General features: G+C 45.7%; 7 protein-coding genes and 1 non-coding gene across 16 annotated transcripts; 3 read left to right on the forward strand and 5 right to left on the reverse strand.

Moving 5' to 3' along the window:
* Positions 1-7947: 7947 nt before the first annotated feature.
* Positions 7948-25120, forward strand: eif4g2a (eukaryotic translation initiation factor 4, gamma 2a). The gene is made up of 22 exons (XM_048973660.1): positions 7948-7995; positions 15480-15560; positions 17148-17212; positions 18270-18335; positions 18472-18597; positions 18725-18827; positions 19027-19158; positions 19590-19656; positions 19751-19902; positions 19990-20100; positions 20253-20435; positions 20651-20789; positions 21038-21201; positions 21615-21728; positions 22062-22190; positions 22538-22642; positions 22722-22937; positions 23211-23469; positions 23584-23788; positions 24033-24238; positions 24319-24440; positions 24565-25120. Exons 1-22 carry the CDS (start codon positions 7948-7950, stop codon positions 24628-24630), a joined length of 2859 nt encoding a protein of 952 aa, XP_048829617.1. The 3' UTR covers positions 24631-25120.
* Positions 21779-21979, forward strand: LOC125706932 (small nucleolar RNA SNORD97). Its single transcript, XR_007382109.1, has one exon. It is a non-coding gene; the product is annotated as a small nucleolar RNA SNORD97 (small nucleolar RNA).
* Positions 25121-29547: 4427 nt separating the features above from the next.
* On the reverse strand, positions 29548-40353 carry LOC125706821 (uncharacterized). The gene is made up of 8 exons (XM_048973661.1): positions 40096-40353; positions 38721-38861; positions 35719-35919; positions 34479-34666; positions 33071-33284; positions 32549-32647; positions 30434-30504; positions 29548-29927 (listed from the first exon to the last, which is right to left on the reverse strand). The coding sequence occupies exons 1-8, from the start codon at positions 40351-40353 to the stop codon at positions 29768-29770; spliced, it is 1332 nt and encodes a 443-aa protein (XP_048829618.1). The 3' UTR covers positions 29548-29767.
* A 773-nt stretch (positions 40354-41126) lies between these two features.
* ctr9 (CTR9 homolog, Paf1/RNA polymerase II complex component) lies at positions 41127-48754 on the reverse strand. Its single transcript, XM_048972732.1, has 24 exons — positions 48589-48754; positions 47855-47953; positions 47171-47410; positions 46963-47080; positions 46772-46861; positions 46427-46683; positions 46105-46212; positions 45756-45992; positions 45579-45668; positions 45347-45475; positions 45016-45199; positions 44845-44933; positions 44551-44736; positions 44349-44436; positions 44095-44243; positions 43857-43973; positions 43588-43733; positions 43273-43344; positions 43049-43184; positions 42802-42948; positions 42444-42598; positions 42185-42281; positions 41973-42085; positions 41127-41887 (listed from the first exon to the last, which is right to left on the reverse strand). Exons 1-24 carry the CDS (start codon positions 48631-48633, stop codon positions 41479-41481), a joined length of 3501 nt encoding a protein of 1166 aa, XP_048828689.1. The 5' UTR covers positions 48634-48754; the 3' UTR covers positions 41127-41478.
* A 1570-nt stretch (positions 48755-50324) lies between these two features.
* Positions 50325-53934, reverse strand: lyve1a (lymphatic vessel endothelial hyaluronic receptor 1a). The gene is made up of 6 exons (XM_048973188.1): positions 53677-53934; positions 53168-53333; positions 52490-52629; positions 51929-52156; positions 51734-51812; positions 50325-51604 (listed from the first exon to the last, which is right to left on the reverse strand). The coding sequence occupies exons 1-6, from the start codon at positions 53849-53851 to the stop codon at positions 51379-51381; spliced, it is 1014 nt and encodes a 337-aa protein (XP_048829145.1). The 5' UTR covers positions 53852-53934; the 3' UTR covers positions 50325-51378.
* A 1808-nt stretch (positions 53935-55742) lies between these two features.
* mrvi1 (murine retrovirus integration site 1 homolog) lies at positions 55743-81948 on the reverse strand. 8 transcript variants are annotated; one of them, XM_048973180.1, is made up of 21 exons: positions 81818-81948; positions 77908-78377; positions 76016-76171; positions 75383-75495; positions 74819-74880; positions 74247-74420; positions 66421-66489; positions 66247-66293; positions 65194-65598; positions 64939-65017; positions 64503-64608; positions 63789-63819; positions 62253-62393; positions 61819-61950; positions 61188-61338; positions 59554-59603; positions 59360-59464; positions 59119-59186; positions 57671-57790; positions 57085-57225; positions 55743-56697 (listed from the first exon to the last, which is right to left on the reverse strand). In XM_048973180.1, the coding sequence occupies exons 3-21, from the start codon at positions 76076-76078 to the stop codon at positions 56457-56459; spliced, it is 2298 nt and encodes a 765-aa protein (XP_048829137.1). In that variant the 5' UTR covers positions 76079-76171; positions 77908-78377; positions 81818-81948; the 3' UTR covers positions 55743-56456. The 8 variants fall into 8 exon arrangements, with proteins under 8 accessions (XP_048829137.1, XP_048829140.1, XP_048829139.1 ...); XM_048973183.1 differs by having other exon boundaries at positions 77908-78007; positions 81818-81912; XM_048973182.1 differs by lacking the exon at positions 81818-81948 and having other exon boundaries at positions 77908-78007; positions 78267-81794.
* Positions 81949-87565: 5617 nt separating this feature from the next.
* LOC125706019 (RING finger protein 141-like) lies at positions 87566-91481 on the forward strand. 2 transcript variants are annotated; one of them, XM_048972447.1, is made up of 6 exons: positions 87566-87709; positions 88963-89170; positions 89457-89565; positions 89943-90124; positions 90221-90328; positions 90749-91481. In XM_048972447.1, exons 2-6 carry the CDS (start codon positions 89028-89030, stop codon positions 90897-90899), a joined length of 693 nt encoding a protein of 230 aa, XP_048828404.1. In that variant the 5' UTR covers positions 87566-87709; positions 88963-89027; the 3' UTR covers positions 90900-91481. The 2 variants fall into 2 exon arrangements, with proteins under 2 accessions (XP_048828404.1, XP_048828403.1); XM_048972446.1 differs by lacking the exon at positions 87566-87709 and adding an exon at positions 87727-87967.
* A 1920-nt stretch (positions 91482-93401) lies between these two features.
* LOC125706018 (AMP deaminase 3-like) lies at positions 93402-107155 on the reverse strand. Its single transcript, XM_048972445.1, has 16 exons — positions 107014-107155; positions 106343-106405; positions 102928-103129; positions 102048-102204; positions 101178-101343; positions 100840-101059; positions 100543-100672; positions 99978-100172; positions 99310-99441; positions 98711-98874; positions 98361-98487; positions 97965-98128; positions 97683-97803; positions 95926-96099; positions 95620-95730; positions 93402-93848 (listed from the first exon to the last, which is right to left on the reverse strand). Exons 2-16 carry the CDS (start codon positions 106398-106400, stop codon positions 93672-93674), a joined length of 2298 nt encoding a protein of 765 aa, XP_048828402.1. The 5' UTR covers positions 106401-106405; positions 107014-107155; the 3' UTR covers positions 93402-93671.
* Positions 107156-107444: the final 289 nt, after the last annotated feature.

Below are 107444 nucleotides of genomic sequence, written 5' to 3' on the forward strand. Positions count from 1 at the left end.
TTATTGAAAACAAGGCCCATAATTAGAGGTTCGAAGCCTGTGGCACATTTCTGGTCTCGTCATTCATGTTAGACATTTGAAACACGGAGCTGATTGTGGTTCATTAGCTTTTCTTTCTTTCTTTCTTTCTTTCTTTCTTTTCAACTCATTTAATTTAGCGTCAACCTGTGTGCATGAATATTTTGCACGGTTCGCACACTTTTCTGTGAGTCGTCTGCTCAGGCACCAGGACAAACTCCTCTGTGAAATAAAGTGACTCAGCTTGGGATGTAGGACCCGGCTCTCCACTGCCCGCCTGACTGCACTCCAAATGTTACAAAAACAGGCGTGAAAATAACTACCAACTCATAGCGCTTCCTGCATAGATGGTACTCAAATGAAAACCATTTTAAATTCCGTTTATCAAGAAACTGCACTAGCTTGTCTGCATAACAATTTCACCAGTAGGACAAATCAATATATGATATTCATTTTAATTTTCTTTTGATTTTACGTGTTTGTAGCAAGAGAGATGCCTGCATAAGCAATTACGTGAGCTGCCATTAAATGAAACTGTATTTTCTCCTTAATGCATGAGTCAAGGCAACATTGGTATATGTGTTTGCTTTATTGTAATCGTGGAAACCAAATCTACATAAAATAGGAATGAAAACAGGTAGGTTTTCATCACTATTTACTAATGGTGTGGATGTATTTGTTCCTAATTGTGTTGGTCCAGAAAAGCAAGAAAGGCAAGTCATATAATTCAGGAATGTATAGAAATGGCTTTTCTGGTATTACAAGCATCACCAGTAATTAACACATACCAGAAAGGACTATATACAGTATGCCTTACTCTTGGACTAGCATATTTGTGAGTCTTTGACATTTTGTAACCATCACAATGACAAGCTGCAGACACTGTATTTAAATAGAAAGACCGATAACATTTAAAAACAGGAATGTTAGAAAAAAAAATTATACTCATTTCCAATAACCCTTGACCTGTACATATTAAATTACGGACTAAAATTGTAATTCACATAAATCGCACCAACCTAAAACTGTTTTCTGCAGAGGAGCACTTAGCTTTCTTAAAAAGGATTAGAATACAGATATTTTTCTACTTCATAACAATGTTGGGAGGTGACATGGTGGTGCAGTGGTTAGCACTGTTGCCTCGCACCTCTGGGACCCGGGTTCGAGTGTCCGCCTGGGTCACACATGTGTGGAGTTTGCATGTTCTCCCCATGTCGTCGTTGGGTTTCCTCCGGGTACTCTGGTTTCCCCCCACAGTCCAAAAACATGCTGAGGCTAATTGGACTTGCTAAATTGCCCGTAGGTGTGCATGTGTGAGTGAATGGTGTGTGAGTGTGCCCTGCGATGGGCTGGCCCCCCATCCTGGGTTGTTCCCTGCCTCGTGCCCATTGCTTCCGGGATAGGCTCCGGACCCCCCGCGACCCAGTAGGATAAGTGGTTTGGAAAATGGACGGATGGATAGCAATGTTGTTGAGCAATGAGAGAAATATGACTGACTAGGGTTTCTAATCGCTGGATGAATTGAAATAGAGTTTAAATGATCCCTTCCTCTGTCCCTGATATTGCGTCTTCTGCAGATCTAATTCATCCCCGTTTCCCGTCTCTGTATTTCATTCACAGTCCACCGTATTCACTCTGTGTCACTCTGTGTTTGCGCTTAGTTTTTGTCCAGTTTTCTGAAGATTAATGCACAGGGAAAAAAAGGAATTTTGGAAGGAGTGCAGCAAGGTGCAGATTCAGGCACGGTTGCCAGGAGGTGTATTTATGGGGGTCTTATATAACTGTTACTACGGCACAGGTTAAGTGGATAAATGGTCTTGTCGAAATATATCCTCCTTGGTTCTATCCAGCCTTACAGAGCAGACGTACCCCAACAAAACAACACCACAAGAAAAAAGGGAGAAGGTAAGGAGACATTTTTTTCAGAGAATCAAGGTACAAGGTGAACAGAATCCATACAACCAGCAGCCCATCTGAAACTTTGATCTGACTCCTCATCCTCGGACAAGCCACTGTGTGAAACACCCCACCTGCTGGCCGGAGGGTGGAATTTCGTCAGCAGACTCCAGGCCAAATATAACAGACTCATGTCTGAAGTTTCCTGCCACCTCCTAACATGCCCTGCCTCATGTGTCAGGGTCAGTGACCATCCAACCCTACCCTTCGTGTCTCCACCCCGTTTGGCCAGCAGGTGTCGCTGGCCATCCTGTCCTCCTTCCTGTCACTTGCCTTTCAGCCTTGGTGTCGCTAATCCCTGGTGTGTTTTTTTTAATCATACTTGTACTGCTACATAGCTCAGTGGATTGGAAATGGAAAACAAACACTATAACCCTGAAGTCATAAGTTCAAAGCCAGACTCTCCTGTTTTGCCTGTTTGTTGGTTTTCTCTTTTCCCTTGTGTACATGAGTTATCTTTGCGTCCCTGTTTTGGGTTATCCTGCTTGTATCCTTGCTTGGTTCTGTTCTGCTTGTGTTTGTGCCCTTCCTGGGGCCTGTACCACGAAGCGGGGTTACTGGCTTATCGGGGTAACTTGTCAGATTTGAGGTAGTCTGGGCAAAATGTAAGTGAACGAATATGAAGTCCATTTAAACTGTGGTACCTTAAATCCGCTAAGTTACCCCGCTAAGCCAGTAATCACGCTCCGTAGTACAGGCCCCTGGTGTTAGCCCTCGGTATTTGTATGTTTGTAAAGCACAATGTTCCCTAGTTCCTGTGTTTGTAATTTATGCCACCTATTGTCTTGTTCCTTAATTGATTAATTGATTAGATTGTCCTCACCTGTTCCTCGTTGCCCCTGGTTCTGTATATCCGCATGTGCCCCTTGTTATTCATTGTGTTCAGTGCATTTTAGTCATTGTAGTCATGTTTGTGTGTGTTTGGTATTTTGCCTCAATAATCCTTTATAATCCTGCTCCCTGTGTTGCGCTCTTTCCTTGTTATGTTCCTTTTGGATTCTTGTGGTTAGTTATTGTTTTCCCTGTTGGCGTTTTGACCCCTTGTGGTCCTGTTATTTTGTTGTTTGCCTTTTGTTGTTCTGTTTGTTAATCATCCTCCTTGTTCTGGAGCCGCCAGTGGATCGTCACCGTTTTCCCATCTGATCCATCCCCTGCCGTAACAACCATGTCTTTTCTTAGCACAAACTACCTTTCGGAGGAGCTATAATGTGCTGACCATCCTGTTCCCCCCTCTGTCTTGAGGCCCAAAGTCCCTAATGTGTTTCCCTGAATGACTGAGTGGCTCCGAAGCTGACACCCATCCAGTCATGGGTTCAAGGCTGACCTGAGGCAGGGTACCTGAGGGTCAGCCTACCTATCTCCATCACTGCACCTCCATGTCTTCCAGTGATCTCAGCCCTACAACACTGGATGGGACAGCTGCCCCCCAATGGAAATATAGGGTACTGCAATCCAGGACCAAATACCCATAATCTTTACAGAAACCTGCCAGTGTATTTTTCCCCAACCCTCCCACCCCCATGGGGTAGAGTCTCTCTATCTGTGCATCAGAAGCTCCACTGCATATTATTCTGTGAACTGAGGTTAAGCCCCCCTGGGAGGGAGATATAACAAGAAACCAAACTAATAACAAAGTGTAAATAGGAGCTCTGATTCACCTCCCTCTGCACTCTCAGACGCTGATAAAAAATGAGAGATTTTATGCAAGGGCCCGATGATGATATAGGGGGCATCCAGGGTTTAATTCAAAGGTACACTTAATGGCTTCCACCTTTAACAGCCCTGGAATATATTTTAAATTTAAAAATCTCTCCTTGAAAGCTACAGCATTCCATTTTACTCTCCTATTCCAAAGATTCATCTAGGATGAAATTAATTTTACTTAAAGTTACTTTTGAAATTTTACTTAGCAGCTGATTTTATCTAAAGCAACACACAGATGAGAAGGCAGGGTCACACCGTCCCTGGAGAAACTAGTTCGAGTGGCCTGCTCGGGGCCCCAATGACAGAATCTCCCAATGGATCATGGGATTTCAGCTGGCGAACTTCAGATCACGGACGCGTCGTGACCCACTAAGCCACATAATACCCCCTAGCTCATATACAGCCAATCTCCAAGCAGCGAACAAACGCCACTCCTGGGGTAGTGAGAAATACTACTTTGGCACTGGGGGCTAGACGCATGTGGCAATGGAGGTCAGTTAATGCCAGATCCATACTTTGGGCCTTTGGGGTCCTGCTCAGTGCTCTGGAAGTTTGTGGCACTCGTGTTGTTCCCTGTGAATGTGACTCTTTATACTCAGCTGGTTCGTTGAAACAAAATCTTGGTCTGGATTTTTATTCTAATCCTTTACACCTCTGCCCTTGGGTCAGGGTACTCTCTGGGCTCATCAGCACCCTTCCTGAATAACTCACATGAAGGCACAGGAAATGCATCCTTCATCGCATAAACGCTCACACTGTGCTTCTTCACGTAGATAAAACGAGATGCCACTGTTCTAACGCCGCCAAGGTTAAGCTGATACCATTTTTCGACGACCTCACCTGCAAATGCACTTCAGTGTTTTGGTTTGAATGAAATGTCCCGTTTAACTCCCATAGGCATAAACTATTTAAGCAACACATCGAGAGTCAATGAGAGTCATGGTAAACCAGGGGAGGAATATTTTCATAGATAGCTGGCCGAGCTCATCATTCAGACTTGCATTAACACCTGACACACTATTGTCTCCCTGGAATTTGATCTGTAAGACAGAGAACTGCCTATTGCAACAGTAATTAAAGTATTTGCTCTTTTTGCTCGAGGAGATAGAGATCAGCATCATTCTATCACCATCGGACTACTGGAGACCTTACCTTCTTTTCATGCCCTATGAAAAGAAACACCCAACAATCTGAGGTAGACGGTTTCAGCAGGAGGTCCCAAGATCAGGACTGTCATGTGACACTCACCGGCCAGTGATCTGCATTCCACATTAGATCTACTCCATACTGAATCAATAACTGGGCTTTTAAGGTCAAAGGCAGAATCCAGTATGCTGTGAGCATCCAGAGAGGGCTGCTTGGCAGCACTGGGCTGGTTTGTCATGTACAGAGAGGCTTTATTTACCTGTAGGCCGGGTTGGGGGCTAGGGGCTCCGCAGGTTTGGTTTTCCTCGTATGGTGAGCTTTCCGTTCCAAGATCACTTCCTCCCACCAGCTGCAGAATTCCCAGAGCAAACTGCTGTCCTACTCCCTTCTTTCATCGGCGACATCATTTCACGCCTCCTGTGTGTACTTAATTGTGAGAACAGCTCTGCGGAAAAATCCCCCCCGGTTCTGCTAATTTGCTCCCTCCGCCCCGCAAACATTGATTCTCTGCAGGAAGATGCTTTTCCTTTGAAAATCGATGCATTAGGGGCAGCATTTTTCATGGCGCATGACCCGACTTACAGGACGGATTACAGTGAGAATGAGCCTAAGTGAATCTAAGGGAATCATTTCAGCTTGTCATTTCTTTCTGTGAAATATTTGACCAGAACATTTCCTTACATAACAGCACCCTCTGCCTCCAGTCATTCATATAATTAGGGGGCTCTCTCTGCAGAAAGGCTCTGGCGTCTGGCTATAGATACAGAAGCTATAGCAGAGTGAATTACCTCAGCTAGAATATTCTTGGGTGCGACAGTATATATGCGATTGTCTAACAAGGAATTCCTCCCAAGCAAGCGCAATGATCTTTGTTTGATTTTTATTTTATTGTATTTTTTTTTTTACAAATGCATAAATATTGAAAGATAAAGAGTTCAAAGCATAATTCACTTTGGTAGGTTTCTTTAGATAATGTGTAATTATATTGAATATTTCATATTTTATGCTCATGACGATTATTAATCACCTTTGCGATTGTCATGTCACAAATGCAGCTCTTTGCAAGATACCCTCCCGCTGTAAGGTCTGTGACTAGCTGCACGTTTATTTTTTCTTTTGGGAGGGGGGGGGAGGGGGTGTTCAAGCGCCATCGAGTTTTGCTTTGAGTTGCCAGGTTTGACATTCGGAAGGAATACTGGCGCCATCTGCTGGTTGTGTTTTGTATGACCATTAAAAAGAAGGGGTTTAGTCACGTGACATATCGAACGCAAGGAAACATTTGTGCCAGCTAGTTACTCAGGAACTCTAACTTGTGCTACTGTGACTGTCGTTTCAGATTTGGTGTTATTCTCCACAGACGTGTGCATTTAACCCATTGGTGGCATCGCGGCTCATCACTTAAATAGCACCTCCTACAGGTCTTTCATGTTTCCTGCCGCTTCCATGGTGTAGACGTCTAGACTTATAATACTTCACAAAGTGTTAGACCCAACACACAAGCATGCGTTTGTGGAGTCAGCCATTGTGAACAGCGTGCCCATTCCATCTTGTTTTCTTATGACAAATATTTTATAAAGGTGGACTGTGTGCAGCAATGAGGAGATTAACACTGTGTGTTCAAGGTCCCTGAAATAGTGACAGGGGACGCAGGGGCTGAGGGCTGCCATGGCGTTGGTTTGCCATTATGGTAGACACCTCCTGTAGCGTTGAACTGAACACCAACTGGTGTCCTTAATGTCAGTGCTCAGACCGGCCCAGTACCTTCAACATCAAAGCAAGGTAAATTTGTCCGTAGAACTGTTGCCACCAACTAGATGGGTCTGTCACTTTCAGGTCCCGCCTCGACAAAAAATATCCGGCCCCCTGGCAAAATCTTCATAGCTCCCTAGATTCATTTCTTTGCAGTCTCTGAAAGCGCCGAGCCTCACACCACCCCGACAGACTATTATAGGTGCATATTGGATTAAACACTTTCCATTTAAAATGCCTCTGCGTGAGAGAACTGCCCCATTCGTCTTACATAACCAAGCCCATTACCTTTTTCTCAGAGTGACATATCGGCTCTTGCATTTACTTGGAACAATCAGTCCTTTGAAGACCTTTTATTGGAAATGTGCAGTGATTTGTGGGAAATAATGTACCGGCCTTGAAGCGGCAGAGCATTAAAGAGCAAGAAGTAGAAAAATGTGTGAACAGAGGGAGGCTGCCGTTACAGACAGCTCGTCGTCCTCACGCAGCCCTAGCATGTTGAGTCCTGTACGGTACACAGTGTCATCCCCGTGCCTCCGGAACAAGGAACCAGCCCTGCTGCGCATCCTGATTGGTTTAGCCGTTGCATGCATGCTGTGGCGAGTGTGGGGGGGGCACACAAATTCTGCCTTCTCGAAGCATGCTAAAGGCAGACGACTGTCCCTCCCCATGGGTGACATCTGTCGTCATGGTCTGCTAGGACAGTCACCCACCAGACGTTCATTCAGAGGAAAAGAGAGAGAGAGAGAGAGAGAGAGAGAGAGAGGGCGGGGGGCATGAAAGTATATCTTGACATGCTAACAAACTTTAACAGCTTTACTATTCATCAATAACAAACATTATATGATTATACTGCTTGTTATATCACATAATTATTGTTATTGATGTATATTGAAGCTGGTAAAGTATGTTAGAATATTAAGGTATACTTACATGCTGTTTATGGATGTTCTAGCAATGTATTATGAAGGCAAACTGAATGCTCTATGAATGTAGGATGAATGCATTATGAATGTACAGTTAATGTAAAGTCTTACTGAAAAGATGGTATGATTGTAATGAAATTGATGTTACTGGCACAAAATAAAGCAAGTACAATAATAGCAAATATTAAATAACAGCAATGAGCTAATAATTACTATGACATTGAGTAAATGGATAATTAAGTGAACAAATGAGAAGATTTGGAAGAAGATGGCTGGTGGCTTTTCTGTCTGTCCATCAACATCAACCACAACATCATACACACAACATTTACACACATTGAATGTTGGCACATTGTCACTGTTTGTTACTGAGAGGTAATGATATTTCCTGGACTCCTGGCATCTAAAGAGGGCTCTAACGAGGTGGGAGGAACCATAAGGCGGAGCAATGGTTCTCAAAGCTGGAACTCGCAGCTGGAGGAACCATGAAGTGCAGGTAGAATCTGGCAGCGTACAAGCGAAGCACACAAGGGCAAACAGGGGCCAGTGCAGTCAGCCGGAATGGAGCAGCTTCCTCTCCCACCTGACACTGTACATTCAAGGAAGCAGATAATGTTTAGTCTACAAGGAGCAAAGGACAGACACTCAAGCTCCAGCTTGTCCGGCATGGCCTCTGTCAGCACGACAGCAGCTCAGCAGACATCTGAGGACAAGAGCAATGATGGCTTCAATTGGGGGGGGGGGGTACCTACAGGACAGCTATTACTGCTAATACTGAGCTGAATACGGAGCTATGAGGTTTGAAATGTGTTGTGGGTCGAATCCATTGAGTGCTTTAAGAACAAATGGCAAAATTTTGAAATCCACACACTATATTTCACAGGTAGCTGATGAAAATGAGCTAGAACAGGAGTGATATATCTTTTCTTTGTTCCAGTTAAGAGTCTAGCAGCTGCGTTTTGAATCATTTGGAGTCTAGAAAGTGTGTAACAGAACAACCCCATATACAGGGAATTACGGTAGTCAGAGAGGTGATAAAAGCATGGATAACCGTTCCCAGGAACTTATGAGCAGGGATGGACATAAATGGTGTGCAAGTACGCATTCACCTTTAAAAGCGATACGTGCGGCAATCGGTTGTTGTAACCGCGTGAATACTCACGTACTTTATGTGCATTTGCGCCGATGTGACAAGAAATTATCCTGCATTTTAACCTAATTCGTACTTCATTTGAGGTATAGAAGATAAAATGCGCGGTAATTTCTTTTCATATCGGCGCAAACACGCATAAAACACGTACGTGTTTGCGCTGTTACAACAATCAATTGCCGCATGTATTGCTTTTAAAGGTGAACGCGTACTTGCCTACCAGTTATGTCTATCCCTGCCTCTGAGATTAAACCGGCTTTAACTTGGCTATAGTTCTGAAATGATAAAAGCTGCCCTTTACAAGATCGCTTACTTGTTTGTTAAAATTCAGTGACGTATCCAAAAATACACGGAGTTTTTTAAATTCACTATGCAAATATACTGACAGGGGACCAAGTGCGCTGCCAAGGCTAGTGATAGGGTTTGGGGGCCAAATATAATTACTTCAGTTTTGTTTTCATTTAGTGGAAGGAAGTTCCTCGCCATCCAGTATTTAATATCATCCAAGCAGTTGAGCAGGTTCTTCGAGGGGAGCGGGTGCAACTGGTAATCAGCTGTAACTGGGAGGTAAAACTGTGTGTCGTCTGCATAACAATACTTGTATTTTTTACAAAAATTGTATTTTTCAAAGACAGAGCCAAGAGAAAGCCATGCATGGAGAGAATAAAAGAGGCCTTAAGATTGAGCATTGGGGGGCGCCACATTTCATGGGGGTGGAGGATGAGGAAGAGTTATCTGTTCTGACTGAGAAACTTCCTTATCTCAGGTAGGCGGTAAACTATTTTAAAACTGCGCCCTGCAAAGCAGCTTCCGCCTCCGAGCGTTTTAAAAGAATGTCATGGTCAGTCGTGTCAAAATCCACACCATAACAAGCAGGACTAAGACTGCACAAGAACTGGAATCGATAGTGAGACAAATGTCGTTCAGTACCTTCAGCAGGTCAGATTCTGTGCTGTGCAGAGCTCTGAGACAGGACTGGAATTTATCAAAGATTTCAGATTTGTTCAAGTACGAGGTGATCTAGGAGAACACAATTTTTCCAGTACCTTGGAGATAAATGTTAGCTTGGAGGTGGGCCTGTAGTTTTATGGTCATTGGGGTCTAGGCTAGGTTTTTTTTAAATAAAGGATGCACTATTGTATGTTTAAAGCTGGAAGGGACAACTCCACTAGTTCATGAGCTATTAATTATGCCCAACATAAGGGGGCAGATTGTAACAAAAACTTCCTTAAAAAGACGAGATGATATAATGTCTAAGAGCTGGGCAGATGACACTTTTGTTTTGTCTTGTCTTGTTTTGTTTTGTCTTGTCTTGTTTTGTTTTGTTTTGTTTTGTTTTATTTTGTTTGCTCCTGGGCGAGACACACTGTGGCTCTTCAACTACTCTGGCTAGAGCTGGTGATCCATCACAAAGGCTTCCGGAAAGAATGTGGGATCACCACAATGAAATATCTACAAAATGTCTAGAGCTCAGCCTGCTGAGAAAACAGATGGAACAAATGAACAAAACTGAGAATTGTTTGACTATGACATAATTTTTTTCTGCTGAATACATTATTTCTGCCTGTTGGGTTTTATTAGATTAATAAAACCATGGTTCGGCATTAACCCTTTACTTGCTTAATTGCTATTCTCAGATCACCACATCTGAGAATAGCATGTGATTCTTTACATGGACACTCTCAGTAAACTAAGTTTAGAGGCCGGCTACTCAGTCACCTTCTAGCCAACATGAACCTGATTTCCCGTCAAAATGACTCCCAAACCTGACTGACTGAGGGTTTCAGGAGAGGCTCCGGATTGGTCAGACCAATCTGACGGAATCTGTATTTTGGTGATGACCCCCACAAGGTTCTGCCCTCATGTGGACTGCAGCCTCTCCCACTTTTGCTTGGGGATCCACCCATCAGCAGTGTAGCCCTCCTTCTCTAGTACCACAGAGGACCACAGTGCAGTAATTACGCCAAAATACAGGAGCTGCAAAGGCATTACGGCTTTTATCATTTGCAGCTTGTTTTTCCGTCAGCTAGTGAATGACGCAGTACAAAAAGACTTGTTTGTGTTCCATGGTACACAGTCTGGGTGTGAGTTAGAAAGGAGCTGCAATGTAGAGAAGCAAGCTTCTATCACACCCTGACGGAATGACTGGCACAATCACAATACAATTTCTCCAATAGCCTAATAACATAGGCATAATTTGGCAGGAAATTAGGCATTTCCAGACAGATCTAATGCAACCATCCTGTGGGGTTTTCCCTGGAATGGCAAAGGAAAGTGAAGGAACTGAAGTCTGCATAAACTAACTTCTCAACAGATTCTTGAAGGCTTTCCAGTTCAGGAGCAGGAACAGGCAATGCTGAAGCGAAGAGAGGCTTCCCATTCTTTATAAACCGGAAGGCAAGATCGCATGGGTCTGAAAGCAGAATTGACGTGGCACAGAGCTCGGCTATCGCCGAGCTGGTTACTGGTTCTAATCCAATGGGCAGCATTCCTGTTGTACCATTCAGTAAGGCACATTAACCTTAACCGCTGCGGTAAACATTCAGGTGTGAATCCACAAATCAACTAGAACGTGCTATTTAAGACTTTTCTAATCAACTACATGATGTACTGAAACGCCATCTGGCACTTCTCAGCCTCTTTGCACTGTTAAGTAACCAAGATTCCTGTGCACAGTAACTTCCTGCCTGCTGGCTGTTTGGCCAGTGCTGCGTCCTCCGTGGACTTCTGACTAAATCGCATTGTTAGTATCACATCTCCAGGTCTCCGTGGTGATGCTCAAAACAATGCTATGGTGCTGCGGTGTAAAGGAGAAAATGACAGCTCTCCTCTGAGACTGGCTCTCTGCAGACCGAAGCCCGCAGCCTGTACTGCGAGACTGTGGGCGTCTGATGATCTGCACGCAGGAGATGGCGTGTGCCCCCCACTCCACAGACTGCCAGGCCATTTATCGATTTATTTCATTGCTAATATGTTCATTAGCTCATTGTATTGATTGGGGACTATTATGGCCTTTGTTATTATTAGCTGGCAATAAAATGAACTGCAAAATGTTAAATTAGGATCAATCAAATTTAAATGATCCTTTGTAGCACTCTTGTCATAACTGAGAGAAATTTGGAAACAGATTAAGTAACATATAAGAGATACATTCCAATACTTGCATGATGTATTATTTACGCGCTATTTATTCCAGCAGATGCATTGATCCAAATCGGTGTACAATGGAGAAGGCAGGGACAGTCAGTCCTAGAAGCAGCTGGGTACTAAGGGCCTTGCTCAAGACCCCAAGAGTGAAACCACTTTGCCGACCACAGGATTTGAACCAGTAACCATCCAGTCATGAGCGAAGAGTCCTAACCAACTGAACCCACTGCCCCCATTATTATATGACTATGGCAGTATATGATAATTCTTGCAGAGGCCGCATGCAGATTTACATTTTATTAGCCATTTAAGCAGCAGTGTCTCGCTCAGGGATGAACTGAGGGCTAGTTCCGTGTCCAGGGTGGCCAACTTTGGTCAGCTGGTTGGAGTAAGATTTTCAATTTGAGACAAGTCTGCACACACATGCACACGCATTTACGTGTATGTAACAGTTTAATTACCTTGTAAAATTGCCCTTTGGGGTTTGCAAACTACCCCAGTGCTTTTGATGTAGCTAATTTTAGGTTTATAATGGATTTTGCCGTAAGAGTCCTTGTGTGAGAGTCTGAAAGCCTGAGTGTCACGCCGCATGTGTGTGAGTTCGCAAACCGGCGTGGCGTGAGAGTCCATGACAACGTGTGGTTTAGTCACCTGGTACAGGCGGCCTGAGGACAGCAGACATAGGGAACATGTCGCGTCAAAGCTATGGGGAGGGGCTGCTTGTCTCGGCACAAAATTATGAACTACTAATTAATACTTAGACGACAACCTCCTGGTTCTTTGGGGGATTTTCTTTCATCCTAATTACAAGGAGAATAGACTCCTGCAGTAGTTGACTCGACTGGAGCAAACCGGTCTTGAAGACTGCTGTATTATCTAAAGCAAAATAAAGGCATTTTACCGGAAATTCAATTCAAAGTTTGAATTTTTGTCATGATAGCTAAACTATATATATATATATATATATATATATATATATATATATATATATATATATTTTTTTTTTTTTTTTTTTTAACAGGTTACATTTTTATAATGAGTTTCATTCTTCCAGTGTATAGCACCTGTATTCAGATTCTCTGCAATGTTGTTAGCCAAAACATGGTACTGTATAGTCACATTAATGTAGATTCTGAACTCCATGAGTATTCAGAATATGCTGTGGCATGACCTGCTGTGGGACCTGGGAAGGGGACTTTTGGTGTGACTCCTGCAGGTAAAAAAGTAAAAATCCGGACCAAGATTTTGTTTCAACCAACCAGTTCAGTATAAAGAGTCACAGTCACTGCATACTCAACTCGTTAGTTGAAACAAAATGTTGGTCGGGGTTTTTACTTTCTGGACCTAAACTGTCCACCTCTGTCTGTGGTACACATACCATCTCTTTCTGCTATGGAGAACCCTGCACTGATGTCCTTCATTCTCAAAATAACACTCAAGTGGAGACATTTCCTGGAATTTGTTTGCTAAAATATCTGTAATTTATAGCCTGCTGAAAGAGTACTAGTAATACATCACTACAAACACGACACAATTATACATACAACATCAATACTATTATAACCCTAAAAGTACTAAATGAAAAACATGGTACATTGGGTGGCATAACCACTCAAATGTTGCCTACGCATCACAATAATTTGCCTCTCTCATAAAAGCACATGTACGATATGTAAATGATTTCTTTATACTTGACATAATAATGCCCATATATTTCTTAACTCTAGACATACAAACAGACTGTAAAGTGTATATAGAGGATGGGGGATGGGTAGTTTCCTGTATAGTGCCTTTCCCATCTCACTGGCGTGCTCTTTGTCTCAGTCACTCCTGGAGCTTCTCAGTCGCTGCCTGGGGGAAGGGGCTTCTGAGTCAGGCCTTGCTGGGCCGCTCAGCCACATGGCTCCTTTGTCCCACTTGGTGCCGCCTCCCTGACTCTCTGCTGGACTGCACTGTTGATAGGATATCATACTGAAACGCACGGTGCTTTTACGAGGATATACCTCCTAGGAGACCGCAAGGCAATCAGGACACAAACACAACCATCTCAGAGTCAGACGGCCTCATCCAAGAGACATTCAATAGTTCATTGTCACAGAAAATGATCAGAGGCGTATATTCTTGTAATGTGCGCGTAATTGTTGCTGCTAAGCTTGTCATTTTGACGTCATTTCATCCAGTTGGAAACAATATGAGAGTCTAAGCTTGAGACTAAATCAGAAATATTTACGTAAACATACCTCATAACAGAATATTATCGCCTGCTGGGGCTTGACTGATGGCCTTGCTAAGACGATTCTACATTTCAGATGAAATGTGAGCCACTCCACCCTGCTACTGGCAGTAACAGGAGACTTGGTGGGAGAAGCAAGCCTTCCGCCAGACAGTGATGCTGGACAGTGTGACTCGCAGCAGTCACATGTGCCCACTGCAACATGCGTTACGAAAAAGGGCTGTTGCCGCTTAGTCTTTGGAGTGGATATTTAAAAGAGGCTGGGCAGCTTCTCGCTTAAGATGGCAATGAGGCACCCATCTGTGCTCTCGCAAACTGTCGCTGTCAAATACCGCAGTGAATTCAAGTAACTGGATGTAGGGCATCTATGATGCTGAAAGTTTGGTTATTTTATTCATTCCAATAATGAGACCCTCAGTAAAAGATACATACAGAAGACACATAACAATGTCTGACATAACCCCATAAACACCACCAGCCCTGCAAAAAGAATTTCCAACATTGTTTGACTTAGAACCTGCAAATTTCCCAAGAATATGCCTTATCAAACTACAATCCGTGTGCATGTATGATCCATGTCTGTCTATGTAAAATGTTATCTGGGGGTGGGTCACAGAGTGAGTGTTCTTACATCTTGTACCATAGGGTGTATGTGTATAGATATAAACTTACTTTTTTTATTATAAACACTAAATGATCCAGTTCTTTTGGGTACATGGCACCATAATCTGCCAATTAATAGACCAGTATGAACCTGAAATTTGTGTCTTTGTTTGTTTAGGGTGCTGTTCTGCCAAATAACTACTTAAATGCTTTCAAATTGCATACATTCAGTGTTTTGTATGTAAAAAGCATTACAAAAATCATATTTTATGACAGCATGTTGGATGTTTTAAATGCTTCAGATGACCAGCTCATAGCTCTTCCTGGTCATTTTGTGTGTTACAAACCAACAAAGAAAATGAGAATGGAGAAGGGCGAATCACGTAACATTGTTGGGCGGTCACACCTTAAAATATTAATCACTGTCATTCGCCGCGGGCAGTATTACGTATCAAACCCATCACTGAGTGCTGGGCTGCCCGTATGATCCTCGCTTCCTGTAAATCTATTTTCCTCTATACCAGTTCCTGCACTGCGGCTGTGCTGCACATCAACCAACCCTTCGGCGAAACAGGAGGAGTTGGGAGGGGCGTCCTGCTACTCGACGGTTTAACAATTTACCATTGGACTTCACTACCCTTGAGGTCCCGCCTCAAACAGCAAATCTCGCGCAGCATTCGGCAAGAGCGACGCATTGACGGGCCCGCAAACCGCCAGCATGTTTAGATGCCCTTCCTGATAAAAATTTGGGTTGGGGAGTGACGTAGGACGTGCGAGTAGATTCTTCTGTGTGGCTGTGAAGGCGGTTAGGCGCGTGTCTTAGTTTGTGAATTTTGTTTGAAACTAGTTATTTTTTTGTTATTCCCTTTCTTTTTTTCTCTTATTTGAAATCAACAACATCTTGAAAGCTGAAGTTGTTTCGGTAAAGGTAAGCTTTTGTTTTAAGACGGTTTCGGGCGGCCGCGGTAAAATGGCCGATGTGTTTTCCATGTACCGGGCTTTGAGGCTCCGGCCGTAGAAAATGGCGCCGTCTGGGGTGGGGGGTGGGGGATTAAGCGGCTTTTATCAGACAGCCGAATACCGAGTGGGTACTGGCGTTTTCGTCCTATCGCGGTGAAATGTTGCTTTTTAAAAAATCTGAAACTGAAAGGACTCTGTCCATAAGTTCAGTTTGACAAAAACTCATTCTACCAGCATTAATAGTGGGCATCATTTCCCCCAGTAGTAGTAAAGGCATATGAAAAGGTGGATTTGAAGTTTTTTTTAGCTGGCTAACTAATCGATCCATTAGGAATCCGGCAGGGCTGGGATTACTGACATATTTTTAGGTAACTGAAACGCTGACATTTCACATGTTTTATGTTTAAAACGTTTTTCATGTTGAATGGCAGTATCAATTTTTTAATGTGTGCACAGTCACATCCACCTCAGCTTTTTCCCAGGAGGTAAGATATGTCTGAATGCGAGATTCGGAGCGTTTAAGCGTTCAAAGTACCACAGGCAGGGCGAGTCTCCGTGTTCAGGTTCCGTATGGATAACGGGGTTTTCTGCTTTTGGTACCGCGGTCTTTTACCGTTTTATCTGTAAAAAGTCGGTAGATGATGATTCGCTTGAAATCTCATTTCGGTACAAAGGAAGCACTGCCTAGCTTCCCGTTGCACGCACCTCCCCTCACGGGGGAGGGGGGGGGTGCTGAAAGGTGACGTCACTGGACCACGTGACCCACAGTCCCGCACATTGATGTGGGTTCTAAGCTCCGTTTCCCCCTTTTCACTGCTATTTCATTGCTGCTTGCGAGATCTGCCCCTCCTTAAAGCCTAGTTCCCTGCTGGCCTTCTAAAAAATGCCTCGCAACCTTGCCTGAAAAGGCGGGTCTGCGTCCCTATTGTAATCCTCCCAGCCATTATAAGGTGGCCAATGTGGGTTCATTCTTAATGGAAAAGTACTCCAGGATTCTTACGTTTTTAGTTGCTTCACTCAGTTTCCACAGGAACAGTTTTATGTTGTTTACTGAAATGTTTACTGCCTGGTGTAAGATGCGCTCCACTTCCCCTGGATGCGAGAATTATTTCATAGTCTCTAATTGCTCTGTCCCAACTGTCTTATAAGAAAATGCTTGTTATATTTGAAGAATGTCCGTCACATTGTTCTCAGTCTGGTTTGGTTAGATTGTGCATCCAAAATAAGCTTACAAAGTAACCAATTTAAGGGATGCAAAACAATTTACCTTAAAAACACCTTCACCTTTGAAAGGCCATATTATGTGTGTGAGTATCTTGTGTATTTTTAAGAAGTCGGTTATAGTCAGGGAATTGGCCCCAATCTAAAAAAAAAAATCTGCCCAAACTACAGCAGCATCATAAATAAGTACAGGAGTTCAGCTCATGAAATGTTTCCCTGTATTGATTCACTGTATTGTTTTGCATCCTGATATGATCTATTCAGACGGCGTTCTTTACTTCTCCCCCAGGTAGTTTTTCCCAACCCTGCCCTTTGAATTTTATTCTTTTTGAAGATTCTTCGTTGTCAAGCCGCCAAAGTGGAGAGTGTGGTTGCAGAAGGGGGTGCTTCTCGTTTCAGGTGAGTGGCTGCTGCAGGCTGCCTGCCAGTCTGACCTTCCCTTACGTGGTTTGTGCCATTTGTGTTGCCGTCATGCTTGTATCCCTCTGATCGACTCTTTATTGACATGCCTGCTGCTGATCCACCTGCATGCTATACTGTTTGCTTGTAGAGGTTTTGTTGCATTGCTTTAAGTGCAGTCGGTGTGATCAGATCTCTCCACTGTGGCTCTACCTGTCCTATGGCAGAGCTGGAGTGTGGTTATAATCCCTTTGTTCAGGACAGGCATGGTAGAGCGTCTTTGGTTCCGTAACACATCTTGAAATGAAGACTGCACCCGTGTAAGTGGAAGCTGGTGTTATCAAATGTGTATCGACCATGCAGACTGACCACAGCGATGCTCTAGGGTGACTGTGTATGTAGGGTGATGGGTGTTGGGATGAATTTGTAGGGTTCATAGTCCCTATAGCCACTATATACATGTTAGTATCAGGCTGTTATGTTGTGGATTCTGGCTGTAATCCACATTGACCAGTGGCCTAAAGGAGTAGGTGATTTGTGTACATACACAGCTTTTTATAATGAAGGGTCATAGCACATTTTACTTCCACTTTACTGGAACGGGGATGTAAATGTGGAGGTAATGAGAACCGATTTAGCTTGACTGGTGCCTAACCGTGTGCCTTGCAGTTTGCAGCAGAAGGCGTAAATGATCTTGCCTGCATTCAGGCGGTGTTCTGACATGTTAGTGAGATGGAGGAACTCGCCGGAGGTGCACAACTGCACTGCGCTTGGAATTCTGACTATTGGGAGGAGGCGACCTTTACTTTCTGTGGGGACTGTCCGTTTCGGAGTGTGTAACGCATGATTTGGTCAAGCACTAGTCAATAAAGGTATTAGCTGAATGCACCTGTGAATGGTTTGTTGTATGCTATTTGGTTTGCCAGCAGTGCTGTTCTGTGGGTCTGTCTAGCTGCAGTGGTTGAATTTCCAGATTCTGTCTTAGGTTATAGCCGTTTGTGTGGTCTAAGCATTCTGCAATTTGGAATGATTGTTCCCATGAATATTTTGTCCGCAGTGCTTCTTCGGGCGGTGGCGGAGGTCGGGGTGCACCTCAGCACTATCCCAAGACTGTTGGCAACAGGTGGGTCCATAACTTAAGCCTCAGCCAGATTTTGTATCTACCTTGAATGGGCTCTGCTAGTTCACCCAGGAGCCCTTTATAAATGCTTGATATCACAGTAAACCTGTAGGCCTTATTGTGCTTGTCCTTCCTTCAGCGAGTTCCTGGGGACTGCCCCAGGGCCTAGCGTTCAGAGATGGGTTCCTTCACGAAGCACTAGACGAGATGTCAACTCCTCAAATGAAAAAGAAAGACACGATGCTATCTTTAGGAAAGTGAGAGGGTAGGTGTCTTCCTCCACAAAGCTGGTTAGAATGCATGTCATTTGACCAAGTGAATCCGGCATGTTGCTCCTTTGGTTCATGTGTGAATGCTCTTGTTCTGAATTGGTCTCTGTCCTCTCCTTCCAGCATACTTAACAAGCTCACCCCTGAAAAGTTTGACAAGCTATGCCTTGAGCTCCTGAATGTGGGCGTAGATTCTAAACTCATCCTCAAAGGAATCATCTTGCTGGTAAGACGCTTTCGGTGGCTTTTCGTTGTAGTTTAGGGGATTCATGTTAACTTGAATAGGTGAGGAATGTGAGCATATTTTCAGAGTACAGTGGACGGCGTCATCGTTCATCTGCATATTGTATATCATACAGGATAGTGTGATGGCGATGTGCCGTGTAGATGGATACCTCACTTAACATGTCTTCTGTTTTATCCAGATTGTAGACAAAGCCCTCGAGGAGCCCAAGTATAGCTCATTGTATGCTCAGCTATGTCTGCGTTTGGCAGAAGATGCACCAAACTTTGATGGCCCCTCCCCAGAGATCCAAACATCACAGAAGCAGAGCACGGTAATCAAACGTGTTGGAACACGGAGGAGTATAGTGGCTCAGTGCTTGGCGCTCTAGCCACACTTCCTGGATTGTGGGTTTAGTCGTGCAAATGCACGTCCCTGCCCTCTGATATAAAGCACGGTTTCCCAACCCAGTCCTTGGGGGGACCCCCAGACAGTCTGTGTTTTTGGTGCCTCCCAGCTGCAGTGGACTGTATCAGGGTCCTCAATGACTGGTTTGGGAAATGCTGATGTAAAGGAAAGGACTGGCATCCAGGGTGTCCTCTGGCTTGTGCTCCGTGCTTCCGGCCATAGGCCCCAGGCTGGCTTATTGGACGGGAATGGAAATTGGATTACATACTTGCTGGCTTTGACTTCTGTAGATAAATCTGTGTTCCAGTGTAATTAGTGGTTTTACCTCATTTGCCTTTTTTCTTTTTTTTTGTACAGACCTTCAGAAGACTTCTGATCTCTAAGCTTCAGGATGAATTTGAAAACCGTACCAGAAATGTTGAAAGTGAGTAGCTGGAAAGCTGATGGATTCTCGTGATGCCTGTAAGTGGATGTGCTGTGGTGCTCATCTCCTCTGCTCTGCCCCTGTCTCCTCCCAGTCTACGACAAACATGATAACCCTCTTACTTCTGAGGAGGAGGAGCAGCGTGCCATTGCCAAGATCAAGATGCTGGGCAACATCAAATTCATCGGCGAACTTGGCAAACTCGACCTCATCCATGAATCTATCCTTCATAAGTGCATCAAAACAGTTGAGTTTTGGGATCTCAATTTTAACACTCATATTCACCGAGTAACCTTTTGTTCGGGACTCACCTATTGTGTGTTTCTGCTCTAGCTTTTGGAAAAGAAGAAGAGAATTCAACTCAAGGATATGGGAGAAGACCTGGAGTGCCTCTGTCAGATAATGAGAACAGTGGGACCTAGACTGGACCATGAAAAAGCCAAGGTAAGCTACCGTGGCTTTCAGCGATTAACAAAATGCAAGGTACCCTTGATGGAAAAGGTCATTGACCACGGTCGCCATCGTCCTACAACATTCTCAGATGGCACGTTTTGCGGTGGTACGGCACATTGATTTATTTTCCTCTCCTCTTGCAGTCTTTGATGGATCAGTACTTTGGCCGTATGCGATCCTTAATGAGCAACAAGGACTTGCCAGCAAGGATTCGTTTCCTGCTGCAGGACACTGTGGAGTTGCGAGATAACAACTGGGTTCCTCGCAAGGCTTTCATCGACAATGGACCAAAGACGATTAATCAGATTCGTCAGGAGGCAGTTAAGGCAGGTCCCATGTCCTCTCAGGCTGGCTGACTGACTGGTGGAAGCCTGATTTCTTATGAAGCACTGCTGGTTATGACTGATGCAGCTGTAGTGTCTGGGGCAATTTCTCTCCCCTCCCACCACCACTTGTTTCTCTGGGCAATGCTTTCTCTTTGCTGCAGTTAGCTTTATAGCAAGGCGAAGAGCTTAACCCTGCCCCTCTGTATTCCCACCAGGATTTGGGGGTGTTTATTCCACAGATGGTCCCAGGCATGAGGACGGACTTCTTTCTGGAAGGGACCTTCATGCCCACCAGGATGAAGCTTGACCGGGAGTCTCTTGGGGGACTGGCTGACATGTTTGGACAGATGCCAGGTGGGTCCAGGTGTTGAGTTGTCTGCCGAGATGCTCTACCTTGTAACTGAAGTTAGAAATCCAGTTTTCTGTGGATGCAGGTCTGAGTTGCGTGCTTTGGGCTCTGATAAGGCGCCAGTTTAGGTTTAATTGTATTCTTAACCGTAACCTGTTGCTCATTGCACCTGGAATATTCCTTGCTGATTCTGGTGTATTGGCTGCACGCCGTAGTGTCTGAGTCACCGTGTCACTCTGTGCGTCCGCTGCAGGCAGTGGGATCGGCACCGGTCCCGGTGTCATTCAGGACCGGTTCTCTCCCACCATGGGCCGCCACAGATCCAACCCGCTTTTCAATGGCCACAGTGGTCACATGGCTCCTGTTCCCCAGTCCCAGTTTGACATTGGGGGCAAGGCGTTCATGAAATCCAGCCAGGTGAGGTGTGTGCGTGCGTGCGTGCGTGCGTGCGCGCGCGCGCGCGGTTTAGAGTACAAGCACACGGTGTCCTGATCTGAATGTCTTCTGAACTTGGAATGTAAGCTGAGTGCTAAGTTCAGAAGCTTCAGTGCTTGCTGTGTATCAATAATAATAATCGATACAAGTGTGGGGAGCCTAGTGATCCAATTAAATTTTCTGTAGTATCTTTCGTAGCACAGTTGCTCCAAGGCCCTTATTTGTGTGAGTGTGAAAGGAGAGAATGATGGAATATATGAAATGTTCCAGTGTACCCGTGCTTGTGCAAATGGTGGCAAATTAGGCACCACTTCTCATTTACATAACTAAATGGTTTTTACGCTAAAATATTTGCTTAAGTCCGTTGCTTACCTGGAGTGGTGCTGTGTTCTCAGGGGCAGAATCAGCATTTTCATACCCAGAACCAGAGCCACCTGGCCCAGCAGCCAGCCCAGTCCAAGGACATGCCTCCGCGCTTCATAAAGAAGGGCCAGCTCAACGCCGACGAGGTAGTGCCCCTTCCAGCACACGGCCGCGCTCCCTCCTGCCTCTCCCCTCCACGCCCACTGATTATAAAAAGACGCGTTATTCTGAGGGAGAACCTGCTGACGGTTCCTCTTGCCCTCGAACTTTGCTCATCCCCCTCTGCTCTTCTCATCCTCTTCCCCTGTCTACTCCCCCCCCCCCCCCAATCTTTTCTTCCCTCACTTCTTGAACTGGTCAGCAGTCCGGTGAACGTGATTATGAGATATGAGGGTGTGCCGACTCAGATTTTGGAATTGCTGCCCCCCCCCCCCTCCTGGTTAAGGCTCCTCAAGGTTGTTTTGCGTCTCCCCCTTCAGATCAGCTTGAGACCTGCCCAGTCGTTCCTGCTGAGTAAGAACCAAGTCCCAAAGCTGCAGCCTCAGATACCCACCATGATCCCTCCAAGTGCACAGCCACCTCGCACTCAGACTCCTCCTTTGGGACAGGTGAGCATAGCTGTGGGAGACGGCACCGGTGTTTCAGCCCTCGGATCACACACTTGCTTGGGCTCCCTGTTGGCACAAGCAGTCACTATACTAAACATTGAATGTGTTTGTTTAGCAGAATGTTCTGCTAACCAGCTAGTAGCTATGGTGGCCTGACTCCTGGCTTGCTCACTGGGGGCTTTGGGCAGGGATAAAGTGCCTTGAGACAGTGTAATGTAAAATTACTAGCTGTTTTGTTTTTGAAACATCGGAGTGGGACCACAGATGACAAGCCTGGGCCTGACGGAAGAAGCCAGAGTTTCTGGTTTAAGACCTTTGTGCTGAAGTTCTCTTCCTCTTTCTTTCAGCCTCCTCAGCTTGGTCTAAAAACTAACCCACCTCCGATCCAGGAGAAACCTCCAAAGACCAGTAAGAAGCCACCACCAGCCAAGGAGGAGCTCATTAAGATGACTGTAAGTGGCTCCTACCCAGCCCTGTGTTCCTAGAATGCCTCCATTGGGTGGGTCTCACTTTCTGCCCCTCGTGTCACAGGAAACCATCATGACAGAGTACATGAACAGCGGGAATGTGGGAGGGGCAGCGAACAGCGTGCGGGAGATGAAGGCACCCAAGCACTTCCTGCCCGACATGCTGAGCAAGATGCTGCTATGCTCCCTGGAACGTTCAGACGAGGACAAGGAGCACACCAGCACGTTGGTGCATGCGCTCCGGGCTGAGGGCCTCATCTCGGGCGATAACTTCCTGCAGGTGAGCATGGCTTCCTGTCTCGCCAGCTGGTAACAAGCTATGGCTTCAGCTGGTCATGACATACAAAGTGGAATGGAAGTCCTTCTATTTGCTAATCCAGTGGTTTTCAGTTAAATCCTATAAATCAGTGGTGCTTGGCCCACCTTACTTGTTTAAATATTTAGGTGTTGGCAGGTTTTGCAGTTTGGTAATTTCATTTAAATAGAAGCCTGAAGTGATTTTGTACAGATCTGTCACTTATTCTTAAACGTCCTACTGTTATTCCATTTCTAGGCCTTCCTTAATGTGCTGGATCAGTGTCCCAAGATAGAGGTGGATGTCCCCCTGGTGAAGTCCTACCTGGCCCAGTTCGCTGCTCGAGCCATCATAGCGGAGCTGATATCTTTGGCTGAGCTGGCCCACCCCCTGGAGAATGGCACCCACTTCCCGCTCTTCTTGCTCTGCCTGCAGCAGATGGCCAAGCTGAAGGACCGCGAGTGGCTGACCGACCTCTTCCAGCAAAGCAAGGTCAACATGCAGAAGATGCTGCCTGGTATGTCATTGCTAAAGGTCTCAGTCATTGGTTGGCTTAGATTACTTGGGTCCTCTCCTTGGATAGATGGCTTGGATTCTTCAAACAAATCATTACCTTCCCTCAACTGTGCAGAGATCGACCAGAACAAGGACCGCATGCTGGAGATCCTTGAGGGCAAGGGCCTCAGTTTCTTGTTCCCGTTGCTGAAGCTGGAAAAGGAGCTGCTTAAGCAGATAAAGGCAGATCCCTCCCCACAGGCCATCTACAAGTGGATCAAGGACAACATCTCGCCCAAGCTCCACATCGATAAGGGTTTTGTCAACATACTGATGACCAGGTATGGAAGACTGCCCTGTCTTAGTGATGCCCCCAGCCATTTGTCTAGTTAGTTCTAAGGTGCACCAGAGACCAACTAGCACCTACTTTTGGGAGACATTCACCTCAGTATGGAAGTTAGACTCCATTCAACAGGAACTGATTGCTACCCAGTCTCACTGTTCAATTACATTTTGCATTGAATGCTGGCAATTTTAGCCTTGACCTAAATCTTGGAATAATCATTAATTCAACTTTTTGTTCAGTTTTCTGCAGTACATCTCTCATGAGATGTGCTTTTCTGGAGATGACCAGCTCTCCGCCCCCACAAAAGACCAGCTGGATCAGGAGAAGCAGCTGCTGCTCGCTTTTAAGCCTGTGATGCAGAAGTTTCTGCATGACCATGTAGACCTGCAGGTCAGCGCCTTGTATGCCCTGCAGGTGCACTGCAACACCAGTGCATTTCCAAAAGGTGAGCTTGGGATCTGTGTGTGTGGGGGGGGGGGGGGGGGAGTTTGCTTTTGGTGGCTGACCCTGTTGTCTTCCATCAAGGCATGCTCCTGCGCTACTTTGTCAACTTTTACGACATGGAGATAATCGAAGAAGAAGCCTTCCTTGCATGGAAAGAAGATATCACCCAAGAGTTCCCTGGAAAAGGAAAGGCCCTATTTCAGGTAAATGCAGGGGTGACTGACTGAAAGGTGTTTCATGCTGTTCCATTGGAGATACAACACTATTGTGTTGATCAAAAATTCATCCATCTGTTTCAGTTTTGACTTTTAATGTGTTTCCTTCTAGGTCAATCAGTGGCTAACCTGGCTTGAAACTGCTGAGGAAGAGGAGTCTGAGGAAGAGGCTGACTGAGGAGCCAGAGAAACTGATACTGCCCCCTATCCCATATACCTAACCACTGCAAGAATTCATTCCGCTGTCAATATTTAAGTTCTTTTGCAGTTTCCTGCTCTTTTGGTTACCAAGTGCGAGACCTTGAGCGTAACTACATACCATCTGCTTCTAACACTTCAGGGTGGTGTTTGCGGCATGAAGCTACATCTGGTTGTGCTTGATGGCGGCTCGCTAGGCCTCGGCCTGCTGCTCACGCTCCCGTTAACCGAATGGCCACACTGTTAGTCATGCACTTTGCCGAGTGTGATCTTGAGGTCGTTGCAATATTTATCCATCCCGAATGACAAAGAACTCTATACTGTAATCATTGGTTTGTTACCGTAACAGTTATCGCCTATTTTTTTTTTTTCCTACCTCTAATGCGATTTATTTTGTGCTGGTTTTTAAAATCCTTATATTTAATCAGAAGACCCTCGGAATTCTGGGCAAACCGTGCAGAAGTCTTTAACACTAGATTTACCGAGTTTTTATTCTCTGCTGAGAGTCCCAAGGTGTTTGTCACCCCTGCTGTGATTTTCGCAGGTCTTCAGCCCCATCCTCCTCCTGCTTTTGTTGTGCAAACACACCCATTACCTGTGAGGCCTGGCGCATTTGCATTTTTTACTCAGAGTAGCTCAAATCCAAGGCAGGCTAAACCTCTGTGTGTGACATGGAAACCTTCACAAAAGTCTGCCATATCTATACCAAATATCCCACACGCTGACTGACCTGCAAATATGAAAGACGCACATTCACAAAATATATGGAAACACAAGTCTGTGTTATTTATAAAACAAATTGAGTGAAAATAGAATGAAAAGTTGCTAATAGAATGAAATGAATAAAATGAAAACATGCTAACACTTCAGTCTCCAATGCATGTTTGTATATAAATGTCATAAGCTGAGTGAAGTCATGGTCCATGGTTTTTGACATGCTCATACACATACAGAATAAAATGTCATTTCATTTTCATTGGCCATCACTGAATTATAACACCAAAAGTGAATTTTGTTTTTGTGTGATCTCTCCAGCTTTGCATGTTTGGCTGTTCATGTAAAAATTGATGTATCCGTGCCTCAGTTCCAGGTTCATCTCTTCGTCATCTTTCTGCCTTTTGTCTCAGTGGTTACTGTCCCACACAGTCTGTCTATCTTTCAAAGTCTGTGTTTGCAGCGTTTGAAAACCCAGTGACCATCATCCCTGTATTTGGCAATGGAGTTCCTTGGCTAGAAGAATCGGAAACAATCTTCTTTTTCCTTTCCACCCTGTAGATGCTTTGTACAGAACGTAGGCATTCACCGCCACCAAGTCCAGCATGTTGTAAAACACAGCTACTGGCCACTTGCTTGTTGCTGCTCGTACTGAATACATGCGCGCCATTCTAAACACTGACGTGGAGAATTCCTCTCCCTGTGCAGTGTCCTTTGCCAATGGAGGAAGTTCACGGCAAACGTTATTCACCATGCCCAGTAAAGTGAAGCAGTCTGTGTGACAGTGACAGTGAGGTGAAGAAATTGTCCATTGTGACATTTCTCCCGTCATCCAGAAATGACTCCATCAGACTCATGACCACGTTCTCTGCCAGCCTTCACCAAGAACTGTGCTGAAAGTTTCACTCCAGGAGAACACATGAACATAGATGTACAGCTGTTCTCGACCAAGGTTCATTGTCCATGCAGTATATTTACATTTACATTTACAGGATTTGGCAGACGCCCTTAGCCAGAGCGACTTACATAAGTGCTTTGAGACTCTGCAATGAATTTCCGATGCTAGCTCAATAAGGACCCCAGCTACGAATACTATCTCTGAGAACGCCATTGAGTAGTGCAGAATTTTTATTTTATTTAATTTTTTTAAAACACACACCAGAAAAAGAGTCGAGTAAGAATATAGAAGTTCTACGTCAGGTATTTCTGAAAAAGAAAAGTTTTGAGTCGTCGCTTGAAGACACTCAAGGATTCAGCTGTTCGGACATCTAGGGGGAGTTCATTCCATCAATTAGGTGCCAGGACAGAGAAGAGCCGAGATGCGTGTCTTCCTTGTGCCTTGAGGGGAGGTGGGACCAGTCGAGCAGTGCTGGAGGATCGGAGAGATCATGGTGCAGAGCGGGGTGTGATGAGGTCCTTTAGGTAGGATGGTGCCAGAGAATTTTTGGCTTTGTATGCGAGCATCAGTGTTTTGAATCTGATGCGTGCAGCTACAGGAAGCCAGTGGAGGGAGCGCAGCAAAGGAGTGGTGTGGGAGAACTTGGGAAGGATGAAAACAAGACGAGCAGCTGCATTCTGAATCAGTTGGAGGGGACGGATGGCGCTCAGTGGTAAACCCGCTAGAAGCGAGTTGCAGTAGTCAAGGCGTGAGATGACGAGGGACTGGACGAGTATCTGGGTAGCCTGGGTGGAAAGAAATGGACGTATCCTCCTGATGTTAAAGAGGAGAAACCGACAAGAGCGAGAAAGACTGGCGATATGTGAGGAAAATGACAACCGATCATCTATGGTAACTCCAAGGTTTCTAGCAGAAACCGAAGGACGGATCAGGGAGTTGTCAAAGGAGATCGCAAGGTCCTGGAGGGGGGATGAGTCAGCCGGGATGTAAAGCAACTCAGTTTTACTAGTTTTGAGTTTTAGCTGGTGAGTGGTCATCCAAGATGAGATGTCTGCCAAGCATGTAGAGATCTTAGTGGAGACATGAGTGTCTGAGGGAGGGAAGGAGAGGATGAGTTGAGTGTCATCGGCATAGCAGTGGTAGGAGAAGCCATGTGAGGATATAACTTCGCCAAGAGATTTAGTGTAGAGGGAGAATAGGAGAGGGCCAAGAACCGAGCCCTGAGGGACACCGGTGGAAAGACAACGTGGAGTAGATGTGGATCCATTCCATGTCACTTGGTATATCGCATCCAAGCCGGACAAATTTGGGATCAAGTTCTGGATGGCCACGGATTTGGAGACCAAATACGTCTGCAACGTGTCCCCTAACTTGGGAAAGGACCCCAGTCACCAGAAAAGGGAGAGGCTGGCAGAGAACATGGTCATGAGTCTGATGGAGCCATTTCTGGATGACGGGAGAAATGTCACAACGGACAATTTCTTCACCTCACTGGCACTGTCACACAGACTGCTTCAGCGCAAAACAACACTACTGAGCACAGGGAATAAAGTTTGGTATGAACTTCCTCCAATTTCAAAGGACACTGCACAGCAAGAGGAATTCTCCGCGTCAGTGCTTAGAAGTGGCAGTGTCTCCTTGACAATTTATGCACCTAAAAAAACAAGATTGTGTGTGTTCTGAGTTCCTTGGACCAAGATGTGGCGATCTGTGAAGGCAGAAAGAGGAAACCCAACACGATAACAGACTATAACCACATGAAGGTATGTGAATGTGTGTATAATTTTACATCAGTGCTACAATGTTTTCTGATATGTACTATACAGGCCTATATAGAAAGAAGGTAGAAAAAAAGCAAATACACTCATGACTCTCTCTCTCTCTGCTGTTATAGTGTGGTGTAAATGTGTTGGACCAAATGGCGCGCATGTATTCCGTAAGAGCAGCAACATGCAGGTGGCCAGTAGCTGTATTTTACAACATGCTGGACCTGGTGGTGGCAAATTCCTACGTTCTGTACAAGGCATGTACAGGGTGGGAAGGCAAAAGAAGATTATTTTTGAGTCATCTAGCCAAGGAACTCCATTGCCAATTTATGCCACAAAAGGCTATGGGGACAGAGGAAGGCTGCTGCTGTGCCAGGACTTGTATGGACAACTCAGTGTCAGGTACAGGAGAACTGCAACAGAAACCGCAGCAGGTTTACCAGTGCAAAGTGTTACAAATTCACTTGCGCCAAATGCAGGGATGATGGTCACTGGGTCTGCAAACACTGCAAAGTTTGAAACACTAAATTTTTTTTATAAATAAAACAGACTTGTGCTTCCATATATTTTGTGAATGTGTGTCTTTCATATTTGCAGGTCAGTCAGCATGTGGGATATTTGGTATAGATATGGCAGACTTTTGTGAAGGTTTCCATGTCACACACAGAGGTTTAGCCTGCCTTGGATTTTAGCTGCTCTGAGTAAAAAAATGCAAATGTGCCAGGCCTCACAGGTAATGGGTGTGTTTGCACAACAAAAGCAGGAGGACAATGGCCCAAGAAACTCTCAGCAGGGATGCTAGTAGGTGTTAGGCCCAGGGAATTTACGCAAATTTGCGTAGATTTGGCAGTTCTAGTGTTAATAAAACGTTTGGTTTACTTGCACCATGGCCTGAGTGTCAGACTTCAAATTAAGACCTTAAAGTGCTTCTTGTGGCTCCTTCCAGCAGGCGAGGGAAGCAAAATCGAGCCACTCGTCATTCTTTGTCTGCCCCCCTCCCCCCCAATGACCTGTATGCCACACATTGTGATACTTGAATTTTCTTTTCTCCTCACAGCATGTTCAGGGACTTAAGCGGCATGTTCAGATTTTGATCAGATGAGCGTAACGTGCATTTCTTTTTTTAAGTTTGTCTTTTTAATTGGTGAATAAAATTGACTAGAGGAATGTGAATTGGTATTTTACTTCCCTAGCTGATATTGGGAAACCAAGCTTTTAACCCTTAAGTGAAATCTATTGGCAAGCAGTATTTAAATGTTGGAAGTTATGAATTATCCCTTGTGTGGTTAAGTGCTGAAACCATGGTGTACCACTTTAAGTAAAGCTGAACACTTAGACAGGTTTCTGTGATTCGGTCTCCAGCTGAATTGTGAACATGTCACGATGTCACTCTTTGTATGTGTTGAATGTGACCATGCTAACCATTGCAGTAGAATGTCACTTTACTGCCATGAAAATCTAATAAATTTCCTCAGATACTGAAAGACCTCACATTCAGTTAATGGTAGTGTTTGTCTTTATTGAGGGAGCATCTTGGAGAAAGGAGAAAGCAGGGTGTGCTGATATCTGCAAACGCATGGTAAATCTGTGCTAGTTGTAGGAATATTCCACAGTCATTACAAATTCTAATCTTAGTTTAAGTACCACTGACTACTACTTGCTATTAAAGTACGACACCATAAGACTGTACCACTCGGTGTTCTATTATTGAAGAAAGCTGTTCACCCTGTTCCTTCCTTTCATTGGTCATCAGTAGGTAGCCAGAAGTATTCGACGACTCTCCGGCCACTCCGCCGTGGACCTGTGTCAGGTGCCTCTGGCCCCATTGGTGACAGCTCTGAGAAGTGGGCAGGACCAAAACTGCTCCTAGCACTGGGTGCTGTCACTCGGTGTATAATCCTGATTGGAGGAAGGGCTGCTTGTTAGAAAATAGGCAGTGCTTCTCAATGGTGATTGGTAAAGGGATCCTGAATGTAGTGTAGAGTGCATAATTTTTTGTTAGTTGTTAAATTGAAGGCAAGTCTATAACTCATACTAGTTCATAGGCCCCAAACAATTATGGGTGGTTGAGAACACAAAACGTACGCATTAGACTTAAGAAAAATCTCATTCTTATTCAAGAAATATATTGTACAGCAGGGCTCTACAAATCTGGCCCTCGATTCGAAATCCAGGCCTTGTTTTCAGTTCTCCCATTATTCAACTAACTGGTTGAATAATCACTGATTTTGATTGGTCAGAGGCTTCACACCTGGCTGACAGGTAAAGGAAGGCTGGGAAATCATAAGTACTCAGCCCTGCTGTACAATATAATAATTCCTTCTGTGGGCAGTACAGCCATTAGCAGTATGGTAGGTTACAGCATCCTTTGTAAGGCTGTGTTTTAAACCCTTATGGGGCCTCACCTCTCCTGGGTCCTCTCCCCTGCATCCTCACCTCCGGTATCAGCCGTGGAGATGTAAACGGGGTCCCCCTCCTGCATACAGGGTTGGGTAGGTCAGTGGTCAATCTGAAATCTTATCCTGAAGAAGACTGCATGCCCAGAACTGGAGTATAACACCCGGGTAGACCGCCAGTGGAAAATTCATCTCATGGTTACGGTAAAAGAGGATAGGAGGCCTCCCCACCCAAAACACCTTCTGAACGTAGAGCATATACACGTAAGTGGGATTTTTGAAAACAATTGTCTTCTGTAGCTGGGTTACGGGCTGCAAGCTCATCAGTAGGGCTGCAACGATTCATCGAGTAACTCGAAGAACTCGATTACAAAAAAATCGCCGATGCAAATTCTTTGCTTCGATGCTTCGTGTAATCCGCACGACTAGTGATCACCGTGTTTCACCCGGAGGATTATTACTGTCGCACAGTGTGCTTACGCTGCATCACGTGTAGCAGGTTTGATTTGAGGGCGCGATGGAGGAAGACAGGGAAAATAGTGAGGGAAGTCAGAGAAAAAGAAGTAAAATGTCTGAAGTTTGGGACCATTTCAAACAAAAGAAAAGCGAAAATACTGTACAGTGTGTCCATTGTAAAACCAAATTAGTTTACCACAATAGCACAACGTCAATGATTCAACGTCTCAACAGAAAGCACCCAGTCTATGCATCCAGTCCACAGAGCGGAACCAGTACAAGGTAAGCGCGAGCGTTTCACTCACCTCTGCGGCTAAAATAAACCTGCGATAGAAACGTATTTATGGGCATATGTGTGAATAAAAAAGTGTAACAAGATTCAGCCCAAGCAGCATCTATTTTCTCTCAAAAAACTGATAACACAACAGCAGTGAAAATGATGCTGTCGTAGTTTAACCTGGAGTTGGAGCCCGTCTATACACTAACAGCAAAGAGTAACGAGACGGTTCCGTTACAGAGATGGTGAACTCGGGTGGAGTGACGGAAAACAACCTGCAGTGCTTATAATCCCTACTAAACCTTTACTGGTAAGGAGCTGGCGAGAGTTTTCAGCTGCTCCCATCCACCGCCGTTTGTCTTACATAGCAAGGCTACAGTAAAACTATACAAGTTAAAATAGAAGCTGTTTGTATGCAGATAAACTGTTAACTTAGTTTGACACAATATTTAAATTTGGCAACTTGCCGCAGGCTGACAGCAGCCGTCACACTTTGTCACAGTGATACCCGCAACTAGCATGCAGTGTGAGTCTAAAGGTCAGCTAGATCTATTTCAAGGCTTTAGTAATATTATTTTGCAGATTTAGATTAATATGAATATTATTACATAATTATAATAATATTTATAATATAAATAGCAAAGTGCTTTCTGTGTGTTCTGGCAACATCTACACCATCAGAACGTTTGTTTTCTGCAGCAGGAAACATTGCGTCAAAGCGGAGGGCATGCCTCAGTTCATGTTGATATGCTCACTTTTCTTCATTGCAACCACGACATGCTCCTTTAAAGGCTTACACACACACACACTCTCTGATTCTCTAACACACTTAAACACACACTCTCACTCACATTCACTTACACATACATGAACATGCACACACCATTCCTACCTCATCCAGTAGATACAATCTTGTCAGAACTTTTTTTTATGCCTCGTATAAATGTACAAGAATACAAAGTAACTTTAATGTATGCCTTAGTTTAAGATATACGTATACCTTTTTCAGTAATTTTATTTGACATTATTTTATTTTTGCATTTAAGAAAGTGTTTTCTTTTAAAAAAAAAAAAACCAAATATGTACATAAATGCACTAAAAGGGTTTTAGTTCTTGTCAGTTGTTGTATGGAGTTCAATCATTAAAAATATTCCTAAAAAGGAAACCCATGAGTTATTCATTTTAAGAGACCCGCCTATTTTTGCTTTTTTGTATAGTTACTATTGCTCTTTAATAAGACAAAAGTATTTCTTATCCGATTACGCGATTAATTGATGGAATAATCGACAGAATACTCGGTCACTAAAATAATCGATAGCTGCAGCCCTACTCATCAGCACTGAGGCTCCAGCAGTCTGCTTCCTGCCCAGCACAACGAGCCCAGGAGTTACCGTAAAGTTCCTGGGTGACCCATCAGAATTCTTCAAGATCTTGATTCGCTGGTCACTCTCAGTCATACACAGGAAGTAGCTTTTGATGTTTGCTTGAGACTGACAAGAAGCGAAACATTAAAGCAGTTTGTGGGGCGCGGGGGGGGGGGGGGGGGGGTAATTTGTCAAAAAAAAAATACAGGTTTTCCTCTGGCCATTGTTATCGTTCATCTCTCTAACCCAGCCATTGACCTTCAGAAGATGTATCACGTTTAGCCAAATATTGTGTCATAATATTGTGACTGAAAGATAGACATCATTGCTAGTGCTGGAAAATTAAGCCTAAAACCTGAAAATCAGGTGCTCTCCTCCATTACCCTAACAGCCTTCAGATCTGTAGCATATGTACTTGCACATATCCAAGTACAGAGAGACATTACAGTCCGAGACGATCCTGTGCATTACCCTGAAGATTAACCGCTTCAGTCATGGCACTGCGGCCCTCATGGCGATCGTCCCTTTCTACAAATGGGAGGCACTTACCGCCTTATTCTGTCTCTGGGAGCGGAGATCCTCCAGGGCCTTGAGTGTGGCCGCCATCGCCTGGTGCTTCTCCTTCCAACTCAGGCTCTCCTCTGCTCGTTCGCGCGTCTCCTGCTCCGCTAGCCGGCACTGGCGCTCCGCATCTCTCCGCGCCTGGGACACACGCTCACAGACTTCCTCAGCTGCTACGGCCTTACGGCGGGAGCTCGCCTCCCTGCGAGGCGGCCAGGAGAGAGTCACCCAATCCCAGATGTTTGCAGAACTAAACAAACAACTAATGAGTAGAGTCAGAAGATCATAACTAACTAGCTGCTTCGCAGAACATGCTGCTTCAGCATCTCCTAAATAAGAGACGTCTTTATTTATTATTTAGTGTAGTGAAAAATATCAGAGTGCAAGTACATTTGCAACACAATGGACTTGCACAACACATTATAGACCAGCCACTTCTGAGTGACAGTGTCATAGTTCTAGATGGTGAGAAATGTTGGGGGTGAAGCACACAGAGGAAACAGAAACAGTGAGGTTTCAGGTTTACAGGTTTCAGTATCCTTATGCTAGGTCCTTTTACAATGAACTCCAGTCTTAAAAATGAATCCATTTTGGAGTTAAAATACATTTTAAACACCTGCTGGACAATCTTCCATGCTTATTTGTATGAAGTTTACGAAGACTTAAAAACATGCTGCCTTACTAGCGTTAAAGACTGACCAAAACAAAACACAAAATCACGTGCTGTCTATGATTTCAATATGCAAGCGTGCAATAACCTATGATAAAACTGTTACATGTCACCTCTGCAATTTATCTTAGCTTACATAGTCTCTTATTAATTTGCTATCTTAATAGTTTGAACACTTCAACATATTGTTTACTTGTATATATAATTTACTTCTTTGGTATATTGTTTATCTCATATATAATGTTTTCCTCACAATTGTGACTGCATCGACTTGGGCAGCCGTTAACGTAATCTCACTCTGACAATAAAAACCTTTGGCTGTCTCAGTAAATGACATCTGTTTCGGTGACAAAGGGACTCATTGTCCCCAGAGGCGATGGAATAACACTCTCCAGCATGTCAGTTCATTCTACCTCAGCTGTATGCAATATAAACTGAGAATAAATGAACAGGCTTTAAGTGTTGAATTATTCTGCCGGAGCTGGTGGTAAATCCAGTCAAGCGCTGACTGTTCGTTTTTCACTGCTAATAAAACAAAAGCGGAGTTGACTTCACAAAAGAAAAGATGAGAACAGCAAAGCACAGTTTACTAATTATCTACACGCTTAAGTCACTGTGATAGATTCAGTCTGTTAAAGCAGGGAGACACGGTAAGGTTTTTAAACAATGAACCCCGGGATGTGGTTTATCAGGGACTGATGAAGGCCATGAGGAAAACCAGCTCACTTCTCTCTGAGTTTTGCGTTTTCTTCAGCGAGCAGCTTCTGGCTCATCCTCAGCTCCTTCTTGTCCTCCTCTAGGCCACGGTTCGCCTCCACGAGAACTTGTTTGTCTGAGGAGACCCTATCCAGCTTCAGTTTGGTCTCAAAGTAGTTCTTTTCCGTCTGGGCCAGAAGCAGCTGAATATCCATGTGCTAGAAGGTAAGACACATGTTGGGAAACGAATGTTGGGGAACATGTTATGTCGCGTCCTTCTGTATGCTCAGAGAGTAAGTATGTAAAAGTCCCTCGCATGCGGAACTCTCTGAACCGAAGGGTTACAGAGGAACATCACACGTAATGTGCAACGTCATCATTCGTCCTATAAGAGGCTGCGGTGGAGAATTAATGGCTTCACAGAAAACAGTGGAAGGTAATAAGTAAACCAAGCAAAGGGCCGCCACACGCCAGCTACTGATTATTATTTGAGCTCTTACCATCAGGCAAACTGTACAGGTCAATCTGTGCCCAGATTAAGGCTAAAATCCAGCTTTTCCCCACAGCTGCTGCCAGTCTCGCCCCCCTCCATCCCCCCCCCCCCACATCCAATGTACAATAAGATCAATACCTCAGCTCAGTGTATGACTCATATATCTGAAGCTGACAGTAAAAGATTTTTTTTACTTTTTTTGACTTTGGATCTAATTGGAATTCATTCTGCTATTTGCACCCCTTTGTTCTGTTCCACTAATACCATTTTGCTCTGTATTTCTGGTTTCTGAAGCCAACATGAAGGGAGCATCAGGGCGCCCAGACTGATTAAAGCCCACCTGTCATGCAGGAGGCAGCCGGCCTGGGGCTCGCGGCTGCGGCTGCTTTGAGCGGCATGATATTCAGATGTCGAAACGGCATTTCCGTGACTCGCAGTTGCTGCTGGATGGGTAGTTCTGCTGTCTGATAGCTGCAGGGCATACTGGTTTTACCCGGGCACCTCAACTATTAATTACACTAACAAGGTAATTATTTAGATTGGCAGTCGTCTTGCCCAGAGCTTTGGCTGCCAGTCAGGTGGTACAGTATAAGAGTGGTTAGTTGACCATGCGGTGCGGCCAATATTGGCTTATTTGTTGTACAGCAGAGGGAAAGTATCAGTGCTTCGGTTTGTCAGAACGTCTGCAATTTCCTTCAAGGTTAATAAAATATCTAATCTAATTCCCATCCGTCCATCCATCCATCCATCAATCAATCAATCACAGTGGTTCAGTACCCGGTTCTTCAGCTGCTGGTGCTCCTGCACCAGCTGCATCTTCTCAGCCAGCACCAACTCCCGGTCCTTCTGGATGTCCAGCAGTCTGGCCTCGGCCATCGCCCGGGCCCTCTCTGCCTCACCGTGAGACACCTCTGCATCCTCTGCTGCCTTTGAGCACAGTGTCACCCTCTGCTGGCTGATGTGGAGCTTCTGCTTCAGCTGGAACGGGGAATTGGAGGGGTCACTCTGGGACATCTCACATACATAGGGTGACCATATGTTTCTGGACTTGTCCTCATTTTTTGGAACCTAAAACTGGCTGAAATGTCTAGGATTTCGCTCTATTTCAAGTTTAAATTTGCTTTCAGCGTGCATATTTGTGTAGCTTTGAAGCCTCTCTTTATGTCCCACACCCAATGTCTTTTTTGAAAATATGATCACCCTATGCATACTAGGGCTGCAACGATTCATCGAGTAACTCGATTAAAAAAAAAATCCTCGAAGCGGATGCTTCGTGTAATCCGCACGACTATATACTGTTTAGTGATCACCGTGTTTCACCCGGAGGATTATTACTGTCGCACAGTGTGCTTACGCTGCATCACGTGTAGCAGGTTTGATTTGATGGCGCGATGGACGAAGACAGGGAAAATAGTGAGGAAAGTCAGAGAAGAAGAAAAATGTCTAGAGTTTGGGACCATTTCAAACAAAAGAAAAGCGAAAATACTGTACAGTGTGTCCATTGTAAAACCAAATTAGCTTACCACAATAGCACAACGTCAATGATTCAACATCTCACCAGAAAGCACCCAGTCTATGCATCCAGTCCACAGAGCGGAACCAGTACAAGGTAAGCGTGAGCGTTTCTCACCTCTGCGGCTAAAATAAACCTGCGATAGAAACGTATTTATGGGCATATGTGTGAATAAAAAAAGTATAACAAGATTCAGCCCAAGCAGCACCTATTTTTCCTCAAAAAAAAAAAAAAAAACACTGATAACACAACAGCAGTGAAAATGATGCTGTCATAGTTTAACATGGAACTGGAGCCCGTCTATACACTAACAGCAAAGAGACTTCATCTCTGTAATGGAACACTCAGGTGGAGTGAAGGAAAACAGCAGCAGTGCTTGTAATCGCTACTAAACCTTTACTGGTAAAGAGCTGGCGAGAGTCCGTAATCAAACCAGCTCTTCAGCAAGCTGAAAGGTAAAGAAAAGCGATGTTTGTCTTACATAGCGGCAAGGTTACAGTAAAGCTATACAAGTTAAAATAGAAGCTGTTTGTATGCAGATAAACTGTTAGCTTAGTCTGACACAATATTTAAATTTGGCAACTTGCAGCAGGCTGACATCAGCCGTCACACTTTGTCACAGTGATACCTGCAGCTAGCATGCAGGGGTGAGTCTAAAAGGGAGCATGGAGTGTACACAGCTAGATCTATTTCAAGGCTTTAGTAATATTATTTTGCAGATTTAGATTAATATTAATAATATTACATGATTATAATAATATTAATAATATAAATAGCAAAGTGCTTTCTGTGTGTTCCGGCAACATCTACACCATCAGAACGTCTATTTTCTGCAGCAAGAAACATTGCGTCAAAGTGGAGGGCATGCCTCAGTTCTGAGCATGTTGATATGCTCCTTTAAAGACTTTAAAGACACAAATACACTGATTCTCTAACACACTTAAACACACAGACTGTCACTCACATTCACTTACACACACCATTCCTACCTCATCCAGTAGATACAATCTTGTCAAAACTTTTTTATGCCTCGTATAAATGTACAAGAGTACAGAGAGTAATTTTAATTTATGCCTAGTTTAAGATATATGTATACCTTTTTCAGTAATTTTATTTGACATTATTCCATTTTTACATTTAAGAAAGTGTTTTCTTTTTTAAAAAAACCCAAAACAAATATGTACTTAAATGCACTAAAAGGGTTCAGTTCTTTTGTCAGTTGTTGTATGAAGTTCAATCATTAAAAATGTTCCTAAAAAAGAAACCCATGAGTTGTTCATTTTAAGAGACCCGTCTATTTTTGCTTTTTTGAATAGTTACTATTATTCTTTAATAAGACAGAAGTATTTCTTATCCGATTAATTGATGGAATAATCGATAGAATACTCAATCACTAAAATATTCGATAGCTGCAGCCCTAATACATACATATATTTGTATATGTTTTTAAAACTTAAAGACTGTTAAAGAGTGGAATATTAGGATCAAACAGAAAGGAAACCAATAGACAACAGCAAAGAATTCTGGGTAATTCCGCCTATCTCACCATGGGTGTAAAATTTCATGCGATTACCTCCCTTTATAAGTGCAGGGAACAAAACAAAACATCACTGCCTTGTAAATTGGAATGATTTTATATGTTTTGTTACGTAACTTGATATACGCAGTTCTGTCTTTAAAGTGGCAAAGTATTTTGCAACGGCTTGCTTGTGCACTGTATAATCGATCGTAAACTTTGCCGGTGCACCTATATATATATAGAATTTTCCCCTCAAATCCAAAGCAGACATACTGTGCCCTGCTGCCCCCTGGGGGATGTTCAGCTCTTTGCTTGAGTGGAGGAGGACCGGGGAAGAGATTGCTGCCATCTGGTGGCCAAATAAAAATAATGTATCTAAGTGTGTACAGAGCTTCATTTTCTCTACATTTGCAACAAAGCATGTGGATCTGACCCCTGACCCAGATAAGCAGTTAGAAGATGATGTACGGATAGGTTTGAGAGCTCCGTAGTTACACAAAAAACCACCTAAAATCATCACCAAGCCTAGTGTACTAGAATAGGTCAGCTAGCAATATCATTTTCAAGATAATAAAAATTGTGAATCAGGCCCAGTTCTGTTGAGAGCGACCCGAAGGTGGCCCCAGGGAGAGCAGGAACCTGGAGGGCAGCCTGCAGTGTGTCCTCCCCAATATCAAACTCTCCTATGCCACCGGGTGGCGCTGCGGATGGGCCAGAATGCACTGATGGTACTCCTGGACAGCGCACCTCCTTGATCTGTCCCTGGAGCTCCTGGTTCAGGCCGCGCAGGTTCCTCATGGTCAGTTCGTTCTCCGTGCGCATCACTATACGCTCCATGTGGATCTCATTAGACAGGAACTTGTTCTCCTGCTTCAGGTCTTCGCATTCCTGAGGGCACATGAGTTACTGCTCACCCCGCGGGTCCATGGCTAGCTGCTAATGCACAGTTAGCCACTAATGGTAAATATAGCTAGACAGATATGCATGTCACCAATGATTATTTTACTATACTGTGGTCCAGTGCCATCATTATCCCCATTAGACTTGGTTAGTACTTCCTCTTTACTCATTATCATATTGCACTCCTCTGTCTTGTACGGTGTTGTCTTCTGTTACATTGTTGTCGGTCATCTTGCCCTCCCGTGCGGCTGTTCCCTCCTAGGACTGTTGACTCTCACGCATGTGCCGTGACACTCACGCTTTCAGACTCTCACACAAGAAATCTTACAGCAACTCTATATTATTACATTATAAGCCTATAATTAGCTACATTAAAAGCTATTCACAAGGCAATAAAACTGTTACATACATGTAAATGAGTGAAGGAATTGAACATCTCATGCCAGCCAGCTGACCAAAGCTGACAACCCTGCCCTCGCTGTAATTGGCATAATAATGTCACTGCATTCCTCTGATAACATGTGACAATAAAACTGATAAACTGCTAAGGCTTGAGATTATCAAGAACTAACAACAACCTGTAAATAGTCTCCGCTTGCTGTAATATGACACTACAGTGGTTCTCACGAGAGAAAGAGTAAGAAAGACGGCACATTTTGGATGCTTTTTGGTAGATTTTTAGGTTTAGATTCATATTTTCAGAAACTGATGATCAGATTAGACTGTAAACAACTGTATCTATTGATATAGTGCACATCGGAATACGGTGTCTGGTGAATAGCGAGTAATTTGTCAGCCAGCTAAGAATGACTGCTGGCATTTGCAATCAGACATTAGGCGATCGGTGTGCATTAGTGATTAGCTTCAGAGTTATCAAACAGCCTGTGTTTCTGTGGGGTGGCCATTGAGTGCGGTATCTGTAACGCATCGCTAAATGCAGACGTTTAACCGCACAGTACCACGCCTCTCATCGATCCCTGCATCCGCGGGGTCGGAGAAGGGGGTGATGAGAGACAGACGGTACCTGAGTGGACCTCCCGGTTCACGTGTGCTTTGCGAGGCTACAGAAACAGGCCTCCATAAGTCACATGATCGCCAAACCCACCCCTCAAGCAAAGAAACACCATTAGGAGGACCAATACGGACTGAATTAGTTCAAAATAAAATTATTTACATTATTAAAATAAAACGATGTGTAAAGGAAAAGAAAATAATGCATTACCTTCCTTTTCCTCACTAGCTCCCCCTGCAGGCGGCTGATCTGCAGAAAGGAGGCATTGGGGCTGAGCGCGCTAACGGGCCGCACGACTCTGACGGGTCGCCGGCAGGTTCTCGGCGCAGCCAGCACCTCCTCCTGGCCGTCCCTGGCGCGGGATTGCCGGCCCTCCACGCTGCCACTGCTGAGGGAGAGCGGCTTCCACGGCCCCAACGAGGAGGGGCTGGCGTGGAGGTCCAACTGCGAGGCGGCTTTCAGCGACATCCGCGCAGGCGGCGCCGGTTCTGCTCCGGCCGGCAAAGCGCACCGTAGCGGAGCAGCTTTGGCCCAGCTCTGACTCTGGATCTCCCCATTACCTGCCTTGTCAGATAGGATGAATTATTCATGGGTCAGCTGACACCAGCCCCAGGGGTACGTGCAGAAACCGGACCAGGCCCGTTGCTAATAGAAACCGAAAGTCAACTCAAGGTGTGACCCTACCTTGACTAATTATACCTGAACCCATCTGCATGAGATGGGAGCGCAATGGACATCTTCCAGGGTCAAAGGTCAAACATTACACAAGCGCTGCCTAATCTCTATTATAGCGGACCTCATGAACCAATATATATACCTGCAATTCCACTGTCGGACCCTTGGTGTTGAAAAATCTGATACATATATATCTTTACCTATAGTAATGTTCATGGGACCTGACTTTGGTGGTCAAATCATATTTAAATTTCACAGCGTATGAGCATTAAACTTTTAGATCTTATTACAAAATCAAAATGTCATAAAACTTCCCGCTACTGTAGGAACATGTTAAAGTTTTACTGCTCGGTGTAAGTGGAACCTCTGAAGTCGCTTGCATAATTCAGACTTCGCTGAGCACAGACTGCATTCTGGGTGGTTAAAGACCCAAACAAAACTTTATAGCCTCATAGTTAGCAGTAATGACACCGAAGTCACTTCAGTATACCCAGTTTTCCTCAAATTAATATAAACCTAACCACATTTAACAAATACGTCAACAAAGATGTAATCAGGAGCAAATAAATGGTTCATTTATCCATTTTTATTGCCTACATAACAGTTCATATTGTTCTAAAAGTTCTGAAAAGAATTTGGCATCTTAATTGGGTGTAGCTTTTAATATACACAACACAGGTCCGACGCCCATAACTCATTAACAACAAAAAAAAAAACTACAAAAGAAATCTAGAAAGAATGAGGTGAGATTGGAGCTCGACGTACAATTTAAACAGAAACGTTATCAGAACTCCAAATGTGGCACATCACCTTGTTTCACGTGATTATTTCAGTAGAATAATGCAAAAAAAAAAAAAAAAATGGGTTACTGTCGAAAGGTTCTCTTTATGTGAGGGGTGAGGAGAATACGTCCGGCCCTCAGTCACTGTCGTCGTCGGAGCCCGGATTGGACGCCTCGTTGTTGGAGTGCTCTGGTTCAGATTCATTGTCAGATCTACGTGGCGAGCCCTCGTTGTCCGAGCCCCTGTCCGAGCCCCTGTCCGAGTCCGCGACAGGCGAGTTGGGCCGCGAGTCCTCCCCGGAGGCCTCTGAGCGGCTCCTCTTGCTCTCATTGTCAGACTGCTCTGAGTCGGACTGTGGCTGCAGCCGCTTCCGATTCACCGGCCTGTCGCTGCCCGAGTCGTCCTCAGAGTCGGCCATCTCCCGTGGGCTCCCGGCCTCGCTGCCACTGCCACCATCCCGCCCTCCGTCCGACTCGCTGTCCGACGCGATGCGCTTCCTGTGCGACGACTCCTCTTCAGAGCCGGAGCCGCTGTCCCGGGGGATCCTGGGAAATGGATGCGTGGGAACTGTTACTGCACTCTGCATGCAGAGCGAAGCACCGATTCCTCTCAGGATATCGAAAGGCTCACCTGTCCTCAGCGATTTTCAGGCCATCCTCATCGGAGGAGGAATCCGAGGACGAGATGATGGCCTTGGATTTGATCTTCCCTTTGAGAGACTGTGGCATCCTCTCTGGCTTAACCTGTGTTAATAATTCCACGCCATAAGTGGGACTTTCATGAACATTCACACCAAGTCATACATTTTGGGAAGTGGGGGGGGGGGCGACGACGACACAGACCTTCTCAATTCGCTTTCGTTCCCTGGCCTTGCGTGGCTTCTTGGACTGGGATGCCTGTTCATCATCCTCACTGCCTTCGTCGCCTCCCTTCACAGATCTGTAACATACATGTGGAACCACTTGCAGGAAATTCCCACCGGAATATAAAAATTTCAGGCAACATGCATTAAAATCAGCCCTGAAGCACCCAACCATATTCATGGTTAGATGGATTGTCCTGTCTGACCCACCCTCTGACGTCTGTCCCCTGCAGCCTCACCTTCTCCTCTTCTTGCGTGGCTTCCTCTCACCCTCCTCGTCCTCCACTTCCTGCTCACTCCCGCTTCCGCCCTTCCTCCTCTTCTTCTTCTTCATGGGCAAGTCTTCGTCGGAGTCGTCGTTGACAAAGTCATCCATGTCGCCCCCCTTCTTGCGCTATAGAACGACAAACATATATTTCAGAGATAAAACTTTCATATGGTTACCCCGTCAGCCATGGGAGTTGACCTCACAACCTCCCGGATACGGGCAGAGATTCCTAACCTACTGAGCTAGCCATCACCCTACTTCCCAAGCAGCCCCCTTTCCTTTTCACTAGCGGGACAGTCAGAGCCCGACTTCACAATGCTGGCACTCACCCTTCCAGAACTGCTTTTCTTCTTCTCCTTGGATGGCTCCTTCATGCCCTCGGAGAATGTTAGGAGGTTCTTGGTCTTCTCCACATACTGGGCCCTCTGCTCCAGCAGCTTCTTCTGTTCCTCAGCCTCCCTGTTGCGCTTCTCCTCCTGCCGGACCAAAGCGCGATGTGGTGAACTGGGAAATCAGGCGGTCACGCCCCCCCCCCCCCCCCCCCCCCCCCCGAGTGGGAAAAGGGTCAGCACTGACCTGCTCCTTCATCAGCTGCTGCCGCAGGAGGTCCCTCTCCTGCTCCTGCTTGGCACGGAGCTCCTTCTCCTCCTCATCCTGCTTCCGGGCCCGAGCCACATGATACTGCGCCTGGCTCAGCAGATCCGAGCACTGCCTAGAGGGCCACACGCACAGGTCTGTGTTCACAGGATGCAGTCGCGGGAAAATATCACCAGGTTCCCTCCAAACTGGAGATCCCTTACCGAGCCTCTGTGGAAGCTAGAGCCAGGTCGAACCTCATCTTGTCTCCCGCTTTGCTCAGGTAGCTGAAGTATCTGCACAGCAGGCCAAGGAGGAAAAGTCAAGATTTATCATCCCGTGTGTGATGCAGGTCTGCCCCCTGCAGGCCACACCACACATTAATTGTGAAGATGCTTTTATCCAAAGTGACACAGGGTCAGACAGTCCCTGGAGTAACTGGGGTTAAGAACCTTGTAAACCACTCTGATGACCCTGGGACTTGAACCAGTGACCTTCTGAGCACAAGTCTGGCGTCCTACCCGCCGAGCCACGCCTACCTGTGGGCCAGCTCCAGCTCCTTGACCGCACTCAGCACAGCTTTCAGGTTGCTCTTCTCATCCTTCAGCACCAGCGTGGCCAGCCTCTGCAGCACCAGCGCCACGTTGAACATCAGTACTGTGTCGTTAGGGGCCACGTGTCGGGCCTGGTGGGGAGGGGTGATGACATGAGAATCTCATCTCCAATGACATAATACCAACCCTCCGTCACAGAGATGCAGGAAGCGAGAAACCACCCAGGCATCCGCCCCACCCACGTCCTCATTCACCTTCAGCAAGGTCTGCTTGCACTCCTGCAGCTTCCCACACTTAAAAAGGGCCCGGGCCAAGTAGAGGAGCACCTCCGTGTTCTGGTGCTTAAAGAACTTCTTCAGGCAGTTCTCATACTGCACAAAAAAAAAAAAAAAACACATGGACACGGGTCAGACACACAGTGGGCCACACCAATGGCCTGCCTGACACCGGCGACGCCCCCTGTCCCCGCCCCCAAGTTCTGCCTCTCCTCACCATCTGCACCGCACTGATGTACTGCTTCTGCTCCACGTAGATGTGCGCCAGGTTAAGCCAGACGTCGCTGATCTCCGCCGTCGCCTCCCTCACCTGGGCGAAGACATCCCGGGCTTCGCGGAAGTAGCCCTTGTGAGCCAGGACGGCACCTGTAGACAGGTGAGGAGGAGAGAGGAGAAAATGATGGCGGATCTGATTAGGAATCGTAAGCGATGAAGGCCTGACAAAACACATATGGTCGCATGAAGACACACCGATGCCGTTGGCAGCGTAGAGGTTCTTCGAGTCATTGCGTAGGACCTGCTTGTAGATTGCCAGGGCCCGATCTTGGTGCCGCTTTTCCTGGTGGAGACAACAGGGAGTGTGGCCCCTTAGTCACCGGCTGAACGCCCCGGCCAGCCCAGCCCATCCTAGCCCAACCATGTCCAGCCAAGCATGGGCCAGAAGCTGCTGTACCTTCTCACGGTCCCTGGTGGGCTGGTGCAACGTCTGCAGCCAAACATTTCCCAGCGCCAACATGGAATACGTGTCGTTCTGCGTCGATTGCTGTTTCAGGATACGTTCAAACTTCTTCTGGCCCGGACCCCACTCCTGCTTTGCCAGGTGGAGGTTCCCAATAAGGGACCAGGCATCTGGGTGGTCCTGGTAGAGCAGAGGGGTAGCGGGCACAAGCCAACTTGTCAAAGTGCCTGACAGGACACAACATGTGTCCAGCATTCAAGAAAGAATCGCAAACTTTTTGAGAGCTACCTGGTTGATCTGCAGGGCCTCCTTGAACCAGTCGGAAGCTTCGTAGAAGTTGCCCTTGTCGCGAGCCATAGCCCCGAGGCGCAGGTAACCTGGCGGACACGACAGACAGACGCATCAGAGCGGGACCGCCAGATATAGGAGGCCCAGGGAAGCGGGTGGGATGGTGCGTACAGTCGACGTAGTTGGGGTGCTCGCGCAGAATGTTTTTGTAGAGCTTCTCGGCCTGGTGGAACTCGCACATGGCCTCGTAGAGCCGGGCCAAGTTGTAGGAGGTGGTGACGGAGATGGCGTTGTAGTAGTGCTCGTCATGCTCGCCCTCAGCTTTTGCCCGTTCCAGGGAGGCCAGGAAATATTTCTGAAAAGGGAACAGGACAGCTAGCTCTAGTCCCAATTCCCTCTGTAAGTCACTGTAAGCCATGTAGCTCATGTACGTAGGACACTAACATGCTAACGGGATGGCTAGCTCTAGTCCCTATTCCCTCCACATGTCTAACTAGCATACCTTGGCTTCACCCAGGTTGCCCAATCTGAAGTGCAGAGCCCCCAAGTTGTTAAGAATCTCGGGGGGAACATCAGCCTGGACTTTCTCCTGCAATATGCGAGTGGCTGTCCCATATGCAGACAGCGCCCCCTGCAGAAAAGAAGGATGACGGCAAGGCATTCCCTCCATGGTCTTTTAAAGATGGGACCAGCATTACAGTACTGAAGGATGTGGGGAAAATTAAAAGCGATACCTGGATGTCTGTCTGTTCCAGAATTTGAGCCAACTCAATCCAAGCCTCCACGTCATCAGGGTACTGCTCAGTTACCTTCTTCAGGTGGCCCTGAAATACAAAAAACAGAGGTCAGCTGTTCTTACCCCATCGGTTATGAAGCATAGAGACACAATCACAGGAGTCATCTCTCCTCACCTTGGCCACATCCCTCTTCTCTTGATCATCCAAGGTAGCATACAAAGAACCAAGGATCTTCATTGTCTCGTAGTTGTTAGGGTAGGCTTTGAGAACCTTCTCAAAGCACTGCGCTGCATTCTCCTTGTCCCTGCGGTACACATACATCTGCCCCAGACCAAAGAAGGGCAGCACAAAGGTAGAGGAGGCGAACTGGGTCGCTTGATAGTAGTACTGGAAGGCCTGGTCATAATCCTCCTATAGGGTGACATTCACTGTAAGGCGACCGCAGTGAAGCCAGGTAGCATGTGCCGAGTCATGAAGGGATACGGACTCGACAGCCTACGAGACAGTTGCGCCGAGCTCAGACCTGAACGTGAAAGGAGCGAGCCAGCTGGTAGCAGCTCTCCGCCTGCATGGCCTCCACCTCCGTGTTGTGGAAAGCATGAAGTGCCAGGTGCTGCACTTTGCTGTAATCCTTGTAAGCAAAAAAAAGCACGAAAAAAAAGTCACAACAAGAAAATTATCATAAAACAGAAAAGGAGAGCTGTGGGAACAAAAGAAAAAAAGCAACTTCCAATTCCTAGCAACAACATCCTAAATCTATATTATCTGAAAGTATGCGATGGATAATCCATTTAGACCCGTACCCAATAACGGCAACCATCCCCCAGCCATTTGTCCCTTTTTACCTTTTTGAAGAAGAAGTGATTGGCCAGGTGGTTGAGCACCATGGGGTTGCTCGGGTCTATGGTGTAAGCACGGGACAGCAGTTGCACACCCTTCTTGATTGAGTCAGCCTCCTTGTTATTGAGCTCCAGCACAGCCAGTCCCACCAGGGCTCCCACACACTTGGAATTGAGCTCCAGGGCGCGGCCGAACGCAAGCCGAGCCTTCTCCAGTTTGTTCAGCTTCACGAAGCAGTGACCCATGCCCAGTCGCACCTCCGCTAGAGGGCAGAATCAGAGGGTGAGACATTTTGCTGGGCCCCACAGAAACCACTCCTGACCTCCAACGCAAGTCATGGTGGAGCTTACCGGGACACCCTGGGTTTGTGCGAAGTGCTTTTTTGTAATAGGCCAGAGCTCCTCTGTAATCTTTCTTGTTAAAGGAGATACAGGCCTTACCTGTGAACAGACAGACTATTCAAGATGCTATATCTATCATTCGTATTCAGTATAGACTGGACATCTTTAATTGTATGGGCTAAAAATTTAAGTCCACTTGCCAAGAAGTGCAGGGATGTTATTCGTGGACTGATTGAGAACGAAGTGGAACTGCGCATCAGCCTGGTCCATCTTATCCCCCTCCAGCAGACAGAAGCAGGCTCGACCCAGCAGGTGGTTCTGATGAATTCAGAGGTAGCAATCAGGTTCATCGGAAGACTTGACACCTCAAGATACCATTGGATTTGGAAGAGAAAATGAGAAGCTCACCTGATCGTACATTATGATTTTGTCCGCCATGGTGTACAGCAAGGTGGCCTGCGTGATCAGCTCCTTCTTGGCATCCTTGTTCTTCTCCTTGCGAGCCTGTTGTACATAGTAGGCTGCAAGGGTGTCCAAACAGGTCATCTGGTCCTTTTCATGGTCCCTGTAATCCAGGTTTCCATCGATGCGGGCCGCTTCGAGGAGCTTTACGAAGTCCTCCGTCTTCCCTTGCTTGTAGTACTCCAACTGAGACAGACAGATGCTTTAGGTTTGGAAGGTCCCTACTTGAATCTTCACACATACTAAATACTAAAACATACGGCCATAAAGAAAATGTAGACTGGACCCATCATTTCTGCAGCTTCTCAAAAAAATTATAAAACAAAAAATGCTGCCCATAATGGCTGGTCATCTCTATCATATCAACAATAGAGGTTAGCAGGTATTTCAGAGTACTAGTAAATATGGCAATGTAGCTAGATGACTACAGACACAGCGCAAATCTCCTAACTGTCATGGTTTCAGGAAACCTTTATCACACATTAAAAAAAGTTCCAAAACCTTCTCTGAAGACCTGCTGCACACAGTCCAACGGCACTAATACAGCCCCGAACCCAGGATGTACTTTCCCCTACGTCGTCTTTCTGCCCGTAAGGAAGGCTGTGCTTCTGAAGGACCCCCAGGACTCACCGCCAAGGCAATCCATATGTGAAGCTGCGTGTGCTCCTGCTTTAGGATGCTGATGACCTCGTCTCCTTCGGGAAGCTGGTCGAAGTCAAGCTCGATGACCTGCGTCAGATTTAACGAAGCTATGAAGATGTGTGCATGCTGGCCACTCTGTTAAAGGGATCTTACGTGCTTCTACATATATGATTTCCATATATTACGTTAGATTTAACTTTAGAATTTCATCCTTCATGGATAGTGGAGCATAACCAGATTGACTTCATTATCGCGCCTTGTATCTATTTTTCCTGCGCATGCACTGGTTATTCAAAAACTGACCAAGGTACAGGTGTTCACAGGTGTAAATTCCTCTCCTGAACAAGTGTCAGAGTACGCACTGTACCCATAAGCGGCGCGCAAAGTAGAAATCGTGACCTCATCTGTCACCGCATCTAGGTAGTAACGTCAAAGGCGCCTGATCCAGCAAACAATTCAATTAGTTCATTAAACTCCCTACCGCTTTGACATTGTAACTTACGGAGGCGCAACCATCACAGCTGCGGTTTTTAAAATGTAAAAACCGCTTAAACCGTATGATCACGAGAACGGATGAATCTTGGAACACTTTAATTGAATTAATAAAAGACTTTCCCGGTCAGATATTCTACAACGCCATTTTCGCTGAGATTAGCTACTGAAGAGCTAGCGTGCACGAAAAGGCCCACGAGCAGAGGAACCAATCGAACAGGGGCGCTTACCTCGTCCGTGTCCCGAAGCGGGATTTCGATAGAACCCCGAGACATCTTGGCGGTGTGATCCTCGGATCCGCACAAAGCGTCTTGCTACGCACTGGTACCAGAGACCATCTACGCGACCACACTGAAGAGGCACAGTACTACTTCCGTCCTGCACAAAACAAAAGCGCATGACCATTACTGAGTGTTTCCGGGCCAATCGGTCACATGACTAACAGGGAGCGAATTCCCCGCCCCTTCGGACTCGAGGGCTGAACCCGCATGGGCTCATTCCTAATAGTAGCGGTTAGATGCCTGCTGGTTTTAGCCCTGTATTGACAGTATAGCCACATCTTCGTTGGGCTCCAGAGCAATGTTTTCACTTTCCTATTGCTCCGGGGGTGTCAGATAAATGGCTGGCCCTGTGCTCGTACCCCAAGCCTCGCTCTCGTGTGTGTGTGTGTGTCTGAAAGGTGAGCCAAATGAGATTGCATTTTTATGTACCTGTGTACCAGTACAAGTGGAAATAATGCATCGGTTCTTTAAAATGCTTAAAAGCATGATGCATATTATAATGGAGGCACATTAGTGCAGTGGTTAGCATTATCTCCTCACGCCAGGGTTCCGTGTGTGGAGTTTGCATGTTCTCCCCATGTCATTATGGACTTTCGTCTGGGTACTCCGGTTTCCCCCCTACAGTCCAAAAATATGCTGTGGCTAATTGGCATTACGAAATTGCTCACTGGTGTGTGAGTATGCCATATTATGGGTCGTTCCTTGCCCTGGAACCCCCCCACGACCCTGAATAGGATTAGCGGTTACAGAAAGTGGATGTGAATTTTGTTCATTTAATATTATTATAGGTATTTACAATCCAGTAGAGGGCGTGCGGAACTTTCTAATGCATAGTGTGATTGGCTGTAACCTTAAGAGTTAGATGATGCAGTGCTAGATGGTGCAGATATACAGATGAAAACCAGAAGTGTATGTGTAAGTGTACGCGTGTGTGTAAGTGTACTCGCACCATTAGCGTCCCATGCAGTGCACACACCCAGAACCTACCCTCCGTCATAAGGAGAAAAAAGGGAATGAGACTGTAAAATACACTGTTACACACCGGAGTTTGTGATAAAGAGGATCTTTGTTATTATCTGCTCTATCTTAAAAGCCCATGCGACCACTTATTTTGTAGCCACTGAATATCAAAGCTGTGATGTATTGTAGCATCTCTGCTAAGAGCAGCCCATGGTTAGACTCGAGTCTGCTGTGTGAAGCCAAAGGCTGTCACGCCACTTTGCTCAGACACATGACTGATGTTCATAAGCACAGTTTGATATTAAATAGACACTGCAGTCCTCAAAAATGGAAAATGCTTGACCTGCCAGACTGTATCCATGCCAACCGATGGACCAGTGCCAACCACCGGAATCCTCCACAGAGACTGGTTCCTCAAAAACACATAATTTCTACAGACTCATGTTGTTCCTGGTCCATTTGACCATAACTCTGTTGCTTTTCAGGAACTGCAAAAACTGTCAGTCTTTCTTTCCGCCTTTCATACCTCTTATCCAACACAAGCTCTTGGTGAGCTAGGAGGGACCCGGGAAACTCAGGACTCAAAGCTGGGGATTTCCTGGCCGAGGTACACAAGGCCATGGCTAAAATTCAGGCTTTTCAGAATCAATTCACAGATCTGTAGTATTTTATAGTTAAATATTGAGTGTCCTGCTCAGAGTATTTAAAGAGGCAATTTGACAGCATATTGTTCAATACATTTATTGAAAACTGAGTAAAGTAACTCATTGCTCTCCCAGAAGCCTAGTAGATGTAAATGATTACAGTGTTTTGACAGCATACCCCAGCCCCAGATCTCTCCAGTGTGGTGTCATGATGGCCATCATTAAGTTTCCATGCAAATTCAGGGGCACAGCTTAAGTAACATGACCACAGAGAAGACGAGTCATGGCTTTTATTCCTTCAGAAATCGTCTCACGTCGGGTGTTCAGCTGTCTGACCTGGCTGCCACGGATGGCAGCTGCATGCAGGGGTATCCGAGGGGCACGGATACCTTTACAGAATCAGGGGCCTCACACTTCTCAGGGGCCCAGAAATATAGGTCTGAAATATACTGAGAGGTCCGCAAAATTTGCCACAGATCAAATAATCAAAATCTACTCAGGAGGCTCAGCCTGTTCACGTCTCTAAGCGGCACATTACATGGGAAACTTTAAATCATATAAATGATCTAAGCAGAACTTTTTATAAACAGGCTGCGGAAATGAGTACAAGCCAGAACTTTATAATCTGCTCGGAACAGAGTGCAGGCTCACATTCTGAGTGTGATTTTATGTCCTCCGTAGTAGCTATGCACCTCAGAATTCTGTTTTCCTGTGGCTGGCCGGTAGACCCCAAACAGTTTTCAAATGCCATTTTCTGGCGTGATGTGAAGCAGGCATGCATTCCACTCAAGGCTGTGTCTTTCTACCACTCTAGCTGCAGTAACAGCCCTGTACAGTGACTCCAAGCTGGTGTTAATTCTCCTTCTTTGATGCTCAGACTATGCTTGCAAATTTGCCCTTTGATACATGTATAATTTACTGGAACAATTCAGGTTAAGTACCTGTTCCAACAACAAGGCCAGTCTATGGACTTAAAATAGTAAAGTCCTCGATCACAATCCTTCAGTCCTTCAGGAAAAAACAATGTAATCAACACTTTTGCACTGATTGTGCACTCGTTTATCAGAGTTCAGGAACAACGAAGCACACCCAGAAAATGTTTGCGAGATGCAAAAATCAGATCGGAGAGAACGGTTCACTTCCTTTGCTCCTGAAATTTCCCGTTGTAGATTGTGCTGCCGTCAGGGTGACAGGGCTCCATGTCAGGGACCACAGACAGACTGATGTCATTTGAATTCCCATCCACCTCAAACTCCACTTGGTCACCCCCTGCATCCTGTTTTCCGGACGGCTTCAGTTCCTCTGTGTCCTTGTTCTCTCTCTGCAGATCCCTTTTGCAGAACTGTGACCAGCTTCTCTTTCTTTTTCCAATAGAAAGAATATAAAGTGAGAATACACAAACCATTGTGTGATAACCACGCCTACATTCTGTATCCGGATTGACGCATTTTCATTTTGACTGTGTGATAACTGGCATGATCGACACTCACCTTCTGCAGTAGAACAGTCCAGAAACTAGCATCAGCAGTGCAGCAGTAATGATGAGGATGACTACAGCCAAGAAAACATCTAAACACGAGTAGCCAAATGTAAGTGAGTCATGCCCATGTTGCTATGTCATGCTGGGAAGAGGAAATGCATGCAGGTCAGACTCAGAGTCTCGGGGAGGGGGGGCATTGAGGTACCTGACGGCTTGTCGCTGCTCATCGTGGGCATCTGTGCCATGTCTGTGCATCCTGGTATAGAAGTAGACAAGTAGGCAGAGGGAATGAAGAGCGGAGTGGAGGCATTAGGGGTGAGACTTGTGGAATGGGGGATGCGTGGAGGAGATGGGTGAAAGGACAAGGGGGTAGATGAGGACCCTCTCCTTTGTGAGATGTCTGCTGTTGGGGATGCCAGATGCACCTTCAGATCTGTCCAAAATAAAAGCAGGACACATACATGTTGACATTAGCACCAATAGTATGAACTGGTAGGTTTGTAATATTAATATAATACAAATTGATATTAATCTATGGTAAGACACCGATATTGATTCTATTTATGTTTCTTAATTGTTTTCGAATTGTCTCTACCGCGATTTCTGCTTTTTCACTTTGCCTAAACAACCCTGAGGTCACTTCCTCTCATAAATTCCTAAACTATCCCTGAGGAGATAGTTTACACCTGTCTAGATGTGAAAGAAGGGCATGTCCTGTCATTTAAGTTATGCAACTGGCTAAATATGCATAAACTGATGTAGCGACCTGTTCCGTTGAAGCAGAATGCATCGAAACTCCTGTTGGCCTCTGCTCGCCAAATTAAGACCCCAATGCCACCGCGACCACAAATGATGGAAGATGTAATCCTGGGGATAACAGCAATCCGCTCCTCTATCCATCCGTACCTGTCATGAAATACATGCAAAGATCAAAACAGGGGCAGTGAAGGTGAACTGCTGGATGTGGTTGGAGATCGGGGAGGACCATTACCCACCACAATGACCTACATCATGGCTTCTTCAACCTGTATGATGATTCCAAATTGTGAAGTCAAGTTTTAAGTGCAGGACTTTCAATATAACTCAACTGGTTATATATAACTGGTTTCAGAGCCTATTCAGTACTAAAGCATCACTGATGTCATTGCAGTATTTATGAAGTGTTTGAAATACCGTTAGCAGCAGTAACTGCCACCTCACGCTTTCTACAATTTGATGTCTTTCACTCTTCATAACCACACTACTATAATTTAAGCTCATTGGTAGGTTTTCAAACATGAAATGCCACACTATCTCTGTTAGGCTCCCACCAGTTTAAGAGTAAATTTATAATCCTGTTATAATTCTGTCTCAATGGCCTGCTTTCCCTTTGCAACTGGTACATTCATCACGTCCACTGCTGCATTTGTCATAGTTCACCTCAAGCCAACCCAACCCTTTATACCTGCAGGTCTCCAATCCATGAGCGTTGGCGTCTTGCACGTGGGCTTGATTGGCCAAGGTCATCCCCATGAGCTGACACATGTCCCGGGCTGCAGATGCATTGAGGGCGTACGCTTTGGGGATGGATGAGAGCAGGAACACCCCAGCGGTGCCTTTTTCTGGAAAAACTGGGCAGAAAAGCACAGGTAGAGTATGCAGGAATAAGTATGCTCAGGTGTAAGATCTCTGTCATTTTTGAAACATTAGGAAAATTTAAATAAGCTAATATTTTTCTATGCTGTGTGTAGATTTTACTTTCTGTAAAATCTACACACAGGGCTAAAGTTATTAAAATATTGTTAATTAAAACTGCAAGAATACCAAGTACAGTATATGATACATTTTATTTTGGAAATAATTTTATAATCTAAATATAACTGCGCATTAAGTCTATGGAATCCTTTATTATATTCCGGAGCAAATGAATATAACAGATGCTGAGAAACCAGAACAGAATAGGCTTTTTCTTACCTTTGAAATCAGTCAGCTGGAGAAGATGTGCAGAGATGGTGAAGCACAGGAGAAGCATAAAGTGGAGCCAGACATTTGCCATGGTGATGCACTTGTTCTTGTTCAGGCTAATTCTTCCGTGGTCGCTTTTGGCATTAGAGGGCTTGGGGAGAAAGCAGGGCAGTCCTCCTCTCATGCAAGACGGGGACGTTGTGGAGATAAGCCCTCTGTACGACTTATGTTACCGGTCACAGGCAGTACTGCTTCACTGAACTGGACAGCTAGAAACAGGAAGTGCACATCCCTGTGTAGTATGCTAATTGGGACTGGCAGGAAGAAAGTAACCCCGATGTTTATGCATCATGGATAACGGCGGAGTTATTGGAAAGTCGGTGTAGATTTTATGTAGCAGGCGCTCAAAACCTTAAAAAAGCTTCAAAACTTCAAAAACAAACAAAAAAAATACAAAAAACTGTTGTGTTCTCTTTGTTTTTGCATTTTCACATTTTTTATGTTTTTTATACTTTTTTTTTTTGCCTAGACCTTAAATGATGTGTTTTCTTAATGCGTCTTGTACTTCAGGGTCAGCTAACATTTTCAAAGCAGAAGTGCTCCAGGCCACCGGGGGCAGTATACAGGATTTGAATTTCCCTGGTTAACCATTGTTTGTTTAACATGTAGGATGGCTAAGCTATAAAGAATGGAACAAATTAAATCTGTAAATTTAGCTAGGTGGCTGGCCTACCCTATGCGATTGTAAGGGAGAATAATGTTTGCTGTGCGTTGAGAGATAGAAGGGCCGACTGGCGTGAGTTAGCATGGCAAAGTTAAGCAAGGGGAAAAGTTTCATACTGGCAAACTTTGCGGGATTTAAATCTGGTCTGTCCAGGTAAAACTGACAATGAAAGGGCATTTGTCCTGGGAGCTTTATGATATGTTGTGGGGTTGACATTATATTACGGTGATCAGTGGTTTCACTGGGTGAGAAACAATGCTTCATTATTCCGACATTATACAAATATTAACAATACTTAAAGAAATGCAAAACATTTAAGTAAAGGCAAAAATAAAAAACACAAAATATAAAAATGCAAAAAAAAAATTCAAACATAAATCACAAAGAAAACATTTTTATTGATTTTTTTGTATTTTATTAATGTTTATTAGTGTTCATTTTTGGTGTTGATGTGGGCCATTGTGTGATATAGATGTGGTGGAACCTCCACGTTGCATCAGATGCATAGTTTGGCTTTTTAGTCTTGTTGAACCATTTAGTTTATCAATAATATCTGACTGTCCAGCCACTGTTTTGTGAAAATGTCGCTCTGATAAATAGTCAAAAACAATGGCCTTGTTAATTTGCCGCCATTTTTGAATGGTTTTCTCAGGCATCATTAGTGGTGAATGCATCGCACCCTCCTGAATTCTGGCAAAGAGAACATAAGGTACTGGCCTGTCAGTAAAAGGGTAACAGGCTGAAGGAAGAGGGAGCTCTCTGTCACTCAAATAATGACAATCTGAGCCAAATTCAAGGGAATATATAAATATTCATATATAAATAATCCATCCATCTATTTTCTTGCCTCTGCCAGGCAGCACAGGGCATGCATGTACAATCGTACGCTATGGGAAATTTAGAGACACTGATTAGCCTGGCTGCATGTCTTTGAACTGGGAGGAAACCGCTGAAGGCATGTCGCGTCCCAGAGGGTTGCACGCTGCACTTACCCAGTGGTTCTTAAACTCGGTCCTCGGGACCCACTGCCCTGCTTGTTTTCCAGCTTTCCCTGCCCCACACACTGCTAATTACCTGGATCAGGTGTTTTAAGTCGACCAGAAGCTGAAAGACAGCTGGGACTTGTGTGTGGGGCAGGGATAGCGGGAAAATAAGCAGGGCAGTGGGGCCCGAGGACCGAGTCTGAGAACCACTGCACTTACATTCTTGTTACTTTTGCCCACAGATCATAATAATGCATGCTCAGTTGCCTCTGTTTTGCATTATTTCTATTACTGGACTTCATAATCCACAGAAAATTAATCAATTGGTGTCACGTGTCAGCAGGGAAAACTCTTTTCAATTTTCAAACTGCTTTTCAATAACACTTTATTAAAAGTATACAATTACCCATTTAGCCCGCCAAAGTAATGGGGGGAAAATAAGCAGAAAATTATTATCATCCTCAGCCTCCACAGTTTAATTTACATTACATGGGTGATTCCTGCATGGTGTTTAAAGAATTGCTGTCATTGTCTACAGTACATACGGAATTAATAAATTGTGCAATTAGGCTCTTAAATGGACAGTCAGGAGACTCTTACAAAACATACAATGGCAACAACTGAAATAAAGACAAACAACTGATGAGAAATCACCCACCCCAGTACCTCACGGACTAAATGCACCCAACATAGTATTCTAACAAAACAATGAAACAAAATTCCTCAAAAAATAAACCTCTTTAAAGTCATTGTCAAATCCCAGTACAGCAAAGGTAGTTATGACTTCTGATCTTGAGAATTCGAACCTGTGACCCCTTTGCTCCCTTGAAGTATCCACTGTCTTCATTACCGGTGGTAGGAACCTCATCACAAACAAATCACCTTAAGTCAACGGACAGGAGATCGTAATGCTCACATGCATATCAGTTAAAATGATCATTCATCACACCCATCCTCCTTTCCTTCTCCTATAACTGGGGTGTCCATGGAAACAATGCAGGCTCTACGAGTCAATATAGAGATTTTATCTCCCAACACCTGATAGTCTCAGTATTAATTAAGCCGGTGTTGACAGAGTATTGTTACTCTGGGCTTCCATTCTGTGCTGAGTTCCACCCCACAAGCCTCTTCTTGCGTGACGACAAACTTGACGCTCCAGGCAACTCTCTTTGATTTTCAGAGAAGTAGCTGAAAACACCAAACGCAAGTAAAGCAGCCGCAAGCAATGTCAGGACTATCGTGGCTGTCCAAATGAACCGTTTTCGCCTGAGAACCTTTGGAAACAGCCGTCCAAAGACGTCCGGGAAACCATTGAATCTGCTGCTGCAAAAACATGAAAAGAGAGACAAGAAGTGATGAAGCTACTTTCATGCTAATATCTCTGCAAAACGAGCTCTCTGGAAACATCTAAATCAAGGACCTTTGAGATAAGCTAACATCACCAAACTGCCAGCGCATAAGACAGTGATATATGGCCCATTGCATGCTTTTAACATTGTTAAATGTAATGTCTATATTCTAATAATCAGCACTGCTCCATCCCCATATGTGATACGACCCAGACACAGGCCAGTAGTTCAGGCCCCTTTGTCCTCTTGGCAAAGTTCCCCATGTCTGCTTCAGGTCAAAATCTTGGTTTGGATTTTTTCTGAACCGGAACTATTCACCTCTGATTGCTGTCTGTGCTTTTCCAGTCACCCAGGAAGTTACCTGTCGCTTGTTCTGTCCTCCAAGTCTTCCTCTTCCTTTCGGGCCACTTCCTGGCTCTCCTCTGCTTTTTTCTCCTCCTCTGCCTCCTCCTCTTCCTCCAGCTCCTGCATCTCTTTGACTCTCCTTAATCCCTCCTGGTATCTAAATTAGGCCATTGGCAAAAGCTCTATGAAGAAACCTGTAGCAAGGACCTTTCCCTCAAAGGAAAACAGGTGTAAGCAAATCTGATATATGTATTTTCACTTATATTATGTTAGTATATTAATTATTATTTGCACACGGCCCTGGCCAGGCGGTTATAAAATGGATAGATGATTATCAGGGCTGCCGATTCTCACGCATCTGACATGACACTCACACCTTAAGACTCTCACGCTCACGCAAGAAATCTGACAGCAAATCTATATTATAACATCAAAAACCTAAAATTAGCAACATCAAAGGGGTTGGGGCAAAAGACTACAAGACCACTATTTGCTAAAAATGTCTAGATGAATTAGGAAATTCATGTTTGGTATCTAAGTAGCAGGTTCTGGGCTGATTTTCCCCCTGATGGTAGGAAATGATAGAGGGGCGCCTCACCCACCCCTTACTGTAGGCCTCCTCCTCGATCTTGGCTTTCATCTCCGAGGAAATCTCCTCTGCCGAGCTGGGCGGTTTGGCAGGAGCTGATGTTTCCTGTTCTGGTTCGGCTGCGGTCTTTCTGCTGTGTGGTTTTGCATGCGGAAGGACATTGATACTGAGGGTTATCGCTAAGAAGTGACATTATCAGGAAGGGCACAGTCACACATTATAAAGGTCATTGGGACTGTGCTGATGTCGTGTTTCGCGAACAGTTACACCAGGATATTATGAAATGCTCCCTAAACAAATACACAGGACTTTGGTGGATTTGTAGGTGGAACAGGGTGATTTTAGCATAACAGAATGATTATACTTTATTGATTACTGTAGGGAAATTCTATTTTCGCCTACTCCTCCTTGCTCTCCATGACACACATGTCGGCAAGAACAACCTTGGCAGCGAAGGGCAGCAACACCCATGGAGCTGGAGGTATGGGTTAAGGGCCAGATGTGACTACTCTGCTAAGGCCGGGGCTCAAACCAGCAACCTTCTGATCACAGGCACAGAGGCTTAGCTCACTGAGCCAAAGCTGCCCCTGAATTGGGGTGGGACAGGTAGGCTTGTCAGCCCCATGAGAGCCTCTGGGTCTAATGGGAGCCAGGTGTTTGGCAAGCATATACACCCAGCCTGCTTTATAATCTCCATCAGTTAGCTGCACATGAGTAGAGCTCTTCTGCCCAAGCTCACCCTTCCCTTGAACCATCCCCATCCTCTTCCTGTTTGGAAATCAGAGGCAGGGTGCGGGGGAGGGATATAACCAGCTTTGGAGTGAAATTTAGAAGGCAGCCCCAGCATCAAGTCCATAAACATCCTCAGATCGTTCGTATTCTGCACTAATTCATTTAGCTGCTGCTTTTACTGATAACTACATGCAGTTGAGTAAGCAGGGCCAGCCAGTCTCTGCAGCAACCGGGGTTAAGGGCCTTGCTTAGGAGCCTCACAGTGATGTCACTCTGCTCAATATGGAATCTGAACCAATGACCGTCTGATCATAGGTATTGAGTCCTGACCCGCTGATCCACAGACAAGCCCTACACCAATACTAATAATCATGTACTACACATTAGGGGCGGTGAGATTCACTGATTTGCATCGGTGTACTGGCATGAATGTTCATGATGCCATTGCCCCAGTGTAGAAAGTGTGCACGGGATGCAATATGGGATGAACACGGGAGGCATCGTTTCTAACATCTTTGCATCAGTAAAATCCAATCTTTCGCTATCAAATTATTACTTGCAGTCCCCTTGAGATGTGCGTCGATTGGCTTTAGTGATGGAGAAGCGCATCCCTGCTATACATGCATTGTAAGAGATGCTTGTGTGTAGCTTGCGATTCCACCAGACTCCAGGCTAGCATCGCCAGTGCGACACAACAGCAATGGTGATGCACAGGTGCCACAGACTCACCTGCCGGCAGGTGTGGCTTGCAGTAGCGGTCCTGCGGGAGGGCAGACTTTCACATTGCTGGCCTCACACTGAAACATACGCACATATTCAGAACGGCTTCAATATCATAGGGGATGCTTTGGCTTCACGCTGATAGTACAGACCACGCCACAACATGGTGCACTAGATCAAAGCACTGCGAGTATTACGCAGTAGATCATAGATCAAGATTAATGTCAGAGTTGACAGGGTGGGGATATACCAGCACGGGAAGCATGGGTCTGGCAGTGACCGTAGCCTGGCCTGGGATGCTGACCAGGTTGAATTTGGGAACCACTGCTACACTGACTCTCCTCCGAGGCACAGCCTAGGGGACAGAAACAGGTGGTCAGAGGGACTGGCCCCACCAGTGATGGATACTGGCTGCCCCCATTGAGCGAAGAGTGGCACCGATACCTTTCCCATGGTCAGCGACATTGAGCGCAGTGCACGGGGAACACCGTCGTCTGAGTCAAACAGAGGAGAGAGCATGGTAAGACGTGTGACCCAGCATCTCGGCTCAAACACGACCATCCTCTACGGCAGTCATAGGAAACACCAGCCTTTGTTTCAGGAGACACTCTTCCTCCTTAAAAAAGGGAGCAGGGCTGTCGCAAGAAAATTGCAACAATGTTGTATTGTGCAATAATCACCAGGGCTTTATATGACGGACGCCAGCCTTTCGGTGCTATACAAATGTTTACTAACTGCCACAAACTGGTAAGCGGATGAGTAGTGCGCCTAAAACATTGAGAGGTACATTGTGACGGCCAGAAGTTAGTAATCTGTATGAATTCATTGTATCCATATGTTATCGGTTATCGGAGCTCGCCACATACTACTGTTTTGGTAAATCACTGAAACGATTTATTAGCACTGAATTGGCGGTGAAGAAAGGGACAGCTCAACAGGCACGACATCTTTTAAAAGAGGAGATCTTGTGGATAAACTAGGTAAAACGACGTCATTTGGTGTGACGGTACCTTTTCAGTTTAAAGTCCGACACATTTATTAAACAAAGGGATACTCCGAATTTATACAGATGACTAACTTTTGGGCGTCACAATACGCCGCTCATGCATATTTTAAGCGCACTACTAATCTGCTTACCTAATTGTGGCCGTTAGTGAACGTCTGTATAGTACCGAAAGGCAGGCGTTTGGACAAATGTTTACGGCCATCATATAAAGCCCTGGTGATTATTGCGTGTGCGCCACATGATCACGATTATATTGTGACAGCCTTAAAGAGCCTCTGCTCAACACACCTCAAATGATGCCAAAATACAAAAAATATCACCAGTCTGAGGCATCCTTGTGTGGTTTAGGGGATCCATGCTAAGGAAACAGGCCAATACGGGAGGGCAGTGTGGCCGCAGAAACGTGTCACAAACAGCACTTAAGACCTTCATATGCAAACATTGGCCCTACTCTGACTAACATGCCCCAGACAAGTATATACACACGCTGCTGAGAGCATGCTGGATATTTACAGAAGGATGTAAGTGTTTACTCAGTAGGTGCCAAAAACACACTGAAATATGTTTTTTGTCACTTTCTGTATTTTCATTGTGATCAACAGTGGAATTTTTAGACTCTCTGGATCCTGAATAACACAGGTCTCCACTCATAGTACTGGAGAATTTCTGCTGGGCCTGAAACACACATACCTGACCATTTAAACCTGGTGCTTGTTCTGCAGTTTCATCTCTGAAACTCTGACATTGCTTGCTAATGTGAGTTTTACTTAAACAAAAATGTTCTGAGGGCAAAAAGAAAAATTAATTGGTTCAGTGAGATAACCAATCAAATTGTAGAGGAGCTGGGTCCAAGCAACTAGAGGAGGAGAGACCAACCAATCAGATGTCCTGCCTCCTCTAGCTGCTTGGACCCACCTTGTCTACACACTAATTGGTTATCTCTCTGAACCAATCATTTTTTCGTTCTACCCTCAGAACATTTTTGACTTATTTCTAACTTAGCACTCCAAACAGAAGTTCATCTATCGTCGGGAGAAAGCCCAATACCGAAAGCTGCTCATGATGTTCTGACCTGCATCTGCAGATGCACCGTAACCACGGCCAGAGTTTAGGTTGGCCAGCTTCTTGAACTCCATAAGTTCAGCGTGATCCTTCTCATAGGTCCTCTTCAAGTTCTCCACATATTGCATCATCACCTCAGTGGCCTTGTTCATGCGCTTCTCCTGTTTGGGGAGGGGGGGGGGGGGGGACACTGTCTTCTTCACTTTGGCCCACAACTGATCAGAATGTCTGTGGCTGGTTCGAATATAAACTAATTAATCATACAATCACCGGCACACTGAACGGATCGTTGGTGATTAATTTAGGGAGAATAATATCTAAACAAAACCCCACTCATTCGGTTTAAGGCAATTAGTGAAGGTGCACTTCCTTTGTTTCAAATGGCTTGGATTCCGTAATGAAATATGCTGATGGTAATATACAAAGAATAACCTACTGGAAGATGGATGGACGGATGAAAGAATGAAATATAGCCCTGTCTGGCTGCCTTACAGAATGAACACTTAAATATTCCACCCCATCGATATGGTTAAGACAGCTAAAGTAACTCTTGTGGAACATCTCATGGAGCTCATCCCATGGACTGATCTGGTGTGGAGGTCCATTTCTCCTAATAACCATCCCACATGTCAAGGCCCTACCTGCCGCACGGCGCCGACCATCTCGGCCCGGCTGGAGAGGCGTGTTGACAGACGGTGCAGTACTGCCACAGTCTCCAGGAGGCGCTGGTAGGATTCCCGGTGCTCTGCGCTATGCCATAGCACAGCAGTTTTCTACAGGGATGCACAGCCGCAATAATTACCCAGGATACACCCAGTGGTTGTTTTTACTAGGCCTCAAACCATGCATGTATCTGGGGCCTCTGAAGTTTGGGGGGCCCCTCTTGGCCACAAACAGTCACAGCACTAAATATTAAATAAATGTATTCCTTATTTAGGAGGTGCTGAAGCAGCATGTTCTGCTAACCACCTGGCTAGCTATGATCTTCTGAAACTACTCGCTAGCTTATTTAGCTTATTTTTTATTCATGTCAGTGGGGGAGGGTGGCCCCTGGGAACGCCCCATGTGTACAGACCTGAAGTGAGCCTCTGAAGTCCTCCAGCTCCTTCTCGGCGTTCTCCTCGGTGAGGGAGCGCTCCCGCTCAGCCAGATGCAGACGCGTGTCCAGGGTGTAGTTGTCATTACGGAAAGCCAACAAGAGCTGCACGAATGCATTCTGCAGAGAGGACACGCATCTTGTTGTGATATCCAAAGTGTCTACATCTACACAGTACACGTCGAAATGGGGGGACATGGGCATTGGGTGAAGGAACTTAAACTGGAATTCGACACCAAACTTATTTTCAAATACATTCAATTTAATTGGCAGAAGCTTATATTGAAAGTGATGCACATTTCTGAGAAAGCAGGAATCGTAGAGCAATTAGGGTCCAAGGATTTGGCAACACTCTGATCACAGGAACTGCAACCTAACCCACTGGGCCATACAGTACACCACACCCAAGCAAATATTAACTGGCAAATAAATAAATGTGTGACTAGAAGTGAATACAAATTCAGCCACGACTGAAGGTTCTGCTGACAGTTGTGAAATCAGTCTTTCTCAAGTGGAAAACTGTTTACACTCTTCCCATTTAAAAAGGCAGCTGTGAGGCATTTAGCAGACTCCAGGGCCTCTGAGAGACAAAGCACACCATCTCAGAAGATATCACTGCTGTACTAATTATTAACAGGGGAGCCAGAAATGAGGCCTTCACCCTGATGTACACAGCAAACACAATTTCAGCTGTTAGGAGGGATCAGGGCTGCCTGGAAGATCTTCCCTGTGCCCTGATGGCATCTGCTGTTAGGAGATGGTTCTTTGTGGGACCAGGCAGGGAAGAGAAGCCTTAACCTCCTCCTTCCTTCATCTCCCTTATCAGTGGCATTCTCCTTCTGACAGGAAGATGGGTGCAGCTCAAGGCCCCGTGTTATCAAGTTAACCCCAATGTCAATGAGTTGCTACATTCGCAGTTTATGAGTTGCACCAATTTACCCTGTTAAAAGTTAATTAAGTTAAAAGTGTCTTTCTTAAGGGTACCAGAGCAGATCTCTTTTGGGAGTCACACTGGTGGCCATTTGCCTTCTGGGCCTCATGTGGTATCATACAATCTATGTGGCATGTGGCACAAGTAGTTATGACTCAACTGATGCTGTCATTGGGCCCTTGAGTAAAGCCCACAGTTCCCAGCTCCAGGGGTGCTGCATGCTGGCTGAACCCTGCACTGTGACCCCCCTCCCCCAAGCATCCTCTCACCTGTCCATAGGGAAGGAAAAAAGACAGTTTTCCCACTGGGACGAATAAAGTATCTCTAATCTAAGAACAAGCTAAAGGCTCACACAGGAGGTTTAATCTCCTGGTAGCAGGTATCTGGCTGCAGGAAGAGTTCATCAGACTCCTTATAAGTGCCTTAACCAGAACTCTCTTTCACGGGACGGCAGAATGCACTGGTGTGGGTCTCCCACTACCCCCTCCTGAGGGTCCACGGAGGCACACCGAAAGCGAAGTGTACACAGAGTGCTGACAACTTAAGCTGTGCAGGTTTATCATGGAGCCGCATCAGATACAAACCTCGACCTCTCTCTCTGTGAGCGGGGGGGAGCTGTAATGGAGAGAGAGAGCACATGGGATTAAAGCCGAGCCACATTTCTGCAGGTCAAATAATGCTCCTCTCTGTGGCCCACCGTTTACATACTGCAGCCCGTCTGTGTAACAAATTCTGAGGAGGCCCTGGCTCCATTCCAGAGGAGCAGTGTTTTCCAATCCAGTCCTTGAGGATCCACAGCCGGTCCACGTTTTCGCTCCCTCTGAGCTTCCTGCCAGACAGCTTACATTTTTGCTCCCTCTCAGTTCCAACAAAAATGTGGACTGTCCGGCAGGGAGCTCAGAAGGAGCAAATATGCGGACCGGCTGGGGGCCCCCGAGGAGTGAATTAGGAAACACTGCAAATGAGGATTTCCTCTGGAGGCTAGCAAGTTGCGGCACACTAGACAGCAGGTTAGCTAAACTATGTTGCCTTGGCCAATGCTACTTTAGCTGTTTTACCCATATTCAACCATTGATGCAGGCAAGTGTGTGGAGTAAAGCGGTTTATGTGGAATTCTTAGTAAAAGTTCAGTAGTTTTAGGAACTGCAAGAATTAGTATGCTTGCAGGTTAATCACATTTGTTACTGCAACAATAATCACCGCCTACGTTTTCAGCCTACCCTTGACCCTTACAGCCATGCTGTTTGGCCCCTCCCACATTAACTCCACCCACAACAAAGCCCCCCCCCAATCTACACCTGCCCGTCTGAGCCCGGTGCAGCTTCAGCTTTTGCAGCATCACGTCGGAAATGTTGGGCATGACCTCTGACCTCTGACCCTTGGACTCATTGTTCGTAGATGGACCTAAGGGCAGAAACACACAGGCCATCTGACCACGGGCATATAGTGACACCGTATATCTGATACCATGGAGATTTAAGAAAGCTGGCTCACACTGTATTACGAAAACAGAATCCACAGAAGTTAAATTACTCAAGTAGTTGGCTGTAATTGTACCATATGCTGCCATAAAATGAGCTACAAAACGAACATTGCTTTGATATCCAGTGCATTGCTGCTGCCTCAAACAGCATCTGCATGTCCCGTCCACGCCACCTCTGGGTATAAATGTGAACAGTAAGGCTAACAAGTGCTCTAAGGTACTGTGGCCTCGTCCAAAATCAGGAGAATCACCTCTTTCCAGCTCGGCCGTTTCACTCAGGTCCGGAAGCTTGGATCCCACGATGCTTTGGTGCCGGAGTAGCTTGTGCTCCTGAAAATGTCGATCAGAAGGTCACGTGATTCTGACCCACACTGGGGGTTCTTGTACAAGAAATTTGCCTTTTCTCTCGCCAGAGCCAGGATATGGGTAAAACCCACATATAGCACTTACACGCCGGAGTGGATGTTAGCTTTGCTTGGCACCTGGCAGGAGTGGGGTAGGCCTACCTCTCGCAGTCTGGCCAGCTTCTCCATCTTTGCAGGCTGCACGGGGGTGGTCTCTTCTTCCAGCAGCTCAGACATGAAAGGCGGCTCCTCTTCGAGCTCCGGGGAGGAGCCTGCCACATCCCAAGAGGCCGCACGCATCAGCGGCGGAAAGGCCTCCAGAGTTTTGATCTCAGCGGTGCAGGGTACCCTCATGGGGGCACTGCAGGGCCCCGGCCGGGCTGAACTTGTGGCAGAGAGCTCGCCTTGCCCTGTGCCATCCTTCCTGGCACCACTTGAGGCCCCTTCTACTAGATCAGTCTTCTTAGAGTCGCGGCCCATTCTCTGGGCAGTGCTGACCCCAGACAGTTTGCTTCCTCCAGGGAGTAAGGGACCCAGTGGCTGCACCTCCTTCAGGGTCCAAGAGTCCTGCAGTGTTTTTCAAATAACACGTCAGAAGCAGATTCGGCACTGATATCTTTTTACACCTGTTGATTCAATCTTTCAAAGTAAATGAACTGCTAAGTCAATAGTCTAACAGGTCAGGTCCATGTGGTCTTTTCGGAGGCACTTTCCACTATTTTGAAGTGTTTGGGACCAGCAAGTTCAATCTAATTATCATTAATTTCATTAGTTTATGAGCATTTCTGGCACTTGGCTGAAGGTGTGTTTGATCCCTTCAGAAAGGCATCAGCAAGACCCTTACCCAGGCCACAATGACAGGAAGACAGACTGAGCTTTAGTGTGCTGGGATGTGACCTTCAAACAGGACAACGGGGAACAAACTGCAGGCCAAGTCACAGAAACGCAAATACAGCAACAAAGACGAAGATTGGCAAATCCTGACGATGTACCACAAGAACCATCTCCTGAACTCAATGTCACATGTTTCCGTTGGCAACATTCTCTGCAGAACTCTCAGACCCTACACATCACTGGTAAAAACAAAGCTGAATATTTGCAGATAAATGACCCCATGAATGGGACGTCCTCGGGTTCGAGGGACTCATCAGCAGCTCTGTTCTGCACAAACATCACACCACAGAGCAATAACAGGATGCCAACGGGGGTCATTACCTGGACAATAGGGGAACTGACGTAATTCGCCTCAGCCATATCCGCTGCTGAAATTGCAGACAAAGCAGGAAAACATTACTGAGTCAGGACATCCCACAGTCAAGTGGAGCGCCGGGTCGTGCTCCCTAGGCCTGCCGGAGCGTGTCACGGCGTGTGTGAGACAGGCCGACTCACCGGATGGCATAGCGCTGAGCGAGCTGCTTCTGGAAGGTGCCGGAGAGGAGTTCGGAGTGGGGCCGGTGCCTGCGGAGAACACCAGCGATTCGGGTTATGGTGTTGCTCATTTGGCTGCAGACGCCGGTTTGCCTTGTGGCTGCAGGCTGCAGGCCTTGTGGGCTCCTGTAATCCTGCACTCTATCAAAGCCTGCGATGAAGCCTGGTTCCGACATGACGGGGCTTAGACCAACAGTCCGTCACATCAGTGGTCTCATGTCAAACCATAATGAGGGGAAACGAGTCCGCAGGCAGAACCTCACGGACTTGCAGGCCAGAAACCCATCCTGCCCTCTCCCTTTTTTCCTGTCCTCTGCCCCCTGTCCCAAGTCACAGACAGCTTACAGGTAAGACCTGAAGCATCACCCCAGGTTAATGCAAGTGACACACCTACCTGTGTTTGGTTCATTTGAATAGTCACTCTGCATAGTTCAACGTGACTAGTATCTGTAGCCAGATCTCTCTCACAACTCCCATGTGCAAACTCAGCTGGGGTATGTACTGTTTTGATGCTGTAATGTTTAATATAGAGTTGGCGTAGTTATAGAATAGTGTGGCCGCTTAGATTACACTTAGGTTAGGTTGATTTCTGCATCCTTGTTGTACCATGATTGATGTATATTTTATATACTTTTTGAATAAACTCTGTTCCCCTAAACCCCCCTCTGTTACTGGATATCTGACACTGCTAATTGCAGTACATTACCAGGGGAACAGTGTAGCATGAACCCTAAACAGGACTAAGTACACACTAGACTGTGGGAAGAGCATAGCACCTTACCACCGGAAGACTCTAAAGACCTGACCATCGTCTGACTCGGATAAAATATAAAGAGTTTCACTGGCTAAGGTATGTCGTGCTGCGATAAACTGCCGTGTACCAATAAACTGCTGTGTATCAATTAACTGCCATGCAGTAATATACTGCTGTAAATGACACACAAGAGTTTTCAGACACTCCGTGGCGAAACATTCAGTTAAACCGAACAGCTAAACCTTATTGGCCAGGGAAGCTGACACTGCACTAGTCTGTAGCCACCCTTCATCACTGAATCAAGACCAAACAGTCAGATATTGTGTTTGTAGATTTGATTTATCAGCCAAAGCATATCCAGTGTAGCACTGCAACTCAGAACAAGTAAAGTTAGTCACAAGTAATGAAAGCCTAGAAGTAATCGGAGCAATCTAAATGTAGCGTAGGGATCGAATACAGAGATTCACATTTATTCTTTAATTAAAGTTGGAGTCAGATTTAATTAGATTTTATAGGGTATGTAACATTCCAGGAGCACCTGGGAGGACCTACATACATTTGGTGCCTTTGGCTGTCCAGTTGGATTCTGGTATTGGTCAGTAGGTGGCACTATACAGGTCAGAAAAGAGATCATATCACACCAGGTCATGCTGCTTTGCACTGGCTTCCAGTGAATTTTAGGGTCAGGTATGAGGTTTTACTCTTTGCTTCAAAGTGTTCAGTGGGCTTGCCTTATATCATCAATCTACTGCAAGTCTCTGTCAGAACCTTGATGTCTATTTCTGATCAGTTTCTTCTGGCAGTCCCATGGTCTCAGTTATAATCTAAGCATGCCCGTGATATTGCAGTTACTGCCGTCGGTCCCGCGGTCTCAGTTATAATCTAAGCGTGCCCGTCTCATTGCAGTTACTGCCGTCAGTCCCACGGTCTCGGTTATAATCTAAGCGTGCCCGTGTCATTGCAGTTACTGCCATCAGTCCCACGGTCTCGGTTATAATCTAAGCGTGCCCGTCTCATTGCAGTTACTGCCATCAGTCCCACGGTCTCGGTTATAATCTAAGCGTGCCCGTCTCATTGCAGTTACTGCCGTCAGTCCCACGGTCTCGGTTATAATCTAAGCATGCCCGTGTCATTGCAGTTACTGCCGTCAGTCCCACGGTCTCGGTTATAATCTAAGCATGCCCGTGTCATTGCAGTTACTGCCATCAGTCCCACGGTCTCGGTTATAATCTAAGCGTGCCCGTCTCATTGCAGTTACTGCCGTCAGTCCCACGGTCTCGGTTATAATCTAAGCATGCCCGTGTCATTGCAGTTACTGCCGTCAGTCCCACGGTCTCGGTTATAATCTAAGCATGCCCGTGTCATTGCAGTTACTGCCATCAGTCCCACGGTCTCGGTTATAATCTAAGCGTGCCCGTCTCATTGCAGTTACTGCCGTCAGTCCCACGGTCTCGGTTATAATCTAAGCATGCCCGTGTCATTGCAGTTACTGCCGTCAGTCCCACGGTCTCGGTTATAATCTAAGCGTGCCCGTGTCATTGCAGTTACTGCCGTCAGTCCCACGGTCTCGGTTATAATCTAAGCGTGCCCGTGTCATTGCAGTTACTGCCGTCAGTCCCACGGTCTCGGTTATAATCTAAGCATGCCCGTCTCATTGCAGTTACTGCCGTCAGTCCCACGGTCTCGGTTATAATCTAAGCGTGCCCGTGTTATTGCAGTTACTGCCGTCAGTCCCGCGGTCTTGTTTATAATCTAAGCGTGCCCGTGTCATTGCAGTTACTGCCGTCAGTCCCACGGTCTTGTTTATAATCTAAGCGTGCCCGTGTCATTGCAGTTACTGCCATCAGTCCCACGGTCTTGTTTATAATCTAAGCGTGCCCGTGTCATTGCAGTTACTGCCATCAGTCCCACGGTCTTGTTTATAATCTAAGCGTGCCCGTGTCATTGCAGTTACTGCCATCAGTCCCACGGTCTTGTTTATAATCTAAGCGTGCCCGTGTCATTGCAGTTACTGCCATCAGTCCCACGGTCTTGTTTATAATCTAAGCGTGCCCGTGTCATTGCAGTTACTGCCGTCAGTCCCACGGTCTCGGTTATAATCTAAGCGTGCCCGTGTTATTGCAGTTACTGCCATCAGTCCCACGGTCTCGGTTATAATCTAAGCGTGCCCGTGTCATTGCAGTTACTGCCATCAGTCCCACGGTCTTGTTTATAATCTAAGCGTGCCCGTGTCATTGCAGTTACTGCCATCAGTCCCACGGTCTTGTTTATAATCTAAGCGTGCCCGTGTCATTGCAGTTACTGCCATCAGTCCCACGGTCTTGTTTATAATCTAAGCGTGCCCGTGTCATTGCAGTTACTGCCGTCAGTCCCACGGTCTCGGTTATAATCTAAGCATGCCCGTGTCATTGCAGTTACTGCCATCAGTCCCACGGTCTTGTTTATAATCTAAGCGTGCCCGTGTCATTGCAGTTACTGCCATCAGTCCCACGGTCTTGTTTATAATCTAAGCGTGCCCGTGTCATTGCAGTTACTGCCGTCAGTCCCACGGTCTCGGTTATAATCTAAGCGTGCCCGTGTCATTGCAGTTACTGCCGTCAGTCCCACGGTCTCGGTTATAATCTAAGCGTGCCCGTGTCATTGCAGTTACTGCCGTCAGTCCCACGGTCTCGGTTATAATCTAAGCGTGCCCGTCTCATTGCAGTTACTGCCATCAGTCCCACGGTCTCGGTTATAATCTAAGCGTGCCCGTGTCATTGCAGTTACTGCCATCAGTCCCACGGTCTCGGTTATAATCTAAGCGTGCCCGTGTTATTGCAGTTACTGCCGTCAGTCCCACGGTCTCGGTTATAATCTAAGCGTGCCCGTGTCATTGCAGTTACTGCCATCAGTCCCACGGTCTCGGTTATAATCTAAGCGTGCCCGTCTCATTGCAGTTACTGCCATCAGTCCCACGGTCTCGGTTATAATCTAAGCGTGCCCGTCTCATTGCAGTTACTGCCATCAGTCCCACGGTCTCGGTTATAATCTAAGCGTGCCCGTCTCATTGCAGTTACTGCCGTCAGTCCCACGGTCTCGGTTATAATCTAAGCGTGCCCGTCTCATTGCAGTTACTGCCGTCAGTCCCACGGTCTCGGTTATAATCTAAGCATGCCCGTGTCATTGCAGTTACTGCCGTCAGTCCCACGGTCTCGGTTATAATCTAAGCATGCCCGTCTCATTGCAGTTACTGCCGTCAGTCCCACGGTCTCGGTTATAATCTAAGCGTGCCCGTGTCATTGCAGTTACTGCCGTCAGTCCCGCGGTCTCAGTTATAATCTAAGCGTGCCCGTCTCATTGCAGTTACTGCCATCAGTCCCACGGTCTCGGTTATAATCTAAGCGTGCCCGTCTCATTGCAGTTACTGCCATCAGTCCCACGGTCTCGGTTATAATCTAAGCGTGCCCGTCTCATTGCAGTTACTGCCGTCAGTCCCACGGTCTCGGTTATAATCTAAGCGTGCCCGTCTCATTGCAGTTACTGCCGTCAGTCCCACGGTCTCGGTTATAATCTAAGCGTGCCCGTGTCATTGCAGTTACTGCCGTCAGTCCCACGGTCTCGGTTATAATCTAAGCATGCCCGTCTCATTGCAGTTACTGCCGTCAGTCCCACGGTCTCGGTTATAATCTAAGCGTGCCCGTGTCATTGCAGTTACTGCCGTCAGTCCCACGGTCTCGGTTATAATCTAAGCATGCCCGTCTCATTGCAGTTACTGCCATCAGTCCCACGGTCTCGGTTATAATCTAAGCGTGCCCGTCTCATTGCAGTTACTGCCGTCAGTCCCATGGTCTCAGTTATAATCTAAGCGTGCCCGTGTCATTGCAGTTACTGCCGTCAGTCCCGCGGTCTTGTTTATAATCTAAGCGTGCCCGTGTCATTGCAGTTACTGCCATCAGTCCCACGGTCTCGGTTATAATCTAAGCGTGCCCGTGTCATTGCAGTTACTGCCGTCAGTCCCACGGTCTCGGTTATAATCTAAGCGTGCCCGTGTCATTGCAGTTACTGCCATCAGTCCCACGGTCTCGGTTATAATCTAAGCGTGCCCGTGTTATTGCAGTTACTGCCGTCAGTCCCACGGTCTCGGTTATAATCTAAGCGTGCCCGTGTCATTGCAGTTACTGCCATCAGTCCCACGGTCTCGGTTATAATCTAAGCGTGCCCGTCTCATTGCAGTTACTGCCATCAGTCCCACGGTCTCGGTTATAATCTAAGCGTGCCCGTGTCATTGCAGTTACTGCCATCAGTCCCACGGTCTCGGTTATAATCTAAGCATGCCCGTCTCATTGCAGTTACTGCCATCAGTCCCACGGTCTCGGTTATAATCTAAGCGTGCCCGTCTCATTGCAGTTACTGCCGTCAGTCCCACGGTCTCGGTTATAATCTAAGCGTGCCCGTCTCATTGCAGTTACTGCCGTCAGTCCCACGGTCTCGGTTATAATCTAAGCATGCCCGTGTCATTGCAGTTACTGCCGTCAGTCCCACGGTCTCGGTTATAATCTAAGCATGCCCGTCTCATTGCAGTTACTGCCGTCAGTCCCACGGTCTCGGTTATAATCTAAGCGTGCCCGTGTCATTGCAGTTACTGCCGTCAGTCCCGCGGTCTCAGTTATAATCTAAGCGTGCCCGTCTCATTGCAGTTACTGCCATCAGTCCCACGGTCTCGGTTATAATCTAAGCGTGCCCGTCTCATTGCAGTTACTGCCATCAGTCCCACGGTCTCGGTTATAATCTAAGCGTGCCCGTCTCATTGCAGTTACTGCCGTCAGTCCCACGGTCTCGGTTATAATCTAAGCGTGCCCGTCTCATTGCAGTTACTGCCGTCAGTCCCACGGTCTCGGTTATAATCTAAGCGTGCCCGTGTCATTGCAGTTACTGCCGTCAGTCCCACGGTCTCGGTTATAATCTAAGCATGCCCGTCTCATTGCAGTTACTGCCGTCAGTCCCACGGTCTCGGTTATAATCTAAGCGTGCCCGTGTCATTGCAGTTACTGCCGTCAGTCCCACGGTCTCGGTTATAATCTAAGCATGCCCGTCTCATTGCAGTTACTGCCATCAGTCCCACGGTCTCGGTTATAATCTAAGCGTGCCCGTCTCATTGCAGTTACTGCCGTCAGTCCCATGGTCTCAGTTATAATCTAAGCGTGCCCGTGTCATTGCAGTTACTGCCGTCAGTCCCGCGGTCTTGTTTATAATCTAAGCGTGCCCGTGTCATTGCAGTTACTGCCATCAGTCCCACGGTCTCGGTTATAATCTAAGCGTGCCCGTGTCATTGCAGTTACTGCCGTCAGTCCCACGGTCTCGGTTATAATCTAAGCGTGCCCGTGTCATTGCAGTTACTGCCGTCAGTCCCACGGTCTCGGTTATAATCTAAGCGTGCCCGTGTCATTGCAGTTACTGCCGTCAGTCCCACGGTCTCGGTTATAATCTAAGCGTGCCCGTGTCATTGCAGTTACTGCCGTCAGTCCCACGGTCTCGGTTATAATCTAAGCATGCCCGTCTCATTGCAGTTACTGCCGTCAGTCCCACGGTCTCGGTTATAATCTAAGCGTGCCCGTGTCATTGCAGTTACTGCCGTCAGTCCCACGGTCTCGGTTATAATCTAAGCGTGCCCGTGTCATTGCAGTTACTGCCGTCAGTCCCGCGGTCTCAGTTATAATCTAAGCGTGCCCGTGTCATTGCAGTTACTGCCGTCAGTCCCACGGTCTCGGTTATAATCTAAGCGTGCCCGTGTCATTGCAGTTACTGCCGTCAGTCCCACGGTCTCGGTTATAATCTAAGCGTGCCCGTCTCATTGCAGTTACTGCCATCAGTCCCACGGTCTCGGTTATAATCTAAGCATGCCCGTGTCATTGCAGTTACTGCCGTCAGTCCCACGGTCTCGGTTATAATCTAAGCGTGCCCGTGTCATTGCAGTTACTGCCGTCAGTCCCGCGGTCTCAGTTATAATCTAAGCGTGCCCGTGTCATTGCAGTTACTGCCGTCAGTCCCACGGTCTCGGTTATAATCTAAGCGTGCCCGTGTCATTGCAGTTACTGCCGTCAGTCCCACGGTCTCGGTTATAATCTAAGCGTGCCCGTGTCATTGCAGTTACTGCCATCAGTCCCACGGTCTCGGTTATAATCTAAGCGTGCCCGTGTCATTGCAGTTACTGCCGTCAGTCCCACGGTCTCGGTTATAATCTAAGCGTGCCCGTGTCATTGCAGTTACTGCCGTCAGTCCCACGGTCTCGGTTATAATCTAAGCATGCCCGTCTCATTGCAGTTACTGCCATCAGTCCCATGGTCTCCATTATAATCTAAGGGTGACCGTGCCTTTGCAGTTACTGCTGTCAGTCCTACAGTCTCGGTTATTATCTAAGGGTGACCGTGCCTTTGCAGTTACTGCTGTCAGTCCTACAGTCTCGGTTATTATCTAAGGGTGACCGTGCCTTTGCAGTTACTGCTGTCAGTCCTACGGTCTTGATTATAATCTAAAAGTGACTGTGCCTTTGATCCTTCCAATCCTTTGAAGTAAATTTCCATTGCTGATTGGATCAGCTCCTTCAGTCGCTCATTTTTATTTATTATCATTTACAACTAGAATGTTTATTTTGCCCCCCGCGACCCAGTAAGATAAAGCGGTTTGGAAAATGGATGGATGGATGGATGGATGGATGGATGTTTATTTTGGATGAATGACATTAATAGATTGTTGTTGTTGGTTCCTATGTACAGTGATCACAGTTAATCTTATTTATTATTTTTTTCATAATTTATCATAGGATTTTATGTAAAAGTCTACTTCCTGTGTTGCATAGCACTCTGGTAAACGCACGGTGTTTTTAAATGTGCTTTATACATAAACTACCTTGACTTGACTTGAATTAAGTTTCACTATTACATTATCTAGAAACTCAGGTCTATGCTAGACTTGTACATCTCCCCATGAATGTCCTCTGAGAAGAATGAAGCCTCTGAAAGGTGCCCTCTCTGAATAGCTTGGTGGCTGGGATTACCTGTAGGAGAGTCTGAGATACTGGAGGTAGACCTTCTCCCTCTGCGTGTGAGGAAACGTTCGCTGACCTCCTTGGCCTCCAGCAGCAGTTCCAGGTTCTTCCTCTTGTCCTCTTCAGAGAGCTGCATGTCAGGTAGCTGATCCTTCACCAGGTCTATCACATGGCCTTGACCATCTGGGGATGATGCAGATGTACATGCCAACAGCCAGATATCTGCAGATACCTTCTGATCACCAAATATGACAGCCTGTGGGCCTGGTCTCCTTAATTGATTAACTAAAGTATTTATAAAGAAAGTCACATTTCAGACTATAATCATGTCTGTGTGACCCAGCGGACCCAAAAGATTTCGAATTGATCATCAGAAAATGAACAGCTCTTCACTTATAGATGACAAATCCAAGCTAAAACATCATGTGCATGATTTTATTCTTCATCACCAGACCTACGATATAGCTGTAGGCCACTGCTAGTCCAGACATAGTTCTGAATTAGTCTGTGCACAGTTCAGGACAGAGCTGGAATACCATATAAAGATGTTTTTTTGAATCAGTAGTGTTTATTGTACCTACCAAGAGTGGTGACGTAGTTTCCTGAAGAGGACTTGTGGGATATTCGTGGCCTGTGGCTCCTGCTGGAGGAAGATAGCTAAATGTAAATTGACTTTTTTCTTCCACCCCCGGCAGAAACAGTTGAATTATATTAGCCATTTCTTATAGGCAGCCGACAGTGGAAAACACTGCAGATGCTACGACCTAAATCTGACCTAAATGGGGACTTGCTGAAAACTAAGAAATTCAGACTCAAAACATCTCTGGCCTGGGATTTCGTATGAACAGGTTGACATTTACTCGCCCCCTTGTTTAGATCACATGTGACAATTTCACTCTCAAGTAACATTCAAGAATTTAGTTGCACGCTCATTTGTTCCTTGGCACAATTACAGTTACCCAGTGAATCACGTCTTACACTGTGCCAGCATCCTGAGAGTTGGTATGTTTAACCAGCTGCCTGATTTGTAGATGGCTCTTCTAAGCAGTGTTTAGGATTAATGACATTTCACTTATAAACAAGCTCTCCACCTCCTAACACATTGCAGGACTGAGCAGCATGAAAGCAAACGCAACAGCTCTTACCTGGTCTGCTCTACTGCTCCAGGCTCTTGGCTGTATGTGGTACCCTGCCTTGACAAGGGTACGGAGGACCCCGAGAGGGTAATGCTCACCACTTTGGTTTCAGGTCGGCAGTACTAGAGGAACACAAGCATATATCTTGGATGGTACTGAAAGTGTGGGCTTCTGGGTCTACCATGTGGCTTCATATCTCCACAGTGGAAGATTCCAGAAGAGTGTGTATACATAAAGCACTAAAACCTTAGCCATGTGTGTATCTGTATGTGTGAAGGAATGTCATGGGCAGCCCGGTTCCTACAGACCGGGCTGGTCAGCCCATCAGGCGGCATAGACAGCCAGTTATGGTGCCATCTTCTGACAGGATGCTGACTTAGCAATTTCATTTTGTCTCAGTTGAGGGGCGCCGGTGGTGAAGCTTGTCTAGGGTTTTGAGAGGCACTGCGTTATTTAATGGTCTTATATATAATATATGTGTCATAATATAGCTTGTTTATATGTCTCACGTCTTTATAGTTGATTTATTACATTTTCTTCTGCATCATCTTCAATGTATCACATAGCTAAAGATGACAATTAAGACACATTGACTTTGAGATAAATGTGTGTTTGCAGCCATGTGTCTCTGCATCTACATACAGCAGGCAGTGTGCTGGCGGTCTCCCCAGCAGGGTCCTCTTCCACTCCCAGGAGGCTAGACATGGTCCTGGGGGAGTAGGCCCTGATTTACTGGTGGCGGTGGGTGGGGGCAGTTGAGCAGTTTCTTCTCAGGACTCTTGGGTCGTTTCCCTCCACCTGGATAGGAGATATTGGCAGGAAAATTGGCTGGGGGAGTAGGTACCAGCGAATCGATCGATTGGATTTACCATTACATTGTCTCTGAAGCGGGGCCTCTCATTTTGCCAAAAGGGGCCCCTGATTTTACCGTGGCACTAGCCTATAGCCTATGGATTAATCGGCTGCGAATAATCAAGGTGAACAACAAATGCTCTAGGGCCTGGGTTCTTAGCCCTCTGAACAAACGGTGGTCTGCTTGTACAAAGTAACTTTCATGCTTCAATTACAGTATCTGTTTATAAAATGTAGAACTTGCTTATTTGAACTGCCATTGAAAATATTAATTAATTAGCATTAGAAAATTTAAAAGCAATAAACACCTTCCTTACAAAGACATTGTAACCCATTCACTGCATTTGGGTTGGGAGTCCTTGCTAGTGTCTGGAAGGTTGTTGGTTCAAATCCTGTGGCTGGCAGAGGAATCATGCCACTGGTAGCTCCTTGAGAAAGGCTTTCAACCCCCCTCCACGGGTGGCAGGGAAAGGTCCAACACAAGCTTTGTTGTTATCCCGAAATATCTGCGTGCGTTTCATCGGAGAATGAGTTCGAAATGTTATTCTACGATCACGAGAAATTCTACTATAAAAAAGGACTCAATTAATTCAAGATAAACAGTTGTAGCGTGGTAGCAATTGTTTGGAAAAATGATAAAACATCCAGGCTTCTGAAAAAAAAAAACACAATGCCTTAATTTCTGCCAACATGCTCTCTTCGGAATAAAGATGAAACTAAATTTACAAATTAAGGTTAACAGGCGTGATAGATAGTGCTGCTTTGACGTGTGAGGCGCTAAAGGGTTAAAGTCCCTAAATGGTAACCACAAGCAGGCATAGCTAGAAATTTTGCCCCCCCCCCAGTGGCACATTTTGTGGCTCCTATAAAGCGCTGGGCCCCCTGAATCAACCAGGGTCTCCATGGCCCCGTGACACCCATGACCACAAGCTTAAGCTTTCATTACCGTAGAGAGTCTTATAGTAAGTGCCATCTACACAACATGTAGCAGCTTTTCTAGGAAACTCATGAAGCTGTTTCTTGTTTTTTTTATCACATTGTCACTGCATAGTACCTTTCAGGAAGCAAACAGCCAAGCTCACTCCTCTCATGCGTTATTAACTGAAGGAAAACCGAAATGGCTGCTTTTATCTTTCACCATCATTGTGAAATGCAGTTCCATAGTAATTTGTGCATTTTCCAGTGATATTTCCTTAAGTAAATTGTTACATTCAAAAGAAAATTTCAAATGTTTTTTAAATCAATGCTGCACCTGAAAGGTTTCAGGACAGTGTAATACAGTGTTAGTAAGTGGGAGTAATCTGTACAGTAATTTGTCCATAATATACTACTACTATACTACTGTGAAGCGTACAGTTTTGTGTCTACTACTTAAAGTCATTTAGAGCAAATGCATTATACGTGTTGTAGCTTTTATTTTAACACTGTCTCTGGTTTTGAGGAATATGGGCCTTTTCTCACGCTTGTCTGCTTTGGCTTTTTGTCACTTAAACCCCCCTACCTCTTGTACCACTATACTACTATACTACCATACTACTAACAAGCATAAATAAGCCAGAAAAGTTGGCTGAACTGTGAGGTAGCGAACACGGCACCCTCTGGAATTGGACCCGGAGGCCGCCGGCTTCCATACGCGCCTCCGCCAAGTGCAGCTGGTCGAGCATTTTCAAGCTTGGACTCACCGTCAGTGTGTCAGCAGGGCTGAGAGCACATGGTCTGGTCCGGCCCGGCTCAGCTCAGGTCCCTGCAGGCTCTAACAGACAGCTGTTGCTGTGGCTGAACCTGCTAAAGTCATGGTGCAAAGAGACACTAACCACACGAGAGGCAAGCCCATGCAGCAGAGAACATCATGAGAAAACTTTCTTAAGATTCAGGAAGTTCACGCTTCATGATGCCCATCTACACTGTCTAGTCAGACCACCCCCCTCTAACCAGAACTCCTGGTTAAGACTTTTAGGTTCTCACCCAACACCATCCGGCAATATAAATATTTCTGCATAGCCTTCACAAACGCAAATCTTCATTGCATGAACAAACTTACACTTCTGCAAGCGCTCTTACGGGCTGGTCATGGGTGACAAGGCTCCAGGCTACTGGTATCATCTGAGGCCCTCTTTACAGACCAAGAATCCTCCGGAGGAAAGGTTCAGATCTGTTAAAGAACCGGTGGCATGTGAAATAGGAAGTTCCTACAACAGACGTGTGGATGTTAAGGGCTTGTTTAGAGGAAGTAAGACACACAGATGGTGATGAATCGATAGCATGCATAGCGCCCATCTTATCTGAGGGCTATAGTTGGCAGTATTTGCCTGATAAGAATCTTAATTTTATAGAAGATGCAGAACTTGCCCTATTTTGTTATTTGAGGGACAAAAATAATGTCTTGGAACAAAAGCAATCATCTAATCTTTTGTTGGACAAGCAACAGTTACTGAAGAATCTGCACAGTTATGTGTCAGAACTGATTCTGCTTGATGGTGACATCATAGCCGGGGTTATTATGGTATGGCTGCATGTCTCTGTGAACACTCTAATCATTGTTTTAAATATCTATATACAAACGTGCAGGGCGGGGGCGGTTCCCCTGTGCCCCCCCTAAAAATGTACTGTATAGTTCTAATGGCCTAGAATTGCTGCTGGTGCAGGGCTGTATTTATGTGAGAGGCCCTATGGAATTATGGGTAGGCCAGATGTGTTCATTAAGGTTCTGGAAAATGTCTGCTGGGGCAGCAAGAGCGCCTACTCTGACATCACCATGATGTTCTGAAAAACCTAGTTCTTTTGTTTCCCCTGGCTGCTGTTGGATATTGTGCATTTTCCAATTTAGAAACACTTCTCCACAGGACACACACACACACACACACACAAACTAATAGGACCACTACTCTTGACCTTAACGGTCAGCCTGCTATGCTGCTCAGAGCTCTTTCTTGTTAATAATACACATAATTAACTCCATACTGTTCTGTGCAAATTAGAATGTTCCGGCAAAATATTGTCTAATAATGAAGACACAGGAAGAAATTATTCTGTTTCATGAATAACAGAGAATAACAGAGCGTATAAAGAATAATTATTGCAATCTTGACTTTAGTGGAACATTTGTGGTCAAATTGGCTTGCCCCTGGCAAGATGCATTGAGTGAGAAAAAAATATTTTGAAATTCACAGCAGCTGAAAGCACATTAAAATGTCCACATTTCAAATCGCTCACATTCTGTTACAGGCTCATTTTGGTTCTAGAACGGTCTATGTCAAACTGGTCCTCCCACAGACTTTAGGAACCCCATCCATGAGTGCACGTATCACATGATCACAACTACCCATGTCCATTCCGCAACAAATCGGACTGCATCATGTTATACCAGCATTTGCTAATACCAGTCTTTTGGAAGGGAATGTGTTAATATCTAAACCTATAAACTTTTGATCACCAGTAAGGCTTTCAAGTTGTTGCATGGTATTTAACATAAGGACTATTTCAGAATTATCACAACTATACACAAATTTGAGGAAGGACAAGGTTAAGCATATAAATCATGTCCTTCATCCATCCATCCATCCACAAAGGGCTGGAGAAATACTGAGTAGAATTGTGGTACTTCATTGAGCCCCGTGGGAAAATTGTCCTTTCATCCATCATGCTCTCCATGAGACACACAGATGCATTTCCGCTGGAGAGCAAGCCTGGGGGGTCACAGCACAGGGTCAACCAGTGTCCAGCGCTTAGGGGCATTGGGGGGTTAAGCGCTTTGCTCAGAGGCTCAGCAGCAGGAAATAAACCATATAAACGATATAACTTCCTGAGATCCAGCAATTCATTTTCCTCTTCTGTAGAGGACATTACATTTTTTTTCTCATATCTTTCATACTATACGTGCTACTCCTTTAGGTCCTGATTTTCCTTAAAGAGGGCAGTTGAAGAACCATAAGATACACGCTAAAATCCTTGAACCTTCTATATGGTGGAGAAATCCACAGAAGGTGGAACGGGGTGCTTTTATCAACACCTTAGCTTTGTGATGAGTAGACAGACCCAACTACTTACAAAAGCACCACACTGCAGTCCAAAGAGAGCAGAGCCATTGCTTCTGGGTCCATCCCACCAAGTTCATACCTATCTGTCTTCTAACCACTAATTCTGGTCAGTCTCACGCACAGTCTATATTCCTTTAAATAATTACATTTATGGGGGTGGGCCTCATCTCTGACATCGCCCTCAGAAAAATGGCTCAGCAGATTAGCCCTCTGTGCCTGTAAGCGGTAGGTCGGCAGTTCGAATCCTATGCTCAGCAGAATAGTCTTAGGTTGAGGCCCTTAACTCCCAGAAAAATGCTCCAGCGGTGCATGATCAATGACTGACCCTGTGCTCAGACCCCAAGCTTCACTCTCACTTCAATATATGTGTGTGCGTCTCAAAGGAGAGCATGATGGGATATGTGAAAGCTAAAGTGCTCTTATACACCGGTGCTTGTGCAAATGGTAAATAAAGCTTCACCTCATGGAAAAACCCAGCCCCCGAGTTTCACCGTGCATGTTGATTCATTCAGAGATGGTTGCAAGCAGGTGCTGAGAGACATGCTCACGAGGACACCTGAGGACAACATGGACATAAATAGGGCTGAGTTTCCCCAGCCGTCGTGGTAAAAATCTCCACCCAAGCGTGGAACCCCATTGGCTGGTGCGTCGCAGCATGGGCTGCCAACAGGATGTAGTGACGGAGAGCAGGAAGGAAATAAATGCGGGCGGCCATCACAGAGGGACCAGGCCTGGTCCTGTCGCGGCTTTGTGGACGATGTTCTCCAGGGAGCACATCCAAGGAACTAGCCGACTTCCCAGCAGATGATTTCACAACATGAACAAGCTTACATCCATGCAAGGACATTTAAGGAGAGTAATCGAATTAGTAATTTTCCCGTGAACCTTTGCTCAGCCTGAAGGCCTCTTTCTGACCACAGCTATATTTAAAGAGGTCCTCTCAGGGACACCACACTGGGTGTTGCTCCCCAAGGAAAACAGACTTGGAGAGGATGCTGAACCCCATGTTCTCTGCCTGGGGCCAGCTGCAGCCTGACACCATCATGAGAACCGGACCACGTGTACGGTGTAAGAAAGTTCCGGAGTGCTGGATTTGTTTAAAATTTGCACAGTAAGAACCAGCTCAGGGCAAGTGCTGCTGATAGCAGACAAGATGAGAGGACGGAAGGAGTGTGAGAATCAAGGCAGTGATGCTAAAGGGTGATTTTCTCAAGATTGTCATGCAGCGGGTCACCGTGAAGAGATAGGGAAAGGGAGCAACTGCACAGGCTACCGCAGTCTGCAAAGCGGCATGACCAAGCCTCAGATATACATATTCATCCCACACCTGCACTGGAGATGTGTTCAGGTTAACTGCGATCAGCTTCACAGCTGTGAAAAGGAGACCCATGACCCATGATGTAAAATGAATGCATATACAAAGCCACAGTGACCGAGGTTGACAGCAGCTCCCGGACGCGGAGGCTCAGAAGGACAAGCCGCCCCCCTCCCCCGGCGTTACGAACCCCCACAGGAGTGCAGCAGGCTACAGTAAGTAAGCAAGACGCACACTGACCTGGCTACAGAGCACGGCTGCCTGACACATGGTCCGCCACACGTCACCTCAGCTCATGAAAGTCCATCAGATTTATCCCTGGATTCAGAGAGTTTTCGGCTGAAGTCAGACTATCCTGGCTCCCTTATCCCCCCCCCACACCATCCCCCACTCAGTTGGCCTCTCCCCCTGTCCCAAGAGCTTTTACCATTTAAGGGCAGCCATTCACAGGTCCCTCTCACTGCCGCACTGAGTCGGCTTTATCCTCCAAAACATGCCTTTTCTCCCCGGATGTTCTCCTTCCCTCCCACCCTGTGACTCATTCTGATCCTGAGCACCAGCAACCTCCAGAAGGTGAGACTGAACTCGCTCTGGTCCAGCAGCAGGGAAGTACAGAGAGCGTGAAAGACGTCCTCAACTCCAGCTCCTCGGGTGAGGATCCATCATGGATCCTAAGCTCCTGGAGTTGTAACCAGCCCCTCCTGGTTTGGCTCCCCCAAGATCCAGACCGGCCCTTCCGAGGCGGTAGATGTCCATCAAGCGAGGGTCAAAAGGGCGCTCAATAGGCTGCTGGCTTTAAGTAGCCCTAAGCAAAGTATCCAACTCCATAAATGGGAAAAATGTCATGCTGCCTTTGATAAACAGTTCCCATTTATAATCATAACAATAAGATGGACAAAAAGTTTGTTTCTTGGATGAACCTTGCGACCCGCAACACTTCTGTTCGATCCAGGAGAAAAGGATTCACTAGATTAAGGCTGTTTGTAAATGCCATACGCAGACAACATCCCAATTACAGATAAACCCACCTACCCAAACCAAAGGCTGCTTAGATAAATAAATAAGGCGTTTTTTTAAATTTTTTTTTAAATGAAAATGAAACGCTGATTGAATCTTTTGAATGCTGCTGGAGTTCCCAGGTCACATGCGCATTCGTGGGTCTTTCCATGGCAAGTGGAAAGTGAAATTATATGGAACAAAGAATAATCCAAACAGACCGACCGCTCCAACTGTTACCGTATCGGATGGGTGAGGCATCGAAGGAGAGGCACACACTTACATCTACGGTTTGCTCATGGCTGCAGGATCATTGAAGCAGAATGAGACACTGGAACCCGTTTAACATGAGATTTCAGAACGGCATCTCAGGTTCCAATGAACCAAGCCTGGAACCGAGCAGCACGGACAATATGTCCTAAGAATCGTCGCATAATGAATCGTCGCCCTCCTCTTTTAGCATAAAATTGCTAAAGCCTTTCATGCCTGTTCTTTTCCTACCTCGTGCACCTGCTCCCTCTTCTGCATCCAGTCCACCTGCTAAAAGGGAACGCTAAAGAAAGCCAGGCGGGTCGTTTGCATCCACACCGTCGGCCATGCAAATGAGGAGCCGGTGTCCACATTCACCCACGTGGGAAGCTCTGCAGATCCCCGGCCCTCTGCACACACTTCAGAATGCTGCTGAAATCCCAGTCAGCTCCTCTACATATCTAAGGGCAACAATAACCTGGCAACCGCCTCTGTGAGGCACCTATCCTTCAGCTGAAAGACGATACTCTGAGAAGCCATTTTTGAATTGAGACAGTAATCTAACAAGGCTGGGCCAGCAGGAGGCCGCCTACGGTGTCTAGCTTGCTCCAGCCAGTATGGCCATTATCGTACAAAAAATAACACAAGCTTCCCAGAAAGTGTCACCTGATTTATACACAAACCGCTTGTTTCATAAATTAGGGCAGCTAATTAAGAAGTAAATCTTCCCATTTATTACACACAAAAAATGTTCTGCACCACCTACAGTGCACTCAGACAGATACTGTTAGCCAATTATTAATTTAGACATATTTTTTATTGATAACATTTACTGTGCCCTCTACAGTTATGGGCGCCCCTTGTAAAGAGTTGTAAAAAGGGTTAGAAAAAATCCACCTTTTGGTGAAGTAGCTTCATCTCACATTGAAAACAATTTTAAAGAACTAACCTATATCCATCCATTTTCCAAACCGCTTATCCTACTGGGTTGCGGGGGGTCCGGAGCCTATCCTGGAAGCAATGGGCACGAGGCAGGGAACAACCCAGGATGGGGGGCCAGCCCATCACAGGGCACACTCACACACCATTCACTCACACACCATTCACACCTATGGGCAATTTAGCAACTCCAATTAGCCTCAGCATGTTTTTGGACTGTGGGGGGGAAACCGGAGTACTCAGAGGAAACCCCACGATGACATGGGGAGAACATGCAAACTCCACACACATGTGACCCAGGCGGAGACTTGAACCTGGGTCCCAGAAGTGTGAGGCAACAGTGCTAACCACTGCACCACCATGCCGCCCCTCCAACCTATATACAAAATGTTTAATATATATATAATATATAACACATTTATATAATATATTGTTTCTATATTTAATTCCTTGTAGAGCCATTTGTAATTTCGGTATTGTAATATTTGTATTATTTGTTATTGGTATTTAGCTTGTTAATTACTTCTTACTGTCCGGGAGCAACCGGGTCCACATAATTTCCTCAGGGATCAATAAAGTATTCTGAATATGAATCTGAATGAATATAGAATCTCTCCAGATCACCCAGGGTCATAGGCCATCTCTTGTGCACTCTCCTCTTCAGCTCAGCCCACAGGTTTTCAGTGGGGTTCAGGTCGGGGGACTGAGGTGACCATGGCAGAAGCTTGATCCTATAGTCAGCTAACAATTTTTGTGTTGATTTGGACGTGTGCTTAGGATCATTGTCCTGTTGGAAGATCCAGTGACGACTCAGTTTTAGTTTCCTGGCAGAAGCAGCCAGATTTCGATTTAAAATGTCCTGGTATTTGATGGAGTCCATTATGCCTTGTACCCTAACCAGGTTTCCAGGGCCTTTGGAGGAAAAACAGCCCCACAACATCACAGAACCTCCACCATATTGTACAGTTGGGATAAAGTTCTTTTCATTATAGTCATCCTTCTTTTTACGCCAAACAAACCTTGAAAAAAACTTTTCTGTTTAATCGGACCGTTGAATTTGGTTCCAGTTAAAGTTGTAGCATTTTGCAAACTCCAGGTGTAGCTTATGTTTGTGGTTAACTGACAGACAAGGCTTCTTTCCGGGATATCTTCCAAATAATCTGTCAGCATGAAGGTGGCGTCTGACGGTTTTTTTCTGAGACGTGGTAACCCCAAGATTTTACTTTGTCTTGTAATTCACCAACAGTAATCTTGGGGATTTTTTGCCTCCTCACTGTATAAGGGGGCAAAATAAACTTGTGTCCTCTTCCAGGCAGGTTTGTAACAGTTCCAGTTATTGTCCACTTCTGTATTATTGCCCCAACAGTAGAAATGGGCATTTTCAGGTGAGTAGCTAGTTTTCATACCCAGTCCCAGACTTATGAAACTCAGCACACTTCTCCCTCATTTGGTCTGTGTTCTCTTCTCTTTCCCATGTTGATGGATGACTAAAGGGATTTGGCCTCTGTGTCACGCCATGTTTGTACCCCAGTTAATCAGGAAGTCATGGATTACAGCTTGCTTGATCCTATGCACTCCAATCAACTCAATGATGTACAATTTACAGGGGAAACATGCTTCAGTTACATTGTGTTCACTATAATTTCCAGGGGTGCCAGTAATTGTGGGGCAGGTGTTTTTGTTTCTCGATGAAGGATTTGTTTTTCTTTGTCCCTGGTGTTTAGTTCACGTCTGACAAACTCTAATGGTCAGGCCAGACAATGCTGATTTGATGGGAGACAGATTATGCAAATCATTTGGCCCTTTTCTGCAGGTGCACTGAAGTCAGCTCAGCAAGCATGTGACTCTCCATTGTAACATGTGAAAAGAGTCAAGGGTTGTGAGTTTACTGTCATATGGACAGTACACAGTTGGCTACACCATGTGATGAAAATCTCACTCTGCCTGTCCTTCCCGCCACAGGTAAACACAAATCAAACACAAATCACAGATACAAGTTAAGGTACTTACGGTGAAAAAAACATAACTACAATTATGACTGTAAATACATAAACAGTGCAATGTAAAAATATAGTGAAATGTAAACATAATGCAAAACTCCAGAAATGTAGCGGGTAGTAACTTATACAGGAGTAGGTCACTAAGAACTTAACACCGACCCCTACACAACTGGGATGTATTCTAATATTTGTTTGTGACTGCCTTTCATTTGCAGGGTGGACGACCTGCAGAGAATTGTTGCATCTTCTGGGATACAAGTTGGGCCATTGGACATGACATATTTGTTATGCAAATGTCGTCATGTCTCAGCGCGTTTTTAAACACGTGGCGGGCCTCGCGAGGAGCGCGCTCTTCAGCCTAGTCGCGTGCAAAGCGAATGAGGAACTATCGACTTACTATATTTATTCGACTCAGCAGAGCAGAGTTACCGCTCAGCAGGAAACGTTCACATGCTCTGGGGGAGCCTGTTGACAGATGGCGAGGTTTAGGGATTCGTAATAAATAAGAAAATTACGATAAATCTCCTGTTACATTGTAAATAAATAAATCAGACAAGGACAAATCACCTTAAAAAATGGACGCCACATTTTGGTGTAACTAATCTCGATTCAGCTTGAAAGGTATTTATATAAGTGAAACATGCATTCAAAATTTTGTAGATAGAATGAAATTTATACAGACATGTTTATATATGGGTTACATACTAACCATTTTCCACATTATCTGCCTCATTCATTTATCAATAAGTTTCTAACAGGTATGAATTATATAATCGCATAACGCCATGATAACGTGAATATTAATTACTTGAGTTGAACAGTTTTGTACCAAATGCCGCCTCTAGATGGCAGGCGTGGGTGCACAGTGTCACTTCGCTCTCGCAGCAGATCTGCCCGTCATACATCCCGTTGTTCTGACTGCCTCCTCCGAAACTGCAGCCCGCGTTGATGGCTCTTTTGCAATAAACACTCAGTAAATGGCGCCTCTAAAGGTGAAACATTAACACGAATACTATTACGACATTACATAAGAAACCAAATCCTACTGTAGCAACAGCAGCATCATTGTCAAATATCTCGTTTGCAAGACATGTGAGTTCATATTACATGAAAACCACAAGGAATTAATACTATTTGTAATCACGGGATTTTCATTCTGTCTATGAAAAAGATCAGGTTAGATGACAGCTTGCGAGGTACACTGTTTCCAGTGTCTATTCCGTTCACTGACCTTGAGCAATCAAAAGCAAAAGAGTGAATATTAAATACTGAAAAATGGAGTATCATTCCAAAATTGTACAACTGCTCATTTTGATGTGAAATATTAATAATGTTCCCATTTTACTGCTGCTGCAGCAGATTCCATTAAAGTTAAATTTCCATTATTACCCACTATTATCAACTTGCAACTATCAACTAACGTTGATATTCGGAGGGTTCAGTTGGAGCATCACCGGAAGCCGCTTAGTCCAGAGGCTGGTTTGGGTTAAATGTTGCCGTATAGTCAAGGTAAGTGAAATAAAATCAGAATATTAACTACATAAGTGATCCATTTTCTGTATTTTGGAGCATATTTATCCATTTGTCTATACCCCTATAGCTAGCCATGCTAGTTTACAAGTACAAATCGAATTCCGCATCATCTGTAATGTACAGCATAAATGCCACCTGGGCTGGGGAGCTGGTCGTTTAGGCAGCATCTCGCTTAAAAATGATTTCATCGATAAACTCAATTGCACAGGAATGACCAGCAGGTGGCGCTGTGTGACCGCGTCTGCAACCGCAGACGTCATTAAAAGGCGACGGGGAAAGGATTCCGACTGGTGTTGGCTTCACTGTTTTTGTGTCCGGGGGGCGGGGCGGGGCGGCACTGTTTTTATTCCTCGAGATGGTCCGCGCAGCTTAAGACGCCTCCATCCGCCGCCGTTAAACATGACAGACGCGGCTGGTAAGACGCCGCGCCTGGCGGGGACGCGAGTTCCGAGTAGCTGCCCGACCCCAGGGATCACGGTCGGAACCTGTGCGGTTCCGGTCGGTAGTGTACCGGGTCGGCGGGGCAGCCCCGGGTCGTGTGGAAACACCCCTAGCGGACGTGCGTGTGGTTCCCGCCGCAGCTTTCCGCGGTTTTACAGTGATTAATGCGTTTCATGGGAGATTAATGCGTTTCATGGGTGGTTCACCTAACCGGCTGTGGCTGTCTAACCAGGTAAGGTAATTACAGACATGATCGGGCGATCTTTGGAAAATGGTGCGCTTTACGGGACCCCCCAGGTGCAGGCTGTAATCTGCTGTCCTTATTAGGAATCATTGTCTGATAGGAATTATTCTGCCAGTGCAATAAATTATTTTAAAAACGGTTATATATATATATATGAGTCATCCGGTTAACGCCGTTTGTATCTCCCTCTGGGTCCGGGGATAAACCGCAGCTGCCCGCCACAAATACGGCTTGGTTATAGAACATGCAAAAACCAGTTTATACCTGGATATTGGTTTATAAACCGCAGTTTTCCAAATCTCGGTAACAGTAGAGGTTAAATCAATGGTGGTTTCATACTCAAACCCTTAATTTCTATGAAGGGTTAAGTAAGTTATACTTATCTAGGCACCTGAATGGTTCATATCAACCACCACTATGGCAGAGTCCACCTGGGAAAGGTGCAGCCGTTACTCAACACCAACATATCATAAATGATTTCTGGTGCCTATTATTATTCTGGGATGTTGTTGAATTGATCCGTGTTCTGATGGGTCACATGGCGCATTTATGTGGGCCAGCAGCCCTACCTATTTGGTAAGTGCTGTTGGATCTAATAATCATTTTGGTTCAGATGTTTTTAATAATGGGGAGACTTTGAGAAGACTGCATCACCGTCACTGCAGTGTGCCTCTGGTGTTGAACTTGGGCCAGAGGAGGGTGTGCCCCCTATTGACTGATGAACCCACTCCTGGGAACAGCTTGGCTTTTGTTTAGCTTTTTGTGGAGATCCGTGTCCGGCCCTGATTCGCAGACAGGCGAGTGTGATGCCATCCTGTGGTTATTAATACGGGGGGGGGATTAGGTGCACCGGTGCCCTGTTTGTCCAGAATTATAATTGCAAATCTGTTGGTCGATGGACTGAGCTCATCTGCGTGAGTGTTTAACCGTCTTGTTTGCGTATCACCGTTTTCCCACAAGCTCCTGTTTTCCCTTTGCTTTAGGGACCCTGAGTGTTCTGAATGAAGCATACGTTTCCCAGGGTGCATTGTTCTGAGAAGTCCCCAGGATGGGCCAGGAAATCTCCAGCCAGACGCAGTCAGTCATCAACAGGCTTCCGGAAAAAGTGGCACGGCATGTGGGTCTGGTGCGAGAAAGCGGCTACCTCAGCTACGAGGAATTCCTGGGCAGAGTCGCTGAACTTAACGAAGTGTAAGGGTGTTCAGCCATCCGGGTGGAATTCAAGAGCTTTGACACGGTTATGAAAAGAGTATGATGATAAACGTATAATCATATATTTTTGCACCCAATTGTACAGGTACAGATTCCACACACGTACATGCTGGATACATTTCTGAGATGAAAATCCACTGTTGTAAAACTGCTCTCTTTAAATGCTTTACGTCCATGCATGGAGTGGAGGTGACATGCTTGGCCGTCATTTAAGAGCTCTTCAGACGAGCTTTCGTTAACTGCCTGTTGAACCTCGTCTCCCTAGCACTGCCAAGCTGGCTGCTGGACAGCAGAAGCATCTGCTTTTCGAGGTTCAGCCTGGGTCTGACGCCTCAGCCCTGTGGAAGATGTCTGTGAGGATAGTCTGCACCAAGGTGAGGGGGTGGTTAACCACATGTTCACTGTCAGTATTTGCTTGTTACTTGTTGTTGTTTTCCACCAGTACACATTTTCTGGCTTTGGAAGGACATAGCCTTGTTTTGTTTTTTGTTTTTTTTAATCCTTTTGGAACGATGTAGTACGAAGAACTTTTGCTCTCAAGCATTTATGACCATGCATGATATATAAAAAAAAATGCGCAAGCCTGCAAATCGAGTCTCTGTTTGGTAGCAGAGATTCAGGCTTAGAGGAGATGTGCAAACCTCTGGATCCCATCAAGCTGACGCTTGTCTCCAGCTGTCAGAGCTGTGCTTACGACGTCACCGTTAGCTGTCGTCATCTGCCACGGCGTGTGTCGTGTTTTTGCTGCCAGATCAACAAAGAGAACGGATTGGTGGAGGCGTCACGCATCATGAACCTGTACCAGTTTATCCAGCTGTATAAGGACATTACAGGTCAGGCGGCGGCTGTGAGGAACACACAGGGTGACGCTGAGACCAGGTCCGGAGAGGCCGCCTCTGCGGACGCCTGCCAGGCCAGCATGTGGATGGGCAGGTCAGATCACCAGCGGCTCCGTGTATCATAGTCCCAGGCTAACTGGTGTGCTTGCTTTGCCTGATACCTGCCATACGCTGTTCCCCTGGGGGACAGAGTGCAGGAGCTGACGGAAGAGGAGGAGTGCTGTATCTGCATGGAGGGAAGGGCCGACCTCACACTGCCTTGTGCGCACAGCTTCTGCCAGAAGTGCATTGACAAGTGGTGAGTGACGTGCAGTGGGTCGGGTAGCCCCGGGTCCAGAGACTCGCACCATTGGCACATGGGGGCCGAAATGCCCACTAGCTCAGGTGGTAAATGAACAGATGAGTTATATTAAGGCAGGGCTATTCAAATCACGGTCCTCAAGGTCTGTGCCCTGCTGAGTTTCCAGCCTTCCTTTACCTGTGAGCCGGGTGTGAAGCCTCTGGCCAATCAGAATCAGTAATCATTACACTAACTGCCTGGGAGAACTGAAAACAAAGCCTGGATTTGGAATCGAGGTCCAGATTTGAAGAGCCCTGTCTTATGGAGTGGCTCTGCATTGACAGTGTATTGAAAATGGCCCAGTTCTCACACCTTAGCCTATTGTGAATGCCTTCCCTGCAGGTGATAGTAAAGGCCTGCCCCTTGTCCCCTCTGCAGGAGCGACCGCAGCCGGCACTGTCCAATCTGTCGCCTGCAGGTGGCCGGCGTTGGCGAATCCTGGGTCATGTCCGATGCTCCGACAGAGGAGGACATAGCCAATCACATCCTGCACTTGGCTGATGAGGCGGGTCAACCGCTCAGGCCGTAATGCCAACCATGTTGCCACAGAAACTCGGAAATGACCTTTCGTTAAGGTTGTAGATATATAATTTAGTGTGATCTACTGGATTAACATGTCGATTCTCTGCTGTAGTGGTTCACAAGAAATCGCGATATATTTATGTAGTTGCAGACTGATGTTCTGTGATGTGAATTCTGGATTTTGTAGTTACTGGACCAAAAATGAAACTGATCTTTATATTCCTTTGTGTTTCATATTCCATGAGGCGTTAACATTTTTAAAGCACTGCAGTTTTGATAAGATAGGGGAGCAATTGGGAACAGCAGTGTTTGCTAAGAGATTAGCGTGTAATTAGACCATGGCCTTCATTCTGTGATTAATCTGTCTTTAATAGCCCTCTGGCTAGGGGGACTCCTATTGTACTGTGCGCGCAGGAAATAAGCTGTCTGCTGATGGTGTAAAGATGGGATCTGCAGTTTGTGGGATTAAACTGGCTTTCGTGGCCTTTCTGTATAGAGATTACAGGCTGCATTTAGATGGCAAGCAGCAGAATTTTATTATTATTTTTTAATAGTGTGCTGCTTTTTATTATACGTATTCTAACCATAACTGACAGATTGAGGATTTTGTTTCCTTTATGAAAATTGCTTGTTGATGTGTGCTAATGGAAAAATCAAAGCTTTGCATAACTTACTGGCTGAAATGAACTACCTATTACCTTTTAACTATCCGTTATCCAAATGGAAAATTGTGGTGAACTTATCATGGTGACAAATTTAACAGTTGCCTGTTTTAGACACATCGCGTCAGAATTTGCATGTTTTGCAGTGTTCATTTTTAGTTAAGCGCAGATTCAGACAGACCCAGATCTGTGTTCAGATACAGTCCACTAAACGTTTTAAATTGATTGGTACGTGTTTCCTGTGTGTGTAATTCAAATTTATTGATACCATTTAGCCAAACTATCTTCACCCTTAAGAACTTTAAACACAGTGTATATGTAATTTGTGTTGAATCATCAGTAACGGTTAATTCATGGTGTAAAGCGGTAATAATCCCACAGTCCACCTGCTGTCAAACTGAGTGAAATGGAAACATTCTCATTGGCTTGTTAGTTCAGGTTGCTCTTGAGCCTTGGACAGGCATTGGCTGTATGTGGCCATTAGATGGCGCTGATGGCAATTCAAGACTACTTCCGCATTTTCCAATTGCTCGAGTTATGTTTTTCACAATGTGTTCACAAGGTTTTAGTCCCCCCCTTTAAATAAACTGCATAGAACTGAAGAACAAGTCTGAAGATGCATTGCTTTCCTCAAGTTAAATCTAAAATATTCCTAATCCTTCGCGGTGTTCTTTGTGGAAAAAATATCAGTACATTCTCAGACTGGCCTCTCAGAATAATATTCAGTCTGTTGTTTAATTGGATGGATTCTACTTGGTTACTAAGAGATGCAGATACATTCTTCTTCCCAGGCGAAAAAATGAAACGAGTCACACACCAAATATTTTCTACCTGTTGACAGAAACATGGGCCAGACTGGGCCAGTATTTTCGGTGAGTAGGACCCTGGTGTTGTCCAGGACAGTTCCGTGCCTTCTTAGTTTTTTAACTTAACACTGTACAGTTTTATCAGATTACTGCCTTTCATGTCCAAACCAGCACCCCTGCCACATTTTGTACTGTCTCTTTTAAGGACTAGACAGTGTTTCCACTTTGTACTTGTTACAGGAAGTAACGTCTGTTCTGCTGGTTTTAGCTGAACTGCAGCAACACTGCAGCGTTTCCGTACATTTGACCCATCATCCAGTGAAATTTCCTGTCTCCTCTGGACCCAGCCAGTCTGTGAAGGTGGTTCTTCATTGCAACTTCCTGAGGGCCCCCATCCGCCAAATTTGGCAAAACCTTTAACCCTTTTACAGGGGAAACCCAAAGTGAGCTGGAACCATGCTGTAACTAGTCTCTCTTCGCAGTGCGGTTTGGTTCCGGGATGCCAATGGAAAAGTACCATAAGACTCAGAGCAGGGCTCTGGAGCTTGGATATCTTGGGGAGCAGCATGTGGCTCTGTGGGCTAAGCCTGTGTGCCTGTAATCAGAAGGTCGCAGGTTCAAACCCAGCCTCAGCCTGTGGGTCCTTGAGCAAGGCCCTTAACCCCCAGCTCCCTGGGCACCGTTGCGGGTGGCAGCCCTTCGCAGACAACTTCCTCTATGAAAAAAGAGCAAGTTGTGGGAGGCATAAAGACAATTTCCCTACGGGGATCAATAAAGTATCGATTATTATTATCTACAGCATGTTGTGTAGAGCTGACTGATTCATGGCTGAAACCCATCCTTGGTGATCCGTGTTGTTAGGAATATGTCTTCTAACATGCCCCCAGTGGTCTAGTCCGTGTGAAATTTGGACCAGCGAAGCCTATTTTGACCTGTTGACCCATTTCTTTGTCTATGAAGGCTGACTGACTCGGTGAAGTTCTAGGAACAGCCAGACCTGATATGTACCTGATAAGGTCATCATGGAAAAAAGACCAAATATTAATGGAATTTTTTTTTATTTACCCACAGTACCTGACTACTAGAAACAGAAGAAAGTATTACATGTTACTCACAGTGAATTATCAGTTCTTGTCTGGCATTCACAGTAGGCAGTTTGCTTTTTTGGGGAATATCGAGCCTTAAAAAAGAAAAGTGTGCGCTTATAGAAACGGAAGGTACCTTACATCGAAATTGAATCTCGCGCTAAAGGACAGAGTGTAGGGTGAGTCCTTATTTTGGAGTGTGGCTGTGTCGCTGTGTCACGCTCCTCTAGGTGGCGGCTGGGCACATGGAAGTGGCCTTCACTGCGTCCACCAGCAGACTGAGCTCGTTGCACAGCGTCTCGCAGCGGTACGCCGCACGGATCTGTGCCACGTTGGTCAGCATGATGTCGTTCCCCTCTGGCCCGTCATCCAGGTAGTTCTTGCCCAGGAAGCGCTGCTTCTCCTGCGGGAGCGAAGCGTAGGAAAGTGCAGATTAACCCCGAATTCAGGCCCTTGTCCTGTATTGAGCAACCAATGTCAGCTTTAGCGCCTTCAGGTCTGCCATTCATAGGTGGGACCAACGGAACTCGGTCATGATAAAAAAAAAAAAAATAAGCAGGATGGACATACTGTGTGCTGTGAACAAAGGCAATGTATACCCAGCGAAGAAAGCCTATATTAGGGTATGCAGAACGTATAAGTCGGAGTAAGCAGGAAATGTACGTTGGAGTATGCTGAAAACCAAAAGTATACATTGGAGTATACCCAAAGAGGACAGAGTATGCTAGAGTATCCCTGATGTAAAATGCGGACAAGGCAGGGCATCACCAGGGCAGAACAAACATTTACAGAGGAAGCAAGTGGAAAACAGGAAGTGCTTGGTAAATACCCTTGCTGTACCATGCAGATTACACAGAAGTGCAAGAAAACAGGAAGCATGGTAAACAATAATTTCAGAGCATGATAAAGGGTGCCTGTGGGTGGGGGTACTGTACTTATCACATTGTTTCCATAATGTGGTGAAACTAAAAACCTGTTTTAGTTTGTGTGGATATTTTTTGGGTCAGCGCCTCGTATATTTGTTTGGTTATTTATGGTTACGGTTAGGGCTGGGAAAGGACTAGTGTTATGATTGTTAGGGTTAATGTTATGCCCAAAGAAATGAATGGAATGTATGAACTTTGTATGCATGTGTGTGGTCCAGATATACTGTACCTTGTGGGGACCAAATGTCCCCACAATGTCATGGATACCCAGTATATGAATACCAGTTTCCTGGTCCCCATAAGGGAAAACGTAATGTCCTAAAAATCTGTGACTGCAATACAAAAAAAACTAAAAATGCAAAAATTCTAGTGTTTTGTTTGGTTACTTATGATTAAGGTTAGACCTAGGTAGGGGTTACGTTCGTCATAGTTAGCATTAGCATTTTCCCCATAGAAATGAATGAGCGGTCCCCACAAAGATATGATTACAAGTCTGTATGTGTGTTTCCCAAGGGTTCAGACTGTGTAGGAGTTATTTTGGAAAATCACGGGAGCTGAATCGGCATGTGGCAGCCGCACGGTCACACGCAGGACGAAGCGGTTTACTTCCAGTGACGGCAGTGTGTGATCCGCGTGTCTAAACAAAGGTAATAAGAATTACCTTCCACAGCATCGTGCCCATTGCCAAGGCCCACATGTACAAAATTCACTACTGCCAGTACTAATGTCTCTGGCAACACTGCAGCTGATACCCATTTTCAGGTGTTCATACAGATGTTACGCATTTGTGAATGTATGCAGGTGTCCCTGTTTTATTACCACAGACCCAAAACTATTCTTGCTGGGCATGAAGAAGCTGTGCCTGAACACGCCTGCAGGACATGTGTGCCTCTGTATACCTGTGTCTCTTTACTGCATACCTTATCTTCTGCATACCTGTAGGAGTGTTGAGTTGGAAATGCAGTAATTATCCCTGTCTGAGCTTATTGATGACAGGATAACAGGGCTGAATAATGATCACAATTTAATTATAAATGGCAAAAGGGTGCTTAAATATTGTGTTTCATGCTTGGTTGAAATTAACTGCGGTTTTATTTCATTTTCCTGGTTTGTTGATTGCGCACAGCCTTTCTTTACCCCATTAGATATTGCACCTAATTTTGATGGGTTCATGAACCCTAGTGGTGAGGGCCCAGCATGATAATGAAGTGGTTTGTCGTGGCTTGTCCAGGGATTTTTGCTGTTTACCTCGTGGGAAAGGCCGCTCTGCAGGACGCTGTTTCTGGCGATCTCACACACGTCACAGGTGCTCAGCTTCCACAGCTGAGCTGCAATAGCATATTCCTCCATCAGCGCCTCCTACGGGAGGGACAGTGACATTACACTCGGCTGCCGTGCGCGCATGCGGTACCACATCCCATCCTCTCTCTGGTGCTGCATAGTAAGCTCGTTTGAGGTGAAAGGCCACTGCGTGGAGTCTCACAATCGGGAATGAAGGCTGTTCGATCAGTGAGAAGCGTCACAACGGGCCGACCCCGTAGGATTAGCGCTCACCTTGGTGTAGTGGAACTGCATGGGGTCATCTGTTGAGAGGGAGACACAGAGCCCCTTGTGGATGAACTCCTTCAGCGGGTTTTTGGCGTACTCCAGGAAGAGGCTGTTGTTGCTCAGTGGGGACATGGCGATAGGCACCTGGGCCAGGTAGTACAGGTACTGCAGCACGGGGCTCTGGGAGCAGAGGAAAACGTAGCAGTGACATATGTGGCGCAGTGACAAATGTGGTGCAGTGACATATGTGGCACAGTGACAAAGCTTGGATCTGCCAAGAATGGTTCTTAATCAGGACTGTAGGGTTGTATAAAACCAAACTGGAAAGCTGATAATTGTGCTAATTAGCTATACAACACCAGTAAGGGCATGTGCACCTATGTCTTGGTTTTGCGTAACAGGCTCTGACTATTTGAATGTCACCTTGTTGCTAGGTTACGAACAGACCATATCTGCACTCGCTGCCGCGGAGCTGCCTGTATGGGCCGCTTAGTTTTGTGCAGATAGATCATGCACATTCTTATCAGTTTAACTGGCACAACAGACCAGCAGATATTACTGCTCAGTCATTCAGTCACTTTGCTGGATTTTTTCAGGGGCCCTAGGCAGAGGCAGGCCTGTTGCCAGAAATTCATTTCACTGATGGGAGGTAGATTTTGTAAATTAGTATGGGCCCTGTTGTGCCTTAGGCAGTTGCCCAGTTTTCTTGTGCCTGCATCCGGCCCTGACAGTGGTCGTCTCTGCAAATGTTCGTTTAATCAGTGTTTATGAGGTAGGTGGGAGATGAGAAATCTGATGGGGGGGGGGTTAACAGGCTGTTTGACAGGTGAGATGGGTCATGTGTGATGAACTGGGCTATGCTGCTGCAGCGTTTCTTGTAGAAGTAGGGAGCTTCTTACGATCTTTTCTGCTGTTCTCACTAGTTGCTTCAGGAACTTGTGTCACATGACATATGTGCTAAATAGGATGTGATCTGGGCCAGTCAGATTGTGCTGGAATGATAAGTGTCTCAGAGCTGGTCTGTACACAAGTGCCTCTCTTCCACCAACGTGGTGCCGGAGCCAGTGCCAGGCTATTTCCCAATATGGAACTGGTTCTGCGAGTTTATTCAGCTAAAAACTGGCCTTGGACCAGAATTTGGAACCGTAACGTCAGCGAAAGTGGGACAGGTGGAAAATTCAATCCATACCTGATATAGTTTTTGTGTAATATTGCCAGTGCTGGCAGTGAAACAATTTGCCAGCTTATTAGAGGAATGTTACGTCTTTTTTTTTTTTTTTTTTTATTCTGTGGAAAATGAAATATCAATCTGATTTAATAGTAAATTATAAACATGTTGTAGATCGAATAAATAGAAGATTGCGACATTTGAGTGGCGAAGAGATCACGAGGCGGACAGCAAAGTTCCGTTTTCTGCAGACTCTTTTATCGCATAATCCTTAAGGACGGCGGTAAAGCAGCAAGCGAGATGGGGGAGTTTTGCGAAGACAAAGGTAGATATAGGGATTGAGACAGAGCACAAGTCATACTCTGAAAACTGAATTAATGGCTCATTTATTTTGGTTCAGCAGCTTATAAAATGTAAAATCCAAAACGGAATTTATATGAACCTTCACTTTACTCTCACTTCATAACATTTCTATTCTGTTCTTTATTGAAACCAGTGGAAATGCAGGCAGGTTCTCAAATGGCACCAAGTGAGAAGTAGCCTGGCATCAGCACCGGCTCCTTGTTGGTGGAAATGCGGTAAAGGAGGCACATACCTGCTTCAGATTGAGGCCGTGCGAGATGTTGTCAGCGGTGAGGAAGGCGGACACCAGATGGGTGATGGAGCCGGCCTCACCACAGTGTGGACGGAACTGGAAGGTGTTCAGACCTCTCTGCCTACAAGTGGAGTGGGACTGTTTTAGTCTGAATTCCCATTACCCAGCAACAGGTGTGTTTGAAAGATTTTAAAGCAAATCACACAAGCATGGCTCTGATTAGTATTAGTTCAGATAGATGTTTGTGAGGATGGGCAGAGCCTGCAAGCAGCAACCACTTACTTTCGGAGGTTGTTGAGCACCATGATGTTGGCATACATATGGTAAAGGTAGTAGCTGTAGGGTGGATTATCTTCCATGGTCCAGTTTTCTGGCTTTGGGCTGTTATAGGAGAACACGTGGTCACTGTGCTTGGATTCATCATCCACGCTGTCGAAGCCCGTGACCTACAGTTGGAGAGCAAAAGATAGGAGAGCTGTTATGCTGCTTTGAAACAGAAATTCTGAATGATATCATCCATCGTTCCTTTAAAAAAAAAAAAAGCTGCGACTGTTTAGGTTTGGGTGTTGGAACATAAGCAAGTTCGTCCATCTTTATCTCCTTCCTGGTTTTGGCGTACTAGCAGAGTCGAGGAGATGTGCACAGCACATTTTCACGTTTTTTTTTTTTTAAACTCACGTGTTTCAAAAAGACGTGAAGCTCCTTGTGCTGCTGAGGGTCCACCGTAGCCTCAAACAGGGGCAAGAAGATGTTCTCCAGCATCTTTGCGAAGTTCGGTATTAAATTCTTTACTCTGAAAATGTCACTGTCAAAGAAATCTGGGTGTGACAGTTGTAGGCAGCACTGACCGACCCACATGGCACCCTAGTCAAGTTTCACCACCAGCACCTCCCATCCAAGACAAAGTGAAATTACAGCCCACCCCCCTAAGAAATAGGTGCCATATGCAGCCACCTATGTCTCCGATTGAGTCGACTGGCACTGCCATCAAATTCTCTGCATCTGTTCTCTGGAACCAAACTACTTACTATATCCTGGGCACCTGGATGATCCAGCGCAAGTTAGGAGAGTACATCTTCTGCTGGATGAACCAGTGGGCCAAACTTTGCCACTCACTAGGAGAGCGTCCGTAGATGGACAAACGGGGCTCTGCATAGTGGTACCTGCTCTCCTCCAGGTCACGGGCCACTTCCTGTCGTGGAAGGGGTCAAAGGTCAAATCATCCCAGGGTGGCAGGTATGCAAGGAGCATAACCCTGTGGTCGGACTAACACAGAAGTCTGCCACTGTTGAACTCCCTCTGGTAAACGTACAGTATATGAGTAATCTGCAAATGGCTTGGGATGTCTTTCAAAGCAAATTCTTGGCTTTGGAAATACTAATCAGCTCTATCAAACAGCAAGTCCCACACCCACAAACAGACAACTGGAAATTATCTACATTAAGTCGGCCCATAAAAACTGACTGATCCAATAGTTGAATTTAGCATGTTAGCATGTTGAATTTCTGGCTCTCATGCTTGAAGACTGGGCTTGTGACCTTGTAAGCCAGTGTGGCTGCCAGACCACCAAAATCTGAAATGTAAATCTGTAATCTGTAACAGCGTCTTATACCAGCTACAACGGTACCTTAATCATGCGGGCAAAGTATTCCCCATTGATGTAGTTGTCGGTCTTCAAGTAGATCTCTCGCAGCTCACTGGCTCCCACAGGGTTGTATTTACAGTTGAACTTGTCAAACCGATGAAATGTTTGTCTCCCCTGGAAGCAGGAGAAAAAGAACACAGACGGAACTATTACCCAATATGGTCACTTGAAGGTGAAGGAAAACGCAGAGCTCACAGTTCATGCCAATCAGTAAAACTTTACTCAAAGCAGTCATCATTATACATTATAGATACCTTCAAAATGCATTATAATGTATAATAATGTATCATAAGCATGACTATATTTATAAAAAGACAACGCATGTTTATTATGCATTATGACTGCTTTATGAAGCTCTCATCAGTAATGCACTATAGATACCTTCATAATGAATTATAAACACAGCTATAAACCTTTATATGAAGCCATAACACATTATAGCCATGTTTATTATGCATTATGAATGCTCTATGAAGCTGTCATTTATAATGCACTATGAATACCTTCACAATGCAGTAGAAAGCATCCTTAATTGTCATACTGATCATTATAATGCATTATGAAGGTATCTATAATGTACTAAACATGACTGCTGCTTTAAGTAAAGTGTTACCAAAAAAGCCTGGTAGAGATCGGGCATGTGTACTCACAGCATGAACATCGAGGGAGTCCACTGTGAGGTCGTAAGCATGCATTTTCAGATTGTCAAAGACCTCCTTGAGGGTCAGCTTCTTGCCCCCTTTCTCCTGAACCACGCGGTCCTTCTCCTCCTGAAAGGTGGTCTGGATGAAGTTCAGCAGGTGCTTCTGGTTCATGCAAGCAGCGGCGTGGATGTGGGTGTCCACCTGTGAGATTCCGACACCATTTGCAGGTAAGCAGGATGGCGCGGTAAGGCCAGGACACCAGCGTTCCAAAACCAGAGAGTGGCATGACGAGTAACTGATGGATACAATCCCACAATCATCCTTTACTTAGCGAGTAATTTGTCAGATAACGCAAATAACTGTTCAGGTAATCAGGAGCAAAAATCTGCACTGCATGAACCCAGGAAGTTAATTTCACCAGAAGGTTGTCAATGTAATTGTGATCTACTGTTACCACATTCCTTTTTCTGGAATGGGCCATGAATCTTTCAGTTGGATCTCATTGGGCTTTCACTATCAACAAGTCACAGTGTGCATTGAACCCTGCCTTTCTGAGGTATTTTGCACCGACCTTCCTGACGTTGTAGAAGTCCCTGTGCGGAACTAGTTTCAGCTCCTTCAGCTCAGCGATTTCATTCAGCATCTCGTGCAAGTAGAATTTTGAACTCAAAAAATTCAGGCGTTTGTGGCAGAAGGTCTTACTGCAAGCAGACACAGTGGGTATAAACATATTTACATCCTCACACTTTGCTACTTATTTGCTGCAAACTTCTGTAGAGAGCAGCAACTGCATTAGTGTGCTTAAGACTGCAGCTTCAAATGCCGCCCAGCTTGATGATTGTATACATTTTGTGTTCACGTGACTCACATGGGCCCATCGGCAATCATGGAGAGCACCTTGCTCATGTCGAGGACAAAGGTCTGGAGGTCGGGATAGGGCAGGCAGTAGGGCTGGTCTTGCTGCATGCCATCCGCATTCTCGTACACGTGCACCACGCCGTCCTGCAGGCGCAGTTTGTAGTGCAGGTCGTCTGGGATATCCTCCATGCTGTATGGGTCCTCTCCGTCACTAACAGCGGTGTAGGTGTCTGCGAAGGACACAGCAAGACAATATGGTGACTCAGTCACATGTCACCCAGTGATGTCATACGTGGGGATATGTGGGTGTTGTGGTCACACGTGGTGGCTTTCATTCTGGCCAGGCACCTGGCAGGACTTCGTCCTCCACCGTCCATGTCTTGCCGTCTGCGCTGCATAAGAACTTGGCAGTGATCCGGGGAAAGCGGTGATAGGCCAGTCTGGAATACTTCTCCCGGATCTGCAGGGCCTTCAGCAGGCCCTGGGCGGCCTGCTCGTAATCTTCCACCGTGATCTGGGGAGGGGGGCAAAAGGGGTATCTCCTTCATTTATACCCGTGTTTCAGTGAGGGAATATCTAATGGGTTAGGAGGTTGCAACTGCAGTTTAGACTGTGTCTGTCTGCCAGTTCTTGGACTTAACCACATCTGGGTGGGATGGAACGAACCCATAAACCTAATGTGAATATGACATAGAACTGGTATTAAACCTTATCAGATGTTCCAAATAATATGGTTTGTTGATACATTATAGCTTGATTGAACAGAAATTGAACAAAACTGGAAAATGAATGACATGGGGATGAGATTAATTGATACAGGTGACTGATTTATAGTTATGACTCTATTCAAGCTAACTGGTTGAAAGGATGTGCAGGGATAACAAGGTATAGGTATATTGTAGTGTTTCCTAATCTGTTCCTTGGGGACCCACAGCAGTTTGTGTTTTTGGTAAAATGTGGACTGTCCCACAGGGAGGTAGGAGGGAGCAAAAAATGTAGACTGTCTCACAAGATGCTGGGAGGGAGCAAAAATGTGGACTGTCTCACAGGGAGCTAGGAGGGAGCAAAAAATGTAGACTGTCTCACAAGATGCTGGGAGGGAGCAAAAATGTGGACTGTCTCACAGGGAGCTAGGAGGGAGTAAAAACGTGGACTGGTTGTGAATCTCAGAGGACCGGATTGGGAAACAATGGTGTAGCAGGTTGGGGTGCTCTTTACCCCAGCGCAGTAGTCCCCACTGATGGTGACCCTCTGGTACTCTGGGACATTGTGTGGCATGATTATGCCAGGAGTTTCCACATAGTTGGAGATGTCAGGGGAACCTGTCATCTGCAGTGATATGGACTGGGACCGTATCAGCTGGAAGTTCTTCTTCCTGTAACAACAAAGTTGGTGAAGAGATCTTAGGACAGAGAGCCCAGGTGCACTGACATATTTCACAGGGACTATTCAGCTTCCCCTGGTGCTGGAACCAAAGTGGCTTAATGGGAAGCTCTGGTAGAAGTTAAGAAATACAGTAATGAAACGGGAACTTGATGAAAAATCACATTTACTCTCAGATCAGCCAAAATCTACTGAAAATGATTTGGATCACATAAAATCAAATAATGTAGAAATAATAGTAATACATAATATTTTTTATACTGTAAATGCATTAAATATTAATGGTTTTGTCTTGGGAATGGCGGGCATCGTTGTCTCGGTAACCACCCTCGCTCAGGTGCCAACTCTCATGAATGGGAAGGGGATGCTGAAGCAGAGCTTGGGAACATCTCCAGCGTGGAACCACGTGTCACATCTTAGGTTCATGCTACAAAGTGTTTGTTAAAATCACAGGCAGGGCATGGAAAGCAGGTGATGCTAGAAAGGCTAGAAGAAAAGAAGTGATAAAAGATGGTAGTAAGAAGGAGATTAGGAAGTTTCATTGTCATATGCAGAGTAAGACAGTCAGTTATGCCATACAATGAAAATCTTATTCTGCATGTTTCGTCTGGGCACAGTTGACTCAGATGAAGCATAGGACAGTAGACAAACATACATGAAGTATATCAGTATGACACTGCTATGTGGGAGGGGCGGGTAAGAGCGCGGTGCCCACCTCTGGGAGCTTTCCTTGGAGTGCTGCTCAGCCAGCTCCTTTCGCAGCTCGCTCTCTCTCGCCTGCTTCAGACTGATGGGGCATTCCTCTGGGACCGAGTACAGGGCCATGGCCTCCCTGATGCCCTTGAAGCCTGTCTCAGCCAGCTGGCGTACATCCGCATCCACCTCGTCCAGCGAGAGCCTGGGAAACCGAGGCATTTCTGCCGGCAAACGCCAGAGTCATAGAAAATATGTAAACGGACTTCGTCATCAGATCCCTGCACGTGAATCAAGCTACGGCCCGATCGCACCATCCCGGCTTATCCACAGTAACAGCCACTGTTATCTCCATGGCCACAGTCACACACGAGTATCAATCACACGCCGTGCCGGACAGGGCAGTTTTTTAGGTTCTCCGCCAATCTTCATCTACTGTAGGACAAAATATAATGGCAGACCTTTGGAAGTTATGAAAGGGCTCATACATCCATTGCATATATAAATTAATTCATAATAAATTGCATACTGTCCATACTGAGAGGTAGTTCACCCACGAGGGACGTGATGATTAATACGACAGTCAGCTGTCTACCGCACAATGTCTGATGCCCACAAAAACCTCAGTGACCTGAGTAAGATGCAGTGAGCCTTACTCAAGCAGTATGACTAGTATCAGTAGTATAAATGAACTGAATTGTAACTGCAACAGCACTGCAAATGCCTATTATTTTTTGCAAAGCACAATGTAAATGGAGTGTATAGTGCTTAGCGCTATGGAGGTTATACTGAAATGCCCATTTCTGTAAAATTATACTGTAAAAGCTGACATTTTTGGAGTAATTTTACTCTGGGTAACTTTTTGTCCCCGGGTTGCCAGAAAGCATTCAAAGCCTTGCCTTAAGGTGTGGTAAAAACACACAATAGAGTTTGCTTTCAAAAGCAAATGTTGTTTGACACAAACAACATAGGCGTGGTACTATGACTCAGTTGTCTCACACCTCCGGCATTTGGGGTTTGATTCGCGAGTTTGCATTTTCTCCCCATGTCACGTGGGATTACTCCTGGTAACTCCCCTTTCCTCTTGCCGTCCAAAGACAAGTAGTCGGGCTGACTGAGGTCTTTAAAACACCCGCAGAGGACGGATTTGGTTGGTCACTCTACCAGCTCTGTGATTCTCTGCCAGGAACATCTTAGCCAGCCACTCAGACCAGCACTACATCTGCAGGCATCCTGTTTGCTTTCCCAGAGAAAGCGGCACAAAAAAAAACATGTTTCTGTTAGCATTGCTGGGACTTAAATGCTAACGTCTGGGCACTAGGGGGCCCCGTGTGCAGATTCCCATGACTTGGGACACGATGAAGACTCGGTTTGTATGTTTACCCATTCCTTTCATAATTGACGGGGCAGGTGTACCATTAAACGCTAGTACACCATGTATCATCTAGCTCAATAAAAGACTCTTGAGCTTATGTGAAAGTACATGGCCCCCTCCCCCATACATAGATCACCAAAACTGGTTGGATCACATTTTAGTATGTTGTTAGTTTGACCCCAGTCTCATAACAACCAGGATGAGTGCCATGAAACAACATTCTCTATGCAAGTCACCCCGCAGAAAAGGAGCAGAAGTATATACGTTCTGGAAGAGAGAAGCGGGCGTTTCCCTGATCAGGTGGAATCAGTGTAGACCTCACAGGAGCCCCTCTCTCCTTCACACTCATTGACTGCAGGCTGCGGCTCTGTCAGACGTTCGCCCACTTCCTTATTGTCTATGCACCGAGCTCAGCGCCTCGCCGCTGCCCCTGTCCACCCCCCCCCCCCCCTTTCCACTTTCACTTCCCTCTCTGCCCTCCTTCCGTATCTACATCCAAAACCAGAAAGCCACTCAGCCTACTTTCCATCATCCGTGAGTTTCGAAGCAGTCGTGGGGGAAAGTGCAACACAGAGACCTGGGGGGTGGGTGGGGGTGGGGGTGGGGGGGTCGCTGCTTCTTTTCAAATTCTTTGAAGAACATATTTGTTTTTATTAATTTTATAAATATGCTGTTGTATAAACGGTACAGTGTAAATCCATTTCGCGGCGGAAATTCACACCGGTAATGACTATGACGGTGTGTCGTTCCCCCCCCCATATGGCAGCCTGACAGAGGGACTGGCCTCACTGCCACTGGAAGCTTGGCGTTTGCTCACTCTCACAGACTCACACAAAGCCTAGTTGGGTTACAGTGAAGTTGGGAACGAACAACAGGCAATGAGATAAGGGGGGAACTGCATTATATGGGGGCTGTGCATCAGCACCAACACCCCCCCCCCCTCCCCCAAACTGGGACTCTTATCACAAGAGCATGGCTGACTACCTCTGACAGCAATGTGGCACTCTCATGTGACCACAGAACCACACTCACACCCTGCCCGGCAAGACGAGCAGTTATACAAAGTCAGCACACTAAAATAATAACAATGTTTTTATAGATTTTTGAAGTGAACACAGAGCAACGTTTGTCATTTGTAAACTAGATATTTTTTTGAATATTTTAATTTTTTTTTTTAAAACAGTTTGTGATGCAAAACTGTAAATGTTTGCACTTAAAACAGCCCAGAGTCGAGGTCAGCTCACAGTCTCTCAGCTTATTTCAGTATATTTCCATTTGTTTAGCAGACACTTTTATCCAAACCAATGCACACATTTTTGAGAAGCCATTCAGAGCTATTGACCTTGCTGAAAGGCCCAATAGTGACATCAATCTGCTGACCTTGGGATTTGAACCAGCAACCTTCTGCTTACAGACTCAGACATCAGAGGTAAAAACTGCACACTTTTGTCAAAGCTTCAACTGAGCTGCCTCCAGCTTGCAGTGTCTGACCCTATAAGCAATGACTATCATAGAAATGAATCGTTTGGGTCACAGTTAATCACACTATACTCCCCAAACCTGCTGCCACCTTTCATTTCCATAGCCTAGTGGTTACTGTATCACGCTCGCCTTGCACACGGAAAGTCCTCGGTTTGTGACTTAGAAACATGTTCACAGTGGGGTGGGTCAGGGTGGTTGGGCCTTTGTGCCTGTAAGCAGAAGGTTGCTGGTTCAAATCCTGTCCTCAACAGAGTGCCACATCTCTGTTAGGCCCTTGAGCAAGGTCATTAACCCCCAAAAAATGCTCCAGGGTGCTGAATCTGTGCTCAGTCTCCAAGCTTTGCTCAAGATGGGATTTGCCAAAACTTAAGATATTCCAGAGTAGCCATGCCTGTACTTGTACTAATTTCTCATAGACCTCCACAGACACATGAAAACACACCATCTTATCTGCAGGGGCTGCCACTCCCTCTTGCCCTGCAGCTGCAAAGGATAGCCTGCATGATCACTGTAATCCTGCGCTGCTTAACTAGTAAGTTACTTAGTCAGAGACTCTGATGGTGAGACTGATGAAACTTACCTTTCATGAGGCTGGAGAAGGACTGCTGCTTGGTAAAGGGGACTTCACGTCGACTCATTTTTCCTGGTGGGAAGGGGGAATTCAGTGATGGAATCTGAAGAAGGCACTTAGGGGTCCTCTACCCCACTGGCAGGCGTGTTTGGGCAATGCCCGAGCCCATGCGTGTAACGGTGGGGAACTGAAGGCGCAAAACCTCACACTCAGACGGGGAGGGGGGGGGGGACACTTTCTCCAGCGGGCACAGCGGCCCCGACAGCTGACCTCCTGCCCGACTCTCTCTGCCCCAGAGTACATTTGCTGCAAACCACATAACTTAGTAGATGCGCAAGCCTTTTTCCTCCACCATACTGTAATACTGTACAGTAAACAGTCACTTCCTGCATCGTCCTGCATGACTTCACTTTCTTTCAAAAGTTACTTTCTTAAAAACAATAACGTCCTTATTGCCGTTGTTTTGTCTTCATAAATCATGAACTGATCCCGTACTAATATAAAGACGTTAACACGTATTGTTTTCGTACAAACAGGTGTGAAACAACAGGCGATTAAAGCTGCAAATAAGATTCGGTAAGAAACGGTACGCAAAGAAGTCGGAGGCGCTCTTCGATCATTACAGCAGCGTTGAAAAGTTCCGGCTAATTTAAGATAATGATGGCAATGAAAGTACTTACAAGTGTCTCTCCGTGCCTGCAGTGAGACGGGGTAAGGGAGTACTGGTGAGACAGGAACAATTTTGCTGTACAGCCGCAAGTTGCACCCAATTAACCCCTTCACTTCCTCACTGTCATCGCAGTAACTCTCAGATAAAGGAGCGCCTTTCCTAAGAGTAAAATACAAAACGTCACTCTCTTATTATGTTCATCGTCGTTATTATTATTTGCAAACATTTATTTATTTTTATAATACTACCATATTCGGGATATTCTATTTTCGGAATGTGTGCATTTTAAATTTGTTTGCACCACGTTTACTTGTTTGCGCTCTGCATACTGTCTTTGCACTATATTTGTGAGTTCTTGCTGCTGTATGCAGTAGAAATTTCTCCAGAGATCAATTAAGTCAGCCGTACTTTTAATCTAATCGGGCTGTTTGGTTTTAAAAA

The sequence above is a fragment of the Brienomyrus brachyistius genome, chromosome 13, assembly GCF_023856365.1.
Source record: "Brienomyrus brachyistius isolate T26 chromosome 13, BBRACH_0.4, whole genome shotgun sequence".
Taxonomy (NCBI): domain Eukaryota; kingdom Metazoa; phylum Chordata; class Actinopteri; order Osteoglossiformes; family Mormyridae; genus Brienomyrus; species Brienomyrus brachyistius.

Bases quoted from the DNA above. Each gene is read 5' to 3' on its own strand.
- mrvi1 (XM_048973180.1), bottom strand. From the start codon at position 76,078: ATGTCTAGCCTCCTGGGAGTGGAAGAGGACCCTGCTGGGGAGACCGCC. The intron at 61,339-61,818 runs GTAGGGCCTTGA...CTCCCCAAACAG, and splicing joins TGGTCGGCGCCGTGCGGCAG to GAGAAGCGCATGAACAAGGC. The intron at 57,226-57,670 runs GTGGGTGAGGCG...GGCCTAATTTAG, and splicing joins GAGGAGGCCTACAGTAAGGG to ATACCAGGAGGGATTAAGGA.
- eif4g2a (XM_048973660.1), top strand. From the start codon at position 7,948: ATGGTTCTCAAAGCTGGAACTCGCAGCTGGAGGAACCATGAAGTGCAG. The intron at 23,789-24,032 runs GTATGGAAGACT...CTTTTTGTTCAG, and splicing joins GTCAACATACTGATGACCAG to TTTTCTGCAGTACATCTCTC. The intron at 24,441-24,564 runs GTAAATGCAGGG...GTTTCCTTCTAG, and splicing joins AAGGAAAGGCCCTATTTCAG to GTCAATCAGTGGCTAACCTG.
- LOC125706019 (XM_048972447.1), top strand. From the start codon at position 89,028: ATGGGCCAGGAAATCTCCAGCCAGACGCAGTCAGTCATCAACAGGCTT. The intron at 89,566-89,942 runs GTGAGGGGGTGG...TTTTGCTGCCAG, and splicing joins TGAGGATAGTCTGCACCAAG to ATCAACAAAGAGAACGGATT. The intron at 90,329-90,748 runs GTGAGTGACGTG...TCCCCTCTGCAG, and splicing joins CAGAAGTGCATTGACAAGTG to GAGCGACCGCAGCCGGCACT.
- LOC125706018 (XM_048972445.1), bottom strand. From the start codon at position 106,400: ATGAGTCGACGTGAAGTCCCCTTTACCAAGCAGCAGTCCTTCTCCAGC. The intron at 102,205-102,927 runs GTGGGCACCGCG...TTGTTGTTACAG, and splicing joins TCCAAGGAAAGCTCCCAGAG to GAAGAAGAACTTCCAGCTGA. The intron at 98,488-98,710 runs GTAAGTAGTTTG...TTTCTTTGACAG, and splicing joins ATCCAGGTGCCCAGGATATA to TGACATTTTCAGAGTAAAGA.
- lyve1a (XM_048973188.1), bottom strand. From the start codon at position 53,851: ATGAGAGGAGGACTGCCCTGCTTTCTCCCCAAGCCCTCTAATGCCAAA. The intron at 52,157-52,489 runs GTCGCTACATCA...TATTTTGGACAG, and splicing joins ATTCTGCTTCAACGGAACAG to ATCTGAAGGTGCATCTGGCA. The intron at 51,605-51,733 runs GTGAGTGTCGAT...TATTGGAAAAAG, and splicing joins GGACTGTTCTACTGCAGAAG to AAAGAGAAGCTGGTCACAGT.
- LOC125706821 (XM_048973661.1), bottom strand. From the start codon at position 40,353: ATGTCGCTGAAAGCCGCCTCGCAGTTGGACCTCCACGCCAGCCCCTCC. The intron at 33,285-34,478 runs GTGAGCTGGTTT...GCCGCCTCGCAG, and splicing joins AACGCAAAACTCAGAGAGAA to GGAGGCGAGCTCCCGCCGTA. The intron at 32,648-33,070 runs GTAAGTGCCTCC...GCTTCTTGTCAG, and splicing joins CCCAGAGACAGAATAAGGCG to TCTCAAGCAAACATCAAAAG.
- ctr9 (XM_048972732.1), bottom strand. From the start codon at position 48,633: ATGTCTCGGGGTTCTATCGAAATCCCGCTTCGGGACACGGACGAG. The intron at 42,949-43,048 runs GTCAGTGCTGAC...TTGGTCCGGCAG, and splicing joins AGCAGCTGATGAAGGAGCAG to GAGGAGAAGCGCAACAGGGA. The intron at 42,282-42,443 runs GTGAGGCTGCAG...TGTATGTTACAG, and splicing joins CCACGCAAGAAGAGGAGAAG to ATCTGTGAAGGGAGGCGACG.